The sequence below is a fragment of the Phalacrocorax carbo genome, chromosome 6 (genome assembly GCF_963921805.1).
Source record: "Phalacrocorax carbo chromosome 6, bPhaCar2.1, whole genome shotgun sequence".
NCBI classification, from domain to species: Eukaryota; Metazoa; Chordata; class Aves; order Suliformes; family Phalacrocoracidae; genus Phalacrocorax; species Phalacrocorax carbo.
In genome coordinates, this window is record NC_087518.1 from 6,073,737 (window position 1) to 6,195,632 (window position 121,896).

Here is a 121,896-nt window from a genome sequence, read left to right on the forward strand (position 1 = left end):
GCATGATATTTGAAGATTGTATGAAAATACACATAAGATAAAAAACAGCGTGCACCTTTTTTTTTTTACATTCAGTTTACTTCAAGGTCAGGGAAATTTGGCAGGAAATTATCTTCTGGAGAATCTTTTCACCAGCTCACAAGCCTAAACAGGGGACCTAAAACATTTGGCCCCAGACTTCCAATGTTATTCTCTGCACAACCAGTAGCACTGTTAATACTGAGGCAATCACTTGCATATTTAATGTTGTATTCAGGATTATTTTTTTTGTCAGGTAGCAGACTAAAATGACACGGTAGTTATTATCCAGCAAGTAAGCTATGAATGTGAAAAAAACCCAACAACTCAGATATAAAAAGATTATTTAGAAAACTAATAATTCTGAACAAAATTAATACCAGCCAACCCACAAAATACAGAATATTTGCTTTGCTCTTTTCCCCGCATTTTCCACACAGACTTGCATGCATAAGTCAAACTGACAGCTGCAACTTGTAAGCAGAAAGGAGGTCATAAACTTATGATAGATCCTCTTGTAATCAACAGGTTTGGGGGTATTTTTTCTGAATGTGAAGAAATATTGGCTCAATTTGCTTTTCAATATAACTCAAGCTTCCTTCAGTTCAGTAGCATAAAAAGGTTTAGCAAATTCAACACTCAGGCAGTGATGGTTTCTGCAATGCCCCAACATAATGTCATTAAGTGCTTAACAATGACTTTAAATAAGTAGCTTTTGGAAGTTATATGTCTTTGAAGTTTCATTAATTAGTCATATCATCGGGAATGTATGGCTAAAGTAAATTACAGTGTTTAAAATATCTACTCTTTCAATGTGAAAAATGAAAGGATCCAGCTACCTTGTCTTTATACTAATGAAGATATTATTAATTGGTTTAGCAAAAACATAGATCTAACCATAATGTGCAACAGTTATTAAAGATAATTAACTACAGATCATTGGTTTGAAACATCTAGTCCAAAATGATTTCTGAAGGGCACATTATTCTATGAGATAAAATAATTAAATTTCTAACAGCTGCATAAGACAACTGTGGCATATCTAGTGTTTTAATTTCTTTTGTTCTATCCTCATGGTACTCCTCTGTTTTAGATTTTGAAAATGCTACTAGTATTTCACCGTGAACAGTCTGTACAGCATGTTAGACTGAAATATTTCATGTCTGAGGAAAAATGATGATTGAAAGAAAAGGATTAAAAATGACAGCACAGCTAATAATACACACACGCACGTGTGCACGTGCACACACACATAAAGTCAGCTACTTCTCTTCGAAGGAGAAAAGAAGACGATCGCAATCAAACGAAGCAGAGGGTTAAATATGTTTCCATTCTAACATTAGCTACACACGTCCTGCTCAAAGTAAAACAGCACATTTGCAAATTGCAGAAAACCTCAAAGATGAAGCAATGCCAAATTCTTGTAGATTAATTAATAATGGAATCATACACAGCCACATAAAATTAAGCAAGTACAGTTAAAAAAAAAAAAAAGAAAAAGAAAAAAAAAGCAACTGAGAAGCTGGAACAGAAGTCTGTTTATTAAAACCCATATGTTCCAGGTCCAGAATTTCTGAGCTCACGTCTGCTACAGTACCGTTCCCAAAAATGTTTGTGGTCAGTATTTATTATACATGCCAGTTCTGGGTTCATCATCAATCTCTTGATCTTTTTTTTTGATAACAGTAACCTACAAATGCTTTCAATAGCCTGGATCTGCATTAATTAGAGTGCTGTTTGCTTACAGCATTAGATTTCTCCCCATGTTTTGTAAGAAAATTCGTGTCCCAAAATATTCCTCATTTGCAGCAAATTTAGCTGCTTCAGCAGAGAGTGAGATTTAGACAGGAAAGGCAGGGAGGCAGGAAATAACACAGTTCAGTCAAGATTAGGTGTGTTGCTAGCTGATGTTGATTTAGCAAAAGAAAGACTGAAAAAAAAAGGCATTACCCAGTGCCCCAGAATTCATATGGTATAAACAATAACAATATGGCTTTCTATTTGATTTGGTTTCATATTCCATATTTTACTTGTCTTATAAGAATTTTATTTATTGTGATTAACTGGTTCCTCTGCTGCTTGAGAGGGGGAGAAGTTATGAGGACCTCTCAGGCTTTAAAAATAATTTTTCAAAAAGTCTCTGAAACAGTGGACAAACAGTGGCATCATTTACCTCAGCTCCTGTATGCTACCCTAATCAGGGAGAGGAGCTGCAATACATCTGTAAACATAATTTGGGGTAAAACAGGCTTAGAAGTGTTACCAGTGGCATAAAAGAAAAATCAGACCACTGCTTTTTAAAACAGAGGTGTTGGGAGGGTCCTTTTTGGCGTTCCTTGCCATAAGGAACAATCCTATCCTGTGAGGATTCATACTTGTACTTAAGGAGAGATGAAACACAAGCATTAGTCTTGGTAGTTTTGGGGACTTCTGTGAGGGACTGTCCACACTGTAGAAATAAGAAGGAACCGAATGGTCTCTGGGGCTGGTTCCGCCCCGCCTTCCACCCCTTGTCAGCACTGGGTCTACACAAATGCTGCAAAACGCTCCCAAATAGGGACAGCACCAGTTTCATTTGCGCTGGTCTAAGGCAAAGCACAGGAAACTGGGGGAGGAGGTCCATCCCCATGCGATGGTTAGACCAGGCAAAGGGGAGCACCCGGGACACAGGCACCCGGAAAACCCGAGGGTGGGAGTGCGCAGAGACCAGCCTGCGTTGCCCATTGCTGCAGATCTCCTGCTTCCACCCCAGAAATACACTTCCCCTGAATATCTTGTGGTTTGGGTTGTTTGTTTTTTTTTTTAATTAAAGATTCCCCGACTAACACATTTTCCAGTGTTCTTAGTCAAAAAGCCTCAGAGTATTTTAGAGAGATGAAAATGTTACTGCAAAAAAGGAAGACTTTTGGCATGGGCCCTTCTCGCTCTCATAATGGCGCTGCAGTGCAAGGCATGCTTCTGCAATCTTAGCTGACCTATTTGTTGATGTATTTCAGGTAGCCAGATGTCCCAGTACTTTAGGAATTCACAAGAAAATGATATTCAACTGTTTGTCCTGGTTTCGGTGCAATCAGCCAGCTGGCTGTCCACTGCTCCCTTCCAGTCCTCCCCCCCCACCGAAAGCCTCCGGGTCACTCACTGACCCACAGCACATCCCTCCCTACCTTCGAAGATGAACCTGGGGTCCAGCTACATCTGTGCTGGGGCCTCTCGTTGTGTGTCTGGCATACAATGAATGTGAGGCTCTCCAAATGTCAGAGCATGCCGGCTGATGCACATTGAGATTTAGAGCATCACAGATTTCATTGCACAAACAAACGCTCAAGAGCTTGACAGGGGAGTTACCGTCTTTGCAAAGGAAGGAAAACTTGCCAAGGGTGATTTAGCTACAGGTTAGGAGAGCGCTGAGGAGAGGGGTAATGAGGAAGGCTGACCAGGCACTGAGTGTGTAGGGGGAAAGAGAAACACAAGAAAGCAGCCTGCATCCAGGTAGGTGTCCTGTCACACCCTCCACAGGCTCCAGCTCTCTGGCATTCGTGTTCCCAGAGGAAGAAGTGCCCCAGTCCTACTTTCAGCTGCCAAAACGTTCTACCAATGTGAGTTCACCCAGCTAAGGATGCACTGTGCCTTGCAAGCACAGGCGTCTCATCTGCACCTAAGCATGACAGCAAAATTCAATCAAAAGGTCTTGAAAATTGTTTCCTTCATCAGGGAAACCATTTGCTCAGGTTAAATGACACACATCCCAAAAAGGGCCACCAAGCCGAACACATCCCAGTAAAATTCACGCTGTTCTCTGCTCACTCCTATACTCTCCAGCCATTCCATCACCATCCTTCAGACCACCACTCCTAGTCCACACATCCCCCTGCCTCTTGCATGGGGTTGGCTGTTGGTACCTACAGTCCCAGGGGAGCAGCATTGCCCCAGAGCCTCTGCTTGCCAGGGGAGTATCTCTCAGTGCCTGGGGTGGTGGGGTGAGCAAAATGGGGAGCACAACCTTGGCTTTCTTGAAGGCTAGTGGTCTCCCAGCACCCATTCTTCTAAGCAGAGCACTGGGTTTGGCAGAGCTTTGCATTTCCCTTTTTAACATAAGGTTCCATCTTGCTCCAGGGTACCACCTTGGGAGACCAGAGGGAAGCAGCAATGAGGATGGGAGGATGCTTGGTGAAACGGTCTGGGCTTCAAGTGGGGCTTAACGCCTCTTGTCTCTCCGCTGCTTCATCTGCCAGGGGGTTAAATTAAGGAAAATAAGGTCTGGCAAGAGCAAAGCCCTGTTTCCTGCAGAGGAAAGGAACAGCTGCTGAATACCTGGGACAGCAAATGTCAACAGGGCTCCATTAGCGTTCATTCCACTAAAGGGCTGGATTTCCCTTCCCCCCAGTTGTATAACTCTAATTTCACTAACTACAGTGATTCTACTGGTCTAATTAGGCCCCCAGATAATAGTCAAAGTACTTATTATGTTATCTTTTCACTGATTTTATATTATACACATTTGTCTATTAAATATAATGATTCGATTTCCCAGATTTACAAACTTCAGTTGGCAACCCACTTAAAAATCACAAACTACCTGCCGCTGGTCTGGTATGTTCTCTGTTTACGGCAAGCCCAAATATTTGCTTTATGCTGTCAATGAAGAGAAACTGTTTGGAAAAAAAAAATTAATAAAAATAATTGAACATCAGCCACTGAACCAGCAGGAACGCAAAATATTTCCATGAAAGGGAATCCAACAAGACCAGTGATCTGTATGGTAACTATTCTCAGTGTGAGGAGGAAACGTGAGCCAAGTGCAGAAGCCAGGCTTGTTTCCTCTCTCCCCATAGCATGTCCTATCCCAGTACTTTCTGAAAGCAGGGTACACAAAGTTCCTAGGCACAGCCATACTATTCCACCCCCTACCGGGAAGCTATTTATTTTAACAGCCGCAGAATCTTTTCATTGTGTTCTTGGTCTAAACAGTTGGCTGTGCATGCAAGAGAGGTACAGCTGCTGTTTTACTGGGAACTGTGGGAGCAAGAGAGGAGGTGTCAGGAAGGAGCAATGCGCCCGGGCGCTCTGCCCTCCTCCCCTCGCCTCCGCCAACCAGATATAAACAAAGTTACTAAAACAAAGGAACAACATCAAGTTCCTAGGTTGAAAATAGCCCTACACTCATTCAGGAAAAATTCCCTTTCTAGTTAGCGGCCACGCTCGGATCACTGACGGGTGGCACCACCGTTGCTGTGGGGGCTCTTCTTCCCCAAAGCGGCTGAGCATCTCCCTCCGACCCAGAGACCCACAGCTCTCCCACATTTGGTGCCTAAACCCTCTTTCCAGAACAGTTCCTGGTGTCACTGGTTTCTGCACTGTTGCTGGAGGATTACCCAGCAATATACTTGTGTTACAGGGACTCTGAGTTGCTGCAATCTGAGAATCAGTTTCTGCTAGGAAAAAAAGAAAAAAAAACAAAAAGTAGCATCAGTCATCTCCATAGGAAGAACAGCACTCTCTCTCACTGGCCACGAGTGCTGCTTGCCTGCCAGCAGACCTGCAGGTATCATAACACCTTTCTGATTAAAGCAAGGCTAACACTGTCCCATTGCCCAAAATTTAAATTTAGATTATGAATTTTATGCTGGTTAGGGCTGAAGAAAAAATGCATTGGCTCACTGATATTTCAAAGGTGTTATTCATCCTCCTGTGCTTAAAACAGGTTAGGATGATCAGATCCCTTTTCCCCATATCTGTCTTTCAGTGGCTTATTACTGGGTGCAATTTTAACAAACGTTTGTCATTTATTAGCAGAACCACAGTGGCACGCCTGTTTCCAGAACTGCATGTTACACCTCTTGTCAGATGCTCTTCCTAATGCAGGTGGGTTTAGCTCCCAGAAATAAACAGGGCCCAGGCGCAAGGGAAGGCTACTTCCCATGGTATCCCCTGGCGTCAGTGGGTGCCCGAGCCCATCCCTGTCCCCTCTGGGCACCATCCCCGCTCCTAAAGAGCAAGCTCAGGGAGGCGGTTTGGCCACAGAGTCCCCCACTGGTCATAGGGAAGGAGAAAGAGACGTTTGCATATGTTTTGCACGATCTCAGACTGCCATAAAAGATGATACTTAAAAGCCTGAAAGATATTGTTTATTTTAAATTGAAAGCAAAACAAAGCAAACATTACTTAACCGTGTCTATTTTCCTGGTATCCCCCTAGACTCGCCGAGGGACCCTGGAACGACGGCAGGCGTTTTTTCTTTCCATCTTCTAAACAGCAAGTTAAAAATTAACTGCTTCATCTTCACATTGCTCACTCCTTAAGTAGTTTAAACTTACTTTTAACTGTTACATGCCAACAAAACAGGTTGCTTAATTGATTTGACCTTTCACAGTATTTTTTAATTTTCAATCTTAGTTTCATTGTTCCATCTGGCACTTTAAAACGGCATCTGGTTAACTGTACTTAACCAGCTGATCACTGTACAGTTATTTTTAAATGTAATGTATGCTTAAACAGATGTTATTTTTATAGATGTAGATCTAAACTGCACTTGTATACGTGCTATGTCTGCATAAGCTCTTTCTGCAATTCAAATGTTGACACCAAAAATTACAAGCCAGAATGCTTATGAACTTCACTATTATGTTACTGCACTTTTTTGCAGCTTGTTAGGTAAACATCAATTCAGTTCTTTTTTCTCTGTTCATTGCACATAAATAAAACATTAGCATTTAGTTTATAAAGTGATGAACATTTTGCTGTGTTGGATTTAGCTTTATAAATACAACTGCTGTCAGCAAGAAAAAAGGATTTATTGAATAAATAATAAGAAAGCTAGAGGAAAATGAAAGTATACATATTATGCAAAACACGGTGTCTGTCCACAGGTCACATAAGGGTCTTCCGACACATAGACATCCCATATGAGGATATTTAATAACAGTGCATTTCTGCAAGATGTACTTAGTCTCCTGAAGCAAGAGCAGATTGGTAAAATGCAGTACAACATTGATAGCTGTAATTGTTATCAGTAACTGGGGGCTCCATTTTTAATGTTTTACAGTGGAAAGCTCACGTCCAAAGGTCCTCTGAAGTTCAGAAATTTGCAGAAGGAATAAAAATGGAGAGGATGGTATGACTAGTCTAATAGAACTAGCATTGGCAACCTATTAAGTAAATAAATGTATTAAATAATTACTAAATTTTACAGAACTTTGCCTGATTTTACAGTTTCAAGTAAATTAATCATTATTCACTAAGAATAAGACCTCATTCTTCCAAACACCCTACTGAAATTAGCGTTAATTACCAAGCTTTGGACAGGGACTAGCCCAGAATATATATTTTTTTAAAATTCAATTAATGTTTATAGTTTGCTTAGTAAATTACAGTTTTTTAATCCATGTATTAGATAGGTCTGGGAAACACAAATCATAATATACGTGTACCCAATCCTAAAAACCGAGCTTGATTTTGAGAACAGCAAATAGAAAAAGTTTTCCAGCCAGGATGCTGGTTTTTTCCAGGGGAATAATGAGTTCTACAATATCTAATATATTGTCTCCAAAACAACTTAAAATGCAATATTAAAAGGGATTCGTGCAATATGCAAGGGCGTATGTTACTTTGCACAAAGGAAGTGGTCGCAGCACTGAATATTTCACAGAGAACTTTTAAGTATCATTCTCAAGGTTAAAAATTGCTGTTATACATAATACCTCAGTAATTGATAGACATTTTCTCTCTCCAGAGCCCATTTTCTGTGAAAAACACCACGTAACATCTGTTCATAAACAGTCCTTCTGTGAGAACACTGACACAGGTCTTGAGCTTCTACTGGCTCAATTCCCCTGCCATACACAGATGGCACGAGGTATTTATACAGCTGAATTCTTTGTAATACAAGCTCAACTATATCTTCAGGTAAGACTATGGGCAAACATGTGCTTATACTATTCCGCTGACTTACCTCAAGTCATTTAAGCAGTTCCCTCTGACACAAAGACAAATTGTATCGTACCATTATGCAAGTGTTTTGTCTCAAAATCACCTTCAGCAATCAGCACAGAGCTCTGCAGAGATAAGGACATTTTGGGACATACAAAACCCACCAAGTTTCACGTTAATGAGCTATCAATTATATTAAGATTCAAGACTCGGGGCTATTCTCCTTGATTTTGATGTATGTGTTTTCCTTTTATGGAAAATATTTGTTTTGATAGCATAATACCTTGTTCTTTTGCATGCAAAATGTTAAATAAAGGGACAACCTCTGTCATTCAGCTTTCACATATGTAGCAATGGAGCGTGTACGTTAGCCACAGTTTTCTATATGCTATGTTGGTTAATCCCTCTAAGCAATTCTGAGTGAATAACTCCTCATAATGCATTCAGAAATCACTTTCCTATTTATCTCCATGAAATTATGGAAGGCTTCAGTTGACTTCTGAAGAAATTGAGGTACCATGACACCATCTGCCAGACGACATCCTAGTCCTACGCATACATATGCCCATGCTTTGACTGTGGTCTGTATACACTTAAGAAATAAAGCACATATGTAGAGATTTGCAAGGTGAGAGCCTTGAAAACTAGAAGCTCCAAAACCAGGGACAGCCGGTTGGTGTTTTGAAGTTGAGGGGTGGGGGAAGTAAACTTTGGCCAACATTTCAAATGTACTCAACTGAATCTCCTTCAATCATTCTTTCCATACCTCAGCCTCTAGCAAGTTACTGAAGTCCATGTTAGTGTTTTAGGAGAATATCATCTACATAAAAGCGTGGGAAAAAAAGTCAGAATTCTCAACAAAAGAACCCTTTAATGAGGATTCATACTGATAAAACTTTGAAAAAGAGAGAGATATTTTAGGTCATTCTTTCAAGCGGAAAAAGTATATACCTGCAGGGGGCTAGCGACCAACAGCTTAAACTATACATGGATTTTTACTTTACCTATGTAACATTTAATAAAAAGGTTTTTCTGGGAATTACTCAACCTGCAGAATAAATCAAAATGTACCTTCCCTGTTCAGGGAGAGTACAGGACATGTTTCAAGTAACCTACATCTGTGTCCTGGTTAGGTGATCCCATGAAGGTGGGCTACATCATGCACAAGAAGGGTAAAGCAATGGTCCTCGTGAAGAGCAACAGAGCTCCTGTTGTGTGTAACGGTGCTGGGGAACCCTTCCACAGGCACAACACGACTCTATAATCCCAGAGATCCATCAGCTGTGATGTCTCCCTGGGCATCTTTTAAATACTGAAGAGTCTGGATTTGTACGCTGGCACTCACAACTACAAGGGCTAGAAGGATAGATAGGTTTAACAGGGGAAAAGGTGTCCCTTAGCAGGGGAGCAAAACCAGTTAAGAATGTTAAGAGTGGCCGTTAAAACAGTAAAAGAAACATGGTTCTATTTTCAGCTGCACCACAGATTCCCTGCACGCCACAGGCATGTCACCAGATCACACTGTATTTCTTTGGTCTCTGACTGTAAACGGGAATATTATGACTGCTTCCTGGCCTCGGGAAGATGTGGAATAAGCCCATTTGCGTTTGTGATGTGCTTAAACATTATAGCCATCGAAAAGCCAATAAATAGCATGTCCTCACTAAATGCCTTTGGAATACCCTCTTTACATTTGGTGGCTTCTCAGTTATACTTGCTTTTTTAGGCTGATGAGAAAAATACAGTTAAATACAGATAAGTTTAAAGAGAGATTATGTAGAAATGGATGCTGCTTGCTTTTTTATACTTTATTATATAAGAATTAACTCAGAACGACACCAAATGCATCGTTCCATTTAAATATCATGCTTGCTTATGGCCTGTAATATGATCCGATGCATTGTAAGCAATGCCTTGACACAGTATATGTGATGAATACAACTCAGTGTATCAAACACCAACTGTACTAAATCCACAGTAATGCTTCCTTTTTGTAAGTTCTTTATGCTCCAGTAGTTTTCATTTTTATGATAAGTATGAACCAAACCAACTCATAATATGTTCCACCAAGTGCTTGTTCTTTTGCAAGATCAGCCACCTAATATTTATCAATTAAGACTTGTAGAATAAATAATTCAGAGAATAATTTTATAACACTGATATTAAGAAAACATAATTCTCCAAATATTATTGGACCTGCTTCTCGTAGCACTGAATTTTTCAAATTTTTCCTTCCCTCTAACTCCTCCTCCCTGCTACCAAGCATTATTTTACTCAAATCGTGTTTTAACTGCACTTAATGCACATTATAATGATCATGTCTTTAGCTTTTTTCTTTTGAAGTTCTTCTTAATTACAAAATAACATGCTGTTTCAATAACACAGCTTTGGTATCTCCCCTCTGCATTTAGTAATTATAAACTTGTTCTAGTTATCAATGTATTTTGCGTGTTGTTAGTTTGTTGTGTTTTCCTATTTTTTAGTTTTTAAATACAGGAAACATATCTTGGGTGACAAGGGGTTTTGATTGCGGATCACATGGCAAACAGAAGCCCATTTCAGAGCCCTGATGTCCACAGCCAATACTCAGTAGCCCATGACTGTCATCAGGATCACATACGTGAGAAACAGAGCAGTGTCTGGTGGCTGGGATGTAACTGCGGGAGTCAAGAAAGCCGGCTGGGTCCATCAGTCCCAGTGCATTGATCTATTGACTGGACTGCATTATAACTAGTAGAGTAAAAACCCAGCAAGAGACGTATCCAAAGCTAAACCAAAAAATTTACGAAAAAGAGTGATTTACATCCCTCTCTCATCAGCATCTGAAAAGGGATTGGCAATCTCTAAGCTTCATATGTCCAACTCATATGTCCATATGAAAGATTTATGTTATTCACATTTGCTAGTATCTTTGGGACTTCTGAAAAAAAGATGTTTCACAAATGAAAGCTATTACGACATCCAACAACATGCAACAAAACCATACGTTTTTAGGCAATGCAAATTAACAGAACTGCCACACTCGTATTGAAATCTGCTGAATAACTTTACTGAGAAGAGAAGTTATCCGCTGATGTCTTCTGATAATTTTACTGGAGTTAGCAAGGTGCCAGCTCCTGCCCTGCTAGACCTCAGCATCACAGCCAGGAATGCTGGTGATGCCCTGCAAGATCTCCTTGATACATTGGAAGCAAGCACACAAACACAGAAGGGTTAAAAGAGTGAGGTCTTAGGGAGGTCTGGGCAAAACTTATTTTAGTTTGGATTTAGTCCAGAATTTGCCATTTGACTAACCCTAACATATACATGACAGAGTATAATGTATGTCCTTTTTCTGAGCTGGTTTACATAACTGCCTCTGTAGACTATGGTCCAACAGCAGTGCCTTTCGGGAATTTCACTGTGGTCAGTAAGATCTTTGTTTTAATAAAAATGCATAACAAAATATAGCTTTTACTGGCTGTAAAATATGAAGTGGGAAATACAGTGTAGGGAAATAAGAGGCACATGTTGAAAAAGGGTGGCATTTTTTAATAAAACTTCCATGCAATCACAAGGCAGTGGAAGAGTTTGATCCTTTCCCCTTTATGTATGCACACACTCTCTGATGCAGAGGAGAAATGTTAAGTTTAATTAGCGCTGCAGACCCTGCAGGACAGTCTTGTACGTAAGGAAAAAAAAAAAATCACTTAAATACGTGAGCGAGAAGTATTTTATGCATATATAGTTAGTCATATAGTTAAGTGTTTGCAAGATCACCCCGGAGATTGAAGCCACTCCAGGACAAGGACCTCATCTTCATACTGGCGTCTAATGCACCTAGCACGCTGTTAGTGCTATAATAAATAATAATAATATGTTAGCATTAGGTGAGCATCTCTCGCATGATCAATTTCCTGCCGTTGCAGGAGGGTGAATGTTGGTGGACTTTGATCCTTCTGAGATTTTATGTTTCTATCATAAGAGAATCATAGCACATAAGCACATTTTTTACTAATGCAGTAAGTAAGGTGGCAATATATATTGCACTGACATTAAATGAATATTAAAAAGGATTGAAACCATTTCCACATCACGAGGGGAAAAAAACCTTCAAGAATTAGATACGCAGTAGCTATTCAACAAAGATACCGCTTTTAACCTTCTTCGTGGATTAAAAAAGTCTAATTCATTAGAAAGAAAATCTAGTGTTAAAGGGATAAAATATCTTAAAATACAATTGTGGTGTTGTTTCTAAGTCTGTTTTGACTACTGCCAAACCTCCCTCACCCCTGCGCACACACCCCCATCGCTGTTCTGTTCCCCGCTCTCCCACCTCATCGTAACATCTCAATAATGTATTACAGTACAAATCCTAAATGCACAAAGACGCTAGTTTAAAGAAAAAAGTGAGATACAGCACTTCTGTGTATAAATATTCAAGGCAGATGTTTCAAAGAGGGATATACAGGGCAAAACGTCTTATTGTTGGAGGGCATCAGTTCTCTGTACATTGCACGCTTGTAATTTACGTTCGTTTCTTATTTTTGTACCATCTCTACACAGCCACACGTTAAATTAGAGATTTCAAACCAGACTGAACAGTCCTCTTTTTACCCCTATTTTGTTGCATCTTGCCAATTCAATGTTTTATTATGTTTTCTGTCATAATATTACTCTTGTCCTTAGAAAACATGTATTTATTCCCACTTGGAATATAGTGTAACTACTGTAAAGCACTGCTCAAAAGATGACTACAAATTCTGCCTGAGAAGACAAAACTGGAACTCTTCTATTATCCAAATATTTTTCAAAGATTTCGCTTTTGTATGCATGGCAATTGCTGACACACATAATGAGATCATGGGAAAAGCCACACAGCTGACCTGAACTTTTGGGTATAGAAGTATAAAACTATGAGATCTAATAAACCCAGTGCATGACCCCGTGCAGTTTTTGGACTTAAAGAACTAAATGCTATTGTGAGAGGAATGCAAGCCTACATATTTTTTTCTGTAGCATGGCAGAGTTCAGACATATTATGTTTACAGTCGTCTATAAATGTAACGATATAGCACGAAGCATATAGACATCTCCAGTCTCCAGCCTCACCAAGAGACTATCCCGACACCTTCTTGTCACATGCAAGGCAGATATTATTTTTATGCACCAAACAGTAGGCAGGATGCAGCAACAGACTGACTCTGTGCTACCACAGTGTGTCTGAGAGGCTGTCAGCACATATTTTGCCTACTTAACGTAGCTTTTTCAAATAATACAAAAATACGTTGGGCTTCGACCTAGCTCTTGATATGTCTGGCTAGCAAACAGGGAGCCAAAGTTTGGTGCACCGTTTGAAAAATAGCTTATATAGAGAAATGCTGCTCTAGGAGGTAGCAGTTACACACCTCAGCTGTTGAACTACGGATGCAAGACCTGTTATTATATTTAAAGGAAAATTTAAGATCTCCTAAAGATTATAAACTACCTTTAATTAACCCCCATGGATCCCATCAATACTGGAATAGGCTCACCTAAATGAAAGGCATCACCGTATATAAGCTGGAAGCTGTGGAAGTCAGAACTTTAGCATATAAGTATATAGGACTAACTCTGTCCTCTGAGACTCGAGGATTATTTTGGTATTTAGGATTTAGATGAGCACTTCAGAAGAGCACTAAATGCTGAGGGAAATGCAGAAGTCTATTACTGCTTGGAAACTAGATTCTTTCAAACATACATAGAAAAAAATCCTTTTCCCCAGTAGTACAAGATATTAACTTAGAAAGGATGTATCCTCATTATAAGAATAAGATCAAGCACCAAAACTTAGTATAGATGGCAACAATCTGAGGCACGACTATTCCAGTAAAACTAAAAAGGTTTTTTTATTACGTTAATTCTTAAAGATTTTTTCTTATGTTTTTGTTCATTTTTCATTTTCTATATTCCATTAGTTTCCTATTTAACTATAAATAAAGGGTGGTTTAATGGTTGGTAATACAAACATGTTACAGTATAATCAAAGTGTTTATTTCTTTTAAAGTCTTACCCTGTATACCTGGCTTCAATTAAATAAATGTTGGAGTGTGAGATAACAAAATATAAATACCTGCCTAAATTATAAGTTACATGTTCATTTTAAATAATGGAAAAATTCTTCTCAGCCCTGCGTTAGCTAGTAGCTACACTCAACATTCGAACATTGTTTATTCTTTACTAACTAATCATCCTTCATGGTCTTTCAAAAGTTCCTGGCATTTCACTAGTTTACACATTGATTGAATACTGTTCCCAGAACTGCTTGTGGCACTGTGCCAAATGCTGTGATAATCAGCTGGAAGATTTATTCCAGTTGAGGAGTGTTATAAACATAAGGATTCATAAGGCTCAGCGTTGAAAATGAATACTGATGCTTTCTTTGAGATGGCTGAAAACTTTCTGTGAGCCTTCAATAAGACGCAATGAGAGTCTTTACAATTTCCTTCTATATACAGGCTTTGATTTGAAAAACGTATTCGTTTAACTTGATTTGATGCAAATATTAATAACTATCAGAGGTTTTAACAAATTAAAATATAATTTTACAGTGGCATGTGCAGAGCAAATCATACATGAAAAAACCTTAAGGAAATTCATGGATTAACTACTGTGCATGGGATCAGACACATTTGCTGCAACAGGATATATTATTATACTGGTAGATGGGTGCAGAAAGAATACAAAGGAAGCTGAAAGAATTCAAAGGGAAGCAGCTGGCAGGTAAATGCACTGAGCCAGAAAGAAATAATAAGGAGAGAGGCAGTGAGTGGAAACGGAAAGGATAGTAATTTCTTAAATATAGAAACAAGTAGGGAGAAATGTAAGCTAGAGATGGGAACACTGGGAAAAAAAAAAACAGAATAGCAAAACCTCCCAGTTATAAAAAGGGAAATGCAGTTTGCTTACTGGACTAACTGTAACAGTAGACTAATATTACAGAGACTGAAAAGACTATACTGAAAGGCTATTGGCTTAATTAAGACCGGGTGAAACCATACAGCATGACTGAATAGCACGTCCAACATCTACAAAGCTAAAAAGAGCTTACACAGGAATTAAAAGTGGTAGTAAAACGAATGAAGCAACTTCATTGCTTTGTATGGCTGCTGCAGTCAGTGAAATGATACTGGCATCAGCGTAGGTCACTGCGAAGATCAAAGCCAAGATATTCAATACTAACCACTAACTTGGGCGTCCGATTAGATGCATCTGAGAGGCACCTTATGGTCTTCCCAATTTTTTTGCCAAACAAAAAGACATCACTTCTCTTAGTGCATGCAGCTGTGATAAACTACCCCTTGATGATCAATTCCTTAACATCATCTCCAAAACTCTTTTGAGAAGCATGCCCTTTTGAGCAACGAGGTGTCCCCCTGCACCTTATAAAAACATCACCTCTTGCTCACCTCTTCACAGTCACCCATACACCGAACATTCACATAATAGTGCACTAAATTAAACTTTCAAGCAGTCATTAGGGCTTTCTGCACTACAAGTATCTTTAAAAATTTGGTCATACAAATTTTACTGGTATTATTCAAGGATAACAGTTACCTAATAAGGACTTCAGACCCTTAGATGAGCATCCCATGATAATGCTTTCAGAAGTGTGATGAAATAATAGTTCTAAACCCTACTCTCTATTAAATATGGCAAATGCAATAGATTGAACTCCACAAATATTACCCTTAACTAAGGAAAAATATTGACAGTGGGGAAGTTTTTGAGAATATCTGTTTTTGAAAAAGTTATTACTTTTTTATGTCTTGCCAGGTATTCAGAATTAAGTATTTCAGAGATTGGTAGAACAGAGATGTCACTAATACCTAAAAATATCAGAAGCAGCATACCACAACACAACCCTGACCTCCAAAACTCTTGATATATATTGTACATCTTCATTTAGGTAAAACCGAGGTACAATATTTTATCATAAAACCCTTGCATGGGAATTAGTGGTTTCTTCTTTGTTGCCTGGGACGTGTTCACCCAACAAGACAATTTTGGGTCATCAGTAGCTCTCTACAGCAGTGCTGGAGCTCAGAGAATCAGGTGTTTTTGTGGTTATTCATGGGGGCAAAGGTGATGTTTCACAAGAACTAACAGAAGTAAACATTTTGAAAGCTGCCAAAATATTAGGCAGCTATAGAAAAACAGAAAAAGCCCAATAGAGGACCTCAATATTTTAATGAGTGCATGTTTTCAATCCTTTGAAGAAACAAGACATAAACAAAGACTTCCATGTTCTGACTGGGAATGTCTAGATGTTTGCAGCAAGAAGGGGAATTGAAGAGGGAAGGAGACATGAATTACAATGTTTGTAAGGAAATAGTTCTTGGCAATATTTAATCTTCTTTTTAACATGATTGCTATAAGAATGAATTAGTGTCTTGCCTTTCAAAAAAGAACAAAACATTTTGAAAAACAAAAACAAAGCCACCTCAGTTCACTTTGCAAAAGAGGTATGAATAAAGACCTCAAGTATTCCTGAGCCACTGAGGTTCTGGTATTTTATTCTTATGACAGACTCTATATGAGAGCAGGAAATGACAAAATATCAATCCATTCCTTAACAGTGATTTAAAAAAATGAGAAATAGTGAGAACACAAATAATTTGCATAAGAACCTAAAATTATCATCTTGTGGATTTTCTCAGATGCCGAAGGAAAGCATTTCAGTATCAGTAGAATTTAAGGGAGAGAACGTGAGCAAAGCAGCAGTGTGCTATTGACGGCATGGCCCTCCAAAAGTGTCATAAGTCTTGGTAATACACAGAGGAGTGGTGAAGATGAATGACTAAAAAAACAGTCTCTCTAATTGGCCAAAATATGCCAAAATATGCCAATAGGTCAAAAATTAGGAGGGAAATCAGATATATTTATTTGTCCAGAAGTATTATGCCCACGTATCTGCTTTCTACTGCATTGGTGGGGATGACTTCCAGTTTGAAAGCCCTGCAGACATACAAACGTGGCTAAAAGCATTGGCTAAGAATGCTGAATTATTTCCTATGTCTCTGCATGGAATTGTCATGGGTATTCCCCATCCTTTTTGAAGTATGGATCCCAGAACAGGATGTATTACCCTGTTAGTGGTGTTGACACTGCAAAGGGGGCAAGACCTCTTCTACTACTTCATATTCCTCTTTTTCTACTTTGCATTGGTGCTTCTTTTCTCCACATTGTCTTTTGCGTGCCTTATAGAAAATACTGCTGAAGACTTGCACATGAGCTGCTAAGTTAATTTATACGTTAAAACAGAGAGGGGTGAATATGATGACTATTCCTACATAACATGGATGAGGTACTCTAGATTAGGGACCAGTTAGTGGAGGAAGAAGAGAAGAGGGAAGAAATCTCTGGCATGGTGACTTCCTCTGCACGAAGGAATACTTACAAGAACAAGTGATCCCCAGGAGTGATTACAAATCACTCATAGTTACAAAATGTATAGAGACATTATGCTACAAATTAAAAATCCACTCATGCTTTCGGCAGCACTGTGGTGGTTCGTTTGAATGGCAAGAGCTTCAACAGCAGCTTCAAGTCATGTTAACAGGTAGCCACTGGCTAAAGGAAAGCTTGTGATCCCCAGAGCCTGCTACCTATCTTTTACAACCATGGACTGTACAGACACAAGGCAGATGCAATTTGTTACTAAACATCTTTCAGAAATACAATGATTTTTAACCTTAAAGTAAGCATATCTACCATTAACATACTTGACAAGTATACTGATACTCAGGCATTGGTTACCTAAGGTTATACTTTTACCAGTCAAAGAGCATTCAAACTGAAATAAATAACATCCAGTCATTAAAAAAAAAATGATGACAAAGTTATAAATGTCTAAAACTCCCAGTCTGCGTTTGGTTTCACATTTAAAATATTGATTGTATCAAAGGGAGAGGAACTGTCAATGTCAACAAGAAGATTGTTCAGCAAATGAGATATCCAGAAGGGAACAATACAAACAGATTTATGTTTTTTGATGCTGGAGAAAGATTATCAGATTCTATTTGAATTGCTAACCAATCGATATAACTTATTAGTCTAATTCTGCTGGAGGACAGCACAGTGCATGCATTGATGTTATTCAGTGCTCTGTTAGGAAAAAGATCAGAAACTATTTGAAGATCACAGGTCATTATACTTGAAGATGATAGATATTTTTAAAATACTCTTTATTTGAAGTATGGTAAAGTAAGAGTGCCAAGTTTATCAATATGCCCTTAGTTTAAAAGGTAAGGTGAGAGAAAGCTTTCTGTGAAGATAGAGTAAAAACAATGCTCTCCAGATCTTCCTCTGCAACTATACTTGAAGGTAGGTGAAAGGGTTATCAGCTTCATAAAAATAGGTGTTTTTGCCTTATCAAATGGTTTAATACAGATTATAAAAAGGCCTTCTTGCTAACATTTACCAGTTCATGAAATATAACATTCTACATTGAAGAGTAAGACTAGTCTGTTTCTAAACTGGAGACTGCAATTATCCATCACGATGGCGCCCAGCCCCTAGGTAATGCTGTATGGGGCAGATGGGTCCCTGTTCCTTATTCCATCATCACGTAGCACACTGTGGCCCGAGACCTTAATTTTGCCTCTTCTGCAGCTGGAAAGGGATCTGGGAAGGTTGATGTTTTCACTTCCTCAACCCTCATTTCTTCTCTGCGGAGATTGTCACAGAAGGGTGAATAGTCTGATTTCTGCGTTTGTTCAGTCTTTTCCCCAATTTATTTTTTTGGGAAATAACCATCTCTATAAAAAGGGAGTTGGATCAGATAAGGCAAGTTTGCATTTTGATAAAAATGCAGGTTTGGGGTTTTTTTTTGTTTTGTTTTAAACAAACCAAGGCTATCTGGCAGGTATTCTTGATGTCTGAAGAGTCACTGTTCCTGTTCAAAAAGCATCCTTGACAGGATGAAATAGCCTGTTATTTAGCTATCTGTAGTCAAAGTAGAGATTAGTAAGATTTTTTGGCTTTGCGGCATTTTGAAAGAGAGGAGCTGGGTCTTCCATCAAAACCAAACACACAACAACGCAGAGGACGATGCTGGTCATATGCGAAAGGTGCTGTCCTTCCCCTCTAGCAATACTCCTGCATTTTCAGAGCTGACGTTTAGCTAAATAATCCTGTCCATGCATCGAGAGCAGCAGTTTCCACGGAGGTGAAGGACACACATTGCCGAGAGCAATTGTGAGTTGCTAGCCTACAAGGACTATGCATCTGACAATCAATCCATAAACATTGGAGAGAGAGCGCAAAATTGGACCCTTTAAGTTATTTCCCCACATTTCAAATCTACTTGACAACAAATCTGAAAGTCAACTGTAATTTTAATCATCCAGTAATGTTTTATGTTAGCCAATTACAGGGCTCCAAGAGATTAGCTGAATGTTTCATGTCTGATAAATATGTGACTGGGACTAATTCACTGGACCCTTCTCTAACCTGCGTTAGGTATAAATGAGTAGAGCTTCACTAAAATCAATCGAGCTGTATCCAGTTATGCTGTCACAGAAATTGGTGCTATAGACTTAGGATAATTTTCCTAATAAAAATAAATTTTAACCAGTAGATTTTTGACTCACACTTGTAATCTAATATTTCAGGCAATATACAGACCTACTAAATCATCCACTTTCCCTGCATGCATTCCAGATGAGCTTTGCTTTTTACATCCCTACCTACTACCAAGAATGCTCATGAAACACCCCATAATTCAATTATAAGTACCTCTAGGAACCTTCTAATTATACGTTAGGCAGGTCAGAAATGAAATAGCCATGCTACCCTTTAGTCTTGGATAACAGACTTGAAACAGTGAAAAGAAAAGTTCATATGTTCATTAAGAGGCCAACTGTAATACAGTTAAGGGCTTCAGCAAGCTGTTTTGTTGAGATCTGAATTTCTGTGAAACAAACCCCTCCAAAGCTGGAAGTTTAGCAGAGTCTTGCCTTTCAGCCACCGCATCAGCAAAGAATGGGGAGCTAATCTGGAGAGTAGGTTCTGTTCATTAGCCATTTGTTTGCTCTTACACTAAAATCAGTTGTAGGAGTTCACAGGATCAGAATGAAAAACAACTACAGGTACTTAAAGGTGCTATTCTTTTCTTAAGAGATTTCTGCACTGGTCTTAATTAAATCTCCCATAGGATTGCAGAGCTTTAAAAAAAAAAAAACAAACCAAGAACGTGTCCATCAGGCAGGTTTTTCTAAGCTTTGACAGCTCTAAATGCAGGCAGCTGCAACACAAGCTTGTCCTCAAATCCTTGACAATGACCTTAACCTCAGGGTGAAAGATAATGTAGTTGCTATGCTCATTCTGTGCAGAGTGTCTACTGATCAGAGGCTTGTGGCAAAATATGTATATTTTTTTCTTATGATATAGACTATTGTTCACTGGCAACTCAAGTGATACCGCAACATTATCTCTATGACAGTTTATTTTTTTATTATTTCTAAATGTGAAGGAATGGCACAAATTCAGGCAGACTTCCACTTCGACAGCCAGACAAATGACTTTGTAATGCCTTCCGAATTAACCCCTCCATAGCCACATGGTTGAAGATAAGAAGAAAAATTAAGCAGACAAACAATCTAATCCCTGGAACTTTTACAAGGTATTTCACAGAGACACCTACACCGAGGACGGGGTGATTTCCCCTGTATGGTGGTTCCTATTACACTTAGCACAGGGTTGTTTAAGAGCAGTATTCTCCAGTGGTGAAAACTGTCCCTTAACTGACTTCCTTGGAGCGATGGCAATTTACATCCTAAGGATCTGCCTCAAACTGAGAATCTACCTTTACTATATAAAGGCAGATAAATTTGAAGGAAGGAGACAGCCATGTAGGAACACTGTAATCCAAGATGCTTACCTTATACTTCAATGGCAAAGGAAAATTACTACAGTAAAACTTCAATATTAACATTATTATTATTAACATTACATTATTATTATTTTTAATTATTATTGAGGTTTCAGTAATAAATGAAATTAATTTAGGAACAGCCATGGGAATATGTTCTGATTCAGTCTAGGGGTACAGTCGCCCCAGTGCCGTTGCGGTGGGAGCTGCTGAAGGGAAGGACGCGTTCAGCTGCTCGGCGAGGGGCAGCTGCACGCCTGCTCTGCAGAGAGGCTCGAGTTTACTCCGCAATGACAGAACATATGGAAATTTTAGCTGCTAAATATCAAAGTCTTTGTCATTCGAGTGCAAACAGCAATTTCTGTCAGCCTATAACCTGGCTAGATTTTGAAGGTTTTCACAACAAAAGGCACGTTACGACATAAAGGCTGTACCCTCACCAACCTTCAAGTCCCTGTTCTGAAGTCTGGGCATCGCAGACCAGTTCAAGAAGAGCAGCACGATTGCAGTACTTGCAAATATTTCTCATAGGAGCACACAAAAATAGTAATTTCAAGTGACACTTGTTAAGCAGGGTATTTCTCACAAAGAGGGAAATCTTTTTCCAAAGGCATTCTGAACAAAAATAGGAAGAGACGTGGATAGCACAGAACGCACTCACACTACACATACCTTTTGGTGGGTGTGCACTCTGTGAACATGTCTCTTCTTATTCAAAGAGCTGGGGTTTTTTTACATTACATTAGTCAGCTAAGAAATTAAGAGGGGGAAAAAAAAAACACATTTTCATGTGGGAACCAAGACTAAATAATGTAATGCTTAAATGAAAACAGGAAATGGAATTTATTTTTTATTTAATTACATATTTTACTGTAGGAGGGTTTGATTTAGACATTAAATTCTTAAAAAATATTAAAATGTAAGTAAGCTAAATTTGGCCTTGAAAAAACTATGTAAGTTTTTTTTAAAAAAATACTAAATAAATAATTTTTGTATATCAAAAACTAAGATACTGTTAAAATGGTCAAAATCACTTATCAGTTTTGACCCAAATGCAGACAGAGATTTAATTACTTTGTTACAGCAGAATATTTTGGCTAAAATCAGTCCAACCTGACTTCAGTACCAATGGGATTCTGATGATCAACCAGGTATTGTTGGGGTATATATTTTTTATATATATATATATATATAGGGTAACGGTATGTTACTGTAATCTTTGAACCAATTTTGCAAATGACTGCCAGCCTACAAAATGCTTGATCGAACCCAATAACATGAAATTGATTTTACATATAACAGATATTCCAAGATGTAGTTGCTTCTTTTCTTACGAGGAGGTGGAGATAGAGACGCAGTTAGCACATGCCAGGGGAAACTTTGTGTACAAGCATTCAAAGTTTTTTGAAAAATTGGTCCAATAACAAATTTGTCCATAACTACAAGTGCTAGCATGTAATATTAATTATTTTTATCGATTCTCTTCTCTTGGTTATCAGTACCTACTGAAAAAAAAATTGGCCTTCCCAACATTAAGGGAAAATATTTGGAGATACAGCCCTGGTCTTGACTCATTTCTGTCCACACTTGCTCCAGATGAATGTCACACAGACCAGGAACCCCTGTCTGCGGGATCTGATCCTTAAATTAAAATAATCCTGCAGAAATCCATAGCTCCTCTTTTCTCAAATGGCTCATTCTTTTTCATGCCATCTTTCCACTTCAAGATTGTTTCTGCTTTTTCTAAGATGCTATACATGCATGTAGTTGCTATTTTGTTCATTTTTAATGATTTCTTGAGAAGATGGTTCACTAGATCCCACCAAAATATTTTACTCCCTGTGTTCCATTAAATTCCCTGTCAGTCAATTAAAAATTTTACGTTTTATCTTGTTTTTAATGATATGTAAATCTCACATTAAAATAGGAGGAAAAACAGACTAGAAACCGCTACCAACGTACAACTAGAAAGGTATCTTGGGAATGTGTTAGCATGATATTGTCAGACATTTGTAAACTTCTTCCAGTGAACTTTGAATTACCCTGGTCCTTTCATATTTTCCAGTTAACATACATACATCTGCTCTGCCATGTAATCAACTGATTGTTACACAAGCATTTGCTAAAGCTATGACAAACTCAGATTTATGAGGTCAAAAAGTTCAAACTTAATCCATTCAATAGCTGCAATTTATTGTCTGATGATAATTGTATACACAAACATTGTAATGATTTAGATGACATAGTGTAAAGATGAAATCCGTTTATTTTAAAAGGGTTTCTAACCCCTAAAATACGTTGCCATGAACACCTTTCTAGGTCCGCTTTTAACAACATAGTTATTATTGTTTTATTGATCAGGATTTTATTACTGATTTGACACTTATATTTCAGACTAATCGAAAAGGTGTAATTTTTCTACAAGAATAAGACTGTAATTAATTATATCATTATTGTGTTTTCAATTCTTTCCATTTAAAGGGTCCTAGAAAAGAGTGCTTAATTTATCATACATGTATTATAAGGAATATGTAAACCTCTTTAAACAGATAGAGAGCATGATCCTTTTGGAGATGATGGGATATGACAGAGGCACTGTATTTATGGATTCTTACCTCTATAGTGACCTGATTTTATAGTGACAGCTATTGTGGAATGGGATAGTAAATTAGCAATGTAGAAATCTTGGGTATCTAAAACTATTACTATTCATTACTTTTATAACACTTACTAGTGACCATTCTTTAATACTTTCAACAGATAAAAAAAGAACCTGCAGAGAACAGAGAATGGTATGGCAGAACAACAGTCTTACGTATACTATATCATTTGTGTAATTTTAGGTATGTATTTATATACACACATACCCTCGGTTTGCAAATCAAGGAAACAATTGCTACAAATGGACAGCAGCTGTATTCATCTATTTCTTCCAAACATAAAACACGTTAGTGATTGTAAATTTCAGAGAGACTTTAAAACAAGTAGCTAAATGTGAAATTTAAATTGATCTTTGGTTTATTGCCATTGATTTTGTCAATTTTCTAAATGTAACAGTGTTCACCACTGGGAACAGAAACCTGTATATATATCAGCAAAATTTATGCTTTCAACCAACATAAACTTCACAGGAGGAATGACTGTCCTTCAGTATAAAATAAAACGCATGTGAAGTGAAGGATTTTCTTCTCTAATTACATACTGTATATTTTTTTAACATCATGTTAGTAAATTTACCACATAAATTTAAATGCTATTAGCAATATTGCTTGCCCATATTCAGTTCCATTTCCCTTCCTATAGATTTTCACAAGTACTTTGTGATAATGGTATTAACCCATAAGTCTAATTCACATGTACAAAAAACATCATCAGTCCTCATAGAAACATGCCTCTACAGTGTTTTATAAAGATGTCAGCATAAGCATAACCTAAGCTGGCAGATACTTGTATAACTCTAACGTTAATTATTGTTTTCCCAATTAAAATAGAGTAGATTCACATGTTCATACTATAGTACCCACTTAGCCCATGAGTCCCCAAACTCTATGCCTATATGGAACTTCCACTGGAGAGTGGGGGTTGCTAAAACTGATGTAAGAGAAAATATCCTGCATTTTCCAGGCTGCTTCTCTGAGTGACAAGTGTGGGATTTTGCTCACTGATGTAGCCGAAGTGCTGTTTCAGTTAACATTAGGAACCCGCCCTCATCAAACCCAGCTTGATCAGTTAAAGAAAATAGCACAACTGTCGCAGAATGACATCCTGACTATTTATTTTTTTTTAGGATCCAAACCAAACCACTTGCAAACTTGTTTCATGAACATTAAATATGTGTGTGTGGGGGCGGGGGGAAGAAAACATACAACCTATTTTAAAACACTAAGTGAAATAAAATCAATTGCTGAGCTCATTTTGCGTTAATAGTCTTCAAATGCCTTCATTGTTTCGCTGTTCTTAAGCAACACTCAAGACAGACACATATATATAAGGCTTTATATTTCCAGCCTCAAAAAAAGGAAGGTTTTTTTGCTGGTATAATGTCTGATAGGATATTAGTACACAAAAACATTTGCCTTAAAAAACGACATCACTTATAACTGTAATTCAGTGGGTGGTGAAAAGATGCCGCTCGTATTAATGTATCTGCTACATATGCATGTTCAGTCAGTTCACAGGAAAGCACTCTTGTTTCCTCAAAAAGTGATTTTTAAAGAACATTATGACCCTTTCTCTGTTTTAAAAACATTATGAGGCAACCTGCTATATGAGCACAAAAAGGGACCAAAGAACCAGTAACGCTTTCTCTTATTCATATGCACATAATAAGGGGATGAGCCTCCAACGAGGGGGCAGCAGCCAGAGCGGCTGCTCATCGCTGCTGCTCCCCCAAAACTGCTCCAGGGACAGAGACCAAGCACCTCACCCGGGGTGCCAGCAGCACACCCTCCCCCCCCCACCCCCCCCGACTTTTACTTGGAGGTACCCCAGTTCCTCCTGAGGATGGAGAAGCATGTGGTTTTTCCCTAACATGTGAGACGGCGTGAAGAGATGCTGGTGCTTCCTCTCTGTGCTGGAGGTGATGGCCGGGAAGTACGTCCCAGCACTGCCCAAGTGAGACCTGTCCCACGTGTCCTACCTCTCTCAACACTCGCCAGCCACCATGCCAAGGATCTGACAAGCTTTGGGGAAGGATAATTGGGGTGCAGTTCCCCCAGGCGAAGGAGACATTTCCTGGGTGTAGCTCATTAGCAGAGAGGTGTTGCCAGGGCCAGCTTGTGGCATGACTCACTGCCCCGCTCTCCTGCAAACTGGAGCCCTGACTCTATAAAATGATTTGCAAACAAATGCTTACAGATATGATAATAAATTAAATGCAATTCTAAACTATACCTAGCAAGGAGAGACATTTCTAACTGTGCCGCCGACAGTGCCTGACCTACCATCCTTGTGGCATTCGCCCGGGGAATACGCATGTAAATGATTAGTACCGTCAAGGCCAAGTCAGCTCTTGGCATCTGCAGAGGCAAAACTCGCTCTTCACAGCCACCAGCTTTCTATGCCTCCTGTGTTAGTCAGAAGGCGGGTAGGATTTTCAGGGTTATAATGCTTCAAATTTCTGCTTCCATTTACATGTAAGTACTCGAGTCCGTTACTGCATGAAACTCACAGATTAACCCAGGTACGGTACTTTTCCAACCTCTGGCCACGCATCAAAGGCAAACAGCACAGCTCCCTCCAACCCAGCCTTTGGATGAGGGTTGCTTTTATAAACAGATTTTTTAAAAAAATTTGGTTTCAATATGCTCAAAGGAGAAACTGCCTTGTGATGCAAGTAGGCACAAAACGTTAATTTGGCCCCATGAAAGAGGCAGAGAACAAAGTCCCCCAGATAAAGGCACTCGGAAAGACCAAGAGGCAATACCATTATCTCTGACTCCTCCTGGGTGGGCCACAGCCACCGCTCCTGCAGTTCTTGATACACACATCCCCCTTAAACACAAACCCACTCGCTTGAGTGCTTTACACGGTAGCTGCTAGCAGAGCCTGTCGAGCTCGAGCTCGTCGATCTGTGTTTCAGAAGGGACAGTTACAATGCAACAAGAAGATAAACAAGCTATAATATCTTCCTTCTGCTACCGAACTCATGTTATCAGCAGTGACTTTGACATTTGGTGGGAGCTCTCGTTTTCATACGCTTTAGTTCTATTGTGCTTTTTCTGATAAGAAACCTCAGTAACAGAAGTGTACGTCTCAGAATGACAAGAAAAACATCCCACTTTTGTAGCAGCCTGACTGCGTTCCCGCTTCCACCAGTGCTGCAGCAGCTTAGGAGCTGCTTCCAGTTTGCATTGGAAACTGGGAGGATCAGGGTCAGTCTCCCAATATCTAAATAAATATCTAAATAAAGTTTGAAAGAATTTGTCAGAAATATCAGTGATAAAGTTTTCTTTTTACTAAAGAAAATGAACCTACTTATTTTCTAAAGAAGAATGTAGAACTTATCTGATTGGGTAAAATCTCTTCTCACCTGCTCTGCAGCGCATGTGGTCACCTTTGGCTTCAAAAGCACCACGCTCATCCTAAGAGCAAAATGCTGCTCTGCCAATTGTAAATACTTATAACAAATCCCTGTACTTTGAGTAAGCACGAGGCAGTGGGACAGAGATGGAAATCAAACCTTCAGTGGAAAGAGCCTGCACCGCTTTTGTTTTCTTCTCTCCCACCCTCGAGCTTTTTCAAGAACTTTTTTCCCCCAAGATTTGCTAACAAACTACTGCCTCAATTCCTGGATCCCACACTGCCAGTGGTATTTTCATCTCTCCTATTGTAGGCAGTGTCTTGGGGACTCAGGTAGAGCATCAGGCATCTGCCACCAAAGTAAACAAGGCATCCCAGAGCTTTGGCAGCATGTAGAACTGCAGCAAAGGGGTTTTCTTTCTACCAACTGGCTTTACTGAGGCAGTGGCGAAGGCCTTATCCCTGGATGAGAGGTTTGTTCAGAAGCTGGGTGCAGTAGCGAGAGCCCAGCGAGGTACCTGGAGGAGGGATGCAACGCTACCTCAGGGTAATGAGATGCTCTGCCTGGTGGCACAAAACCAGGAGGTGTACCTTGTCCCTCTGCTGAAGTGTGGCATGGACAAAGGGTTTGAGGTGGCAGCGGGGCTGAGGCATTCCCAGCATGCGCCAGGACAGGCGGGGTGCTGAGCTCCTCTTTCTCCTGGTTCACAGGTACAAATCACAGCTGCTTGGCCCTTTTTTTTCTTCCTCTTCTCCCTGGAGGGTTGTGTGATGAGGTCAATTTGAGCTGTGCTTACCTGGAACTTATGTTAGCAGAAGGGAAAATGCCAATTACTTATATTTAAAAATAGACTGAGAGAACATGTTTTTCTCTGTGTTTTTTTTTTTTTTTTTCCCTTGCTGATTGCCTGGTGGTACGTATGGCTGAGAGAAAAATCAAAACACCATCACTGATTAGGCATTCAAGACTTGTTTTTGTTTGGGTAGCAATCTAGAGGAGAAATTAGATGCTATCTGGTGACAAAAGGAAAGTACACCCTACCTCGCCCCAGGCACAAGGCATGCTGCTCCCTTCCAACAGCCAGACTTACTAAAGCAACAGGTTGAGTTTAACAAATTCTACTGCTTTACTAGAAAGGTCCCATGGGCTCTATCCCACAGATTTCCCCTGTGCCAATGAAGACTGATGCCCTTAGTGCAATAAAGAAGAGTGAAATGGAGCCCACAGCATTGTAGCCGACTGTTACGCAGCTCTTCATGGTGAAGTAACCTTCACTTGTCTGAAGAGAGACCAAAATGCCTTGAAGCTACTTTACAAAACACAGAAGTGACAGTGTCATTGGCTACAGGTGAGCAAACAAGGAGAATTTAGAAATATCCAACAATTCATCTCAAAGTTTCACTTTGATGAGAGAAGAATCCTTCGTACATATGAAGGATGTCACATCTGCCTGGGGAACAGGCGCTCGGAGAACGCAGCTGAGCTCCGTGGTTCATATTCATTGGAAATCTTTTGGTCTTCAAATACTACTGCTATTAGAAGTGGGTGCCTCTGAGACAAATCTAGCTTCCTTTTCATTTTGTTTCAGCTTTTGAAGCACATTTGAATAGTTCAATTTTACAGCAGTCAGAGAAGAGCGTAGGACAGAGCCATGCTTGCCGAGTTATCTCCATGTCTTCAGATATATTTTAGGGTAACAGGAATTTTAGGAAGGAATCCATAACTATACGAGCGAAAGACTTACGGGCTTTGCAGCCGATGTGTTAGGGTTATTAAAATATGCTTTGTTATCTTCACACATGGTAGAGGCTTTATGAATTATTCTTATGGAGATGATTCCTCAGTTTAATGTCTAAAAAGCCCTAAAGTTAGATGACACTTTGATTGCTGCTTTCACTGGGTAAGTACTAACAATATCTTTGCTTCTCAGGAAAATGAATATTCCCATATTTTCCCCAAACCAACCATTGCAGACATGGAAGACAGCAGAACCTCTCTTTGTTTTTCAAAACTTGTCCGGGGAGCAACTATGGATTGTTGCACATACATCAAACCAGACGAGAACTACTAACCAAAGACAGTGAATGAAACTGTAAAGAAGCCCCAGAAAATAAATCCTTTGACATGTTAAAATACCTTCTGGAGATGTTTGTGCTCTGTCTGTTACCCAGTCTGTTGAGGGTATGGAAGAACAGAAAGAGTGAATGGATGTATCCTTGCCCTTCTGACTCAGGTGACATTTAAAAGCTCCACTATTAAGGCCTGAACTGGCATCTTGCAATATTTCTTGAGATTTAAGGAGTATCTGCAGTGCTCTTGAGCTAGCAATGGAGGATGGAACTCCAAGTGTATGCCTGGGGCCAATACCGAGATTATTAGGAAAAGTGTCTCAATGCTTCACTCGTTGCAGCAGCACTAGCTCAGCTGTATGGAGGGAAAAAAGAGGTAGAAATAAGGGACCTTACTCCTTGGGGATCACCAACGTGTCTCACACACAGTGGGGTGGGAGTGAAAGTGGCATTTCCATCACTGTTGCCAGTGACACACAAAGTCTACAGGGCACAGGGACACATGTATCTCCCTGAGTCAGGGTCACAGTGCACTCAACCTCGAACCCAACAGCCTTGTCTGATCTTAAGGGATTTCAAGATCCAGGGAAGATAGTTTGAGTTCCCCCCCCAGTCTTTTCTTCCTGAAAATTCAATAGGAACATCCGTACATATGCACAGACACATGGACTATGGCTGATTTTTCAAAGCCCTTTTTAAATGTTTGTGTGTCACAGTGGCTGTTTGATGCTTGTATTGACTCTTTTGGAAATTCTGGCCATTCAGAAAACAAAAAGACATAAGGATTTGGGGAGCCAGAACTACAAGTATGTTAATATCTATAACAGATCCTGAAGAATTTAGTATGCCAAAATCAGATATAAGACTTTGAACATATGTGTATAATGGTGGATTTTTAATGCATAGAAAATGCTTTTTCTTAGAGTAATAGGAACAAATGTCTTTGTAGTGTGCAAAGGTATTAGCTGAGAAGTGTTTGTAAAGTGGCTGATACGGATGTTGTTTCATCAGTATTCATACACGACATTAGTAAAGTCAGACTATTTTTTTTTTTGTTTTATGCAGAGCAAGTGTAAATTTAAACAATAAGCATGCTATTCTCAATACATTATGGAGAGCCTAACCGCTGGACGGAGCCGACAGATGCCTGTGTACATTGGGTGATTTCAAGAGATAAAAGCACATGTTTGGGGGTTTGGTTTGAGGCATACTTTCCACAGGATGAGATCTCTGATACCCATTATTTGTTTTGCTCTTGCCAAGCGAGAGAGGTTTCAAGCATGATAACAATTGTAGAGTTTACTCTGTTAAAACATTTACTTAACATTAGCAGTACAGAGTGCTACTTGCAGGCTGTTTCTAACATAAGAGCCTACGATATTTCCTATAAGAATCATATAAGTTTAATTTGGCTCTTTAGACAAACAGATGTAATTAAGAAAGCTCTTTAGCTGGTCAGGTACGCATCGGTCAGTATCACTAATGCAGAACACTGTTTTAGGTCTGACCAGAGCAGGTCCTAACACGTGAAGCCCCCTTCAATACTTCATGAACTTGGGTCCTGGCTGCGCCATGCAGCTTTACATTGCAAAACTGGTCACCAAACCATACACGAACAGTGCAGTATTTACTGTCATTGACCTGCTGGTTTCTGTGTTACTGTCTTTTCAGTCATGACTTATATATGGATCCACTGAGCAGCATCCAAATACAGGGTGGTGGGGTTGTGGGTTTTTATTTGTTTTGTGGTTTTGTTTGGTGGTTGGTTTTGTTTTGTTTTGTTTTTCCAAATTCTTATTAATTAGCTGCCTTAAAAAAAAAACAACAAAACAAACTAAACTATGGATTTTATTAGGATATATTTATCCAAGTTGTTATGGCAGTGGTACATGAGAAATCAAACGAAATATTTGTTGGCATGACAAAATTAATTGTTGCCTAGGGTCTGGAAAAAACACAACAGTAGAGATAACATGCCACTAATATGGCTTGTTTGAAGTAACAATACTGTATCAATTAAAGTGGGGCTAAGCTACGCAGCCTTCCTAAGCTACTTAGCTGATGCTTGGGGATATGAAACTTTACAGTCTATGTCAGGGGAAAATGGTTGGACTGACGGTGCTAATGAGTAGCTGGAATTTCCCATTTTCTGTAATACACACTCAATTTCTTGTCCAGTGTTTTGTACTGTTGCATCCTTCCTGAACTGGGAACATGAATAGTATTTCTATGCCTCCCATAGCAACAGCATTATGGGAGTCTATTTCTTTTTTTTTTCCCCAAGTAGATTGTGGAGTAAATAAAATTTTGACTGAACTCGAGATAAGCTTAAGTCACTGTGTTCCAACATCCAGGCATCAAAGTCACAGGGAAGGCTGGAGCTACAGAGTTCCAGGCCATTGCCTAAAGCCCTTGCTTCAGGATTCTTGATCCTGTCTCCAGTTTGGTGCTGCTTATAAGCAAGAATTTGCTGCAGGGTGATCTCCTGACTAAGGGATACAGAAAGACTGAAAATCAACTCTGCAAAAAGAAAACAAAGGCCAGGACAGCCCTCTTTCGGAGGGACTTAGTTGGTGTATTAATCTTGGCACAGATCTCTGGAGAGGAATTAGTTTCATCCCTAGAATAGGACATAAATCTCTCCATAAGGATCATCAAAAACACAACTCATAGATGTTATAGAAGCTTTTAACCCTTCACACTTGACACAGTCAATGGACAAATTCAAGTCCCCAAACTTGCGAGGCAAATTGTGCTTCTCCAGTGAAGCATCCAGAAAGTTCATGGCACAAGGGAAGCCAAATCTCCCTGGCAGAGTTCCCAGCCTGGGTGTGTCAATACGGGATCTGGAAAATAACAGCTAACAGAAGTACAGTACCGGTCCTATGTACATCCAGGTAAAGTTCCAGTGTGTCCTGCCCTAAAGTGTACCTCTCAGGTAGCAAGCAAATGCAAACTGCTCTGCACTTGTCAGACTGGTCTATGCAGCAGCGCATCCTCTTCACGGCTGTGTGTTACAGAACTGAGACTTCAGGTAAAGCCACCAAGGCCTGGGAGGCTTCACAGGCCTTCCAAGTTCAGTGAGTCATCACAGAGACGCCACAATTGCCCCAAGAAAAGAAAAAAGGGAAGTGGATAGAAATGCAGTAGTGCCTGGTGATCCCTCTTACCTACAGCCCCCGTTCTCCCACCACGGTGCAAAGACTTTATCTGCCCTTCTGCTCTGTGTGATGGGAGGGTCTGGCAGCGTAAGCCACATCTACAGGAGAGCGTGTTTCAGTGGAAGTCCCCCTTTCCCTGAGTTTTAACCCTCGGTCCTGTGGACTAAAAGTGTGTATGTGACCCACATACTTGTTATAGTGTGATATCTCAGATGACTCTGTCGGATGTTGACATGAGATGCATTTTGATATGAAAGCACCAATGCTCTCACCTGTTGCCCAGAGAAAACACCTTTTACTTGCAAAATGCTTCTTTTTATTGACCGTAACAGGGTACAGCTGAGTCTTGTGAAGGAACTGACTTTTTAAAACATATACATTCAAAATCAGAAATCAGCTGCTAGCAAAAAGACCAGCACATATAGTATAAATGAATCTGGCAGCACATGTATGGCTAAAAACCAAAACACCCAACCCCAAAAAACCCAGAGCTGCTGTACACAATCATGTTTCATCCAACACCAGGAAAATACGTGTTTCATCTAGATTATGTTGTACACAGCCAATTTTCCATACAGCTGTATTTACAGCGTAATATAGTCACTGAATGCAGCTATGATACCGTATAGAAACCTTTAATAAGACACCATAACTTTTGTGTCCATCCACCAGGAATGTGCTGCCAGGAGATATCATATTTACAATATAAAAGGGGACGTATTTTAGATTTGTCCCAATTAACCTTGTAACGAGATGTATTGGAGTGCTTATTAATGACAGTAATGAGATGCAGACAAGACAATGTATAAAACATCATTGGCATATAAATTAAATTCATATACACAGATACCTTTATGCACTGGACATGAAGGGAAATTATTAAGAGGCAATTTTGTAGGGAAAAAAGGCTAATTAGAAAAAAATTCAATACTTTTCCTAGCTTGTATCCACCAATGTTAGCAAACCTGTTTGCCCACTGACGGAGGAATTGTTCCTACTGCTTTTACTGCGCATGTTAAAAAACCTAATTTTATGATGGTTCTCTTGGAATTATTTGGTACAAACAGCTACATATCCATTATCCTTTGACTACGTATTGCTCTGTTGTTTAATTTGCTTTTGTATGGATGCATGATTTAAAACTAAAAATCTTTTCTATCTTTTGAAAGCTACTCTAGATACAAGTTTATTTCTCATTGACATGAGTTACAATCATCTTATTTACAAAGATCCCACAAGTCTTAGGTTTTATAAGGCAACATAAAGGTCCCAATCCTCAGCATAAAAGCTAACATACATGCTTAAATTTTTAAGTGGCAACTGTCCACTTAGAATTTGTAGATCTACTTACATGAGCAAAGTTATTCACACACTCAAGTGCTTTGTTGAACTACGGCCTAGTTTTCCTGTTCTACTGTCTCATATCTTCATTAAAGTCATGGCTAAATCCCATCCAACTTGTAAATATTTAAGGTGTGCCATTAGCAAAATGGAGTCTTTAAAATGATTGTCATGACCAGCAATAACAACAAACTGATTGCCATGCTGAGCTTTATAATAGCATTTCACTTTCTTTTCATTATTAGAATTATAATAAACAGATAAATTACATCCACACATACACAAACAGCTAGGTAAGCATGGCTGAAAAAGTCAGAAAATCACTTTATCAGAGGAGTGATTGGATCTCAAAGGATACTAGAAATTATGTACAGTAAAAGTAATAGCTCATGCATGACTTATAGTCATCAGGAGAGGCAGGAGGCAAAGGAATAAAGCTTCAGATACCTCAGAGTTGTTCATATTATTACAATCGTATCCTGCCGTGTTACTTATTACTTCTTTAAAAATACTAAATGAGGGGAAAGTACTTTTTTTCAGTGTTGTTTAACTCTGAAAACCACCACAAGTAACTTTAACGTCCTATATTTTTTAAAATTAGTTGGGAAGGGAAGAGGAACGAAGCCAAAGTGAACAAAGAACAAGTGGGAAGAAGAGGGGAAGGCAGCAAAAATGTCAGAAGGACTTAATGCAGTGAATAAGAGAAGTTGCAGAGGTGGTAAAGGACAGTCCTCCAAAACATCAGAGCCTGTCCTCTGCCTCACCTCTCTGCAGGGGTGTCTGTGACCATGCAGAGGGAAGGGACAGTGCTACCCACCGCCCAGAGACATGCCACCACTCCTGCTAAAATGGAGCGGGACAGCTATTTCTGCCTGCCCACTCATTCAGCCAACACCGTTGAGGTCGGGATTGCTCAGCACTCCAGAGGCAACCCCTAAAGGAGGGTTCCACCTGACATCTGTACTATGTCTAGCAAAAAGGGACCCCAGATCTGAAACAGCCATTGTCCCAAGGAGTCTATAATCCAAATGGACAAACTATGAAAGGGGCCACCACAGAGCACAACTGAAAGAAAAAGTAAAGTCTTTTGTGTCGGTGCGTTATAGCAAGTCAAAGATCTCTACTTGTACTGAGGCAGAATTAAGCTGAACTCATACAAAATCACTATTTCCCCCCTAATCCAACAGCTTCTGATCAGCGGAGATTTGGAGATCAGTGCTGCGAAGGGAGATGAGTCTGTTCCCAGAAGCTCTTATCTCAGACTGGTGCCTCTTTTCTAAACTACCGTGGAGTTTTTAAAGTCTACAAAAGTTAGCACTTGATCACGAAAAGTTCAGTACCGCGCCATGCGCTGCTTGTTTCAAGTTCACCCTTTGAGTCGCCACAGACAGGTTTAGTGAAAGCTGTCTGGTTTTACACTCCTAGAAGATTTTACTGCTTATTCACTTAGAGCTTTAAATATGGGCTGATGTCTACTGTGCACAGTATCTTAACTTCTTCATTTTATTATACAATATTGTACTGGTGAAGTGATAAATGCAAAGCAAGGAATGGCTGAATGACCTAAGTGCTGGGTTGGGACTACCCAGGCTGCCAGGAGCCACAGGATTGAATCTCAGCAGGGTCAAGCCCCCTCTTCTCCCTCAACTTAAATGAATTAAACCCCACATAAAGTACTATGTGGGGTCTTTCACAGCAGACTTTAGAAAAGTGCAGACAGTCAAATCTCCTACCACTTTTTCTTTTTAAAGAGAAATTTATTTTGGTGTTCTTCCTTCAAGTGTCACAGCCATATGTTATTTTGCAGAAAGCTGCGGGTTTCCCTTTATCTGGACTACTACACACTTGCACTTGGCACCTTGACTTACAGCAGTCTACAGCCTGGACCCATGCTGAGAATCAAGTGGGCACCAATGTCTATTGAAATATTTCCCTACCTGTGTACTCTGGGTTTGTAAAAGTTTCACACAGTTTCAACTCATTTAGTAAAACAGAAAATTCTGATTACCATCACCACATCCCCTCAATATGTAGTTATGACTGAAAATAGGAGATCCAGTAAAGCAATTAATCTACTTCAACTGGTCTATTAAATGCCATGAGATAGGCAGCATCAGGAATCAAAATATATGTTTCATAAATTCTGTTTTATAATTCAGAGATTTGTTTGTTCTTTGCTTTTGAAAATCATAGCTACTAGGTGAAGTAAGCAGGAAAACCTTGCTACTGAACAAAAAAAAAAAGCTAAATTAGTTACTGAATACCCATTGCCAAGGGCAACATGTTCAACAGAGGATATGATAATGACAGACGAATCCTCACTAAATTCTCTCTCTACAAAATAAGCGCACAATATCTTAGATATTTTCACTCGTGCTCGAGTCACCTTCCTTCCACAGCAGCTGCTTGCAGCTCTGTCAGTGAAAGCCAATAGAGGTATGGTTTCCTGTCATTAATATGACAGAATCACCTCAATTTTCAGCTGACAGCACTGGATTTTTATGGCTGCTCATGCCTTTTTCTTTCCTGCTCCTCCTTTGTATTTATTTTTTTCCCCGGGAATTTTGTTCTCTTCCTTTCTCTGTTTCCCCTATTGCTGTCCCTTGAGCCAACACAGATTCCTACACCTTCTACATCCCCTTTTCACCTTTCATAGAGGTTGTTTTTTGTTCCAGACAACAATAGAAATGAAGCAGTGACAGCACAAGGTGACTTCATTTAATCCAGTGTCTTTCAAACAGATCCAAAACACAGTCTGGTGACGAACAGCACAACCTCAGCACTAAGTAACAAGAAAAGATTGGTCCAGCACTGGTAGGACTCATTCCTGAGTATTTAGAAGCCCAGCAGGAGGGCAAGTTTATGGACCACGTGATGGTGGGTCCTCCAGGAAGAGCTGATCTTCCGTGAAAGGAGAAGCTCAGGCAATCCGTAACTGCACCCACAGAGATTTCTGCTGTCAACCCTTGTTGACAGGGATTCAGCATGGTCCTGCTATCAGCCAGAAATCGTTATCTGTTATGTACACTAAGGGACCATAAATTTAACCCATCTCCATGCTTTCACTTGGGATGTAAAAGTCTTGAAGCTGCTCCTTAGCCTGGCATGGAGACTTGCTACAATCACACAAAGCTGAGGTCCTTACTCACGCAGGCACAAACCTTGTTGCCTCTCTCACAAGTGCAGCCCCAAACCCAGCCACGCTGCATACAGCCACTACTCACTGTACTCCAAGATGCAAATTGAACTTCCCCTTTAAGTTAGGCACGCACGTTCTTAACAAAGCCATCAAACTCTTCAAAACATTAATTATTAGGGAATACAATTGTGGTCCATGCTCCCAGGTTTCTGAAATTACCAGAGGCCAATAAGCAATATCTAGCAGGAAGCGCATGAAAGTACCTTTGTCAGCATTTGTTTTATTCCTTCATCAAATTCGTTTTGTTTAGGAAGAATATTTCTCCTTATATTTTTTTGCCAGATAAGCCCAGAGCTGGGGAACTTTTGTAAAAGGGGCTAGAAAACAATGTAGAATGCTGGAAAGAAACCATGTTTAGACAGGCAAACCACGGATAACAGCGATATTTTGTGTGTCAGGCAGGAGAAAGGAGGGACTGCAAACTAATAATGACAGGGCTATTTATTACTGAATAACCAGCCTCTAATTTTAGAAACATAAGATCTCCTATTTTCTATTGTTCGTTTTAATTAGTATTTTCCCTAAATAGTCTCTCTCTTCCTATATGCTATTTATACGATTGTAAAGAAAATATAAAGTACATGCAATGTTAGCAGAACATCAGCAAAACATGCTGTAAGCGGTATGTTAGCTGTGCGTTGCCTGGAGCTGGGACAATCTAGGGAATGATTTTGTCTTTTGTAACAGGACATTCTTGTTTCCTTTTAGAGAAAATATTCTGCCTTTAGTATCCCCCCATATCACTGCATCCCATAGACACAGAGTTGCAAGCTGTACATCGAACCCTATAAATAGAGTAAAACAGGTAAATATTTCTGTAAAGAGCAGCCCTGAGCAGCCGGAGGAATCCAGCCCTGAATTGGGTTCTCTCTCTTTAAAATGCTTTTTAATTTTTTTTTTTCCTTACAAAGCCAACAAAATACTTGGCAATGGCTCAGAAGCTAGTGCACTGCAAGATACCCTGTCTTGCTGTTTCCTTGCACTTCCCTCCTCCACTGTAACCACTTGTTTCTTGACATAAGTAGGAGAGAAACCTGTGATTTAGTATGCAGGGCCCCTCAGCTACGCCCTTGCACTCGCACAACAAAGGGCATTTGAGAAAGGGATATTTTCATCATGGGCATACAGGGTTCACTTACCCTCTGGGTGTCTAAAGATGCTATTCAGAATGATGATGCATTTCTCCTTCCTTTTGCTGTAAGATGACACTAAACTTCCCATCTGACAGCAAGAAAGTCAAGCAATCATAAGAATGGCTGTACTGGGCAAAGCCCCTTCTCACCCTGGGCCCTGCTGCCACCACAAGCAGGTGCCTGGGCAGGAGTGTAATGACAGGTCAAACTTATATAAAACTTCCTCCCATAAATACCTCTTAGCTCTGGGTTTTTTTTTTTTCTTAGTCATGTGTAGTTTCTTTCTGTTGAAGAGCACCCTGTGGATTCCTCTTTCAATAATTTGTCCAGTCTCCACCTGGGCTCATGGAAACCCTTCACCTTCAGGGTGTTCTTCTGCAAGGACCTTCTCATATACAAAAAACTACCATCTTTTGTGCGCTTGAACTCACCTCCTGCTAAATTAATTTGATATTCATCTATCATGCACTTGCATTCAGGCGTTTGAGAGCAGATTTTCTTTTGACTACAGCAACATATTTTCTATGCAATCTTTAAAAGTACTAATGCCCTCACTCTTATTAGAGCTAAATTCAAGCCAAAGTAAAGGAAAATACAGGCAACAGAGCTGGAAAATCTAAAGGTGAACACAAATATGTGCAATCTGGCCCCTCTACCATTCCTTTTGAGATTGTCCCATATTAATGAGTTTTTAAAAGAAATAGGTGAGTGATGCTGTGGGATGAGGTGCTGTTTGTTTGTGTCAGCACAGCTCCCCGCCTCACAAAACACTTCCATAGGGACTGCAGGTGTAACAGTTCTGACACTATCAGCTCTTGCTCAGGGGCTCTGAAAAGAAAGTCCACCTAAAACCAAATTATACAGATAAATGTAAAATACTGCCTGTTTCTGAGAAAAATCTAAACTCAGATATTTAAATTTAGTGAATCTCCAAGTCATATAAATGCATATCCTGGGAGGGGAAAATAAATAAATATCTGTAATAATGGTATAAATTTAAGTGTAAAACAGTTCCTGGGATGCTCCGACCCCCAAGACCCCCCTGCCTGCACTCCTGAGGGTTTGCAGGAGATCATTTCCCACCGCCAGGACCAACTGCAGTTGGCTGCTCATCCCGAAGTGGCAAGAAAGCAGAGAAAGGCAGTACATCGAGGGATGTTTTCCCCTTGGGCAAGGCTGAAGCTCGTGTAAGGACTCAAGTGTCTTCCTTCATTGACAGACTTGCTTCAGCAGTCGCCAAAACTGCACTGCTTCTCTGTGAGAGCTGGCAAAAACCAGCTGAATATTCAGTTTCTGTTGTGTTGAGCCATGATCCTCTACGAACTATTGGTGCCAAGTTTTAAGCAGCTCCATGTGCAGCGTTTTGTAAATCACTTCCAGATATGCAAATAGCATCATTAAAACATTTGCATATACCCGTAAGTTTCTACTCCAGGTCCATATGCCCAGGCTGTAGAAGAGGGCAGAAAATAACGCCGCAGTGTGGCATGAGGCAGGTGCATGTGCTGAAGTTAGGGAGCAAGGGGAGCAGGGAGGTGCAGAACATCTCTTCCTTCCCTGTGACAGCTGCTGCAGGAGCCCCTGGGAACTAAAACCTATTTTGCAAAGGAGCAAAATGCAAAACACACCCTCTCTGCTCTACACAAGGAGCAACTGGCATGAGTGGCTAGTACGTGACACCTCCAGTGATGAGGGGACCTGTCCACAGACATGCACAAAGGTGTAGCTTTTTACCCACTCATCCTGCTGACTTTAATGCTCTGCAAGACTTTGCAGCATCAAGGCTTCCTTGGCTACATAAAATACAGCATGGAAACTTGAGAAATTTATTTGAAGAAAAATGGAAACCACCCATATGCAATCGGAAGAGTCATTGCAGGGCTAGAGACCATGAGGACCTCTGAGGAAATGAACAAACTGGGGTGGCTTAGCTTTCAGAAGACAAGTCAGGCAGGGCATAGGAGACCAGCCTTCAAACGCATAAAAAGCTGCTACAAAGACGATGGGAGGAATCTATTTCCCATGTCCATGGCAGATAGGAGAAGCAGTAATGGGATTAAATTGCAGCAAGAAAGATTAAGGTTAAACATTAGGGAAAATTACTGAACAATGAGGCTAGCGAAGCACTAGAATAGATTGCTTGGGGAAGATGGAGAGTCTTTGTCATTGGAGGTTTTAAAGAATAGATTAGACAAGTGTCCGTCAGATTTGACAGGTACAGGTGGCCTTGCCTTAAGGCGGAGAGGTGGGGAAGGTGGCCTCTTGGGACAAATACCTGTACTGCAGCCTGGGGAAATAGGCAACATGATGCCTATCAACGTTCATAATCTGCGAAGATATTATAAATAACATTTTAAAACTACTAAAAGATAGGCAAATTTTAGCCCTCTTGGAAAAATACATACACTTTTACTCGTAATTCTCTACTAATTGTTTCACAGCCCTGATTTTAGTTTTCACTGGTTTAGGTTTTTGTATCATTAGTTGTGCTGTGATGAAATCCTTGGGATTTCTCAAAGCTATATAGCGTCAAATTTGAAATATTCCGGTTTCTAGCAGGAACATTTTCATTATTATTTTTCCTAAAAGGAAAAACCTCAGGAAAAGAAATTATTTCAATGACCAAATATAATGGGGAACACTTTTTTTTTAGTTTCATGTTTCCCTCAATCGTCTTCAACAAATGCCAGAGTTACATACTTCATTCACTGAAGTCATAAAATAGGAAAACAAGCTGAAACTGTCAAATTATTTGTTGAAAAACTATCTTTTAGCCCTGGTCTACAGTGAAATGTGTATACTGATCCTGTAAACTTTTCAACACATGCCTAAGTCCATAATAACCTCGATTAACTGTTCGTAATGCCTTATTCCTAAAATTCCTATAACATGCATATTTGATAAAATGGCCAAAGCCACTATCCAGAACAGGCAAAATAAACTGCACTGCACATGTTAATAGAAAAAATAAATACTTTTTTCACCTTCTTATTCTCCCAGTATCCAGAGCTGTTACAGAACTGAGTATTACTTGCTATATTTTGAGGGATAAACCAAGCCTGTGCAGCTCACCCCGTCCCACACAAGGAATCTGAGTCTGGAGAAGAAGCTGTCAGAGATTTTGGATGCGTTTAATTCAATGAGAATTTTCCATCCACTCCCATGAAGCCAAGTTTTCTCCTCAGATCTGCTGTTGCTCCAACAAGTGAGGCGTGCTGTCATGCGGCTTCCCTTACTCAGACATACAGACCTAACACAGATGAGTCTATTTATGGGTGATTAGAAATAAGTCTACAGAACAGAGTCCCAGAGAAAAGTATAAGAGAGGTTTGCCAGTGCAATCAGCCATAGACCGTAATCGGGAGGGGGACCTGCACTACAAAATTAAGCACTTTGCAGGACGGCATTTGAGATAACAGTGTAAAATGGTTTCAGACCAATGATCAAAGAAACCTAAGCAAGCTAGTGGAGCTAATTTGTGGCTTGGACATTCACATGGAAAAGACTGTCAGGTTTACTGCAATGCTCATTAAACATGAGTAGTGACTAGCATGGCTTCTGCAGACCACCTCTCCTGCCCGAGTAGAAAGGATTGAACATATATCGGTTCCTTTACACAAAACCACATGCTTTTATTGTCCAGTCACAGCACCTGAACTAATAAGATATAACAGGCCCAAAATTCGCACTGCCAACTTTATAAACAAATCTTTAAACCTCAGCCACAAAACATCCACAAATGAAGCACTCCTGCCCGGCATTAACTCATTCATATTAGCCCATTGAAGAAAATGCACCTTTCTACGAGCTTGCAGCAAAGAACATCTGCTCCAGCAACTCAGCTCAGAAACAAACCACTGCCCTCAGAATAATAAACCCACCACTGCCAAGATGAAGATACCAACCCACTACCTCATGGCAGTATTTCTACCCAGAAGGTACACTCTGTAGACAGGCACATTTTTCTTGTCTTAAGAGTCTGAGACAACAGAAAGGTGCATAAGTGATAACAAGCCTGAAAAGATAAGGCTGAATTCTGGAAGAAAGGATTTTGGAGAGGTGGGCATCCCCCTCCTCCATCCCTGCAAGAACACGGAGAGGTGCAGAGCCCCCCAGCTGAGCTGGCATACCTTTCCTCTTTAATCAGAGTAAAATATTTAAGTAAGGGCATAGCAAAAAGGCATCATAAAAAAAGTAGGACACACTAATTCTTGAGGAAAAATATATAATATATAATGAAAGGTACTGGTTTGTTGAAGACTTTAAATTCCTAATGCCACAAATTCTTTGTGAGCCATGTCCTATATGACAGGTTCAATATGACACATCCCCGCAGGCCAACACAATCTTCTGCCTGTGCTAACAGGTCTAGAGGATAGCAAAAGGGATTTAGGATTGGCCTTTTAAAAGAAAACACGATTCCGATTACTCATCTAAGAGCACTAGTTATGCAAGTTTCTGTGTCAAAAGAGTTTCTGGAGAAAGAGTGATCTGTGAAAATAACATTATAATTTGTTCTCCAATTAAAGCAGCTGTAGGAGTAGGCATGTTCTCCAAGAGTTGGGTTTTGGTAGGAAACATGGTCCACTAGCAGAAGGTTTGGCTGTGGAGGTCTGACCAAGCCATTGCAGAGCTGGTATATGTGTGCAAATTGTCCAAGCGAAACTTATGTACGTACTGATTCCTTTTCCAGGAGGTCAACATTCAGAGCCTGCGGTATCTGCTAGTGCTTGGCAGGGAGAAGCATCGGTGTCACGCTGGTTTTGAAAGCCGCAGCAGATTTTTGTTTTGTGCAGAATGGGACCACTACTGCCTGTGAGAGGAGCTCAGCTGGCTGGATCTCTGTGGTGGGACAGAAAGGAAGACAAGAAGTATGTGCCATATCTGGTCACAATATGGACCAGCTTTGGCGTTCAGCTTGCCTTTGCTTGGAGAGGCTGGAGAAAGACAACAAAAATGGGCCTTTAAGAGCAATAAAGAAAAAGGTGATAAAAATGAAACGGAACGAATCACTGAAGACCACACTGAAAAGGATACCAGAACAGGTGGCCATCCAAAGCTATGGAAAGATGAATTTCCAGCATGGTAAAAAGTGCTAAAGGAAGAATTACTACACCAGGAAAAGCATCTTATTAGTAACAGATTTTTTTTAAACCACCCTAATTTTAAAAAGCAGTTTTCAACAGCGCCGCAAACATCTCCAAAGTTTAAAAGGATGATTTCTCTTATTCTCCATATCCATATATTACCATATCATTTAGCACAGAATAAAGACCCATCAGTTCAATTATACAGCTAAAGACAGGTGGTTGTTGTTGTTTTCTTTGATGATGATGCACTGCAACAATAAACAGGCCTGTTATTTTTAAATTAGCATATGGGTTCTTTCTTTGATGATACAACACCTGTGGTTAGAGTGTATGTTGAACTGGAGAAAATACCTCCTGGAAACATCTCCACAGACATCAGATTTCAAATTTAGAACAACAAAAGCTCCACTTGAATCCCCTGTTGTTGGAAGGAACAGCAATTAATTATTAAAAAAGGAACCAAAACATTACCATCAGGCCTGCTGAGAAGAGGTGCTGGTGGCTGCAGTGGACAGGAACAATTAAGCACACATCACAATTATGCGCAACATCTGAATTACAATTGCACCAAGAAACTCACTATCACAGATGAATACCACTGAAAAACGTTATCAGGACTGGCTTGAAACATAAGTTGCATTAGTGCTGGGGGAAAATAAAGCATACACCATCTTCAGAAGAGGTATCTGTCCAGGCAAGTTAATATATGTTTAAAATTTCTGCCATTCTGGAGCCTGTGTAGAGAGATTACAAAAAAAAGAAAAAATCCTGTGCTGCATTGACTATTTTTATATCTGTAAGAAAGTGTCCAGTTATGAATTTTTCAAGTACAAGTAGAAGAAATGCACACTTGCAGGTTTTTTTCTGATGATGATAGTCACAACCATGCTGATGAAAGCATCAAAAGAGGATGACGAAAGGGTCCTTGCAAGAAGTGCTGCAACTTGAACAAGCATTACTGCTGCAAATGAGCTGTCTTGGCCTGTCCATCATCTGCATCGTTCTCAGGCTATCTCACTGGCAATGCCATTTGCAGAGGATTCTCCATTGCAAAATGAGGAGATAGAATAACAAGGGGAAAAAAACCCCCAACCAACCAAACAAAAAAACTTCAAAACCCCACCAAAAACCCATCAAAGCACAGAAATTATAAACCAACTGGGAAAAATCCATCCTTTGAGGTGAACTCCGAAATGAGATGCTGCTTGATATTTTAATATCAATATTTTAATATCAAGCAGGATAAGGGCCCTGGGTATTTGCTATAATGGGTTAAATTGTCTTTAATAAGAGGTAAAGGAGGGAGTAAACCCAAACTGAGCATATCTGCAAGACCAGCTGAAATGACCTGGCCCTTCTTTGTGCTAACAAAACCTTGGGTGAACAGAAAAATGACTAAAGCTCCATCTGTACACAGAAAATGGGGAAGAAAGAGGAATAAAATTGGAAGGCGATAATTAAAGAGATGTGAAGAAATCCTATAAATATAGATTCAAAGATGGAAAATTCAGCAAACAAACTTCAATAGTTGGCATTTTTTATTCTCAGTCCAGGTTTCCTTCCATCAGTGGATCTCAAAGCAGTTTACAAATATTAGCTGATGAAATTTGTTCTTCTGCCAAGTTCCCATTGACAAAAATCACATCTGTTAATGCAACCAAGTACTGGAATAGAGTTTAGTCATGAAGATTTTAAAAGCTTTTGGATGTTCAGTTTCAAAATATTGTCTCCAAAGTTCACTAAAGTAGCTGACCTGGGAAAGGAAGGCTTGCAGGCTGCTTTTTAAAAGTACATGTTCCATCTGTGGGGAGTTTGTATCAATCCTCTGGTGTCCCAGTAAAATATCAAAGTACTGATCATTGAGAATAACTCACATATTATAGCCCAAGAGTAGCAGTCCTTTAGTTCAGTCCTTACTAATTAGATAGGAAAGAGATCGGCTTGCAATTATGGAATGCTTCAGGTTAGCTGGTCAGATCCTCATCTGTTGTAAATTGGTACCCTCATACCGATTTCAACAGAGTGCCTATACTTTATTCCAGTTGAATATCAGGTCAAATATAATTTACGAATGTCTCTGACTACAGAGTTTTGGTCTCAGCACACACAGTTTAAAACTCACTTTTTCACCGAACTATCTTAGATAGCCACTGTTACAGAAAAAAAAGAAAAAAAAAAAAGAAAAAAAAAAAAAAGATAAAACATAGCCTGGAGTGGCACAATACTATTCTGTGATTATGCTATCTTGACATCATTTACCACTTTTACTACAACCTCTTTTTTGCCATGTTCCCATTCTTCCAGAAAATAAAATCTATAATATGTAATAATTTAGAATTAATATCTTGATTCCCTAGATCCTTTAATGAATTCAGATGCACCTAGGGAATCTAACCAAAGACATCTGTTCATGAATAGTGAGAATTATTACCAAGTCCTGGTGGAGACGGCAAGATGCCATCTCTTCCCGAAGTACCTCCCAGCTGAGAAATCAACTGTCTCCTGGCTGAATTTTCTTGTGTCAAGGTTTTACCGTCTTATGTCTCTTGGGATTACTTACTAACAAGAGCTCCCGCCCAAACTTTTACAACCCCCAGAAAGAGGGAAGATGAGCCTAGCATTTTTTTGTTGTCCAACTACACATGCATACTACCTTTATCATACAAAATAACGATGGCCTCAATTAATACTAATTACTACTCCAAAGTTTCACAAATCCCTTTTTAATCATCTTTGGGTTTAACTGATTTACCCTAAACCCCTCTGACTGCCAAAAAATTAACATTTCATTAGACAAATCATAACCTACTCCCTATTCTCCAAAATCCAACCCATCTGGAAATATTCTACCTCATCAAATGTCAGACTTGCACAGTATAATGGAAAACTAATTTTATTTAAAAACCACACATACATACACAGCGAGTGTGATACAGCTATACTTATAGATGCAGATCTAGAAATACCACCACACCCACATCCCACCCACCAGTCACTACACTCCAGAAGATGTCCAGTGCCTTCACCAGTTACCATTTTACTTCCTCGCTCTTTGCAAATCTTCTCTCTCCCTTCCAAACATCCATCACAGATTAATTTACCTCTACTGTCAGAAATGTAAACCATCAGCAGCTTGTTATATTGAAGAGGTTAAATGAAACTTTTGACATGACTTGTGTTTAAAATCCATCTTTAGCTGATGGCATGTCATCAGCTAGAAAATGTGTAATCAGGAGAGCAGACCTGAAAGTCTGAAAAGTCAGAGAATGCAAAGTTCTGCTGGAGGTTTTTCTTCCCTCTCTCTCTTTTTATTTTTTTAATTTAACAAGTTCTAAAATATATTTTCTATTTTTGGCTTCAAGTGTGGCTATGGTCTGAACAGTGACTGTGTAAAAACGGCACCTTCCTACTCAAAAGATCTGCTCCCTGTGTTCATTCTGAGGAAAAAAAGAAACCCCAAACCCTGCTTCAGAAAAACTATGGACCTGATCTCCAGCTGGTGAATCCAAGTATGGGAATTCAACATCAGTTCAAGACCCGTCCTGTGGCTTTCCTGCTTTGTAATTTGTTACGCCCACATAAATAATACACATATAGATAAATACGTTTTAATCTTTCTCTAAATTGTCATTTTGTTGTGGTCTTTTTGGTTTTGGGGTTTGGGGCTTTTTGTTTGTTTTCTTTTTTTTCCTTCAAGTTCCTGTTGTGGAGCTGCCAACAACACATCTGGTAGTACATGGCTGGATGGGGCAGCTACAACACAGGCCCACGTCTTGTTCACACACACATTCAGCGTTACAAGCTGGTGTAAGGAGTATCTCTCTGCCTTCCAGCACCCATAGCATTCAGACTACAGGGTTTTAACCTAAATTCTGATTGAGATCTTATTACCTGAACGCGCATCTTGGCTCTGCCTTTATGTCCCAAATGCCTGTCTCAGATCAGCCTTATTCACAGAAGGACGAAGAACAAATTGCAGCGAGCTTGTCTTCACCTTCAGATTGTGGTCCACGCAGTAAAACACCACCGCCTAAATCCCTCTCTGCCCTTCTGCAGGAACTTGCAACACCCTTCCACCTTCCTCACGCTGATAATATCATACATGAAGAAAGATGATTTATCCAGGGCACTGCAGGTCCACAGAGGCCAATATATCTGTTTTACCCGAAATGTGGAAAGCCCCTTATTTTAACTCAGCTCACAACAGTTCTTAATGAAGATACTGAGGACCCTATTTCAGCCGCCACAGCCAGCAATACGACACGCGTTTAGGCTCACACTTACAAGACACCAGCTCCCCATGCCTCTCCACTCCAGGAGCTCTCCCTGCAAGCTTTCTAACAAACCAGAGAGAAACAGCTACCACAGAACCCCGAAAGACCTATTGCCATCGATTCCCAGACTACAGCTATCATTTAACCCTTGCACCACTCCCTCCTTGACACCACTGATTCACAGCCGAATCACTTCCAGTTCATCCCTTTACCTGCGAAGCACAGATTAAGGATGTTTAACCATTGTTTGATATTATACACATGTTCTGATACGTTTGGTGTTTTTCATGCTTTCTGACTCACCTTTATCCATAGTACTTTCATTCCCCACTAAATTATCCCAATGAATTTCATTAAAATATCTCATCATCAGGCATATTATTCTCCAGTTTCTACCTTTTTTACCTCATGAGGATTGATTAAATCAGCATGATGGTAGCTGAGCAGTGTTTAGGACTCAGTGTGACCGCATCTGATTTGTTCGTAAAGGATTTTCCTTTCTCTGGCTGCCAGGGGGGTGCAACTTGACGTTCACTTATTAGCGCCTTTTCTTTTTAGAAAATCAGCTACTGAAATTGTTTCAGATTAGTTTGTTTAATCAAAAGCACCAGATAAAATTAACGCAATATTGACAGAAAGAGAACTTTAAACTCTGCAGCTGTGCCAGTATTAGGTGCTCCAAGGTAATTCTTACAGTCTCGTTGCAACTTGCGGCAAACTTATGATAATAATACCTTAATAATAATAATACCTTAAATTTATACAGCAGTTGTTCTCCAGAACTATCTGAAGGCACTTTAGTGACTATATATAGTCATTACTTCACCTACCACCAAACTGCGGCTACCTTAGGGATGGAACAAAACACTCGCTTTCAGCTCTCTGCATCTTTTAAAATGTGATGAAAAGGGAAAAAGAAATTTTCCATAGCTTCAGGTGAGCAGCTAAGTACAGAGGGGACTGATCTCCAGGAGAACATTCTCAGGACAGCACGCCCCAGTCCTGATCAGAGTTTCCATACTTTGCTAGATGTCCCAAATGCCTGGGATTATTATGTTTTCTATGTACCTACATACCAGTTGTCTCTTTTAGTGGAGATGTCTCAACCTGCAGCAAATTTGTGAAGTAAGCATAATGCCCAGAGGGCTAAATTACACTACAAAACCCTTAGAATGAATGTCTTTTCCATCTTGTCAGTCTACAAAGTCATGGCTTCCCGATTTTTGCAATTCCAAATTTTCTGTGTGTTCAGTTATTTTCATGATAATTTGCACCAGAATTTGAGCCTTTCACCATGTGCTTCTCACTAACTGCCTTGCTGATAAAAGTGGGAAAAATTCATCTTGTTCCTAAGTCCCCGCTTGCAAAAATACCTCTTTTTCTGCGTGCAAACAGCAGAATTTGTTGAGTGAGAAGCCTTAGTTCTACATGTGCTCTCTCTCTCCCGCCCGCCAGAGTCCCTACATGGCTACTCGGTTTCTTGGCTACAGCAGCCACCAGCAAGTTAACAACATGTCCCCCTACATGCTTGGCGAGGATCCACGACGTATCTGCTGGCCCATTCTCTTGCTTGAGAAATGCTAAATAGCATTGCTGGCATTTACATGTCTCTCATCACTGCAATGCCATCGGCCCAAACACTCCTTTCCTTCCCATCCGTTACCAACGGCGGCAACACCCGAGGATCATCGTGCGCCCGGTTCGTGTGGTAATTCAAGCCTCGGGCTTGAGTGACCGTGCTTGCTGGAAGCCTGTTTCTATAGACAGTGATTTGCAAAGTAGAAGCGTGGCCTTTGGTGGGGAGACCCACAGCAAAAATATCGGACACACCATGATTTACAGCGCTTGTAACTGGTAGTATGCCACAAGAAACTGCTTCAGCCGCATGGTCTCCCTCCAGAAATAAATGCATTACACTAGCTAAATGCTGTTTCTGGGCACAGTGGAAGCTTTTACCCTCTGGAGAGATGCAATGTGCCCCGGGGCACGGCAAGAAGCCTGGGATCAGATGATGCAGCTGTTCCTACCAGGTGCCGTGGTGCCACACCAAGCAGGTCCCTTGTAAAATCTCGGTCTCTTTTTGTCTCTCTGCAACAAAAAGGTCTTGCTGACTGAGTCTTAATCCAATTTGGATGTGTGCAACCAATGGAGTTGGAGCAAGGCCGTGTTTAGCCTTTTATGGTTAAACTGAACCATGGAATAGCACACTCAAGGCATCTTTCCCCACAATCGAGGCACATGCAATTAGATGACGACAACAATATTACAGCATTGGGAAAATGCTTGCTTCAGAGCTCTTGTACCTGTTGGAGCAAAGTCCCCATGGGATGTTTACAAATGGTTTGTCAAAACAGAGCCCTGAGCACGTACACGGTACCCTTCTGAGGCAGCGCTTACACCAGCGAAGGAGGTAGCTGCATTCGTGACGTGCTGTTTTCATGCTTTGCATTCTGTGGAGGGTGTGAGGTGGCACCAGACACGGGTGGCATTTGGTCCCATGGAGGTGCTACAAATATGTCGGGGCACCTGACATTGGCACTCCGTGAGCAGCGAGCCACGAGTGTCACGGGAGGGCTAGCTCTACCTCCAAATAGAGCGAGACCTGTATGATTAACTCTTAAAGGAAGGCTGCATTGTGCTCAAAGGTAATTTTACTCTGGCATTGATTTGAGGTGCAATTTGAAATTCATGACAATCTATGTAAATGTGCTTGTGACACTGAAGAGACACACAGTGTGGATTATGCATGACATCTTAAGAGCACACAGATTTTTTCATAAATACTCATACAGTGTCTGCCTTTTAGACACCCTGGATGTACTCTGCTCTCAGGTTGCATCCATCACATTTAAAATAACTCCCATGATTATGTCAATACAAAAGAATTTAGTTTGGCCTCTAATTCTATCTGCAGATTTAATAATCTTCTCCATGTAAATGTAGCAGAGAATAAGAAATGTAAGGGTCACAGGTACTGATTGTCCACCTTTTAAACTGGGAAATAGAAGAGGAGATGGAAATGGTGAGGTCAAGCAAGGAAATGCTGGAGAGAGGAGGAGGGGGGTAGCATCTCCTCTTCATCACTGCTTTCCTCAGCCTTAATTTTCCCTATGTGTTGATAAGACCACTTGACCACAAACCGGACAGTGGTGACATTCTACTGTTTCTCGTTGAATTTACATCTATTCCTTAACACAGTACAGCCTTCCAAATGTCAATAAAACATCCATAAAGAGTTAGGGACAGGCACTGACATCCAAAAGCAGACAGTGTGCTGACACTGTAGATAACCTTAAAGGGGTTAAATCCGAAGCGAGTTACAGAAAGAGGCTCTTTCATGAGTGAGATAAATATGACTAATGTACTTTTACTAGAGACAGTTAAAAATAAAACCTTAGAGAAGAAAAACATGCATTCATTTTACACGACAGACACTATTATTTCTACATATTTCAGATTCATTTGCAAGTTAGGAAAATTGTGATTAAAAGAAAAAAAAAAACGTTAGCAATCACATTTACAAGCAGAAATTCTACTGTGTTGAGTCATAAACTGCCCCCTTGCCTCAGCTATATTACGCTCCAGAGTTAAATCTATTCTTGAGCTTTTTCTTCACCTCATTTAGCAGTGGGTATATCTTTTGGATTAATTAGAGCAATCCTCTCATTCAATAATAGTCAATTGTTTTCTGTTCAACCATTATGCATAATTGTTTTCTTTGATCCATACAAATGCTGCCTATTTTTCATGCTTAATTAAATCAGCCTGCCCCTCCCGCGCGGCGGGGCGGTGCGGGGCGGTGCGGGGCGGCCGGATCCGGCCCCGGTGCGCAGCCGCCCCTGCACCATTGCGCGGTGCCGGCAGAGGGCAGCCAAGCAAGAGTAATCCCGGCCGAGCGGAGATGCTCCCGGCAGGTGTTTGTCAGATCAAACAATTGGCCTCAAAAAGCTATTGCCCCCCCCCCCGCCGACAAACGCATCCTTGGCAGGCCGGCTCACCGCTTACCTACCCAGCTCTCTGCACCTGAACGGGAGGCACCGCATTGCCCAGATAACTGATCAGATATTTTAGAGACTTATCTACAGGAGGAAAAAGGGAAAAAAAACCACGCACAAAAAACCCAACGCAAAAAACCCCAACACAACCAAACAAAAAAAAAAAAAAAAGGAAAAAAACCCAGACAACACAACGGAGCGGTAACTGGTGTTTGCACAAGCTTCCAGTCTTACCACACAACCTAGTTCTAATAAACAGCAGAAATAAAGTCGTGCTTTTTATGTCCAAATACAATTTGCCAAGATATAACAGCAAACAAAAGGGGATGTATTTTTGTAGCGGAAGCCCTGCTAGGTAAATCCTTACAGGAGGGCTAACAGCTAAGGCTCAAGCTTGAGAACCCTCATCCATATAAAGATTGATGCTTCTATGCCTGTCCTTCATAAGGTTACACACGTATATATTTCTCTATATATATTTATAAACAAAAACATGCTTATAAAAATGCATATACACATATAAAAAAGTCTTAATCCTACTTACTAAATATAAGTTTCTAACTCCTTAAAATTTGTGTGTGCTCACATATATACTCACATAGACCTTTTTAAGGAAAAAATTGATTTTTAAAAGAGGATTTCAGCCATCAGCAATCAATGGGATATGGACAACAGCAAAAGAGCACTAAAGCATCATCTTAGGGAAAAGTATTCAGATGAAACCTAGAAAGTCACAGGAACAAACTGCAAGGGGCTCTCTGAACTACTGTGAATGTTCAGCATAGTTAGGAATAGTCAGCGTGTCTTCCAGCATATTTTACTTTAATGGGATAATTGTTTATAAAAGTTTCTTATTCCTCCCCATGCAGCTTTAAAAGAAAAAAAAAACCAAAGAGACAAAAACCAACAAAAAAACTTGGTTTGAGCAATGAGACCTATTAATTAAGAGTGCAAACCTTGACCAAAAAAGATCACTTCAAGCTTCATGTTTTACTCTCTCCCCACCACAATTCCCACCTGCCGACAGCCCCACAGAACACGGGAGCGACACCAGGGGTGCTGCCAGCTCTGCCTGCTCTCCAAGGCCGATCCTTCCCCCCTTCCTGCCCCCCAAGGGCTGCTCCCCCAGCTGGGGGAGCAGAGCAGGGCCAGGATGCAGCCCTGGTTTGTGTGCAGCCTCAGCAAACAGCCTCCACCTCTCCCCAGGCTTTCTGCTCTCCAGGATTCTGGTCCTTCGGTTTTACCACACCATTTTTTTAATTGTGTCTTTAAAAATGGTAATTTTCTTTAAACTACCAAGCCTGGTTCTTGGCTCTGCTCTGGCTGTGTTTGACTACACTAAGGGCTTCCTGGTTACAATGAAAAGACCTCACCCCTAGCCCAGCTTTAAAACATCATCTATGGGGATGGGTAAATCAAGGCAATCCACAACCTCCCTGGGACCCGGTGCCATCCCAACACACCCCTCCAGATCCACAGAAGCAGAGATGGCCCATTGGAACCTCTCAAATACCAGCCATGGTTGTGGTCCTGCTCTCAACATATCACAGATTATTGTAGATTTTGGCCAATTTTTGAGGGAAATCTGCTAGTTTTAGGGTTTTTTTACAGGTCCGATGCTGGGTGCATCCCTCTCTACTGACTCACAGGGGATGGTGGTTATTTTCTTTTTTTCCTTTTCACAGAAAACTCTAAGTAGCAGACAAAGCTACTGTCAAAAGAATGTTTTTACAGCGGTGGAAATAATCAGTGCAAGGCTAGTTTTTAAAACCTACTCCTAAAGTGCTTGGAACATTAAACAATTATTTATGAACACTTGAAACATTAGCTGTTCCACTTGAACCCATTGGCAGGGCTTTAATAACAGCCCAAGCAATGCTCTGGAAGCAACACCGAGGACTCTCGCTAGTCACAAACCCTTTATTTCATTTTTAAAGCCGCTGTTGCTCTGCACCAAAATTAAAAGGTTTATCACTATGATTAAAACAAAATCTCATCACCGGCATGAGCATCTATTCCCTTCAATGCTCCACTGAGACATTCTCTTCACTTTTTGACTGTTTGGCAGCCTTTGCTTTCCTCTGCTTCTTAAAACAAGTTATTCCTGCAGAAAGCTTGACTGGGGCACTGCCTGCCCTCTCTCCCAGGATTCGGGTGGATTTTCACATCAAGGAAGCCAATTGACACCAGGTTAAATAGATTTCCTAATCAGGACTGCAAACTCTTTGATAATGCAAGTACTCAAAACTTGTGCTATTTATTAAAAATAACAATAATCTCTCTGGTAAGAGAGGGAAAGGGGAATTCAATGACAGAGATTGCTCAATGACAGGAAAGACCACATATATGAGATTTGCAGGCTTTTTTATTTTCCTGCAGCCCACCTTTCCCAGGGAACCAAAAGGGTTCAACCTTTTTTGTTTATTTTTACTTATTAACATCAAGATGTTCCAACCCAAAACAGAATCCCATTACAAGGGTACAGCACCGGCGTGCAGCCTTGTCCCCAGAAAGGTACGATTGGAGAGAAAGGAAAGGAAGAGACTTGTCCATTTTGCAGTGACGAAAGTGTGGTACGGAGAGGCCGAGACCCACGTTCGGAGGTAGGTGCCTTTCCCCTGGAAGGGAAACCCACTCCTTCAGGAATCTACCTGTGCTCCTGTTCTCATACTTCCAAGCAAAACACAACCCAAAATCCAGCCCTTTCAGTATCCAGCAGCCTAATCCTCCCCTACGCAAAGACCCGAGGAGGGAAATGTTTCACAATCCCCTTTTAAATTTAAACACATTTTTAGTTACACAGTTTTTGTCCAGGGTGTTAGACAGCTCTGACCCTGATCCTGGCTTGGGAGGACACAAGCCTACATCGCTCAGCTATAGCCAGCTACCAAGCAGGGCTCATCTGCCATTCTTCATCTTGTGCTTATGATCTTGCTCACATTTAGGTTTCTTTTTTTTTTGCACACAAAGGGATGGAGGCAGGCGGAGGGCGGAAAGGTGTTCCCCACCTTGACAGTACGTGCTGTTGGCCCCGCGGTTAGGGAGTCAAGCAGTGACCACTTGATCACGTGTGCTAAAACCAAGGCTAACAAAAAAGGCCAGATTCCACTGGGTCTAAGGAAAAGCAGGCAGCATGGTGTTAAGAAATAACTGAGGCAGAAAAAGCAGCATAAAGAGTCTGAAAGACATGAATGCCTGGGGAAATGCAGATTTTGGGGAATCTGTGAGTAAACAGGCATATGACTGACTGAGCCAAAATATATACAGGATTTCACAATATTTAAATCATGTATCTTTGTGTTCTTAAAAATAAATTAAAACTATACCAAGGCTTACACACGGGGAACTGATGCATGCTGGGTGCTACTCGACCTGCAGCCTCCACGTAGGCAGACCTGTGAGCCTGCACACAACCCCCACGAACCTTAACCGCTGACACCAGTGGGAGCAAAGGCAAGCCAGTGGTGAGTGGTTTAGAACTCCCACATGAAGAGCACTAACAGTCTTTGAGAATCACACAACAGAATGTGCGTTATCTGTCGTGGACCCCGTGCCCTCTTTTTAAGATGGCTGTTAACTTGCAAAAGTTTCTGTGGCAAAGAAGCAGAAAAACGATTTGATCATATTCGGTGATATTGCTAAGAGCAACAGGGAAAGACATTTGAAAAAGTGGCTTACAGTCATTTATATACCTCTTTCCACATGTTAACCATTTTTACTTTCAATAACCATGCATCAGTGCTCTTGCTGCATTACCTTATAACTCCTTTTCTTCTTTATGGTCCTTTGTGGACACATTTTCATCTGCTTAAATCTCTGCATATCTGCTAGGGAAAAAATGTGAGACATACACACAGGTACTCTGTCCTAAGTTATAAATATATTAGGGACATACAAATGTCATCACAACCCCCAAATGTAGCTTCACTGGCTCCTGCTACAGAGACACACTGTGACTTGCCAGAAGTGCACCAGCCAGAATCTGGGAAGGTTTCTAGGACTGGTGCTCCTCCCTCATCCAGGTAATTTGTTACTCAGAGTGTGCTGATCTTATTAAAAGAGCTATTCTTTCCTTTATGACTGTTTGCTGCTTTGCTAGTTTTCCCTAAAGAGATGTAAAGCCCACTTTGCTCATATTGACAAAGTGAGAGAGAGTAATTATCTTGTTGCAACTCTGGAGTTGAAACCCTGGACTTACAAGGCTGCCAACAACTGCGTAAAGCAACTTCTGAAAATTTACCAGAATAAGTTTGGCCACTTAGATCGGGGGTAACATTCTCATAAACCATTAATTTGCAAACAAAAGTCAGGCAGCTACTCGTGTGTCCTCTCCCTTCCTAGTTTAGGTCTGTTCACTCCTCCTCCGTCATCTCCTGGAGGTGCTGGCCCCAACCCATCTTGCTCCTCCCTGACATGGTTATATAAAATAACAGAACTCTCTGCAAAAACTCTCAGGCTCTGAGTCAGCTGCCATTATTCTTGCTGACTTGGAAGAGATTTGAATCCTTCCTGCATGACATTTTCAGAAAGATGTTGGCCCTTCTCTAGGCACCTGTGATTACCATGTGTTCAGGAGGGCTCAGCCTCTGGAAAGGTGTGCGGGAGTCTGGCTGTAACTGCCACACCTGTTGATGCTGGCCTTGACTCTTGTGCAAATCCCTAACCCACCTTTAGACATGGAAAAGAAAAAACTGGTAAATCTGAAATAGGTTCAGATTGAGAATGCATCTTACAGCTCATGTAGGACTCTCCTCAGGTGCCTCTGAGATTCCTGGCACAGAGTACTTCTGAGTTTAAAGATACTCCTTTTAGCATGGCAAACAGCATGCACGCTCCATTTTCATGGTATCTCTCTGTGGTGGTATTAGTCACGTGCTGTCACACTGGGTTGAAATGTTGCTTCAAATTTCAGCAAGATTTTAGGGAAATACACTGCAACAAGGGCCTGGATTTTTATCATTTCCTGTATCCTTTCTGATGCAATTCTTGCAAGCAGATGAAGCCGGAAAATCCTTGCACCTACAAGCAGTCCGGAAAGGAAAGCTGAGATTTCTGCAGATGTGGTTGAAAATGTTGGGTAAAGCTTTGTTAAAGTAACTACACAGCAGCCAGAGCTTCCTTCTGTCTACTCGTATTGTGCATCCTTAATGACTGTCTTCGGTAGAAGATTCTCCTAAATGGATGGACTAAAGATGCGTACGAGTGGCTGTGCAGCAAACAGCTTTATCAATTATTTCATTTGCAGTCCAGAAGTACCAAAGGGCTTCCCAATTCCAAATGTTAGCACACAATCTTAGGCCCAGGAACTTACCAGTTAGAACTGAAAAGTCGGGGGGGGGGGGGGGGGGGGGGGCAGGGGGGCAGAAATGAATGAGATGCTTAGGGTGAAGATGTATAGAATAAATTAAAATTAATCTCTCATGTTTCAGGATGCTGAGCTCTAGCTATGGATCATATCTCTTTCCCAGTTATTGATCAAGTTGTAACTTACTAGATCTTTATGAAGGAGACAAGACTATCATATTACTATGTACGTTTGAGAAATCAAAATATCACCAGCATATGAAGTAGTCGGATTTCCAGTTATGAAACACGCGTTTGACTCTTAAGAATGCTGGAGGCTGAATAAAGGTTAAAAACTCAGAAATAATATTGTTCCTGCAACTTTTGCAAAAATCTTTGAGAGATGAATTTAGCAATATGTGGCTTTTAATGGTGTTACATTAAACAGCAGGATTTCCATATGGCGTGAATCTGCTGAATTGTATCGAAGATGGGGATTTTGTTCCAAATTTCTATGGCATTCTGTGATTGTGTCATTAGATACCCGCAAGCCTTTGCTACAATGAAGAGTATAGAATGTGCCAAGTAAAACAATCTTGAGTGTGCCTTCCAAGGGAAAATACTGAGACTAACGTTTAAAATTTCCTAGCCCCATTTTCTTTGAAATGCAGGGAGTTCTTTTTGTTAGAAAAGGGTTAAATGGAAATGTGTCATTTTCATAATAATAATGTGTTTTATATTGAAATTTGTTCCTCGTGTCTTCTCTTTTCAGTATAAGTGTTGGTGTGTATGAGTGATATGAGGATAAGTTTGTGAGGGCAATTACCCATTATTGTTGAGTAGCTGAGTAGTCCCCTGAGCAAACTCATGCATAATTTGTTTGTTCATAAGATACTGTAGAGCTGAGGCTGCAGTATCTTCTGTGCCCCAGCTTATGGGAAAATGGAAGCTTTTTCCCACTACTCTGCATTTCTTACCCTATTGTTTGAACTCTGATCATCCTTCTTGCCCCTCTATTATGGGCACCTTCGCTGAATAGGAATCGCATATCAAGTGGGTTAAGGTCAGAAATACATCATACAAAAGGGGAAACAGTAAATTCCTTTTACAAGATTCATTATGATAATCATGTCCAAATACATTATTAGAAGCATTAAAGAAATCCTTTTCTAATTTATTTTTGTGCCTCTTACTATCTGCATATCCTTGTTATCTAAGAGAAACAGCGTGGTCTGCAAAGTTGAGGTTACAAACGTGCAGTGGTCTTGGGATAGACAGGACTGGCTTGAGATACAACTTCAGTGTTAAATAATTTTCCACTTTTTAACAAACTCTAATCTTTCCTTACATGGTTTTCTCCCCTTACACCGCTCTCTTCCCTTATCTGTAAGAGGACTTGCCCTTTTCCTCAGGTAGCAGCATCCCTATTACCTCTTTCCCTTACACACACTAGAGCAGTGATTTCTTGCTTTACTGATCAGCTCCTCTGTAGCTTCACCTGGGAGAAGCCCCACAATTTAACTGTTGCTGTCTGTAGCCCTTCTCCTCTAGAGCTGCACGCATTTAACATCATGCTGTATGGGCAATGTATTTTGTTATTAAAATTACTGTAATTGGAACGTGAGCGTTTCAGAATGATTCATGTGCACTCAGACAACTGTATGCCTTGATTTGTAAGGGTTTTCCTCCCACCTTTTTTGTTTTTAAGCCAAGGCAGTTCTGTGCTATACCACAAGGAGGGAGGCAGGCTGATAAACAAGATATCTGTATCAGGAGATACAGGTACCTGTAACAAGACATCACTTTCTTACATGACTTAATATTTACTGTTAGCTAGAAAACACTTATTTTTGCACAGGGGATCACAAATTTTTTATCAGTAGTAGCTCAGAAGTTGGAGGCAGCACCAGAAGCAGTAACGGACATATCAAACTGTGTGCCTATTTGGTATGGCTGGCATGCCATATTTTGGAAACTTTTGGTTTAGAATACAGACATTTAAAGGGTTTCTACCAATACTGTTAGGAGATTACATATAAGAAATATACCTATAATTCTTTGAGCACATGGCAATATTTCTGTAACTGATTTTGGGTAAAATTTTCACAAGAGATGAGCTTTACAAAACCTGCAGAAAAGCTAACCCTAGTTTTATCCTTCCACAGGAGCAGTACGAGGCCAACACAGAACATCAGACAATCCCAACGCTACCATTTTTGTATTTGGATAAAACATTTTCATCTGGAATTAATTATATTTGTGTTCCACCTGTACTTAGCACATTTTTACATGACAAACTGCTTATTTCTGAAAGTAATGATACAAATAGAGGATGAAGCATTAATTGGTACCCAGATGTCAAAATTATATATTTTTAATTTTTTAATAAGACAACTGTTTGGGGAAAATCCCTATTTCTTCTTTACATATTTTCCACATATTCTCTCCTGTTGGTAAAGCAGGTAAGAGTTTAGTTAAAGCATGATCATAGGATATCTCTAACATAATTTGCATCAAGTCTTAATGTTTCAGTTTTAAAAAAAAGCTAGATCAACACGAGCATCTGTCCCTATGTAGCTCTCCTTGGGGAACTCCAGCATAAGACATTTGTCAAAGCAGCCTCCAAACTCTCTCATACCTGAACAGAATGAGCTGAACATTCAAAAACATAGCTCCATATGAGAAAGAAAGAAAAAAAACTCCAAACCAAAGTGCCTGAATTCAGTTACCAGCCTCTGCCTGGGACTTGTGGAGATAGGCTAAGTATCTTCATTCTGGCTCCACAGAAATGAAATCCTCCAAGAAGCTCCAGCATAAGACACTCAGACTAGCTTTTGCCTGATGGAGTTTCAGAATAAACACATTAGGGTTCCAGGCTGATTTAAATGGCAAAGCCAATTATTAATTTTGGTGCAAACTTTAGATAAGCCCTCCAAGACTTTATGACACCTTCCTTCACACGTGGAACTCTGCCACCAGTGCTTTTATCTCCTCTTTTGCTCTGGCTGATGTTATTAGTATGAGAAATGTTGTTTGGACGGAAAGAGGAAATGGAGATATAGGTAATTTTTTTAAAGGTGAGGCCATTAATCCTGTCAGAGGAATATTTGGATCCTAAGGAATTAGGTACTTTCAAGCTGGTAGCTGTCAGTTATAGATGAGCCTGGACACACAGTCTCCAAAGCCAGTGCCATCACCACAATGCCCTCAGATGCGAGGTGAAGGCACAGTCTTTATGGAAAAGATAAAAAAATATCTTGGCAATACATGGCACACCCAGTACTGGAGTAAGAGCAGCCTACACTGGAGAAGACTCTTTGACCACTATAAAAAGGGAGGGAACTGGTTAAGAAAATAACAGATTTTTAGAACTTGATATATTTGAAGAAAGGTGCCAGTAGCAGTATGATCTCCTGGGGTCAGGGCAGCCTGTGTGTGGCCCAAGAGGAACTGGGCTGCTTGTAATGAGCTGCCCCTCTTTGAGGTCTGCTTCACCAGCTGATGATGAGCTGCCAATATCAAATGTAAACCTAGCTATGGGTGAGCAAATATTCATAAAATGTTTTGGTGACTTATAATAAGGCAACTTGTGCCAAAAACTAAGAGATCCATTGAGATCATGAGCAGGGAACAGGGAAGTGGTGGGACAAGCAGGCCTTGAATTGAGAATTAAATACTAAGCAAAAGACATTTTTGCTAATCATCCTCTGGTGACCCTAAAAATGACATGTTCTTCAAAAGAGAGTGAGTCTGAAAGAGCTGTGCTGCATTTTGCTTCTCCTGTGCCCGTGGCTCTCTAGTACTTTGTATTACTTGCAATAGCCAAAATTTAGCGGCAGTAAGAACAAGCCCTGAGGTGCATGAGACTTCCCCTGCTTCTGTTCACTGTCCTGTCATCTTTTCTTCTCACTCTCACACAGCTTTAAACAAATAAAATGCCCAACGGCCTGAAAACAGATTTGGTAGTAATAATAGTCCTGGGGTCTCCATAGATCCCTCCCCCCCCAGCTAGATCACAACATATGATCACTGTCTCTTTTATAAGTAGCAAAAATACAAGCATTTATCCAGACCACCCACCACGCAAATGGCAGAACAATGAAATGACCCTGTATTTTCAAAGTCCTTAGCTGGTAGTTGGTCCTTGCAATACCACATCTTAACTCTAAATCATTATTAGTTACTTGAACTTTTAGCAGGTTTTTGTATATTATTGTATCGTTATCACCATGAATCCCAAAGCGTGAAAGGAACATGCTCCAAAGGCTGTACCAGGAAGACTTGCTACTGGGGAAGAGAAAAATATTTAGATCAGATAACACAAAGTCATATCTAAAAACTAGACATTTCTGTGCTATGACTACATGGGCTAAACAGCAACAGGAACACCCTGATGGCTAAGATACTATATCTGAAAAACTTGTAAGTAGTTCTTGATGTCCAAGACAGTTCTGTTCCTCAGCAAGAACTCATAAGAGCTGAGAGGACACTGGGGAATCACTTGGAAAATATGACTTGCAGTTAAGCCCTTGATCAATCAGTGTAGTGAAAGGAGCAGTATCACTCTTCGGAAGTTAATTAGACACTAAGAGTAATACTCTAGAAAGCTTTGAGAGCAGATTGTGTAAAGACAGCTCCCCATATAAATCATTACTATACCTCAACTCAGAATTTCCATTAATTATTAAAGCTTTCTAGGCAAGCTAAGCAGATATTCTAAGATGCATATTTCAGAAATTTCCACATGTTAAAAATTAAGTACTGTCGAACAAGCTGGGCCAGGCAACGAGAGCCTTTGGAGGCCCCCATCACAATGTACTCGCGTCACTCATCATCATCTCCAACGGCTGCGTCAGGCTCCCTGCTGACGCACAGCGCAGCCCCAGGGCCAGCCACCTCCCTCCATGTACATCACCTCCCTGTCCATCTGATGAGTTTGGGTTTCTTTTCTACGTATTTGGGACAGACCTGGAGATACAGGTGTATCTGAGGGTGTTCTTCTGCATTCTTCAGTGTACTTTCTGTCAGCAGTGTTTTAGATCATGACACAAACCACAGGAAACAGGGGTGTGAGATAACGGATTGGGCACAGGGAGGCTACAGAAAGTAGTTTCTGTGAAAAACTGAGGCATGCCTCAATGGCAGGAATGAGGCTCTTCCCGTCATACAAGTTTGCCTATGATGTTTTCCTTGGTTTTGTGATCTGACGTGGAAAGAAATGGATCTGGACCAAAGATGTAGCTTGAATGAAACCCCCTGACATTCTCAGATGTCGAGAGGAGTCAGACATCACTGACCCTTGGCTTTGTTTTGGAGTTTAATTAGAAACAGAAGTCCGCTAAAGTGCTCTCGTTTGGGATGACTGCATTAAGCCCCTGCTTAGTCCAACTTCCCAATAAAGTACTGGGAGCAGGGGTCTTGTTGTTGTTTTTAATTAGATTATTTTCAGTATTTTCAGCTAAAACTAAAAAGTACAGCTTAAAATATTCTGAAATAGATCTACATCAAACAAAGGTAGATATTTTTCATATACCTGCAGTAAAACAAAAGGACTAAATCAAGGGATCTTATTTAGTCGTTGCAAAAATGTGGGAAGATAATCCCCCCCATTGTATTTTGTGGGCCATTTTTTTACAATAAAGACTTAACTTAATTTGTAAAAAACATGCAGGCTTGTCCTTTTGTTGGACTAGATGAAACAGAGAAAGATCCTCAATGGAAACGTTCGGAGGAATTGGAGGGAATGGCAGACTTCAGATTTGCATGCAAAGCATTCAATGTGATGAAATGTACCCAAATAAAGTGTCTCAATTTTTGATTATTCAAATCAAGATACTGCAATATTTTTGGACACTCAAGACTTTGAGCTGTTTATTTATTCATTTTCTTTCTTTACTGCCTTTGTCCCCTGAGGACCTAACAAGAGAAATATAGCAACAGTGCAGACTATTTATCGGCGAAAACAAGCACTTAACAGGATTGCAAAATTCCAGGTTCTCAAGAAGAAAAAGCAATAGACATTAAAACAAAAGCTGCTGATACTGTACTACATTTTAGGGTTACAGATAAGAGACATCTTTTCCTTTCAAGAAGACGACTAAGCATATTTGAATGAGTCTTCAACTGTTTTTCATCCCAACTGCACAGCAGAAGGAGACCTTTGCAAAAATACACAAATCCTATGTTTTTACCACTTAGGTAACATTTGAAAATGCAGTCACTGTTGGATTAGCTCAGAACTAATGACTGTTTAGGTAGAAAATAATTTGAGAAAAATAGAACAGCCACGGTGAGTGGTTTGAAACATTTTAGGCAATAACATCAACAGTAGTTTCAATTGCAGTTTTGGCACAGACAGATGGTGCTTTACAACTAAACCAAGATAAAGCACTGACCACTCCCCAAAAGTCGGTGGATATGTGTCTGGTCAGAGAGGTGCTGCTCAAGGTGAGAAACACAGCTAAAGAAATGGGTATGTGGGGCCATGGGCGGAGAGGCTGGGCTGCCCAGGTAACCCTTGCGAGGGTGAGACAGCAAAGGGTGAAGTGTTGTCCCAAGAAGGCAGAGGGTCTCTGTGCTGAGACCTCACAGATGAGCAGTTCTCTTTAAAGGATATTTCACTCACATTTGACAGATTTTTCAAATGGCCACATACCTCCTGCTCCTTGCATTTTCAGCAAAGCCTGTGCAATGTTTGAAAAACGCTCTGAAACCCTATCCCTGGGCTTTCCACAGTAGGACAAGCTGCCTTGTGCAAATCTTTGTCTTAATCCAAGATATGGTCTGAACTAAAAATTAGTAGCTTCAACTATGATCACCTAGCATGTTAATGAATGAGGGAATAGAAAGAAGGTTGCCTGAGCAACCTCAGTTCTGGCATTGCTTAATATCAGAGTACTTGGCTAAGCAACCAGAATAATTTTCTTTTAATACCAAGTGGGTTTCTTGGACAGATCTAGAGAGCACGCTGCCTTCGCATGCTGCTAGGAGCAAGGATACAAACATACATATCTCACTATCAAGTCTACCTCAGCAGACTTGGAGGGGATCCTCGCAGATTAGGGGCTGAGGTTGCCCACAGGGCAAACCAGCACACCCAAAGCACTGCCTGGGCTTGCACCAGGGCAAGTTGTTCCCCAGAATAGCTCCAAAGCACATTTTCACTCTGCTTTTGCCCTTCCCTGGTTTATCTCACCATGAGCCAACCAAACATCATAGGGCATCAGAATAGGCTTGGCCTACGAGAGGAGTTGAGACTCCAGGGCAAATTTTAGTCTCCTTTGTATCACTTGCATACTGTTAGGGCTAATGACAATTTATTATCTATGTTCAGGTCTAGGGTTGATTGCAGATATAATTTTGCTTTATTCTCATCTGCATGCTTTCTATATATAGCACTACTATTTTTTTTCCTTCCATTCCAGCAACTTCGACAAATTCTTTTCAAGCTCAGGATGGAAAGAAATGCTGTCTTCAAAACAGAACAGGCAAAAAAAGAGCCTGTTTCAAATAAAAATATGAATTTGATACTATTTCACCTGTGATACACCTTCCCCACCCTCCTCTAGCCTGTTACGTATCTGAAAGAATTTGATACTTAAAAATACAATGAATACATACAAATAACTTTAAACCCCGTGATTGTTTTTGAAGTATCATGCTACACTGAATCAGACAATTCTCCTCTTTCATCTACACTCCAGAGAACTGCACTTTCTCCCTGAAATTCTATAGCATTTGAAAAGAAATGGTCCCTGTTTAGAGTGATAGCGCTCCAAACAGTTCTTGTGTTTTCCATTAATTTTCGGTTGTATTGGTATTCTGTTCCAATTAGTCTCTGTTAATGCTTCAAAGCTCTGTCTTATCACGAGATAACATCAAAGATGAGAGCTCCCAGTTTTATTTTAAAGATACAAAGGCATCATTTGTGAATAGCTGATCAAATAGAATAAATACTTTTTTGTTTTGGCTCCAAAAGGACCAGAAAACTACTTTTCTTTTTGAAGCTCAATTTCATTTAGGCATCGGCCTTATTTTCAGGGTGCTGAACTCCCAGAACTCACGTTGACTTCAGCTGCAGTTGTATGTGCTCAAGCAGGAAACATTTCCTCTTCCACAAAACTTTGAGACTTCACATTTTTTCCTCATTTCCCTATTCCAAACCACAGACCTTTACAAAGCATTTCATAGAAGTATTAGCAAGAAAGATCCCAAGAAATTCCCATGACCACCAACCTACTGGTTCCTTTAGGATAAGTTCTTAATCTCATCTGTTAGAGCTGTTTCACTCCAGCTAGAAACAAACATAATCATTTAGAAGGAGCTTGACCCAAGTTTTCTTGTACCCCAGGGAGACCCTACCTGAGTTCAAAGTTGCTGTTTTCCCTCTACTGTTCCTTCTCTCTGGCCTGATAAGGATTTAAACACAGGCAAACAAACTTCGCAAAAGAACAAGAAACTCATTTCAGTAGTGGTTAGCTGAGAAATAGTAGTGCCGAGTTCAAGCAGCTACAAGTTCCCTTGACATCTTCCCGAAAAAAGGTAGAGGTCTAACTTTGTTTTTTTCTTGTAAGAGTGATTTAGACAAACCCCCTCCTTCTCAACTGTACTCAGCACCTCCAAGAAAGTGACCCCATTTCAACCACTGTTGGGAAGCAGCTTGCTTAAAAGCACGAAGGGAAAACACTTAAGTCAGTTTTCTCTCTGTTCAAAATGCACAGTGATTTCACTGACATCTTATCTGGGATAGTGCCGTTAAGGGAGGCGCTGTCAAGCTTTGCCAGTCAACAAAGGAGTCCGTAAGTGCTCAGATTCCTCTTCATTAAAAAATACTTGCCACTGGCTTTTTTACATATGATGGAAGACATAGCAAATCACCGTTGCACCTACCTGGCTTGCAAATAATATTAAAGACACTGGTATTGCTGTCAGCAATACCAGCATGCACTTTAGACTTGCTGAAAACATGAGGGATTTTCCTCTATGGCCCCACATATGTACTTATGCACACAGATGTGTCTTACTGATACTCAAGAAGATGCCTTGTTTTCATCAAACCACGAAGAGCCAGAGATTAAAGGTATTAATGGATTCCTGCAAGGAACAAACAGTGGGGGCACACATGCCACCCAGGAAAGTGCAGTTTGGGAAAGATAAAGCTTCATTTCTGACCTAATCCAAGCGCCTATATAGCAGAGGCAAGTGATATCTACAGGAATCCTGCAAACATCCACCAGGTCAACCACCACACGTCACAGCTAACAAGCACTTTAGAGGACAGGATGAGAGTTCACAATGATCTTCACAAACCAGGGGAATAATATGGAGAAGACTGGGATGAAGTTCAGGAAGCACAGCTGCACAATCCTGTGCTTAGGTAGGAATAATCGGTTGCATAAAAAAAGAAAACAATTGGTTACGTTGCTACGCTGCAGAAGAGAATCTGGGGAACAGGATGGATGATAAACCAAACATAATTCAACAATTTCATGCTGTCATAAAGACAACAAATGTCATACTGGGATGTATAAACAGGAAGAATGCTTGTAAAACATGCCAGTAACCTCACTGCTCTATCCCATGTGGGCGAAGACTCGGGAGGAATGTGACCACTTCTGGACACCACATTACCAAAAAGGTGAAGCTCCAAAGAACATAAGATTGACCATAGGCTAATGAATGTGACCTAAATGTAAGTGTTAAAAAAAGCTGAGGGAACCTGTGATAACATTCCTTTATCTGCTGAAAGGATTGTCACAAACGGATAGGAAGCTCAGCCTTGCACAAGCAGAATGGAAAGGGTAAGAGGTGATGGGTTGAATCTACAGTGAAGGAAGAGTTAGGTAAGACATCAAGAAAAATTTTGTATTTGTTATCAGGATAGAAAAGCACTGGAGCAGACTGCCTTGAAAGGGAGTGTACCTAGACATCTTCGTGGGACTTCAAGGATGGGATGTCTGACTATTGGCAAGGAGACACAAGTCAATCCTGCATTGAGCTAAACAAGGAGTAAATGGTCTTCTGAAATTCTTTAAAATTCCTGTAAAAATAGTCAACTAGGGGCCTTGCAATAATCTGAGATAGCCAGTTTCTAGACAGTAATAATGAACTGTTACAGTGAAGATATGACCTTCATTTTTTGCCCCTGTTACACAAGCTCCCGTACACTCCCATAGAAGTCTTGTAACTACTGTTGGTTACACCCATCCGCCAAAGGATACACCCCCTCCATGAGATGGTCACATTCTCATCTCCTTCATACCAGTATACACTGTGATAATGCAGCAATGACATCATTCAGCTTATTTTCCATCTCGTCTTATCAAGTGTTTCCCAGTTTTTGCTGTAAAGCCCAAGAGGCTTTCAAATATTTGTCCAGAAAAGTCTCCTGCAGCAGGTGTTCCTTGGCCTGGAGGGGTCCACCCAAGGGACCTGTTTCACCCGCCTTTCCCAACATGCCAAACTGAGCCTTTAAAAGAGCAAATTGTCCCATAACACTCTATATATGATTTTTTTAAAAGCTCCTGGGTGTAAGGCACTTTCTACCCAAACGCACCCACCTAAATGCCAGGGTGATGCAGAAGCATCCGTAAAGACGGCACACAGAGGTAATGGAGAATTTGGCCTGTGATAGACAAGACACAAAACAGCATGTGAGGATTTTCTGCTTGAAGCCAGATATACAAAGGTACACATAGCTCATATGTTGCAATAAAACTATTGTAAAGCCTGGATTTTAATTTTGACTCAGGCCTCTAAGAGTTTGCTGCTGGTAAGAGGGAAAATGGCCAAAGTGTTCAGCTGCATTCAGAGGCCCTTCCCCAGCTTGGGTGGGGCTTTCATGGCTCTAGGGTTAGAGGCTGGGTCTTTCTACCTTCCCTACCCCAGCACTACACTATCATCCTCTCAACTTTATTTCATAGAATCATAAAGGTTGGAAAAGACCTCCAAGATCATTTCACTCTTGCCCTTCGTCCTCTCCTCCTAACATTGTCCCCATCATCACCTTTTAGTACAGACATCAAGTAACCGTCCTCCTGCCCTCTTGGAAAAGGAGAGACATGCAGCCTCTCTCTTTTCTTTACTGTTTAGTGCAAATATGGAACATTCTTAATCTTATAGGTTTGTGCTTCTTCTACATTATTAGCCACCTCCATGCTAATCTGCCTTCACAACCCTTTGAGCTTTTATTCTATCCTCCAGTCTAAACACACCCCCAGACATTCATCCACCTACAGTGGCACTGAGTGGAAAAGTGAAATAAAGCCCCATGCCTCCCCTTGCAGGACACTGAGTTGTTGAAAAATTATCTGAAGTTTCTATAAGGCAGAATGAGGGGAGTAAAAATCCTACGGTCTTTGTACTGCTCAGAGCCTCTGCAGCATATAGATCATTTGTCAGTGCCAGTTTGAGGTAGTCTCTATAAACAGGCTGTTTTGAATTTGAAGCACTCACAGAACATGATGGTTCGGCTAAAAAACCATGCATTTTACATGTAATCACCAGGATAATTTGGCTGTATATCGTGTTCCCACAACTTAATATTCTACCTACAGACACAAGATCAAGAAGAGATTCCTTAACTTTGACAGGGCACATCACATTATACTCACTTTATTATTGGAAATGATCACCCCAGGGTGCAAAAGGGAGCAAAGGCATAGTTTCATCATATTTTTTTTTTTTTTCCCTTTAAAACACATTTACTGCACTGTGGGGTATTCCGAAGCTACAGAGCGCCACTTGCCAGTGGTCAAGTGGCTAAATTTTACCTGGATTGTGCAAGAAAAAAATAACTGCTTAATCTAATGCTGTGCTGTGGAAAATTCACACTGGAAAATTCAACTTCTAGGCACACAGTTCATATCCTCAACTAAAAAGTCACTTTAGGGAGTGAAATATAGTGTTGTAAATGCTGTACCCATGGATGTAACTAAAAACTCTCCTGGCTACAGCTACACATCTCCCTTAGACTCAGGACAGGATCTGAGTCTGGATTCCTGACCTAATACTAAAAGCACAAGGAAACCTTGACAGTTTTGATGCTTGCTAGGACCAGCAATGAGTTTTTTTTTTTCTCTGCTTTGATGGTTATTACAACCTATTAAAGTTTCCTATTCTCCAACTCTGCAAAGACTTGAATGCACTCCCAGTTGAGCAGACCAGAAAAATATACTCTCGAATCTCAACAAGCACTTGATACAGTACATTTATCTGGCAACTGATTGATATCACATCTATTTTGGCATTATGATTTTTTTTTTATCCTCCATATAAATGCCCTATTTCACAATCTGGAAGGAAAAGGAACAAGTGATGGCCCATAGCTATTTAACAGCTATAAAATAAAACCTATAAAATAAAAGTGAAATGAATTATCAAACCATAAACTAAAGTTCGGTGTTTAAAATGGGCCATGGCTTTAAAAATTCAATTACAGCTTTAATAGAAACAAGTTTACTCAATATTTTAATGACCTTCTCTCAATGTTTTTTTCCTCCTTTGCAAAGCCTGGCATTACCGAGGATGCATGGCAAGCCTACCTTTCCTCTAACTACTTTAAGATTGATTAGGAAACAGAAATATTGATGCATTTATCCAAAATAACTTAATTAAATGAGGCAAAAAATAGCACACAGAAACATGTCTCAGTAGAAAACTGGAGTTGATTTAGATTAAGAAAGGTTACATTTAATGTTCCTGGATTGAAAACATTAGGACCATTAACTGAATGTCAGCAATGGAGAATACGCTGAATAGGAAACTCATATGAGTTTTCTTAACTCATCAGTGAGCTATTTCCTGAGTTTCAGGTTAGGTAACTTCTGCAGATTTGCACACGACCAGCATGCAGAGGGGTCCTGCAGGGCACCTCAACTGAGAACAGCGCATGAAGAGATCATCTCAGAACAGTAATCTGCATTATCTTTGTTGAAGTACAGATAAAGTCAGGTTCGTGTCTGCTTGGTTTTGTCAAATTGGTATTGTGATGGTTTGTGGGATGTATTTAGCAATGGGCTGCCAGCGGTGTTGGTTTCTTGCACTCCTGGATGCTGAGTCTAGACTCAGTCCTAGCTCCTGCTGGTTTCAAGGAGAGCCTAAGTGAGAAAAACCCTTAAGGACAAGAGTTCAGGGGCTGTTATTTCAAGCAACAGCACCTTTCAGGGCTGTGGTTTTGGAGGGAGCTTTTCTTGTCTGCTTTACTTTCCTCAGGACACATTAGGATTTTGACAAAATCTCTAGAAAAAGAGAAAGGGGGTGCTGAAAGAACTAGAGAAAAAGAATTGTCTCTCTACTTTGTTTTGGCAACAGCCCATTACTTAATTTTAAACAGTGCTTCTAAAATACACAGTAGCATCAGGTCCAAGTTGCAATCAGATAGGTCTAGGTTGATCTGTGTGGAGCTCGGCTGATTTTAATAGGACTCACCAGGAGCTCTATAGCCTGCCCTGACAAATCCAGCTGAAGAATCAGCACCACTGATAAATTTAAAGCTTTGCAGGTGCAATAACATGAAAAAAATAGGTAAGTGTTTCTGGGAGAAAGAGGGGAACTGCAACTGAAAATACAAGATTCTCAAAGCTGCATCCAAGGCGAATGGAACAAAGATCTGAAAATATTACCCCTAGATGTTTTCCCCCTGCAGTTGCAATCATTCCCAAAGTACCCTGCCTAAAATAGGTTTTTCAAACCATGCAAGACTAATCATTGCAGTTTGGAGATGTAAGTAGGCACTTACCATGCAATTCACAATTAGCTAAAGATGGTAGAAGAATCTCAGTCGTGTTGGCACAGCGGATTTAAAAAAAAAAAAAAAAAGAAAACATTTTTATTTCTTGTAAGAATGACATGTGATGGGAGAGTAGAAAAAGATAATTGTCATAACAAAGGGAATATGTTATTATTTATTGGCCAGACTTAAGCACTGGGATCTTGGATTACAGTATCTGGTGACAAATGCTGCTTGAAATTCTGTAAATGTAGCTTAAAAGGTAAGATAACTGAGTAATGCCAAATGTGCTCTGCAACAAACACTTTCAAAATTCGGGTCTGGGAAGCAGAGTGACATTTTCTTTTTGTCCTACAGAAAAAGTAAAATGCAACGTCTGAGCACCAAAAAAATCTTGCTCTCTTTGGGCTTGATGGTACTGCAACTAGGATTAGAGCAATATTATTCACAGCTGGCTTTAAAAATTCTCTTGCCACAGTTAATAACCTGTCCCCTGCCGCTGTCAAGCCCACCCAGCACAAGGGCTGTCCCCACTTGAGACCACTCAGGTTTGTTACAACAGAGGTTCACCTCTGCAGACGTTCCCTCCTGGGTGATGGTGGATTTCACCCTCCTGAACTTGGAAGGGTCACAGCACTCAGCTCCCCGCAGGATTAGACCATTTATTTGTCAAGTGGCAGCTGTAAATCGACATTTAGGGTCTAATTTCTACATCCTTCAGTTTTTCAACTTATATTTAGCCAAAACATTGACACGTTTATCTGATTTGTCGCTATTAATTTCCTGGTTCCCTTTTTATTTTCTTCCTCCTCTTGCAGATTCGCTGGGTTATGAACTGCAGTAATAACCCTTCCAAACCAATTTTTCTTTTTGCAAAGCTTTTGATTTTTTTATCCCTCCACTAGTGCTGGGATGCTGATTACCCCCCTCCTTCCCTACCCAGCTCTAGAAGTGCATGCAAACAAAAAGGGGGGAAAAAAACCCCTCAGCAATAAGTTGGCTGATTCTGGCAGCAAGACAAATCTAGCACCACACAGCAGGCAGGCAGAGAGTGCACTGCTCATCCTTTCGGTTTTGTCAGTGTATGGGAATGCTGGACATCAACACACAGCGAGGGATTTGGCCGAAAGCACTCCTCCTCAGCGTCTGAACCCTGCTGCTTTCACCCCCAGTTGGAAGATACAGGTAAAAATAGAGAAATGCTTTAGCTAACTGGATTTGGTGAAAATATAAAGCAGTTTGAAGAAGCCCGGACAGCTTAATCTTATTCCTAGCAGGCAATGGAAGTAAACCACAGTGTACGGGCTGATAGCTACTGTATACATAATACCCTCAGGTACTGTAACTTGCATGTGATTCTTTGCATTACAGCAAATAAATTGTCGCAAGTGGCAGTAAAGACCTTTTTAATACACTTTGTTCAAGTTGCCTTTATAAATATTTATCAGTGTTTACATAATTATACCTCTCTCTGACAGCAGGCTTTACAGCAACTTTGAACCACAGTAAAGAGGCAGACTGGATGCCTCCTTTTTAGCCGGACTGTATCTATTCTGTGTTATATGTACATCTATTACCAGCATGCTATGACCATATCACTCATTCATTGCATAATGTAATCTATAGTTACATTACAAAAGAATCCAGCTACTAACAACTACGTAATATTGATAAAGCAGTTAGGAACAGAACATAAATTTAATGGGTGAGATATTACATAGCATAATAATCTGCAGGAAAAAAATGTGTCTGTGTAAGTAAACACAATTTATTATAGCAGAAACCTAAACAGAAAACATATTTCTTTGTCAGAAACTTTCTTTAAAAGAACTTGACATCCCAAAATTCTTTTCTCCCCCCACCCAGATGTCAGAAGCCAAGACAGACAAGGTAAAAATCAAACCAGCAGAAAGTTTTGAACATGACAAGCAAAATGTTTCTTGGCTGAAGAAAGGTAAGCTACATTGCTGAGTTATTAGTTACTGGTTTGTGTTCAGAGATATTTCTTGCTTATCAAAAATTCTTTTTTGAAGAAAAAGGCATAAAAATACCTTACAGGCTTAAATATGGCCAGGAATTTCTACCACATGAATTCCATAGCTTGACTTCTACAAAACGTGCACGTATATTTGTTTACGGTGCATAAAGGCCTAAACTGCCAAATTTCAAAGTAACCTGAAAGCTCATTTTTCTAATATCCTGGCATTCCTGAGGTAGCTTTATTTGACCTGCACTATAAGCCACTAAGAAGTAAGGATCATCTTAATTCTGATGAAATATTATTAACTCAAACTATTACTGAATTGGATTAACATTTGTTTGGTTTTCTCAAACATGAGTGAGGATCAACCCTGAACCTTTGGATTTGGGAGTGTGTTATCTTAGAATAAAGTAGCATCAGTTGTCAACGGTTTATGAAATATAGACTCTCAGAAGTAGAGAAGTTATAAAAACAAGTATAGGAGACCTTTTTTGTTTTAATATCTGTCATTTTTCAGCCTTTATGTAAATAACGTGTCAAATAATGGTATTTCAAATACCACATTTTATTAAACTATTTAGAAGACGTACCATTGTAAAGGTTTTCTTATTGCATATTCCTGTACGCATAAAGAAGGAAGGGATATATTTCTTGCTGGGAAAATTGATTTGCCAAGTTAGTACATAACTTATTACATCTTTATGTATGTTTGCTGGTCATAGCAGAGTTACTTCATATTGTATTTCATGTTACTTCATGTTGTATTTCATATACGCACAAGAATATGAATTAAATAGTTTCAAAGCAGAGGCTTTCAAAATGCACGTGATACAAATTAAATATCCATGCTTGCTTAGGTGCAAATTGGTTTTTAATGAGAACAGTTACATTCTAATCCTAACAAAAGTATTTTGGGAACACTCAACAAGTGACCTCATGTTTTGAGAACATTACCTAGGAGGATATAGAGGAAAAGGCTCATTTATATCTGTATTTATATCATCTGTAAAATGTGCATCACTTTTAAGCTCATGTAGTTAATTGTACGTTAGATCCTTCAGCTGCAAGAGGAGCTGCAATCAAGTAGGCCTCACAGCCTTCATTGTTTATGCAGCACTTCCACAGAATGAAAATCGCACGCTCGAGCAGAGCCGAATGGCCAACACGCAGGCTTTGTTTGGCTGGACACAAAATCTTCTGCTTGCAAGGTGTCAGCTAACTTCACTAAAAACTCTGCAAGCAGAGGATTTGCAATCCGGGCATCACAGGGCGCAATACAGGTGAGGGAGATCTGGGTCTGATCCTACAAGACAGCATTCTGCTTTAGCTTGTAAACAGCAAACATGTAAATTAATTGTTTATTCCATCAGAACAGATTAAAGCACAAGAGGTTTGCAGCTTTACAAAGGGGGTGTTAAGGTACAGGGGACTTTGAGCAGGATGACACTGATGGCACGGGCCCTCAGAGTCCCATGTGGTTATTTATCCTCTAGTCCAGACCTACTCCAGCAGCCAGGCGGCATCTCTCTCACCTGGATGTTCCTGAGCTCATTTCACTTAAGTGATGCTAATCCACAATGTTTTCTTTCTCCACTTCCTAAGGAGAGACACCGTCCAGAGTTTCTGGATCATCAGTAATGGCTTGATTGTTTTGTACTTGGAGGAGCTAGCCTTTCAGAAAGAGCCAAACGCTGCTGTTGGCACCTCTTCTCTCTGAAGTGCCACAGAGCAGAATTGGGCCTTGAAGGTCTTACACAGCAACTGAATCAATAAATAGCTAAAATGTGTCTCACAAGGAAAGGAAATTTTCCTTGAGATAAGAATATGGACATTATTTTATCTTATATTGAAGTTTGCTTTTTAAAAATGTTGTTGTTTCTTTGTTTTAAGCAGTTCTGTGGTACACATTGGGCTTTTTAGAATATGGTAAACCAAATTGTCTGGAGCAGAAGCTTAACTTCTATGTTTAAATGTTTTAAAAATATCTCATGTATAGATTTCAGGCTTTCCAATAAACAATGAATTGTGGAGAACAGACTTGTACTGTTTCCGTCAGGCACAGTAAGAAGACTATATGTTCTTTTAGCAACCAGTTTTAAAGAAAAGTTATTTTTATTCATGGTTTTGTATTGATTATTTGTTCCTTCTAAAAAACAATCATGAACCACATAGTATCAGAAATAAACAAAAAATATAGACTAGGCTGTGGCTTTAGTATCTTTCCTAGACTTCAGTTTTTTCCTAATGCTTTGCAAAATAATAGCCTTTGGACTGGTAGTGCAGTGGGTCAACATCAAAATAAGGCGCCAATTGCATTTTTTTTGTCTTTCAACCTTAAAAGCTGTTTAATCAGGAAAGAAGGGATGGGGATTTTAATCTGGCATCCAGTATTTTAGGTTTGGTTTCTTTTTTTTGGAATAAGAAATTTTGCTCCTGTCTTCAAGCCTCTAAAAGCAGAAGTTGAGGTCTCATTCTGAGGGAAAACTTCTTCCACAAAGCAAAACAGAAACCAAACCAGCCTTATGAAAAATATTATAGGAAAACATTAGGCTGTGCATATAGGATTGTATCTTAGTGTATCAGCATGAAGATCATAAGTGGTCCTACTCATGCCTCTATCTCTCAGTTAGTCATTTACACCCACTACTGTGCTCCTGCTCCCCTGCCATGGGTGTACCAGAAGACTGATGGGAGTTAATGATAACAGGGTAAAAAATAATGCTGCACAAGCCAGCACAGACTTGGAGAGAAACATCTACATAATCATTGCCCCAGACTTTTTTTTTGATGGGCATTGGCACATTTGTACTTTTATTTTCTTGCTTACCCTACAAACCTTTTTCTTTGTGGCAGGCCTGAGGTCCTCTGCAGCACCTAGCAGACTGCAGAACTATAACAAAATCATTACAAAAATGTAAGCAAAGAAGCGGACCAATAAATGCATGCTCTAGGTTTGCTAGACTTTAAGAAAGTCCTAAATACGTCTCTGTACCTCCTAAGGCTCTTAGCACTTAAGTCTGGATGTGGACAATATGAGAGACTCACTGGGTTGAGAGTGTGAATGAGGATGGTGAAATGATCACAGTCCTATCCCAAGATGTCTTAGGGCAAGGAATTTATACCAGCAATCTCTTCTGATAGTGTGACATGTTCCTCAGGACTATTTCTAAAGATCACACAACAGATGAGAAAGCCTGTGCTTGGAGGGTATGCATCAGACCATCACATGCAAATCAACCAGAATCTGTATGAATGAGCACAGAGAAAAGGCAGTTCTTGGCCTCTTTCTGCTTATCTGACCTTAGCACAGGTGAGAACCAACTCAAGAAAAGCCTGGGACATAAGAATAAAGCCAGAGAATGAGCCCTATTTTGTGTAGGACTGGAGGCAGTTATCTCTGCTTGCTTCTTCCCATGGGGAAGAGCTTGGCATTGGAGATAGGAGGCAGGTTTGGATGGAGATAGAGAGTTCCCCATGCCAACACCTACAAAACATCAGGGCAGAGTGAAACATGAACTCATTTGCAAAGAAACATTTGCAGAATTACCTGCATTTCTACCCTGAAAAACTAAACTAAAGCAGGAATTCTCAGCACACACATTATCCCCACTTATACATGTTTTGCCCTGACATGCACAAAGTGACATAAATGACAGAGTATATAAAATATGAATATGCATAAGTAAAGAATGACCAATGTAACTTGAAGGTAATATTAAAGAAACATCCTCTGCATGGGCCTGTGTCCCCATCTATTTCATGCACCCACAAGATATGCAACAAGCAGACCATTACACCCCAAGCATGAAATATCTCTGTGGGCTCCTAATCAAGCACAATTAGAGGGTCCTGTGAAATCTGGAAGCTATACAAAACATGCTTTTAGAAATGCAGTATCCATGGATGAGTAGCCCTTCCAGGGGCTGACTTGGGGATGCTCCCACCTTGCACAGCACTGCCACAACCACAGAGCTGCCTCCTCCACATGGACCAGGGCTCTTCCCATCATGGTGGTGATTTAGTGCCAGATTAGCAACCATCTGGTGGGAAAGGAGGTCAAAGCAGAGCTAAATTCACACCAGCCTCAGCATGTGGCTTTTGGAGTTCCTTACAAACATTTAATCTCTTGGTATCACTTGATGATTACAGCCATATGGATACATGGGAGCAGGCAGGAGCTTATCTGACTGACATAAAGCTATAAAAGGTGACACTGATTTTGCACAGGGGCCAGCAGCAATGGTCTGTTCACTATTCCTGCATCCCTTGCAAATGGAAGGGAAAATGTGCGAGGGCCTAATGCTGCCCTCTGACAGTTTCAGCCAAAACTGGCCACGGCAGCCCAGGAACGCAGATCCGAGTTGCACAGAAATGAAATTTCATTTCAGATATTTTCCACACAAAGCCCTCCTGTTTTATGCTGCCCAGCTGTGTACACAAATGCCCTCCATATATAACTTCCAGTGAAAAGTTAATGAAATGACTTCCTTGCTCTCCTGCCAAAAATATAACTGAAACGTTAATCTCAAGACTTTCTCCAAAATAGCCCCTTTCTGCACTAAAATTCTCATAAATCAGAAACATTTTTGTCTAAAATAAGCCTGTTTTCATTGTCTTGCAAATAGTAAAAAGTCTAGCCCCAATTTCTTTAATCGGCTGCTCTAGCCAGCAGATTTTTGCTGTAGGGTGAAATTCAGCCCTGTACTGAGGGTCAGCACAAGGTCAGCACTTAAACCATAAAATAGGGCTTAAGTGGTAAATAGAGCCTCTGTTCAGGATTATATTTCACCCCTCCAAGGACTACACTTCATATGAAAAGGGAGATTTACTCATATCATAGACCTGGCTGTAGTGGCTTTATTCACATTATTCAGATAATACTTTATTTCAGAAGTAATCCCATTGGGTGAGATTGTGCCACATTTCTTAGTGGTACATCCCAGAAATCTAGTGCAGCAACAGACTATTTCTAACTGCACCACACCAAAACATCCCACAGCCTGGTCCTGGGGTTATATTCCTGGGGGTAATAGCAAAAGCTTCTCATATTGCAGCACTCAAATGCCTTTTCCCCAGCATCCCCCTCTCACCGGTTACCCAGGAGCTTTAAGAGACTTTTACAAGAAGTAATAAAGCACAAAGGACAACGCCATGAGACTGGTTTTGCGGAAGAGTTGTCCTGGAGACGCTCAGGGAATTTCCCAGCTCTTTCACAACCCTCCAGCTTTTTACCTGGTTTGCAGGGGCTGGAATAACTGTTATGGGGCTTGTACTTCGATTTCAGGGAGATGATTCTCAGCAGAGTGTTCTGCTCTGACAGGCCTCCCTACATTTAGGAAGCTAAATGACATTTTTAGAGTTTCTTTCAAAACTCAGAAGTCAGTGAATACAATTTTACATAGACTTGGACACTTGTTTCCTGAATTTTGCTGACTTGGGTCCAGAAGCTTTTTTCACTCTCTTCTTCCAGCCTGAATTAAGTCATTTGATTGAAAAGCTTTATAGAAGACTGATAGCAAAGAAGTACCTCTCAATTTCATGTAAAAGAAAATGCCAAATGCTTATAAGATGAATGCTCTAATCCAAGCAGACTGTTTCCAGATAAGACCACCACACACACATAAAAACACATTTAAAAACTGATGACAAAGATCCCAGGGGCCTCAAATTCCTGGAAGATGCCTTGTCAGCTTCAGAACTATGACCAAATGAATTAATCAAGACAACCCTTCCTTTAAGTTATAAAACAGCAGATTTAAAGACTCTCTTCCATTGGAGAGGGAGTATATGAAATCTGCAATGGTCCCAGCTCACCACTCCTAATTATAGTTTTATAAACTGAGTGGTCCTTGATCTTTGAACTGGAGGGTCCTTGGAGATGCAAGACTGCATTGCCACAAAAGTGGAATGAATGTACTGTAAAGATAGTGCTACTTCTCTGGGTGATAGGGTTAAGTTTAAAAAGTCACACTCCTATGCTGGATTATTGACTGTAAAAATGTAAGTGAAGGCTTAAGTTTGCCTTAAGTAAATTTGTTCCAAAGGAAGAGAAAAGTCTATTTCATTCAACTGTCAATGCTGGGGAAGACTTGAAGATGTTGTTTCATTCACCTCTGGAAGTTTTCCAGACCAATTCTATTCTTTGCTATGCTTGGGTAAAATATTCCGAATTTTGCCCTCAGTTGTGTCAGTAGACCAAAACATGGAATAACAATATAGACACTCAGTTGTTTATTTTCTCAGCAACATACATGTTAGAGCAGAATCCACATACCAAAGGGCCTCCATAGCACTTCGTACTTAGGATGGCAAACCATGATGCACGGAAAAATCTTAGCCTAAGGGTCAGTGTCAAAGCAATGAGTAATACCATTAAAGCTGCATTGGCTTGCAAAAGATTTCATTTGTCCCAGTAAGTTTAAGACATACCTGTAATCATTTTAGGGCATTAATGAGGCAAGAGGAATGAAGCAACATATCTCATTTTTACCACTTCGATTCATAGAGGGAAGGGTCAAATGCCAAATTGGTCTCCTAGATCTAAGGCACTACAAGGCAGAAAAATGCCTGTACTAAACAGAATTAAGTAACCTGGGTGAAAAAGAAAATTCAGTACTAATAAAAGCAATAAGTATTTCAGAAGCTTCATAATTTTTAGTGTTTGATTATGGTATATCTGCTCCCTATTAGGGATGTGGTTGGCCTTAGATTCCAATAGCCATATCACTTTCACAGAGCAGTTTGCTACTCTTCAAGGTGGAAATGGAGCCCAGTTTTTGTTTCTTTAATCAACTTCACCCTACATTTCTGAAAGCTCAAAAAATTATTTGTATTCTTCTAATCTGGAGTAGTAATGCAAGTGTCCTCAGGGTTATTACCAGTTTCTTATGAAGACAGCAAGACCTTTGAATCTAATTGGATCTTAGATGTTCAGAATATGAAAAACAGACATTTCAAGCCTATTAATAAGCATTTAGTTTATTTCTAGAACGTAATTGTTTGATAGAAATCACATCAAAACAACCTCTATGCAGGCCTGATTTACTTTCACCCGACACTGAAGGCAGGATAATTGTGGATATAGGCGGTTCAGCACCAGTTTTCAGAAGGTGTTTTACAGGCCTGCAGGATTACACACTGATGTAGAGCCAGATGGACCGTCATAGCGATGTAACAAAATCCTTGCTATTGGAGGGGTTCAATGAAATATTTAAAGATATTTAGATTATGAAAAAATAGGCCTCCCCTTGTCCCACTGAAGATTTGCAATCCTTCTCCAAAATACAACTGCTTCTAAGTACTCAAAACAAAATGCAGTCGATGGGCTAAAACTTGGGGATGCTGTTTGTCTGTTACTTATGAAGGATATTACAGGAAAAGTTGAGACAAAGACCAAAAGTGGAATTAGTTTAAATATTCATTGTTAGCTGAAGTTCAAAGGAATTATTTTTCCATCTATTTTTTAAAAGTATTTAGAACTAAGTCCAAATGGAAAGATACTTAGACATTGAGAGTGACTGCTCTAAATGGCCAATAATAAAATACTGGACATAAACCCCTTATCAGAACAACTTAGTGATTCATGAGTAGTTCTGTGACTTCAGATCTGGGATGAGAGCACGTGATTGTATGAGAGGACTCAAATTCACACCTTCCAAAAGAAAACTTTCATCCCCAGCTATCAGATACCCTATGTAATTATTGAGGTTTGGAGATTCCCAAGTTTCTATGTCTGGATGGACTACTTAAAGCTCACTGCTCCAGAGAGAGGGGAAAGGACACTACAGCCCAGCAGGTAGGACACCTGCATGAAGGGAGGAGATTGGCTCTAGTCCCTGCTAGAGAGAGTATTCAGCTATCCCATAAAAAGCAGAACACCCTTGACAAGTGGTCTCACACTGATGAGAGGAGGCAAAGGTGGATTTGAGACTGGGTCATGCCCAATCTGCCAGCTGCTCTCACCAGCAGGGATCTCACATAGGTGGGAAGGGACAAGACCATCTCCCCCTGCTCTGACTCAGCAGCAGTGGCTGGCAGAGGTGCTCAATGCAAGCATAGCAGCCCTAAGTACACGGGGGTGGTCCTTCTCCCCATTCCTTCCAGTAGTTTTTCCTACGTTAACTCTTGCTTCCTCACCTGTCCCATCAGTTTATTGGCCCCAGTTACCTGGTCCTCTGCATGTGCTGTACAGAAGGTTGAATCTGGGACTCTGGTGCCTGCTGGGCAGAAGGATGTACGTGAAAATTAGGTGCTGAAGCCCTCAGTGTCAGCCGGGTTTCTTAATAGCTCTTACTACAACTGAGATTAATCTCTGAACAGAATTGCATAAGGCCTCTCTACCACCTAAGCAATATTTATGTGTTAGATCTTTGCTATCCCCCTAAACTAAATTAATTTTTATTTTATAGGACTCAGTCTCTTAAGGTCTCCTGATTATATAGTCTCATTTTAATTTCAGTCTTTAATCTGAATAAACATGTTAGAAAAACACAGACACAATTAACTTAATCATAAATTCAGATGGATTGTTTATTATCTGTCTACTTAATGTGCTTATGATTGCAGCAGTTAAACATGATAATGTTTTTTTCTCACACATAAATGAATACACACAGTACAGAAATACATGCAGGAAGAAAGACTTCTGCCGGAGTATGTCAGTAGGCTCCCGAGACAGAGAAGTAGATGCACTGCTCACTGTTGTGCTCTACAGAAAAAACAAACATTGCCATGATAGTGTTGAGACATCTGAGAACTGATTACCGACAAATTACGTTCTTCTTGCTGAAATATGCCTACGTGCAGTTTGGAAGGAAAGAAAACGTTACTGCAGCAGATGCAGATAGGAACACTACTGGGCTCTACCACCGCCCTTGTGATCTAAAAGCAGAGGTGTAGATTTTGGGTAAATAAGATCCCTTTAGTTCTTCAGAGTAAAACACAGGTCAAATGAATGTCTTCCTACTGAAGCAAACTCAGACATCAGATTTACAGAGAAGAGTTTTCTGCTGTGTGATCTTTGTAAAGACAGTTGTCTTAAAAAGGGGTTAAACCCTTTGAACACTAAATTGTCTGGTTTGTTACATGCCCATGGCAACTAACGCATGTGCCAAAATGCTATCACATATCCACAAATACTTGGATGCCAAAATCAGAGTTGGAATATGATTCTTCCTGTTCCCACAGCATATTCAAAGTAAATAATTATTTCAAGCATGCGTTCACTTAATTTGGTGATTATTACTTAGAGACTTTTCTCTGTCATTAGGCTAATTTTTTAATGGTCACATAGTATACCACAATTAGGTTACATTTGGCTCTGGAATATTCAAGTTTCAGCTAAATATAAACCCCAATACACAATGCAAAAAACAATACTTTGGCCTCTCCCCATCCCCAAACAAGAATCATTTATCATCTTTGTTTCCTCACTCTTGGTTCTCAGATAAAGCAGCCCCAAACACATGTTCTTATGTCACTAAAGCTAAATTCAGACTGGTATTTCCTATCTCTAGCCTTCCTAGGGTTTCTAACTTTGTGTGTTGACAATCAGAAAAAGGGTCTTCAAGGTTAACTGAACTCTCTCATCCTACATTTCATGCTGGCTCTCTGCATGAGGCTCACTCTCACTAAATAGACCTTAGAAATAAGTTGAGAGGAGTCTTAGAAAAAAACCAGAACATACCCTCAGGTAATTACGATTTTGTAGGGCTGCTTCATGTAACACTCTTCTATCAGATGCTGTTCTTTCAGCTTTCCACCCTGTGAGCCGCGCTTGCTCTGCACGCTCTTTGAATAACAAAATAGTCAATACTAAACTAAATCACGACTTCTCTCGTTGGTTAACAGAAAGGCTAATACACTGGGCAATCCATGCTATTATGCATATAACAGTTTTGAATTTGACTCAGACCAAGCTGAGGTTTAATGCCTTTTAAAATTTTCATACAGACATCTCACCTATGTTGACTGCTGGTCCTAAACTTACATTGTGGCTGATAAATCAGTCAGTATTTCTGACTGAAAAGAGTCCACTATGATAGAAAATGGGCAAAGAGGAAGAAAGGGGAAGATAAAAGAATGGAAACAAGTCAATTTAGGCCTCTTCACTTTTACTTTGCTGCTTCTCAACGATTTCCCTCATATAAGAATGCTGCAAAAAAAAAAAACAAGTAAAATTTTACAATAAACTTTTTTCCTGATTAAAAGAAAAGGAGAAGTTGTATGCTACTGGAATTTTAAGCCTCGAATCCATGCTGATATTCCAGAGGTGGGCAAATCAATAGAAGAGGCAGGAGAAGAACGTTAAAATAATCATAGGAAAAAGCAATTATGGCACCTAATAGTCATTCTGGTTAGACAAAGTTGTGACCAAACATATTGTCTTCAGATATTTTAAGTGTTTACTATTTCAAAAAATACTGTTGCTGTTATAAAACAAGATAACAAATATAGCATAAAGTGTTTAACATACATCTATTTCAGCTTCCAGCTAAGCAATGATTTATTTTTCTGCTTTATCTATGATTTAAATAATTAGCCTATGAGCTTCACATAGATATTCACTTGACCCACACTCTTGGTCCCTAGCTTTATGATCTGCACTGTTCTATCAGAGATGACAATCATTAAGCATAGACAATCCAAACAGCAGTGGAAGCTTTCCCAGCTCTGGGTTGGAGGGAATCACCAACAGTTGTAGAAGGATAGTACAGTCTCCATACCTCAATTTTTTTTCATGAAAGATAAATAAAATATAAAACTAAGCTGCGGTTTTTACAGTATGACACAGCAGTATTACTTGCATTAGGCCAATTTACCACTTATGATAGCAGTAATAGCACTAAAAGCCAATAAAAGCGGTTTGTTCGTTCAAAGATTGGCTTTTATGGCTTATTCTAAATATTATCAAGTGAATCAAAAGCTGTCATTATAGTGTCTAAAAAGCCTTCGTACCTTGTAAGCAAACAGTGTGACTTTGACAAATAATCATTAATATGCCTGTGTGAGACTAGGGCTAAAGAGAAATAAAAAAGAAAACTGAATATTTCATTTTATATAAATCATTAAGATCATTTCAGTTAAATTTCATACAAAATAACACAATTTTGTATGTAAAATGCCATAGTTTTCCCAAGTTGTTTTTTTTTAATCTGTGAACATACTTTTTTCACAAAACAAAAACTTGTCAGACAACTGAACAATGAATGATTGAATTATAATGATATATTCTCAGCAGCTTTGTCAAGAAAAAAAAAAAAAGAAGTCGTGCACATGGCTAGGTAGTGCCTTTTAAGCCAGCATCTAACCTAACCTTCCCTTGGCTCCCATCCTGCCTGCCAGAAGCCCCAACAAGCACAGCACCGCTCCCCCTCTTCTTGCTTCACAACAGAAGGTATGTTCCCATAGCACTGCAGAAGTGTAAAGTAATTTATCTCCTGCCTCATACCTGGCCAGCTACTCTTGCAAGAAGCTCAGGGGAGCAGATCCAAGGCTCTGGCAGCTCTCAGCTGCACTCCGCCCACCTCCTGCCCACTTAGATGTGAACAGGAGAGTCCAGAGACCTGTGCTTTTGTACGTAGGGCAGACGTTGGATATATAGGGTTTCCTCTTTGCAGTATTCCTCGCTGCTGCCCAGCAACACTAGGGCAAGTTCTCTTCAAAGCTGCACACCCCAAGTCACTACCATCTCCCATTTCTAGTCTTTGAACCTCTTGAATGACACTGCCCAGTGTGCATTTGTCAGCAACAGTTCAGAATTCAGGTTTGGGCTTAACACTGGCTGCCTAAGACAATTATTACTGGTAACATTGCAGTGAGTCACATGTAGCTTCCTGAAGTGTTTGAGAAAGGATGGAGGCAAAGAGACAGACAGGAGAAAACACCCTTATTACTGCCCTTGTACCATCACATCAGTGTCCAGTATCGCTTCTTCGTGCTCTCCTGCAGCATAGCCTGCTAGACCTTACAGATGGGTTACTTCAAGTCACACACCTCCAGCTGGGTAGCCCTGTTGGCCCTATAGAAGTTTTGGATCCCTCTGGGTAGGCATTACCTGGACTACCTGGAGACAGGGTAAGATGGACAAGGTGGAAACACAGCAGGAGCTTCACGACATCATGTGGGATGGGACACCACCTAGTGCTGAGATGACTCCATGGGCAGGGTGAGCACAACATCACATAACGACTGTAGGTACTGGGAAGGTTAAGTGTGGATTGTACGACAGTCCTGACTACATAATCAAGGCTTTTCTCAAAGAATTTGGATTGTTGAAATATTAACTGGACTAACCATAAAACCTCAGCTGCACACACACTGTGTGCCCCTTCTGCTCATAAATATTTCAGTGCAACATCAGCAAGAGGATTTGGGAACCCCAATTATTAGCACCCAACAAGGAGTCTGGCCTTAGGGCTGCGGGCCACAGTGCTTTCTCAGCCCCCAAGCAAGCCACAGCAACTTCTTAACCATGCTGGCAGACATCCAGGCTCTGGACTCAAGACCAGGGTATGCAACTGTGGCAAAAGCCTGGGACAAACTAAGTGCCTTGGGCCAGGCGTGGCCACCTGTCAAGTCTCATGCATATTGAATACAAGCCTTGGGCAGTTGGCTCAAGCATTCATGCTCCCGCAGCAAGTGCTGTGTCTCAGGGAGTTTTCTTGCCTATTGCTATTTACAGTTTTTGGGGCCCCATTGGAACGGCAGGCTAGCGTGCTTGCAGTTGACGGCGTTATGTGATACGTTGTGCAGCTGCACAGAGTGCATGGGCTAGCAGAAACATGTGGTGCTGCACTGCCAGTGGAATGATTCCCCCAACACGGCCCTTTAAGGGCCACGTGTGTTTTGCAGGCAATTTATTTGCACAGAAACCGAACAGACCTCGCATTCCAAGCTTCTAATTTCTTTAGCTATTTTTCTTCCATAGATTAAAGAACTTTCCAGAAATGCTAGGTTACCAGTGAGGTAGAAAGATCCTAGGTAGAAACTGATGCAGCAGGTTTTGCCTAAAGTACCCTAAAGCATGGTAGGAAACCTGTTATGATCTTCTATTTGCTTGCATTTGTCCAAGAAATGGTGTAAACCATTCTATAAATCTATACCAAATAGAGCTGCTTCCCTAAAAAAATCTCCCACTGAATTACAGGTTTATTTCAACCCAAGGAGTGAAAGAGTAGGTAAGAGCTGTTTATCTACTCACAAGACTAAAAGTACTTCAGTTCATTTGAATCTCCTCTTTCAGGCAGTGTCTAGCAACTGAGCTCTGTTCTAGATCCAGTACACCCACCTAACGTGCTCTTCTGTGCCCAGGCATAAGCTGGTTCAACAGAGGGTCAACAACTGAGACCTAGAGAACATAAGCTGCTTATTGAAATCAATAATGTCAGCGTTCCTCTTCCATTTCCAACAACAGTATTTTGTAGTACTCATTTCAGCTTAAGTATTCCTATAAAATGGTAAGAAAAGATTTTATTGCACAAAGGTTTAAGTTGTTTGGCCTGTTTGCTTTTCATGTCATGGGTCTGCAATGCATGTATCCATCACATACAGTTTTCCTGTATTATTTTTCCCAAGGGTTCAATCCCCCCATACTTTAGCCCCACCATTTCTTTGTCACAACCAAGTTCTTTATTATTGCTGAAGAAAATCAGAGCACAGGACTCTATGGGTTGCTGTGCAACCTGAAACAACCTATGCAACACTGGAAAAAAGCAAACATCAGATATGATTCTTTTGACCAAGATTTCAAGAGCAAAGTCACTACAATTACTCATATGCTTGAAGTTAGGCTTGTGCTTAGGTATGTTGCCAAATCTCCTTCTGACAGAAAAGGAAGATGAAGAAAATGCTTTGGCCTAGATTAGGAGCCACGTCTTGGGTGTAGTGTTGCCCTGTTTCTAATTGCTAGTGTAGCCAAAAAAACTATATACTTCCCTCCACTTGAAGGACCACCTGGAGAAATACATTTTTTTCCCCCCTCAAACTTTGCACAAGAGCCCCAAACTTGACTTTAATATAATACACATTTTCCAATTTCCACCCCTCCTCTAATGAGATGCATTGATATTTTTACCTGCATGTACTGTGTTTTGTTAATGGGAAACGTTTCAAACACTGTGTGGTAATGGACTGTGGGATATGGGATTATAAATTTATTAATCTCAAGAGCACTGTGTGGACTGTACCAGTAAGTTACAAGCAGACTGGCAGAACAGGGTTTGGATTCTGGCAGGAGATCTCTTCCAAGCTTGCCTGTTAGGCTGCATTTGGCTCTGCTTTGAAACTTTATGCTGAGCTATAGCTGCTTTTGTCAACTGTGCTACAACAGGCTGCACAGAGTATTCCGCTCTGGGTCAGCTGTGTCAAAACTAGGGTGACCTGGTGGCCAAGGAGATGCACTCTGAGAAGCTGACCACTAGGGTTTGTTGCATAAGACAGAAAATGTTGCTATATCCAGAGTTAACAACAAAAGATTTAGTCATGGTGTGCTTCCATTGACAAAAAAGCTCTCTCTGCCCATGAAGATTGTATTTATACACAGTGATGTTTAAATGTAGCTGTATGCGAGTTTACACAAGCATGCTAGTCAAATACACCCTCACCTTACCTCCTGCCACAATAGGTCAGTCTAGATTTTTCAATGTGGTGGCTTTTGCAGAACTGAAAGGCGTTTTTGGTACAACTGAAAGACTCATTTTAAGATGAAAAAGCCTGCTTCCTCCAACTTTCCCTCAGGGGGATTGGGGGAAGCTTCATGGATTTGCCCTTAGTAATGGTCTGGTTTGTCTGCAGCAAGAGGAAGAAATAAAAACTAATGGAAAGAGACATTTCTTCCTGGATCAAAACTGAATAGTTCTAAGAATGCGTTCTTAGACTGTACTCAAATACTTAGAAGAAACAATTGCTAGGTCAAATGATTCACAATGTCCAGCTCTGCTCACACACTTCATAATTATTTTTCCTAATCAGCTAAAAAAAACTGATAAATTTTTACTTTTCATTTGAGAGTCTCAAATCCTTTTTAGCCGTTAACAACTGAAACAGCCTATTTGTTCCATGAAGGTGATTAATAGGAAAGGAGGTGAAGCAATTACTTAGAAGTGTGAAATTAATTCTTTCCTAGATTTGGACATTGGGACAGGAACATACTCTTACAGCAAATCAAGTGAAAGCTCAGCCCAGAGCCTTTTTAAACTTCAGAACAGTTCAGATCTCAACTTTGCAGCTGTGTTTGATCTTCCCCTATGCTACCACATCTTGAGGAGCTGAAGCATCCTACATTGAGACAGTAACAAAGTAAACTTTTACACCCAATCCTAGATTAGATATGCATAATATTTAGATACTCTAAATATCCAGCTCTCTGGGTAGCTGAGACCCTTGACTGCAGTTTCCAGTACCCAGCACTTCTTAGTGAAGATAAGCTCTGCATGTTTCCATGAAAAACAGAAGTAATTGTAGCACCCAAAATTAGTGACTGTAGATGAGAAAGATCATAAAAGACTGCCATTGATTTTAGTGACAGAAAGGTTGAGCCCTTAATAAAAATGCTAGTACTGAATTATTAGATTCTGGCCTTCCCTGATTCTCAGTCTCTTTTAGTATTTGTTTCATCACTCTTCCAATTCTCTTCCAAAAACAACAAAGTAGCACCACCTTCTTTTTTCGCCTGTGAACCTAGTTTGTGCAATGCCAACCCATTCAAAATCTTCCATTTAATTTTGAGCTCTGGACTGTGACCCTAGGATTGGTTTTAAAACAACTAAACTTCCCCTCCAGAAAATACAATGCTTTTGGGACAGCAGACACTAACAGACTTGTACATAAGTTTTAAGAGGTCTCTTTCCAGGACTGGCCACACTGACCTCCTCCTCCCACTGGTGTCACAGTGGAATGCACGTTGTGTGTAAAATTAGAACAGGATCTGGTTAAGTACCCTCAAATCCTTGGTCCCCTTTGACTGCCAGGAAAGTGACAGTAGCCATCATCAGCCAGGTGTAACACTGGAGTTATTGACATGGAACTTGCTTTGGAATGTAAGTTTACCCTGAAGTTATTTAGACAGCTGATTTTCAACTACTTTATCTACATTGCCCACAACGTACATCAAAATCCTTTTTTTTTGCTCTGTGGTGAAGGCTACCTAAATTATGGCTGGATGAGAAATCTGTTTGCTTTCTCTAAGTAGTGCAAGCTCTCCCATATCCAATGACTATTGGAATTATTTGTGTGATCTTTTCAACTTCTAATACATATTTCTAATATACAAAACCATTCAAATAAATAATTGTGCAGACTGAATAAAAATGCAATTTAAACTTTTCTCCCCCCCCCCCCCCCAACTGGAGACACTTCTTACAAATAGTTCTTTTAAGTAGTCTTAATAGTATCTCTTTAATATTGCCATTAAAATTCACCAGAGTTCAAGAGCAGAGCAAATTTACATGTGTTAAAATAATGGAATTGACACAGATATTACATCATTGCTATTTTAAATAATAATTCTTCATAATTCTAACCTACTTGCTTTAAGTTGCAAATAAAGGGCTTGTTCCTACTTTCATCAAAGTCAATGGCAAAACTCCCTTTGGCTTCCAGGGAGCAGCACCTAGCTTTAAAGACAGGGGCCTCTAGTAATATTTGGTGGGGTTTGACTGCATTCACTAATGCAGCAAAGAATAAATCCCTCTGAAGGAAAAATTACTAAGGACAGTTCTATGAGCTCCAGTCAGACGGGATAATTGTACTGGACTAGCCTGTTCCCAGAAATCATGAGACTCTATAGACTACTCTGAATTTCAAGGGACTTAGAGTTCTTCTGCTTAGTTTCACAAGAAGGTATGTTTCACATAGGGGGTTTTTTTGCCATTTTAGTGCAATTTTGTGGTTTTCCTTCCTTAATATTTTGGGAGAGACTGCTTTAAGAAAAGCATAATGGCAGCCCTCACAAATTCGCCTTCTCTTGGGAGAACATTAGAAGTTTTGCTGAAATTACATAAGTGTTCTTCTATGAAGAATTCAAACTGAACCTAAAGAAATTAAAAAGATCACTATACACAGCTGGAAAGCCACCTAGAAAGTGATCGATGTAGCCCTCTCCTTGACTACAAGAGAAAAATGAAGCAAGGATTTAAGAAATACAAAGTATAAAAGTTATAACAAAGACTATTTAGAACTGGAGAAAAGTGGTTTTTACTAGCCATTTAACACAAAGGAACAAAGTTTGATACCTGGCTATTCCTAGGATGCCTTTGTGTTCTTAAGAAAAAAAATATCTGTGTCTACACCACAGCTTATCTGTAAAGTCATCACAATTCAGCTAACTACATAGATCAAATTTTCAGAGACAGGAATGTTTCAACTGTATCTACAATGAACATCTAGTTTGACAGATTTCTGGCCATGGAAGAAATCACCAGTCACTATAGTTAACTTTCTACTAATGCGCCACTAAAATATGTTGAACATTTACTGAACAATAACCACCAGTTGAGTCTTAACCATAATTTTGCACTGCAGTATAGGGCCTGTTAGATGTTATCTGGGAGCCAGAGAACTTTATTAGCACTGTCATAAAAACTAAAGCAGAATCAATCCCTTGTGTTATCATTACTGACACTGCTTATTAGACATAAAGTATCTATCAAACCTCAGCAAATTTAGGTCCTAACTGAAATGGCAATTGCCTTGGAACCTTTAAGAGTAATTCAGTTTAAGAAAACCCACATGAATGAAAGTGTGACCCTTTACTGTGAAGAAAAGAATAAATAAGCAGTACCATGAAGACCAGGGAGGAAATATCAAATTATTCCAGAGAAAAAAATCAAGTTTTGAAGAACCTGCAGTGCTGACTGCTTTACTCCACTTGGAATTACCTCATCACATGTCTGTCTGCTTCCACAGCAGGACACCTGCCCTTATGTTTATTTGGGAAGCTAAAAGAAAATGTAGATTGGATGGTAGGGAAATGTCTCCCAAGCAAGGAGGATTAGGCAATGCTCTGCCTCAGGAAGAGTTTCAGGCCCTGTCACTTGATGGTGTCTAAGAAGTAGAAGAAAAACACCTAAGGGATTAACCTACAGAGGTTTTCCTGTCACACAGGCTGAGACTAGCTGAACTAGGAGGTCCTTTCCAGATGCATCATTGTGATTCTTTTTGGCACCATTCCTCAGCTTTAAAAATTACCATCTTCCCCCACACCAGTGGTGCTAACTCAACATGATGTCTAGCGCAGGTCATACTTCAGGATAGTCTTGAATCACAGCAGACCAGTGCTGTGCAATTAAATAAGTTACAAATACAGCTTTTGTAAGAAATTTTAATGTGGTTTTCCAACTATGCTAATAGGAGGAAACAGCATACACCTGACATGGAGGACCAGTTGTTGGCAGAACCCTCATCACTGCATCAAGGAAGAATATTCAAATATGTCTGTCTATCCCTATCTAATCAAGCATACATATTATAGAGGTTATTTTTATATTACAAATACATAGTCTAGAGTCTTCATTCCAACACTATTCTTTCCTCTTCCAACACTAAAACCTGCTTGTCTGAAGACTTCATGTAACTGCAGAAATCTTCATGGGAAGAAATATGTTCTCACGTCATCTATTTTTGGCCTTCTATGCCGTGACAACAGAGGCTGGCCTGGTGTTTCTATATATGAACACTTCCCAGGTAGCAGAAGAGCTACTGCAGATTGCCTGGCACCTGCTTGAGGATGAGGTGAACAGAAAGTAAAGCCAAAGTATTTTTGTTTCATCAAGAACATCTTGGCTAAACCGTATTTGTAGCAGATAAAAACCTGAGGAAAGTAAACCGGTGGGGAATGGAATCTTAATATTTTGGGAACATGAGATGGTAAAATCAGAGTTCTGAAATAAACAGGTTTAAAATGAATTGGAACAAGAAAGGCAGGTGTCAGGGAAGAATATTCTTCTGAGGATAAGTATTTTCAAAACCTGGTAGTTACATTTTGTTAGTTCTAACCTTCTTTTAATGAAACAACTTCTGAAAAGGGAATATAAAAACACGGAGCCTGAATGTCAATAGAAACACATTGTAAGTATGATACATCACCAACAAGTCTACCACTGCTAGGTTAACAAAAAACGTAATGCACTTAAAGCTTCTTCATTTGCTTTCTAATATATTTTTTGAAAGACTTGACTTTTTTTTAATAGAGCAGCTATTAAGAGAAACTAATTATGATTTGATTTTTAATGGCCTGGGTTTTCTTATATGTATCACTCTAACTCAGGAGAAAGCCCATTCAAACAAATGAGATGAGGCTGGTGTGAACGAATTCAAATGTGACCAGAAGCAGGCCCCAAGATATTTATGGATTGAATGAGTCATTCTTGTTCTGGTTGGACGATTACATCAGTGGATAATTAGTCTATCATCATGCAGGGCCTGAGCTTCCTTTCTCTTACATCACCATACATCAGGAATCCTTGTGTGGAGTTCACTAATATTTTACTAGCCTACAACCAACAAGATGGAAGGACTGAGCCCACAGCCTCACACCCCTACACTAGTTGTGCATTGACTACAAAGAAGCTGCCCCATTTAAATCAGCAGATCATCTGGTCTTTCTTCCTTAGTCTCTTTACCTACTAAAGCTTTCATATAAGGTGTTTTAAGACCTGTTTCTCATTTAAAATGTTAAGTAACTGTGGTCATAAAAGAGCACATTCTTTTTCTGGCATTTGATTCAAGAAGTAACTTTTCTTCCACCGGTCTCCAGTGACACATCCATGGAGATAGTAAGGAGGAATTGAATAGACAATGTAAGTTTGACTACTCAAGCTCCCTCTACACCAAATGCTGTTCTGTGAAAAATCTTTAGCAGTCCAAGTCTCTGCGCATTTTGCAGAAATTTCTGTGTCAAAGTAAAACAACTATGCCAGACCCAACAGTATTATTCCCATTTTAGGCACACACCAGGTTTGGTGGTGCTAGAACAGCATGTGACCCATCTATCTCATCTCTAAGAATAGGCAATACCAGCTATTCAGGAAGACAGCTCAGGAAATGTTGTGGTGGGCTGCTGTATCTAGATTCTGAAATTACGGAAGGAGAAAAAAAGATGGCTGGAAAATCTCCAGCAACCGTTGGAGTTCCTGAGAAATTTTTCCCCTCATGGCAATGACTTTAAGGCTAATTAGAGGCAGAAAACCAAAATGGCAGCCTACAAATTCCCCAGATACCAGGTGTTCACCAGTAAAATCTGTTCCCTGGCCACAGACTGTCACTCTTCTCAATGGTTTCCATAGGCCTCTCCCCTACCAGACAGTGGGCGGTCTGCCTTCCCAGTACATCTGTACACGTCTCACTTCTGAGAAATGGGAAGGATTAAAACCACCTTCCAAGTGGAGAAATCAAGTGTGGTTGCTTCTTGGATCTAGCTCAGCAACCCCAGAAACTGTTCAAGAACCACGATGATGCTTTACACCAGCTTCCTCATGCTGTAGGCAACCATACAGCATCGTGCTTTGCTGCTATCTTGTCCCTGGACAGCCAGTGGTCCACCAGATACACTGAGCTGGAGAACACCGGATTTAAATCATTCCCAGTACAGATTTACTTCCTACCATTACACCTTTTTCTCAAGATATCTAAGCACCAAGCATTGCAGTCTCACGCTTTCATATTCATGTTATACTTCGCTAATACCATGTAGAGTTTCTTTGCATTAAGTGGTCTATTTTATCTTTTCCCCCAAATAAGGTATCTGCACTATAATGTATCCTATAGGCAGCTCTTTTCATATCTAAATCCCGAGGATTGTTTTTTTTAGAAAGAAGATTATATATTTATTCAGAAAGTAAATGAGATTAATAATTTTGAAAGTAATTTACAAATAGCAATCAGCTTCTGCAATGAAGGTCAAAAGAAAAGGACACATTAGCAATTGAATAACTTCTCTCCCTTTAAAGTTTTAATACCTCATACCTGTTAATAATGGGAAATATCCTTCTTCAAGAGTAGCATTTTCAAAAATTGGTAGGATCCTTTGCTAATTCTAATCATCTTTTAATAAAATAATTTGTTAAAAAGGATTATAAAAAAGCATGAAAATGGAATGTCAATAGAAATGTACTGCCTATACAATAAATAGTTAATGTATTTTCTAAATGAATGATTTAAAATAGCTATTAAAGTAAAGAGAATGAGCTTATGTTTCTAGTAATGACTTCTCTGCCTCAGAATGAAATCTGTAAATCCCTGATTGCAATTTCACATCCCAAAAGAACAAGCAGTCCTGGGACCGATGCTTACTGCCTTATCATTAATACTAGCATACCACATGTGTGATTTTTTTTTATATCACTGGTTTGAATATTTAGATTTATACTTGTGTATGCTTTATATTTTAAATCTCATACAGCTATTCTGTCACAAAAATAAAGCTGTCCTTCAACAAGGCTTTTTTCTATGTACATGCATACATGTATACACAGACTTTCAGTATAACTACAATTTTATTCATAAGAGTGCATAATGATTCAGGCTGTGATTGTTAATAAAAATGCATTTCTAACCATCAAATTTGAGTCTATTATTCTAAGTTAATTGCATTTGCCCTAAAGAGACTTGCGACTGGCTGTCAGCCTATTTGTGTCAGTTCCATTTTATTCATCAGTCAATCTTGTCTCCTCTTTTTTTCACATCCCATATATTGATCAAATAGATTTGTTAGCATGCCTCTGCAGCTTTAAAAAAGTTTGTTATTTGTCAGGTTTATTTGATTACTATATTAGTTTGTGTGTTATCTTAATTGTTATTTCAATAGAAAATAAATGCCCTTTGATAGTCCTGCAAGATTCCCATTAAATATAATCCATATAACAAGTTAGTGGATGGAGTGAATGTGGTAAGAAAATAAACACATTAAATCTATTTTAAAAGGTGGTATTAATCTGCAGCTGTATTGTACTTGATCCAAAAGACAGGAATAGAAATAAGTACAGTGTGAAACAATTTTGATAAACATCAGTGCCATATCATTGCGTATTATGCTATGTATAAAATACTTTAAGAAATAGACACGTGACAAAATAAACTGAGGTCATATCTGGAAGAGTGGGTTTTGTGGTTAAATGTGAAATGGAACGATATTATATATGGCTTTAGACACTAAAAATTAGGCTAGAGAGGCTGCAAGCAAAGGCAGGTAGAAATGCTGTGTTATGTGGGGCAAACTTTTTATAGGGAGAGAAAACAGCTTTTAGGAAGGTATTTATTGGAGCAAAAGAAATATCTAAGCAGGTAGCTTCTTCCTCTGTAAAGATATGATATGCTGTTCAGTGGAATAAATAGGAGTTTAGCTAGATTAAAAAATTGAAACAGCATCTCATGCCTGTTGGTCAATCAGTTTTGGTAATGACTTCACAAAACCACAATTTTTACCTCAATCTTCCCAAAGGGGAAGGTGAATCAACCATTTTTTCCATACAAATGCCTCAGAACCCTGCCTCTGATACCTTCGTTATCAGCAAAACTGCATAACCCTGGCTTCTTACTTAACATTGAATCTGGGATCTGCCGAGCTTACATAGTGTCAGAAGTAAACTTTGTGGGAAATCAGTAGTAATGTGCTTACCATCTCATTAAAAAGTTATATGAGAAGTCCGTGTGTCTTAAGAAAGCCACTCAAGGCATTGAAGAATTGATTTAATAAAAATTTTAGGAAACTAAAATCTTGTGTTTTACCTGTACTTACGTACATTGACCAACCCCATAGTTGTCTGGAACTGAAACGTGAAATTACCCGAGTTAGCCTTTCACAATAAATTTGGGTACGTTCTTTCACTTCTTTGACCAGAATTAGTCTTCATGTTATCTAACTTTAATCACCTGGAAATTTGGTTTCATGTCTTAGTAATTATCTATATTTTGAGTGTAGCCAACATCAGGGGGGTGGGGTGACAAAACAAGGCTTCCAAAGAGCAATTTTTTCCTGGCTTAAACTCTTCTGTCAAGGTGGGATGACTTGCCAGCAGGAGGGCTTGTCTCTTCCACTGATTATTGTAGAAGTTTAAGCCAGACTGAAGACCTGTCATACCAGCCTAAGGAGGACCTATCATTATAGCAGGAATATTTTTAAATGCCTATACCCAGCTGTGGACACCTGAAATGTCTGACTCCTAGACTGTTTTTCATCTGGAACTTCTTTAACAGTATTTCATAGAAACAACCATGCTAAAGCTTTATTTGCCCTAAAACGAAGCTCAAGTTTGCAGTTGTCCTAGAGCAGTTAGCAACACTCCTGCAATTCAGAAGTGTGCAGTGTGGTGATAGTTTCAAGCTAAACTCTTATGACTAGCTAGTATGGAATATAAACAGGAACAGATGAGAAGAATACAGCCTCAACATTTGAGACAACAAAGAAAGAGTGAAATGATTGCTACATAAAAGACATTTCAAAGACCTCCCAGAAAAGCAGGCATAAAAATCCCCAATAAAAAGGCTCAGCAAGAAACCTGTCACACCCCCTAATCCTCAGCAGACTTTAACAAGATGTTCACATGAGCCAGAGATTGCCTCCTTCCCCAGAAGACAAAAGGCACAGAAAACAATACTGTCTAGCATAGGATTAGGAGGCAAGAGACAGATAAAAAGGATTCCTTAACCTTACAATTAGAAACCCCAACTCTCCAGCCAAAAGGATAATCAGAAACAGACTGCAAACCTGTGTCACAATAATTGCTGCATCTTTCTTTACTCTTTGAAAACTGATATATTTTCTGAAGATTTCTTTTAATTTATTGCCACCTCAAGAAAGGTTTTGATGGCCATTTAGCTACAAGACAACTGCTGCTACCAAACCACAACTCAGCACACATGGCAATAACCTCTTATTTCCCCTTCTTTACATTTCCACAACCTCCAACCAAGCAGAAATTAGATTACCAACGCTCATACCAACCTCCCAGTAAACTGTATAACTAAAAGCAAAATTATATGTAATGTACTAGTCTTCTAACAAATGATCAGCTTACTGTGCCCTAAAGCAGACACACACAGATTCATCATGCCAAACCTGGCATAAGCATGTGCTCAGATTAAAAAGGAAACGACTTAGTTGTTATAACGAGCATCTTTAGCTTTATTTGGTATTACTAATGCCTTTAAACAGAAGGCAGGGTACTGGCAAGAGTAGAAAACAGACTTGAAGGGGGAGGAAGCCTGCAGGCTGGAAAGAAACTACAGTTTCCAAAGTCTGACCCTCCTGCTGTAGCTAACTAGTGACCATAAGCTATAATAGCTGTAGAAGTTTGTTGCATAAAAAAAATGTAAGACTCTCTCTGAAGCTGAGCAAGGCAACCACAAGACTGACAACTGCATTCATAAAGCAATATAGTAACTATATTAGCAACAGACATGACTTCAGCATCCAATCTTATATGATTAGGAACTATACATAACCCCACTTTGTAGGTGATTAGAGGCACTCCAGTCACCATATCCAATGGGCAGTTAATGTTGCTAGCCTTTCCCAGCCTTTCTGTACCATCAAGGAAAGGAAGAGTCAAACAATTTTTTTCTTCAGGTGCAACACACTTGCAAACTACCACTCTATGCTCTTGTGATCCTACTGTCTATTGGACCTTAAATTTCCTGCCTTAAGCTAATGTTCAGTGGCCTTGTTCTGGGCAAGTTAGTATCTAACTCAGAGCTACCTCATATGCTGTGGTACATGAAATAATCCCTCTCTAAGTAAACTACTTGGGAAGAGGTTGGTAGAGATGCAACCTTAGCCACTGTCATTTGTTATGGCAAGACACAAACAAATCACACTTCCCAGAAGAATCACGGCTTGAAATAAACACACAGAAAAAGGCATATGTTTCTGCTCTCTTTTTAGCAAAGCTCAAAGGGCGCATAAAGTTTGGTTTACACATACTTGCAGAAGAAAAGGAAAAAAAGTTATCTACAGATTTCCAAGTAAACTTTCTGGACCTTGGTCCAGATGAGAGCAAGTAATTCACTATGTACGACCCCAGAGCAGGTAGCTAGCAGTGTGCCAGGCAGAGCAATACAGGATGTAAATCACTGCAGGGTAGGAGTGAAGGGTCGCGCGGTCTGCGTGGTGCGTAGTCTCTTCTCAGCCATACAGTGACCCAGGGACTCCAGGTCTTGCTTGTGGCATAGTGTCAAAGTCTCACAAACCTTCGCCTACATGCGCACTTGTGCCCATGCCATGAGGAGCTTTGCTGCTGTGATGCTGAAAGGCCAGCTATGCTTGAAACAAGAGCCTTGAACTAGGACCATAACCCCGTCTGCTGTCTGAAAATTATTTCCAGATCATGTTTTCCTCATTTTATAAGCAAGCAATTTTCTGGTTGCCACTATTTCAAGCACAACTTAATATTTACAAGATAGACTAGTATTTTTCACAATTCACATTCAGATCTAGATTTACCAAAACTACAGAACAAATATTTGAGTGGCCCCTATATGGCACAAAATCCCACATCCAGTGGTATTACAGTGTCACCCAAGCATTCAGTCGTTTAGATAAGATCTATGTCTTCCCCTCCAAGCAGAGGAGAATTACATAGTGCTACAAACACCATGAAATCTTCTGCTTTGTCATCATTATTGATTTTGAGATACTCGGATACCATGGTGGTGAAAGGCACTGCAGAGCCCTAATATACCTAAAAGCATAGGAAACATTTCCATACTGAGAAAGAAAAGCAAAGATAGGCGAGCTAAACTTGAACCTCCACCATCTCCTAAAACCAGAAAACTACACTGCATGTATTACAGCGGTTATATTTAATAATTCATTCTGCTAGCTTCAAAAACCTGGAAGCCCAGCACCTTTATATGTACCATTGGTAGGAACAGGGATGCGATGAAACACACAGTGATGAGGTCTATATTCAGGTTCATTACCAGTGTTTTCCTCGGTTGCGATTATTTTAATGAAGATTTTGCCTAATTAAGATTTTCATGATTTGGTGTAGGAAGCAGATACAACACCTGATATAGCATGCCCTGAAGCCAAATATTTCCATCAGCTTTAATGGGCTTTAGATCGGGTGCATGAAGACAACTTGGACATGAGCCACCAAAAAGACAGCAAAAACTGTAAACTTTACTTACTCAGAAACTCAGGGGTGAACACTGCATTAGTGAGTCAGGATCCTCAGGGAGTCTCTGCTCCTCTGTGTAATACAAGCTGTGTTGACCTTATGAAAACTGGTTCCACCCCCTAGGGGAAAAAAGATCATATCAGTGAGAGGCCAGAGGACACTGGACCCTTAAAGGGAAGAAGCATCTCTCAACTTCCTTAAGAGCTGTTTTTTCCATACTCATGAGGTCAGTTAGGGGACTAAGTCTCTAGCCTCAGTAGCTTGACTGATCTCCTCCCTCTGATAACAATAGAGTTTTGAGGCATTTACAAAATGCTGGTGCCTGTGTGGGATAACAAAGCCACCTCACCAGCTGAGGAGCTTTTTCTGCCTAGTGAAGCCTTCCTCTCCCATTCTTGTTTTCCAGAACTGGACAGCCCCATCGTACAGCCCCTTGGAGACTCAGGTAAGTCCCCCCACAATACATAATGCATTGCACTACAGCCTTGCAAGTACCCTGGCCCCTTTCACGCAAGAAAACAAGCTCAATTATTCTGATCCCATGGGGAATGTGAGCAACATTTTTTGCCTTAAGATGATGAGTCAGTATGTTTCAGATTTCAGCCAATCTTTAAAATAAGACTATTATTTATATTAATGGCTTAAACATTCTAAGGTTTACTCAAAACAGCAGAAGTAGTATAGAAGTGCTGTGCAGCATGCTAAGCCTACAAGATTGAGCATGATTATAACAAGCTCTTAACCTCACAATCATTTTCTTATTAAAACTGAGTAAGAACCCCAAAAGGGTCAGCCTATGAGTGACACAAAAGCAGCTTGTTTCAGGCTGCAGGATCTCAGTGGATTAGTTTGTGATCAGACAACCCCCTAACTGACACCTAGCTACCTTAAAAACACCACTAATTCTGCACCTTACCTGGAGAACAGCCATAGCATTGCTTTCATCCTCCTACCTTTGTTTATCTGCTGAAGAAGGAGGAAGGCCTATGGCCCCCTCCCTTCCCAGCTGAGGATGTTTTCCTGAGTGAGGGTTCTTGAACCAATTGGTACCACCTGAAGGCCTTCAGAAGGTGGAGATATGACAATTTATCTGCTTCCTACTCAGCCACAGCAGAAGTGTGTAATGCTTATCTGCTTCCTCTACTTCTGATGATTACCTTTAATTGGAGAGTCCCACCTGGAGCCAACCTGAGAGACCTCTCAGGTTTTGGCATTGGCTCTCAGCAGTCCTCACCGTGACCACTAATGGGGTGTTGCTGACCAGAGGGTGACGACACCAGGCCATATAGCACCCACAGCCTGGGGTTTTCCAGTAATAAAGAGACGGCTGTGTTAGAGACCATGTCATCTAAAAAATTTTAAAAGGACCATTCCCCAACTAGGACCTTTCTTGCCAGAGCACCCAAGACTCTGTAGTTGCAGGTAAAAAGCCTGGACCCAATGGCTCTGCAGGCTCTGGCTATGCATTTTTTTGTATTGCAAACACACACGATGCAAACTTTCTCTACTGGTTAGTGGACGCTGCTGGGGGTTTGGTAGGCGAGGTCAAGACAACATTAGTCTGCCCTGATAAAGCATGAGGAGGTAAATCGTTCTGTGCAACTCAGAAGTCATTTGATGGTACTTTTTGGCATTTCCCCCCCCCTCCCCGCTTTTGTTCTGTCAGTCTGAAGAGAACAGCTCGTGTGATGTAATTTAGAATGGAGCTTTTTTAAAGCTTTCACTCAGGAAAAGCTTCGGGAGCTCTGGGGGTATAGCTTAGCTCCGAGAAATAGAAAGAAAGCAAGTTTGCATTGACAGCTTGATCCCAGAGAGAGGTGGCTGCCTGCTTGTCTAACAGGTCCTCTGGGTCTGGATGAGGCAGAGACAGAGGAGCAGTCATATTAAGTGAACGTGCGCTGCCAATGTTAAAGGAACAATTACCATTATTCTGCATAGTTCACTGTTTGCTACTGCTATTTCCTTCAATAAAACCTCTTTTCACTTGCCAATTGGAGCTTGTCATGTAACAATATTTCTTATGCACAATACACATACTAAAATGCCCCTGTGTTTTTAATACATTTATAGTTGTTAACAATGGCGGTATAGTGACAGAAAAAATGTACTTGCTTTGAATACAGAATAGATTGAAAAAAGAAGAAACCAAAGGCCCTGCTCTGAAAGATTAATGGGGGTTAGATTTTGCCTAATCTTAGTGTTAAAAGTGACACCTCTTCCATTTCATTGACACTCGCTTTTTCCTCTCAAGGCCTGGGCTGTGACCTCCTTGCTCGGAAGGGGTTGTGCACCTGAGCCTTGAGCAAAAGCTTAGGTGAAAGTTTTGATGTGAGGAAGTGTTGAGGAGAGGGTTGAGCTCCCACCCGCCCCCATGCCTGGGAAGCTTTGAGGGGGACAGACAAGGGGCGCTGCTCCTGGGGCTTTGGCGAGCTCAGCGCACTGAAGGTCACCCAACAAACCCTTTGATCCTTGCGCGTGGTCTGCAGGCAGGTGGGAGCGTGTTGACTTACCATCTAACAACACCTGAAATCTCTGGTGTTCACTGCTCACATCAGACACTAGCAAAACTCCTTGTGAGTGCGGTTCCTTGCAAAGCAGGACAAACAGCTGGCTTTGGGGAGAGGCTGGCGTTTCACGGAGATTGCAGGAACTCTGCAGCTCTCCTCTGGAAGCTCGTATAATGAAGATATTGTGCTAGTACTGCACTTGCCAACATTACAAAGCCAAGCAGAAATGACGACAGTGAAGGTGCCACAATGAGAAGAAATTACGTGTTTGCACTTATGAGCAGGCTGAAGCTAGTACTTCATGTACCCAAATGAGCAAGCAGCTGTTTGGAGACCTTTGTAGCACCGTCATGAAGGAAACTTTCTCCTGCCATGAGATTCGCGATTTCTAAGAATATGATTTTGTTCTGAACAAGTTAATATACACAGGAAAAGACATCTTGAGTGTTCCTGGACTCTCCTACACTATCCAGGAATAGTGATAGACTGCGAGTTTAAACACATCCTTCCACGGCACAGTGAAAGCGTAGTTAATACTGCGAGCAGAACAGTTACCATGTTCGCCTTTGCCAAAGCAAAGAGTACAAGAGTACACTGTCCTAAAAGTACTTATCATAATTAAGAAAGAGTGGATGTCACCTCTGTGCCCCCAAATTAGATGTTCTGCATCTTTGGTGTCCCCCAGGAAAAAAATGTTTTGTGAAAAGATATACAGCATGATAACATCTTCTGCTTCAGACAGTGCTTTGTCTACAACAAGTCTTTCTGAGGAATAGTGCAAAGAAACCCAGAGAAGGCTACCATATTGGAGGTTGTTTTGGAGCCTGATCTGTTGAGCTCCCTGGAAGTCTATCCACTGACATCTGCTGATACTGGATCAGGCCTAAATAATCAGGCCAAATAAATGGTTTTCCAGCACGGATGGCAAAGGCTGCTCAGCAGGACCCAGGGAGGTGCTGAGATGGTAATAAGATTAATAATGTTTGCTATGGTGGACAAGTCCATCTACCAGTTTTGTTCCAGTACAGCATACAGATGAGAGAGTTAAAAATGGAAGTGTTTGCTAGGAAAGTCTCTAGAAGACATAAGACTCTCACCAATTGCCGTTCATCATCAGATTTGAGTCAACGAAAAGCTTTTAGAACTTATTAGAAGACATGCTTTTTTGTAGCTATATATCATTACATGCCGATTTACCCTGAGCAGAGCTTTAAGGACCATCTATGAGAAACACTGCATCTTCTCTGATTTGAAGCGCTATTTGATGATGTTTAAACTGTTTGGAGATATTTTAAGAATGTATGTGGGTTTGATGGTGTTTTCCCCCACCAAATCAAAAGGCTGACAGCTTCAGAGCTCCTCTGACATTAATGCTGTGCAAGGATATATTTGTGACCATAACTGTATATAATACCTGCTTTGGGTATAAACTTTTGGCACATAACTTCAGTGTCATTCAGAAAGTGACACAGTTGGCAAAGACCTTGGCACATGAAAGGAAGACACTGTGCTGTCTGTTCATTGGAAAGTTCACAAATTCTGCCTAGAGATCCCTCTAATATTTTCACTTTTCATTAGATAGTGCTTATCAAAAATAAAACCCAGAATTTTAAGTGGTTTCCAAATTTAATGACACAGAGTTTTAGGTGGAAAAAAGATTCCTTTGTCATAAACTCAGTATTTTCTGCTTTACATTTTCTATAAATTTCCCAAACTAAACAGCATGAGCAATTGCACAAGCATGTCCATGGGTGAGACCTGCCTTTAGTTACTGTGCCAGTATATTAAATAAAGCCCTGTCCACTTCTGGCTACTCCATTCTGGTTAGGATTTTGTTTCTGAAACTTGATCATATTGGCAGACAGTCTTAACCTCATTGACAGGGTGAGTAATTAACCGTGAGAAGAAGGAAGGAAGACTGAATTAAAGTAGGAGTGCTGTAGAGGCAAGGACTATAATAATAATAATAAGGTTTGCTTTTTCTTTAGTGTGAAAGCAACACGATCAATTCAGATAAGATAATCCATCAAAATGTCCAGCCTCAGGCTCTGCAGTGAGGAATAAAGAGAATTTGAGAGTTTTGAGATATCCCTGCAATACAACAAGCAGCTGCCCATGAGTGCTGGGATAGACCTGCCACAGAACCTGGATGCAGCCCCATCAGTGGGGTGGCCTCAGGGGTTTTGCATGGGGCTGGGCCTCCCAGGGAGGGGACAGGGACTGGCACAGCCCTATGGTGGCTGGGGTGACCTGCTGACATTAATAGAAACAAATAGATGCTAAGCGCTCCTCTTGGAGGGGGAAGAACAGGGCTGTGTGGTTTCAGCTCAGGTTCAGTTTGAGACTTACTTGCTCTGAGTTGGTTTAATTATCCCTTTTAGCAAAATGTCAGGAGAGTGCAGCCTTGAAACAGCAAAAGAGAAACAAAAGAATATGGAAAGAAGATTTTATTTTTCTTTACAAAATCTTTTTATGGCTGTTTCATGTGATAGAGCTGCCACACCACCTACAAGATCCAAAAATCCAATCTGGGGATTAAATTCAACTTCAGAAATAGCCACTCCTTCTTGGAGACTCCCAGAGAAGATGATCTCTTTCAAGAGCTGCTGGAGTAACAACAGCGTGTCAGGATGCCCTGGTCACAAACTGGAGGAAATTAATTCAAAACAGGCAAAAGAAAAAAAATTTTCCTATCAGCAGGCAGCACGTGAAATGCCAAGAGCTTTTGCTGCTCTCTGGACTAACCCCAATTACTATAATGGATTTATTTCATGGAGGCCATTTCATACAGTCACCATAGCCAGGATGCAAATAGAGACCTAAAGAAAAACTTGGTATGAAAGAAAACAGTGGCTGAAGGAGAATTTGGAAGTTCAACTCTAGAAAGAAACCTTGGGGCTCCAGCAAAGCTCTCCCGGGGGGTGCACGGCCATATCCTGCGCCCTGGCCCATGGCTTTCAGTGATTGCATTGCCTGTTGACCAACCGATGTTATGTTTCTGTTGCAGTTAATACGTGACACCAAAGCTATGAAGTTCCTGCAAAACCCCCATGATTTATCTTGGTGCTTGTCAGCAAGGGCTCCTGAGGACGTGGTGCCAAGCTCTGACACAGAGCGATGGAGGGTGCAGGTCTCTGGGCAGCCACCTGTAAACCATCCCACGAACATGCTACAAAAGCAGCTGTGAATTTTGCTGTTGTGTTTGTTGAAAGCATGAATCATGTCCGGTGTCTAATGCAGATGATGATGTCTGATGCAACAGGAACTTTTGAATTAGCACATAAAACCCTTTCTATAAAGTGTTTGGTCCCCCTTCTTGCAAAGTCTGTTACAACTCTAAAGTCTAAGCGAACAACATAAAATTCACACTGATACCTTCAATTCTTTTTTAAGCATCCTTAAATCCAGCTTTTTTTTTTCCTGCTGTACATCTTACTTTTTATAGTTAAAAGTAATTTTAAAGCAAAAAAGAACATAAACAATATACACTGACTCTTGACACTCCATTGCTTTTTTAAACTAGAATAATAAAAATTTGCAAATGAACAAAAGAGTGGGAGGAAGATATCTGATTTACAATGTTTTTGAGATAAAGAACACTATAAAAAAAGATCAATGTGAATAATAAAGCATTGTTAACTGAGTCATGACATTTCTATTCTCAGTGAAGATTTGAACAGTAGAGCTCTGCAAATGAGCACCTTGTGCCATTTTCAAAGTGGGAGGAAGACATATAATTATAATTTTTAAAGTGAAGAGAATTTTAAAAAAATCTCTGTGAAAAAGTTTATTGAAAAACATATCGACATATCAATATGACATAAATTACTTTAATTTTATTAAACTAGGAGGGGGGAAAAACCTCTTTTTGAAGACTGGCTGCAGAAAACATTCTTTGAAAAGAATTTTCTTTATTAAAAACTCTTTTGCTAAGATGAAACAGCACTGAATGTCAGCACTACCGTATATTTATTCTGTAACTCTTCCAACAGCTGAGATCTATAAAAGAAACATATTTTCAAAACAGTTTTAACCTCCATTGTCTTGATCATTCGTATTAACATTTTTCATGTCACCTATTGAAATCCCTTAAAGGAACCTTTTATTCAGTCAAAATTAATGAAGCCATTTTCTTAAACAGCCTCCAAAAAGTAAAAAGGATGTAATGTTGTGCATTTTATTTGACATACGTTTTCTGCCATTTCACTTATTTCCGTGACGAGAGCAAAACTTCATATTCATGCGGATCTGCAGAGAAAAGTGATTGTGAGAGAGAAGAAAACTAACTCTGCCCTTGCTGTGTGTGCAATTTAAATCCACAGTGAAAATACAGCATTGATCAGATTACTCCAATTGAGTCATTTAGTGCTTTGGCATTCCTGAAGTTAGGGCCCAGCTGTGAAATCATAGTTGGGGCCAAACTTTGCTGTTAGGTGAGTGCACATGGCTCCCATTTTCTTCAAAGGGAATGACACACATGGCCAATATTTAACTTTCACCTCTTCCATTCTTCAGCTAGCAAAGCCAGAACCAGTGCAGGCAATTTAATAGAATTAAGAATATAATCAAGATTTTCCAGGACTTACTAGTGATTTGGGCTATATAATTCAATACACCTCAAAGCACAGACGTTCAGCATTTTCTGAAAATCAGGCCATCTCGAATATCTTACTTTAAGCAGGTAAAACCATAAATCACTTTGAGTATTTTGGCCATTGGATCCTAACAAGAGGGTGTGGGATACCTCTTCAAAATCATAAACTCAAATCTCTTGGTTGGCTGGGATGCCTGGGAGACTTACCGCATCCCAGCTGATTTTGGGTACTGCCTTTGCACTCATTTCTCTGCCATTACCATTACGGGACTTGAACACAGCGCAGATGCCCTTCTGCAGCAGCTGTCCCCTCAAGAAAATCTAGGTTCTGGTTCTGCAGATTCCCTGGGATGGACTGCACTGCTGGGATGGCTCACTAGGCTTTGAGGCCCAAGTGCCACAGAGAGAAAAAAACGATGCATCCCAAAATCTAGCTGCCCCATGGTGTATGCAGCTCTTCATTTCAACTCAAGGTCAAGTGGAAAACTTTCCTACCGTCCTTGCTGACTCTCCTTGTCGCTTTTCTCCAACTCCATCTGTTCCTCACCCATCTCCTTCGTTCCGCACTCGCCTCCCTCTTCTTCCTGTGTCCATCTGTTCCCTCCTTCTTCAGCGCAAGTTGGGGAAGGGAAGTAAATTCAGTCATTCACTGAACAGATTTCAAGATGAACCCCCTCCCTCTCCAGTTCTAACTTCATTCATCATAGTAAAAATTATAATGAATAGGAATGTTGAAGGTGAAAATTTATTAGGGATTGTGTTGTTCTCTTATATCAAAAGCAGCTAAAGCTGCATATAAACATTGGCTTCATTCATTTTTTTAATATATGGTATAATTAGTGAGAAATATTAGTGGAAGTTCTTGCTATGCAGTCCATCAACACATGCCTGTCAGAGTTTAGGATCTGGGCCAAAATTTCTTGCCAGTCCTATGATAGATTTATAATAAGCCTATAGAAGGCTTTACAGTCAGCTGGGTCACTAATTCATGAAGTTAAAACTTATGCAATGAGGTCAAAAATTCACTATTGATAAAATACCCCCTCCAGGGATTGCACCATTAGCTTTGTTACTGCAACAGCAAAAGAAAAGTAAACCCAAAGCTCCTGTGAATTACCAGTCCATCATCATAAATCAGAAGAGAAGCACTTGCACAGGTTCATGATGTCATATGAAGCCCCAAATGTATTTATAGCCTTGTGTACTAATTCCTGTTTCCCTATGACAAAAATAAACAGTCTCTAAGTCCCCTGTATCCTTATGCCTGAGCTCAGCAAAATGTAATGGGCACAAAACTGTGAAAGCACCCATGATATATTAATCTTGAGCAGGTTGCTTTGGGTCGGCTGTGACGCCCGCTTTCCCTCTGGCCTCTGTGGATGACAGCAGTTCCCATGGAGTCTGCTCCTTCTGCTGTGCTCACTGTAGGGACAGTCCCACACCTTCACCTCCTACTTTGCTTCCCTGACCCTGGGAGAGAGAAGGAAGGGAGATTTAAGCCTCCCAGCCCTACCAGGGAGTGGATGGCCTGGCAAGCATAGCAGAGGTGGAGAAGCTCAGCACCCATGTGGTGACCTGGGCTTGCCACCACGAGGACCTTGAGCATGTTGTCCACCAAAAAGGCTAAGCCGTAGAGATTAGAGCCTGAGGACGCAATTGCCTCTCTCCTCTTTGCTGATGATTTGGGAATCTCACCTAAGGTTTCTGGGGTGTTTGGGCATGGATAATGCCCCACATTTCATTGCAGACCTCCCAGCTCTTAAATTTTCTGTACCTACCTGAAACAGGAACTTCTGTGTTTGCCAGTGATCCTCTTCCCCTCTTTGCAGATGAAACATTCTCTCTTAGGAATTTGTTTTTCTTGTGGCTTCCTTTCCAGAAATGGGACAGGGAGTAACAGAAACAGTGCACCATCCCACATAACCTTCCCCTCCAAGGAAGCACATTTGCTTCTATTTTGCCCCAAAGCAACAACTCCTGAAGTCAGTGACTGTCCCTAAGTGGCTGGGGTTGATACATGTGCCAAACCACATTTATTTACAGTGTCCCTCTGCAGTGTTGTTTTGTTTTTCCACCAAGACAGCTGCGCCAGCTCCCTGTCGCTCCCAGCACTTCCCAGGGTGATGCTGAGCAGCGAGGAACATCCAGGTAAGCTGCTGGCCCCGTGCATGTGTCACACCATACATCCCCTCTCACTACTGCTGGCACACAAGTTATGTCCTTTAGACTGGCAAGAAAAAGTATTGTGTTTTGCTTTTTACTTTTTCTTTTTTGAAACATGGCCATCGAAACCTGGGGTTTGGGTTTCATTTTACTATGAGTCTTTTCAAACCAAGTGAGTTCAGTTCAAGCCTTTATACTTACAAGTTATCATCCATCAGGTCTGATGTAGCACTGCCTGCTTCGTCTCAGGACTGAATGGACATGGCACACGGCTTTTTCAGTGATGAGCATGTGATACATTATATAGACAGGTAGCGACAGCAGTGCATGGGATAACAAATGGCAGGGAGGTCAGCCAGGCATCCCTTTGGTTCTTTCACTGCACTGATAGACAGAGATGCCTCATAGTGAAATTAAAAAGTTATACATCCTAAACTGCTAGAGTTTTCCACACAGTTCACCATTAACCCTTGGGACTCCTTGCCACAGAGTGTGAGGCCAGGGGCCACTGACAAGATGAACTGGGAACAAATATCACCAGCAAGTAGATCCACAGGCTTCCTCATCCTTACTTTGTAAGATGTGTATGAGCCCTACATAGGGTGACAGATCAGTTCTCTTCCTCCTCTTTCAGAGGCAACTGCCCCTAACCAATTGCTCCAGACAGCTCTGTGGCATTACCCATATTGCTGCAGTCCCTGTCCAGCAGAAAAGAGCCCCTCTTATTCCCCTGTCCCTTGCCAAAAACAGACTTAGAACCCTTATAAGCCACTGTAAAGAAGCTAATTTCAAAAGTGTGCTAGGGAACTCCAGCCACCTAGGGCTTTAAACTGAAGTTGCTGGAGGAGGGCAACCTCAATCCACCCCACTCCTACCAATTTGACGCCAGTGCCAGCAATAGATGCCCAGAGCCTGGAGAAGGATCACAGGTCATCAGGAGAGCAGCTGAAAAGGAGCACAAAGGAATTCCAGCCACTCCAGCCAGTAAGTCAGATTCATCAGGGGCTCAATCTAAATGCCTCTATGCAAACTCACATAGCATGGGGAATAAACAAGAGGAGTTAGAGACATGCACATGCCTGTAGGGCTGTGATTTATTGGCCTCCTGGAGAAGTGGTGAGATGGCTGCTATGACTGGAGTGTTGGAATGGAAGGATACAAGCTCTTTAGGAAGGACAGAGGAGATGGGGAGGGGAGTCGCTCTCTATGTCAATGACCACCTGGAGTGCACAGAGCTCCACCTGGGGATGGATGAAGACCTGCCCGAGAGCTTATGGGTCAGGATTAAAGAGAGGGCAGGGACAGGTGACATTATAGTGGGGATCTGCTACAGGCCACCTGACCAGGAAGACTGAGCAAATGAGGCCCTCTATAGATAGATAGAAGCAGCCTCACATTCACAAGCCCTGGTCCTCACGGGGGGACTTCAACCACCTTGATATCTGTTGGAGGGACAACACAGCAGAGCATAAGAAATCTGGGAGGTTTCTAGTCTGTGTTGATGACAACTTCATTCTCCAAGTGATAGAGGAGCCAACAAGGGGAGGTGCTGTGCTGGACCTTGTTCTCACCAACAAGGAGGGGCTGGTGGGGAATATGAAGCTCAAGGGCAGCCTTGGCTGCAGTGACTATGAAAGAGTGGAGTTCAAGATCTTTAATGCACTGAGGAGGGCACACAGCAAGCTCGCTACCCTGGACTTCAGGACATCAGACTTTGGCCTCTTTAGGGATCTGCTTGGTACAGTATCATGGGATAAAGCCCTGGAGGGAAGAGGGGCCCAAGAAAGCTAGTTAATATTCAAGGATCACCTCCTCCAGGCTCAGGAGTGATGCATTCCAACACACAGGAAGTCAGGCAAAAAAGCCAGGAGGCCTGTATAGATGAACAAGGAGTTCCTGGACAAACTCAAACACAAAAAGGAAGCCTACAGAATGTAGAAGCAGGGACAGTAGCCTGGGAGGAATACAGAGAAATTGTCCAAGCAGCCAGGGATCAGGTTAGGAAAGCTAAAGCCCTGATAGAATTAGATCTGGCCAGGGACATCAAGGGAAACAAGAAACCTTCTGTAAGTATGTCAGTGATAAAAGGAAGACTAAGGAAAACTTCGGCCCTCTCCGGAAGGAAATGGGAGGCCTGGTTCCTTGGGATATGGGCAAGGCTGAGGTACTCCATGACTTTTTTGCCTCAGTCTTCACCAGTAAGTGCTTAAGCCACACCGGCCAAGTTGCAGAAGGCAAAGGCAGGGACTGGGAGAATGATGAACCACCCACTGTAGAAGATGAGGTTCGAGACCATCTAAGGAGCCTGAAGTCAAGTCCATGGGACCCAATGGGATGTACCCACAGGTCCTAAGGGAACTAACAGAAGAAGTTATTAAACCACTATCCATCATATTTGAGAAGTTGTGGCAGTCTGGTGAAGTTCCTACTGACCAGAAAAGGGGAAACGTAATTCTAATTTTTAAAACGGGGAAAAAAGGAAGAGCTGGGGAACTTAGTTCAGGCCAGTCAGTCTCACCTCCGTCCCTGGCAGGACCAAGGCGCAGATCCTCCTAGAAACTATGCTAAGGCACACAGAAAATAAGGAGGTCATTGGTAACAACCAACATGGCTTCATTAAGGACAAATTGTGCCTGACAGATTTGGTGGCCACCTACAAAGGGGCTGAAGCATTGGTGGATAAGGGAAGAGTGACTGACATCATCCACCTGGACTTTTGCAAAGCATTTGGCATTGTCCCACATGACACCCTTGTCTCTAAATTGGAGAGACATGGATTTGACAGATGGACCATTCAGTGGATAAGGAACTGGATGGATGGTTGCAGTCAAAGAGTTGTGGTCAACATCTCAATGTCCAAGTGGAGTCCAGCGACAACTGGCATTCTTCCTGGCCAGTATTGGGACAGGCACTGTTTAACATCTTTGTTGCTGACAAGGTCAGTGGGATTGAGCACACCCTCAGCAAGTTTTCCAAGGACACCAAGCTGTGTGGTGCGCTCAACACACTGGAGGGAAGGGATGCCATCCAGAGGGGCCTTGGCAGGCTTGAGAGGGGAGCCCATGCAAACCTCAAGAAGTTCAACAAGGCCAAGTGCAAGGTCCTTCACATGGGTCTGGGCAGTCCCAAGCACAAATACAGGCTGGGTAGAGAATGGATTGAGAGTAGCCCTGAGGTGAAGGACTTGGAAGTGTTGGCTGATGAGAAGCTCAACATGGCCTGACAATGCACACTCGCAGCCCAGACAGCCAACCATATCCTGGGCTGCATCAAAAGCAGCGGGACCAGCAGGTCAAGGCAGGTGATTCTCCCCCTCTACTCCACTCCCCTGAGACACCACTTGGAGTACTGTGTTCAGCTCTGGGGCCCCCAACATAAGAAGGACATGGACCTATTGGAGCAAGTCCAGAAGAGGGCCATGAAGATGATCCGAGGGCTGGAGGATCTCTGAAGACAGGCTGAGAGAGTTGGGGTTGTTCAGCCTGGAGAAGAGAAGGCTCCGGGGTGACCTTATAGCAGCCTTCCAGTACCTGAAGGGGGCCTACAAGAAAGCTGCAGAAGGACTTTTTACAAGGGCATGTAGTGATAGGAGAAGGGGTAACAGCTTTAAACTGAAAGAGCGTAGATTTAGATTAGATATAAGGAAGCAACTGTTCACCATGAGTGTGGTGAGGCACAGGCACAGGTTGCCCAGAGAAGTTGTGGATGCCCCATCCTGGAAGTGTTCAGGAGCAGGTTGGGTGGGGCTTTGAGTAACCTGTTCTAGTGGCAGGTGTCCCTGCCCATGGCAGGGGGTTGGAACTAGATGATCTTTACATTCCCTTCCAACCCAAACCACTCCATGGTTCTATGATTCTGTTGTCTCAGGCTGCAAGACCCTGGTTTGCGCCTGAGCCAATGAAGAGAAACAGGGGCCTGGGGGACTACTCTAAAAGCCAGTCTTGGTAGCACTGCTCCTTGCTATTAAGCAGAGGGATCTGGGGCTGGCATCAGTGGAAAGGCAGTGATTTACTTTGTGCTTTCATTAATTTAGGCACTGTAGTCAGCTGCCTGGATCACTGAACTTAAAAAAAAAAATAGAAATTTCATTTGGGTATTGAGATTATCTCTGTGTCTTTAACACAAACATTGGTGAATGATCCCAGTCTTCTACTGCAACCGTCAAGGCAAACCCCAGCTTCCCCAATTAAGGAATAAAGTTGCTGCTTCAGGATACTATTTAAAAAAACAACCACTTTGCAGGGTTTTACCTCTAGTTGCCTCTGCCTAACACAGAATAGCCTGAGCTTTCTTCATTATGATACAGTTAATTTTCCCTTTTAATCTGCTTTGGTGGATGATTTCTACAGGTTAAAAACACAGACGTTTGTGGATATCTGAAACGGAACATGGGCTTTTAAAAGACAGTAAGAAAATTTGACCCTCTGTCCATTTCTAATTGTAATTTAAAATTTTTTTACATCCTCATTTAACAGCAATCATAAATAATATCAATTGTACATAATATATTTTTAAAGCCTATTTGGCACCACTTATTTGTGAACCTATACCTCCACTTATTTATTGAAACTAGTGCTGTTCAATGCAGCAACAAACTATAAGAGAAGAAAAAGCACTAACCACTTTTTTTTTTTTTATGCTGGTCTGGCATAATCTTTATTTCTTTAGACACTTTGTGCAAACATTAAATTGATAAAAGACATAATGTAGATGGACCTACAGCTGAACTGAAGGTAATTGCGTAAAAATGAAATGGAGACCTATAATTGTACACTGCTTTAGCCTCTATCACACTGTTTTCTGGAAGCAAGGATCTCGCTTGTCATAGCAAGTTGCTTGTTACAGTGATTGCATGAAGACTTGATCTAGCTGTACAAGACAAGTATAACATTACTTAAAGGGAGCTTTTCAAACTAAGAGTCTGACACTAAAATGTACTGTATTTTCAAAGATGTAGGACGCTTTAACAAACAGAAGAGTCCTTGAATGACAGCTTTTGTTACCCTTTTGTTTGATGGTGTTGTATTGAAAAATTCAGGTTATGTCTATGCTTTTCTATTTCTGGTTTTGATTTCTCTTCAACAGCACTTCAAGAACAAAAATTGACTCGAAACATGAATAGTAGAAGTCGGTGGATATAGTAAATGTTAGTCTGGCATTTACTGATTACTTCCGTCTGATTTTTTTTCAGTCTCGTTTGTTGAAAGCTTAAATGCATTCTGTGGGCCTTTGTATTGTTGCAGAAATGGGGAACTCAACAGACATATTGCTATTTAAAATATAGCCGGTTTAGACTTTTGGGCCAATTTTGAAAGTGGAGAATGATAGAATTCATCATTCTTGCCTAGGCCTTTCAATCTGATCTGTGTGTATTCAACTGCTCAGCCTGTGTGTAGCTCTCAGCCTGGACAAACAAGATCCATTTGTAAGATTGGCACCTGAATAATAGTTGGGGCATGTGTCTTTTGGACTCAAAAATCAATTATTATCCAATAAATCCAATGCAGAAGCGGGACATTGCTTCCTCCAGAGCTCTGCTACTTCAATTAGCACAACTTTTCCTGGGGACAGTATGTTATTGAATGAAAGTGCAGGAAAAACTGTGGTATGTCATTGATTTATAAACACTGGAAAACAGTGGTTACTGTACATACGAGTACATCCAAAATGCATGAATTTTCACATTTTGGACTCAAGAGGCTGGTCAAGAAGTCAAAGAGGGGAAAAAAAGCCGTACTTACTTACTTTGTGGGGGAAAACCATCAACAAACTATCACAGATGGGCAAAATCAGACGTGCTTTGCCCAGGATGCTGGTTTCCTACAACCAGTGTACAACCTGCAGGCGAGCACCGCTGTGCTTTGCACTGCTGCTTCACACCTGGAGGAGCCAAAACCTCTCCTGCCCTTCCTAAGTCCTGCCTGTGGCTTTCCTTTGTCATACCACTCACAAAACCTGACAGCTATAGGTTTCTGAGACTCCTTTCTGTGTCACTGCTGTCTTACTGCCTCCTTCTCTCCACTTCTTTCTATCCCACCAGTTGCTCCCTGCCTAAGGCCAACCTGTAAACTCTCTGTGACAGGGAAAATCCACATTTCCTTCATAGCAGACTTTGTCATTATTACAAGTTCAGAATCAAGCCAAAACATCTGCCAACACACATTTTTAAAACAGTTATTTAAAGTTAAAATGAAAATAGTAGCTCAGTATTTCTCTTATCCTCCCCCAGGGTCTTACTGGGCTAACCTCAACCCACCTTTTCTGCTTTTATATATTTCCCCACATGAAGATGATCTAAAATGGCATGAATTACGACTATGAGTAAAAACTTAAATAAATTGCTCACTCATTCTGTAAGTAAATAGAATCATAGAAATCATAGAAAAATTAAGCTTGGAAGGGACTTCTAGAAGTCACCTCATCTGGCCTCCACCTCAGGTCAGGGCTAACTCTGCAATAAAAGCAGGTTGCTGGGGTCCATGCCCAGCTGAGCTCTCCACACCTCCCCAGCCTCACTGGGGTTTCCTCAGTGCTTTACGCCTCCCATGATGAAGAATTTTTCCTGTATGCAATCCCAGTTGCCCTTGCTGCAGCCTGCGTCAGTGAGTGGCCTCTTTTCTTTTCACCTCTGTGCACTGCTGGGAGGAGTTGGGGTCTGGCTTCTCCATTACCCTGATTATTAAGTGGAAAATGGCATCTAGCACCCTTCTTTGCCTTCTCTTCTCTACGCCAACCAAACCTAACCCTCTCAACCTCTCCTCATACATCAGGAGCTCCAGACCCCTCACCATTTCAGTGGCTTTCACTGGACTTGCTCTAGATACCAGTTGGACCTCAAATCCTTGCTTCCTCCCACTTTGAGGCCAATGGTCCCAGTGGTTTTTCACCTACCTTGCAATCCACCCATCCCATCCATGTTTCCCCCTTTTGGCTGCAAGGATGTTATGGGATGCAACTGCAGTCTCATCAAGGTTTCACTACCTATCAACCTTCTCTTGGCTTTTCTTGAATATATGTCAGGGGTCAAAGGTACCTGAAAAATAAGAGATATGCAGGGTTTGTTTTCTGGCTTCTTGCAGCAGGATGCAGACTAGCTGCTTTAGAGCACTTACCGTTCCTCTCAGAAAGGAATGTTTGCAAAACTGAGGTGTTTGTAAAGATTGATTATCTGTATATAGCTCAAGAGAAAGCATATCACAAGATTTAAGTAAGATAAAAATTGAGGCTGTGCTTGATGTGAGGTGCAGGAGTTAATCAACTGTAGATAAGAATTGATGAGGTTTTATCATCCCAGCCATAGGGAGAATGACGGAGCTTCTTGGCCTCTTGATCACTTCGGAGAGTAAGTGAAACTATATATCAACCCATGTTTATCTGTGCCTGAGAAGTTCTTCAAGAATAAATTGAGCTCAGAACTCTTCTTAACCTTTGCCCTAGTTGGGGTTTAAAATTAAGCTCTCCCTCTGGTTTTTGAGCTGCCTTTCTGGCATGTTGACAGCATGTGAAGTATCCCATCTTCTAGTTGACTTCCAGGCTAGCAACACAAGTGTGGATGAAGTTATGAAATAATGACTCTGGATGTTAAACAGAGACCATCTGGCTTTCTTTGCTACAAGATAATGAGCCATGGCGAGCTGGCACATCTGCATCTAGGTACCACCTACACACACATTGCTGGCTGTAAATTTAGGGAAACAGGGCTGCTGTTGAAAAATAACAAGGTAATTGTCTTGCCTTCTTTTATATCACAAATTAAAGTTAGGATATCACACTTGAAATAGATGTTGACTGAGTTCTGTTCTCTCTCTTAACCTGATCCCACCCAGTGGAAGTGAATTATTACTTAGCCTCTAAATTCACTGGGTTTAAGTGAAAACCTTAGAATGCAAGTTCACAAACACTTATACTATGAATAAACTTTACTTGCATAAAGAGATTGAAATCTTTAGGTAAGTAGGGTTAGACCTTGGAAGTAAACAACTGTAGGCTTGGAAGTTCTGCATATGTTATTCTTTCAGATCTTTGCCCTAGTACCACAAACGAGTCTTTTTCTTTTTTTTTTTTCCCTAATCCCACCAGATAACCAGCTTACAAATGAAAAACATACAGATGAAAAGCCTATGAAAGGTATTGTTATGAGTTCTGTCGCAGAATTCAGCATCACAGATGCTTCATCAAAGAGTACCAAAAATGAGAAGAATTTGTCAGATGCGAGCACATCATCCATTTCTTCCCTGGAGAAATGCAGAGAATTCACTTACATTGAAGATGACGCATCAGTACATCAGAGAGACAGTGACGGTATGTTTCATAAAACAGTTCATATTTAGGCTGATTTCTAACTAATGCCCATTGCAAGATCACTGTGGCTATCCAACTTGAAATAAATGCTTACATGCTGAACAGGAGGTTCAGGAACATAGCTGAAAGCAGCGTTGGGTTGCCCTGCAGACGTTTTTGTGATAGATGAGAATCTGTAGAAGACGGTCTTAAGTTGTCAATTATATTAATGTCATAGAAAAGGAGCTTAGAGGCTATTGTGCAACAGAGCATTTGTACTTCTGTAATGAGTGTTTACACAGAGGTACTAGTGTCAGTATCAGATAAACAGAGTATTTCACATGGACCCACTTCTCCCCAGTAACAGAGGCTGTTGCTTTTGCCATTGGTACTGCAGCAGCTGCTGAATAGGTGCTGTGTTTGGTCGTCTGCGCATTACATCTGTGGCCTTGTATGTGTAGTTCTTGTATGGACCATTACATCCAACCCTGCCGCTCCCCTGACCCACCACCAAACCCTCCCTCTACTGCCTACACTGCAAAACTCGTGTGGGTCAGGATGAGGAGCTCTTTTCATACACTGCCCTGTTTCTGCAGAAAACTCTCTCAGATGACTGAGCCAGGTGGATACACGTGGGCAGGAATTCGGTTAGTTCAGCATGCTCTGAGTCTTGAAAAACATATGGAAAAACAAAGCACTGTGAAAGGTAGTTACAAATCAAAATTGCAGCAGAAACCCAATAGCTCAGTGCATTTTCGCAAATGAACGTTGCTAAAACAACAGGACTGGGACTATTAATCAGAGCTGTCTTACCTGTTCAGAAAAGGAGCTGATCCTTTTTATTGTGTAAAAGCACAAGTTAAAAACTGAATACCTGCGTTATTTTTTGTAAGAGCTTCTGAGGCAATAGTATAGCCAAGAGTTAAGGAATAGAACGGGTTGTGAACACTCATTACAGACCACGGGGCATGACTCCTGCTAATCTAAATAGTATAACACCCCTGATTATAGAGGAATTATGCTGAGAACCAGCTATTCCTGGTTATTCCGATACATATGAAAAAAATGCTTCTGTGAAGCACTTTCGAAGTTTCTTCTGTGTGCCTTTTGCAACAATGGATTAGTGTGTTATATCCAACGGAGTTAGGATCTATCGTGTGCATCATATTAACAATCCCTGAATTAAGCACTTCTAAATACAGATCGACACAACAAACTACAATGCTCTCCAGGATCCATTACCATCTCCTTTGTACCCCTGATCCTGTAACAAGGGTTGTCCCTGATACATCTATTAGAATGCATTTAATTTTGATGAAGGACCTGAAATATTTATTTAATTTAGGGGACTCATCCTCTAGTCCAGACACTCACTATTTTCTGAGCTTACTGACTATCTGATCAGGCCCTTCAACAATTACTGGCACACAGGTGTGTACCATGTGATGCAAACAACAGATTTCATACTCCTTAAAAAAGCTAAAAGTGAAGGAAATTAACAAAAAACCCAAGCTGTGCTCAATTAATAATGTTAAGGGCTGGCTGGAAGCCAAGAAAACCAAAGGAAGCCAGATTTGTGTTTGTCGCTGCATACTCTGCTCACTCTACTCTGACAAGTTACTGCTTATTCCATACACACGAGGCCAAATCCTGTTTGCTGGTGCACGGAGAACCTCTGAAGGCAGAGAGACAGCTGAGAAAATTGGTGATTATTTTGTTCCCTGTGCTCAGAGAGGAGCAGATCCGAAGCTCACGGCTCTCACCGGGGCTGACCATTGTGGCCCCAGCAAGCTTTGGACCAGGTTTGTTCAGAGCATCATCTGCGTGAGCAGAGGGTGAGCTGACAGCCACCAAACAAGAGCAGGAAAATTTAGAGATGAGGCAGGCTAGCAAAATTATTAGAAGTTCTTCTTCTGTGGTAATTAATCTACTACTGTAGAGAATGAGAGCTGAGGTCGTTGCTCTCACTGAGATAAATGCAGTAATGCTGTTTCCCAAACAGCAGGGAAAACAGAAGAGAAAACAGGAGATTGCATCTTATTTCATGCAGTTTGTGGCTAATTTATTTTCAAATATATAAATGAATGCATAGGAATGGATGTTTAATTGCTAATATCTATTATTTATATACATTACCCCACTTAAAACAGGACAAAAAAGCCTCACACATGCAGATTTTTTGAAATGTGTTACATCCATTATCACAGTTCATGGTGTGTGCTCTGATGGGAATTTAAAAGCATTTTTACTGCACATCACAGACTCTGTGCTGAAACATTACTTTATTATTAAAATCTTGTGCTTTTTGTGTGCTCTCTTTCCTGGATGAAGCCCTAAGGATCATATCTATTCTCTCAAGATTACATAAGCACCATTATGGTTAACACACTCAGGAAAAAAACTGTTATTAGAAAACAGATCTTTGGAGAGAAAAAAATATCGAAAGATCCTTAATTGGTATATAATTTTGAATTTAATCTCTCACATCTATGTATAGGAAGGAAAATTCATAAACATAAGATCTCTAAAAAGAATAGTCTTAATTACACCATGGACTACTGAATAAAATGATTACATTTTCTACACTGTAAATTTCATACAATTAAATGCAGCGGTGTCACCTTATAAAATGTTTCAATTTTATAATTATTTCAGTTCATTTAATTAGAAAAAAATATAAGCATGAATTTACTAAGTATCACCAAAATCTAGTCATTCTCATTCTACAGAACTGACTTAGAAGTTAGTTGTGCTTGTCTGAACTTAAATAGATCTTGACATATTTAAATAGGTATTAAAATTGATAACATTGGTGATGATATGCTATTTAGAAGGTTCAATCACATGCTATTTATTCTTGCTTTAACTGCTTTTTTTTATAAAGAAGCTAGAATGATTTTTTTTTAATTTTGTTTTTCATCAAGAAAGCTTTCTTAAAAAGGAAAAAAAAAAAAAAGAGCATAATTCTGGAAACTTCCTGGCAGTGAACTTTATGTTACGTGAGATAGAAAATGCCACAACAGAACCAATGCAGTTGAATGAGTTCACAGTTAGTCATCCTAGGGCAAGAAATGTGGTTATAACCATATGCTTTCCTGCAAGAACCAATGAAAAGGCATTCATATTGTTGAAGGCATTTTTCCTTCCAAAAACAAGGAGGGAAAAAAAAAATTTGAAAGGTCTGGGTCTTTGCGCTCCAACTGGATTCACACAGTCAGAATCTCACACCTGCTCCGAGCCCTGCCGCGCTGGGAGGCAGCCTCCCCAGATGCTGTACTTTGAATGGTGGGGAGAAAATTAGTTGATTTTTGAGGGGAACAAATATAACACAAAGTTTTTGTCTCGGTGACCAAGCTTTCAGGAATATTCGCTGGCTCCAGACGCACATCCTAGCTAATACATTTTTCCAAACTTTGGTTTCCTTTCAAAAATTAACAAGTCTGTGAATGAAAAGGTGAGAAACCTGTTTCAGTGGGGAGGTGGAAGGACCCTGGGCTGAGAACCGATCAGCACGCTGCCCTCTGTGAGTGCTGTTCTCCAGACTTGCTTTTCCTCCCTGTCTTTGGTTAGGCAATCTAGCTGTCATTGAACAGTTCACTTAAACAGACTACTTACAGGAATCAAACTATAAGCAGATGATGAATCTGTACTCTTCGTTTCCCCCCTGTGTGTGGATTTGGTCTTGTTCATAACCTCATGTCAGTCCTTATCCAGGCCCCATCGCAAATTCGTGAGCCAGGGGTGCACTATCCCATGCGCCCAGACTGACCGCGTAGAAAAGCAAGAACTAGACCTGGAGAGTCTGAGGGTCTGATCCACTCTCCACAGAAGCTTTGGGTGTTTGTGCACTGACTTCCAGCAAGGATTGATTCAGTCCATAACAGACTTACAGCCCAGAAAGGATTCAGGTCTGAACTCTTTGTACGCAGGCAAATATGCCCCTGAAAGTTTTTTGGGGGGGGTTTGTTTGGGTGTTTTTGTTTGCTTGCCTCCCTAGAAATAGCAGGAGTAGCCTGATGATTTTTACCTTTAATCATGAATTCTTGTGAAAAAGAACATGCACTCCAGCGTTGGGTGCGTCGGTCAGGTAGCACGTGTGGCATCACAAAGCAGCAGCACTTCCAAGCTCCTGCGAGGCTGCAAACCCCCCAGCAGAGCATCCCTGCTGCATCAGGCTCACCCCTGTGGTGAAAGTTATAGCCCAAACACTTTAAGAGCATAGAATCATAGAATCATTTAGGTAGAACAAGACCTTTGAGATCGAGTCCAACCATAAAGTTGGTTCAGAGTACTTGTTCCTCTGAACTTCACTGCCGCAGAACATTTTCATTCAAATTATTTTCATCCGCTGTTTTTTTTCCAGAACAAACATAGAAAATAAATAATTTCATTTGACTTTATGGAAGTCGTTATCATCAATGTACTTTTAGCCTACTCTGTGTGCTGTCTTACATCTCATTTCTGTGTAGTCACACTAGCCTGAACCTGGGTAATCAAGCACGCCCTTTTTCTTATGTCTCGCTGCTTTTCCTTTTTCTCAGATGAATGCGCAACACTTATCCTGGCCTGCTTGTTCTGCCAGTTTTGGGACTTTCTTATAATGCTGCCTGATACCTGTGAACACTGGCTGACAGATACCTGTTGTCCATCCAATAGATACTACCAGACCTCCAACGAAGACCACGCCAACAACGACTGCAACTGTGACTGTGACATTGATTGCAGCCTTTTTGAGTCCTGCCACGAGACTGGTGAATGCCTGGAACTTGCCATGGAGATTTCCGAAGTCTGTTATCGTTAATAGGAAAATAAGTGACAAAATTGCTCAAAACTGCCTGAAAGTGACCTGACAGAGTACAAAGGAGTTGTTGTTTTGTTTTGTTTTTTTTAAGATAACAAGAATAACCAGAGTGTTTGCCAACCAGGACTATGTGCATCGCGCTGCTCCCACCTTGGAGGTCTGGATAGCTGTACCATTCCGGTTGTATGATTTCACAAACCGCTGAAACCAATAAAGGGAAAAAAAGGGGCTTCTCCTTTGCCATAGACGAAAACAGAATTCCTAAGTGCCAAGTGTGCTCGATGCTTTACCCTCTGTCAATTCAAGGCTTTTATAAACCTCTAATTGCTTTAAACACGGATTTCCCCATTCATAAACAGAAGACAAATTAGAACATTATTTTAGGACTGATATGTATTAGTTTATCTTCCTAATGGATTCATACCTAAACATATATTACACATTGTTGGTTATTATTAATAATGTATGATATAGCATCATTTTATAATTAAAAATTTATTTATTCAATCTCTTAAAACACACTCATATGCTTAGTTTAGGTAGAAAAGAAAATTAAATGAATTAGAAACCATGCTAGCGGTAATTACAGCAAATGTCTCTAAAAATCTCCAGTGAATTTTGTAGAGGAAGAATTTTAACAGGGTAGTGCAATTCGACAGTGTATTAATGTGCGTGCCTATGGTTATGTAATAACAGGTTATGCCTATTGTTCATTAGTTATAGGAAAGGGCTCCTTAAGTGTAATTAGCCTAAATGGGAATTGACTGCACACTTCCAGAGGACAATTACCCCGTGGATAGCCAGTAACTCCTTTGCCTGATTTTCATTTGTAAGATTTCTGCAAGCAGCAGAATATTGCCACCTATTCTAGTGGAAACAGGCATCTCCACCTGTGCACAAAAGATTACAAAATGACAGTATCTATCCTGGCTGTGCTTTCAAACTCCCTCTATCTCTTTTCTGATGGCAGGTCTGATTAATAAAAAGGAAATACATATTGCACATTACACATATGACAACAAAAGCATGTAAATTCAGCTGCCTGAGGGTGAGGAACGCACGAATTAAGCACAGAGGAAAATACAGAGTTGCTTGCTCACATTAGGTATTTACAGACTAACACCAAAGACAGTGTTTGCTTTGTACAGGCACTAAAAATTCTCCCAAAACCCCTACTGATCTCAGTGCAGAAGTGCCTGGGAAATCCCACACAAGAAACCTGGACGAGATGCTGGGATACTCAGCATTGCTGAAATCATTGAAGCCACTTGTTTAACAATCTGAGTTTCAAACCTGTGGTCCTGACACATGCATATTTAACAGA

The 121,896-nt window shown here is 40.5% G+C and overlaps 1 protein-coding gene across 3 annotated transcripts; it reads left to right on the plus strand.

Moving 5' to 3' along the window:
• Positions 1-71,998: 71,998 nt before the first annotated feature.
• Positions 71,999-120,590, plus strand: MDFIC2 (MyoD family inhibitor domain containing 2). Of its 3 annotated transcripts, XM_064455711.1 has the most exons (5): positions 71,999-72,086; positions 98,634-98,672; positions 107,408-107,476; positions 115,571-115,792; positions 120,313-120,590. In XM_064455711.1, exons 1-5 carry the CDS (start codon positions 71,999-72,001, stop codon positions 120,570-120,572), a joined length of 678 nt encoding a protein of 225 aa, XP_064311781.1. In that variant the 3' UTR covers positions 120,573-120,590. The 3 variants fall into 3 exon arrangements, with proteins under 3 accessions (XP_064311781.1, XP_064311784.1, XP_064311782.1); XM_064455714.1 differs by lacking the exon at positions 107,408-107,476; XM_064455712.1 differs by lacking the exon at positions 98,634-98,672.
• Positions 120,591-121,896: the final 1,306 nt, after the last annotated feature.

Bases quoted from the DNA above. Each gene is read 5' to 3' on its own strand.
- MDFIC2 (XM_064455711.1), top strand. From the start codon at position 71,999: ATGTCAGAAGCCAAGACAGACAAGGTAAAAATCAAACCAGCAGAAAGT. The intron at 98,673-107,407 runs GTAAGTCCCCCC...TTTTCCACCAAG, and splicing joins ACAGCCCCTTGGAGACTCAG to ACAGCTGCGCCAGCTCCCTG. The intron at 115,793-120,312 runs GTATGTTTCATA...CCTTTTTCTCAG, and splicing joins ACATCAGAGAGACAGTGACG to ATGAATGCGCAACACTTATC.